Source organism: Crocodylus siamensis, chromosome 2 (genome assembly GCF_052110815.1).
Source record: "Crocodylus siamensis isolate JL-2025a chromosome 2, ASM5211081v1, whole genome shotgun sequence".
In the NCBI taxonomy this organism is placed as follows: Eukaryota; Metazoa; Chordata; order Crocodylia; family Crocodylidae; genus Crocodylus; species Crocodylus siamensis.
Window position 1 is genome coordinate 296577850 of NC_143396.1, and position 143554 is coordinate 296721403.

Below are 143554 nucleotides of genomic sequence, written 5' to 3' on the forward strand. Positions count from 1 at the left end.
TCTCAAACAGCTTGCCTAGGATCGAGGTGAGACTAACCGGCCTATAGTTTCCCGCGTCCTCCCTCCTGCCTTTTTTGAAGATGAGAACCACGTTGGCCCTCTTCCAGTCCTCCGGTACCTCACCAGAGCACCACGAGTGCTCGTAAAGCCGTGCCAGGGACTTGCAATGACCCCGGCCAGTTCCTTTAGAACTCTAGGGTGGACTTGCAATGACATCCGGCCAATGTTGTCCAAGTTGAGGCGGGCAATTAGCAGAAGACCTGCCCATCAGAGCAGTGTGGCTCTGCAAGAGTCTCCTGACACAAGCACGACTCCACGCCCCTCCCTGGGCTCAGTTTCCTGACATTCAGGGATTGAATCAACTGCAGGAGCGACTCTGCTACAGCCTGGCACTTTGTTGGCAAAGACACCGACTCTCAGGACGGGCCTGCTTTTTCCTGGGTTGTTTTGCCTACTCTGCAGGGCTGAGGCCAGGGCAGCCACAGAAACACTGAGGGGCTGGTGAAGGAGAGAAGGAAAAGTCCTGTCCTGAATGCTTGGGGTTATTTGTGGGGCTGAAAGGTGATGGGTAAGGAGTCAGCTTTAGGGAGTGATTATTAGGTTTCTTTCCTGTAGTTAGTTTTCTGTTCTTAGTAGCTTTACAAACACGGGAAGGAAGCAATCTGTAGCAAAGGCAGTGCATTGTCTCCGGCACTGCAACACATCTGGCAGTGACATGGGCACAAGTGGGGCTATCAGCTCTCACAGCTGGCCACTGCTCTCCCAGAAATGCCCCAAGCCTCCAAAGATATCGCTTAATCAAAGCCCACTGTGAAACATCATGCCTGGTCCCAGGGAAGGTCTGGAAAACCATTCGTGACCATCCTGCATGGGCAGGACCCTAAACCCCAGATGGGACTTCCAGAGCAAGCTCGTCTGTCCCTTGGGCAGGAGCAGCAGACGAGTGCATGGAGCCCCAGGACCAGCCGAGGAGGGCAGGACCACGTGATGCCGAGACCCCTGAACTCCGCGACGGTCATTTCACCACCCTCAGGGGCTGCAAGAGCAGGACGGTGCTGAGAGGCCATGAAATAACAGCATGGCCCATTGCCACTTGGCTCGCAATAACCCAGATGCTGCTGGGCAAGGAGTAGCCTTCGGCAAGGACAGCACAAATGGGAGTCACTGCAGCCCGAGGCAGCCAGGCTGTAGATATCGGGGTGATGGGTGTGAGAGAGACACTGACCAGGGAGATATCCTTCGTCCTGTTTTGTCGACGTGCGGGTGTAACAGCTGCCCTGTCTCAGCCCAGTGCTGGCTGCGTCCTGATGGCAGAGTGTGTTGCAGGTGCAGGGTAGCCATAAGCAGCTATGGGGGAGCACAGAGGCTGCTGCCCCCCCTGTCCTGGAGAAGCGCACCCCAGCGGGTCCCAGGGCGCTGTCCCTGGGGAAGCCTATTGGGAGAGGCTGGTGTCCACTCTCAGGCACTTCACCAGCTCATGCAGAAGGATCGCCTGTTGTGGAGGTCTCCAGGACCACCGGCAGCCCGGCCCCATCATGCAGCTGATTTGCATTATGGGTTTTATTAAATGGAGCACCTGGATCCACTGGGGCATCTAGCAGTTGAGACCTGGAAAGCGTTTGTGTGCACGGTGTGCAAGCAGTGGGAAAGCAAGGGATTGATATTGCAAAGTTTTCTGGACACTGTGCATGGTGCGAATGCTGAACCCGACAGCCCTAATACCTCACCGTGATCCTGAAGGTCAGCAGAGAGCAGCCACCATTGATGGGCCAAGTTCATTCATCAAAAACACGTGAGAGACTGTTCTCAGCCGTGGCTTCTCAGCTCTGGAGCTCTCTTCCCCGTGATGCTGCCAGACCCTCAAGGTCTTCCACAAGTGCCATAAGCCCTTCCTGCTTGGGTCTCGCATGGGGAATTGATTTATCCTTTATTATTTTATGCAGGTATTTGTTTCTGTTTTTATAATATACCTTGTTTCAATTGCAAGGCGCAGCAGCCTGCTCCCGCTGGAAGAGGGCTAGGGTTGACCCACACCCAGGACCGCGCAGGACTCTCCTGGCTCGCAGGGAGCGGGAGAAGCTCTCGCCGTATCCACGAGAGATGCGTCCAGCCCACGAGAGCTGGGGGCTGCTGCCGTCCTGCAAGGCCCTCGGATGCTGAGCCTGGGGCTGTGCAGCCCGTCGGTGCAGTATGGCTTCGGACCTGGGAGCAAAGGGACGGTGTTTCAGGAGATGGGTGAATGCAAACCTGGCCACAGGCTGCACCTGATCAGCGCCAGAGGCTTATAGGAAGGCAGGGCCGGGAGGCTCTGCAGGTTATCACTTCACTCCCCTGCTCCAGGGCAGGATGATTGTTCCTGGGTGCAGCCAGCATCCTCCATGGGGATGGAGAGCAGAAAGCAATATCTCAGGGCAATGTATTTTGTCTGTTGGCATTTGCAGCTGTCTGGGCAAGGTGGTCTCGTGTCTTGTGAAGTAAACACTTTCAAACAATTGAGGGAAAGGAAACCCCCTCCAGCATCATTGTGAAGAGCCTTTGGCCACTCCTACACAATAAAGATGTTAAACAATAGAGACCCAGTAGAGGTAGGGTGAAGCATCGCGAGGGACACGTCGTCCGAGCTCCATGCATCCACACGACAGGCGGTGCAGGGTGCAGCACGAGGGCTGGGTTTGCAGTCATTAACTGGCCCCATGCTACAAAAGCCAGCATTGTACATGGAGCTGACCTGAAAGAAAGAGATGTTTGGCAGCATATCCATAGAAAAGTCTCTCAGGCTGTGGAGAAACCTCTGAAAAAGAGTTCCTGCCCCATACAAGCTTTTTGGTTTCCAGACAAAGCCGAAACTGTTCATTGAGCCGCTGTTGGTTGCATCCCTATCATGTCTGGGATGTAGCCCCACAGCCACATGTGCCAAACCCGCAATGTGTTCAGCACTGTCCTTTTCATGTGCAAGCTGCTGCAGTTGGGCATGCAGAGTCGGTGAAACAAAGAGACTTGAGTCGACAACAAATGGAGAAATGCCACAGGAGGAGGAGCAATGCCAGCGGGCAGCAGGCCTGGCACCGGTGGTAAGGTCACCTCTCCCGGGAGAGGCTGAGACACCGGTCGAACGCTATCGCGACGCTATCCCCACTGTGCAGGCCCGGAGGCGGTGGCAGCAGCAGTCCCCGCTCCCCCCGGGTGCCCTACACCCGCGCTGGCTCTCTCACCGGGGAGTCTCCACGCAGGCAGGCAGCTCCGCTTCGTTGCCATGCAAAATATATTCATGAGTAGGTCATTAATAATTCACGGCCACTGAAGAAGACAAAAGCGATCACTTAAATCAATTTGTAGCCGTCGAACGAAGCACCCAGCGCTGCTGCAGGCTCCGGCAGGGCTGCGGTGCAGGGGCTACCCAAGGGTGAGAGCTGCTGGAAGGCTTTCCTGCTGGACCCGGGGCCACGGACAGCCCTGCCACCCCAAGCATGGCTTCCCCTGGCAGTGTGCTGCAGGGGAAGGAGTCATTAATGACCCCATGAATAGGGCAGAGACGGGCACTGATGGTCCAGCCCAGCCCATGGGGGTGAGACTTTACACACGCAGCCGTGCTCCCTGGCTGTCCGGGCACAGGTTACTGGAAGCACGTGTTGCTGGGGGGGGAAGCCCTCCGACGGGGGCAGATATCCTTGTGCATGGTTGCAGGAATGGAGCTTTCTCCCTAAATGCCTAGAAGGGATTTTCATGCCACTCTTACACAGACACTTGTGTCAGCACACACACTTGTGAGTGCATGCATGAACACCCCTTTGATTCTTGGCCCACCCAAAGTTTAAAACCAAGTGCCTGGCAGTGGCTGCAGCTTTTCTAGTCAGGCAGCGCTGGATGAGTCACTTGACTTCATGACGCATTGTCATCCACCTGATCCTTGCTAATCTCTTCACTCCACAGGTGTTAATGGCCCCCTCTTCTTTTTAATGGTCAGAGATGTCCCACCAAACAAGCATCCTTTGTTCTGCACGGAGCAGCTGTAAAGTAGGAGGTTTAACTAATTGTAATGAAGTCACATTTTAAATTGAGCAATCCAGCCCTGCCCCCCCCAATTAGTAACGCTTCAGCTAAAAATAAACTAGGAGACGAATGTGTGCGTTGCTCTATATGAGGGGGAGCTCACCCTCTGCACCCCCTTTCCCAGCCCTGAGGTCCACCCGTAGCCAGCGACACCTGAAAACAACCCTCGCCTCGCCCCTCCCCACCTCCCACCCCCAAGGCCAATTGCTGCTTAGGGCCGGGGGAGGTTGGACACATCCTGCTTGCCCTCAGCACCCCCGGCCCATTCTCCCCTTTCCCTGACCCCTCGCACCCAGGGACCAGGCCTCTTTGCCCAACGCATCCTCACTCCCCTGCTTTGCACTGGGGTCCACCTACGAGACCGGCATCCATCCTGGTGTACATGGCTCCCCGCCGGCGTGGGCACACTCGCCCTTGCTCTGGTCACCGCCTGCTTGCTCTGGGTTCATCCGGCGCCCGGCAGTGCACGTGGCCCACACGCTGCCGTGCCCAAGGCAGTGCTAGCTTTAGCACGGGAGTAACTACTTACCCGTGTGTCCCCTTCACACGGGAACGACAGAGGCAGAAGACCGGCAAGCGGCAGCCTTTGCAACCCAAGGTGCCTGCACTGACCTTCACCGGGCTGGAGGGCGCAGGCGGGCTGCCCTGGCCATGCAGGATCCACTGATTGTGCAGCTGGCCAGCGGGAGATCCTTCCCCTGCCCTCTGCAAGCTCCTGCGATGTCCGAACGACTTCCCCGCTCTGCTTGCTGATGAAACCAAAACCTTCCTGCAAAGCGGGAAGGACACTCCTGCCCGGAGGGCCGACAGACTGCTGCTTGCAGCACTTGCTCCCGGGACCCAGGGTCAAGTCTGCTGCCCCATTAAGATTGGATCCCAGGTCTCCTACACCCCAGTGGGGTGCCCCAGCCCCTGGGCTATTGCTTATGCTGGGGTGTCATCCTACCCAGGGCCAGAGACGGTTGTTTCTTCTGGGGGGAAAGGATCCGTTCCTCCAGAACTTCTGGTGGAAAACAACCATCCCAAAAACTGCAGGTTCACAGGAGACTAGGTTAATCCAGATACATACGACCAGCGCTGCTCAGACCCCCGTCACGCTCCACCCGGTCACAGAGCCGGCAGCACGTCGAGGGACCACTTTGGTCAGGGTCTGAAGCAAAAAATATCACCCAGGGATAAGACCTGCCCTGCTCGTCTTTCATTGCGCTCCTGCTTGGAGCAAATCTCCCCCTGGGTCCTGTGCAGGGGACAGCCGCGGGGAGGCGGGGCGTGGGGTCAGCGGCCCGTTCCCCAAGGGCTGCAACGGGGGCGTGGGTAGGGGTGAGGCTGGTGGAAGTCCCTCTGAACGCAGGGAGCTCCACTAAGCCCCTTCGGGCCTCTGCTGAGTCCTTCACTGCTGCAAACGAAGCAGTTTTGTGAAGTTTCCTCGTACCGGTGCTTATACACGACAGGGATGCACCTGCACGGTGCTGTCAGAGGCGATGAGACATGGGCACGCTCCTCAATCCCAGTCCTGTGACGGTGTCGTCCGAGGGCTGGTGAACCTGTTCTACATACAGCCACCCGCCATTGCCAGGCCACCAAGGACTGCTAATGACCATTAGTAGGTGGCGCAGTCTCCTCTGAAGAGCCTGTCAGTCCTCTCCTTGGAAAGCCCAATTCACCATGCCAGCAAGGGCTGCCACGGTGAACGCTGGCTTTCTAACAAATACCGAGCTGACAGGTGAAACCTACCTTCACAATTAATTAAAAGGATGTGAGAAGGAATCAGCAAGGGAGCAGCAGTTCTGCTCTGTGCACAAAGGCTTGAAATTGGAGCCACTGAACAAGGGGAGCAACATGGTATTAATGTGACATGAAATCCTGAGAGCTGAGGTGGCCTATGAATGGAGACTTGGGAGGCAGCGTTTGGGTCCAAGAGGGCATCCAGCAGCTTCGTAGTTTTGAAAGTTGACATTGACAGTCAAAGGGAAACCCTAAATCTCCTTCTTTCCTTACAAATTGCATCTTAAGAGTTTCCCATCCTATTTAGTAATGTGTGTCTTGCAGGATACATTCAAGATGCCACCAGTTTCTCTGGAGGAACAGCGTCTTTTTTCTCGCTCCGGCAGCGGCACCAGCAGGATTTGCAGTAAGCGATGGGCTGAGGCAGGGCATCAGTTTGTGCTTTGTCTGAACAAAATGCTTTTATTGGCAAGCAGTCTGTATTCAGCTCCTCCTTTACTGCCTCCCGGCATGCCTCCGCCGGGCAGTAGCAGGATGGATGATGAATGCCACGGTTAGACGCAAGGTAAAGTTCAGGCCCAGGGGGCTTGTTGAAGGCACAGGATTATACAGGACTGAAGGAGCTAGGGCTGGTGCTGAGTCAAGCTACAGCTGCAGTTTGCTTATCCGAATGCCTCTCGATGTCTAAGTTTCACAAGCTATTTGTCCTCGCTGTCCCAAACGCAGCTCATTAAGCTGGCATATCCAAACCATTACTTCCTGTGTATTTGTACAGCTCCATGCACGATGGGACTTGAGCCTGGTTTCCAGGTAATGCCATAATACAAATCCTACCCCATGGGATAAACATTAGCTCTGCACGGTTAAGCAGAAGCCCGACAGGGCGACCGGCATGAGCTGTCCTTGAGGGGCTGGTAAAACTGTTTGGGCTTCTGGAAGATGAAGGAGAGCACATCCTCTGGCCCTGCTCCTAGTGGGAAATAAAACATTATGGGGAAGGGTCCGTGTTTGCCCTCAGCAAGGGGTACAACAGCCACTGCAGTTAAAGGTGTGTGCTGCGGCGGCGGGAGCCCTTGTCCCAGCTCTCCTGCCCAGCATCGTATGTGAGCCCCCCGCGCTGTCTGCGCACTGACCACACTGGGAACGCCACACCATCATACACTTGCATTTCCAGTGGGTGAGACACCCTTGCACCATTGCACATGGTCTTGCTCCCTCTTGCCAGAGGTACCTCTGCCTGGACGAGAGGGGACCCGAGAGCCCACCCCAGCAGGGATCTCGCAAAACATTTGTGAAGTCAAAGGCATTAACATTGGCACCTGTGCTAGTGTTGTGCCAAGTGCTTTTCTCTGGTATCCTGGGGGTTATCACGAGGGTAAGACCAGCTTGTTGAAACAACTAAGCACTGTCCACAGGGTGAGGGAATAATTTGCCCATTCCTCTGTGGAAGTGATGCTACGGCAGCGAGACGGGTATAAACACTGTATATCAGGATTATTTTTCTTGGCTGCACAAGAAAACCTTCTTAGGTCCGAACCCTGGACGCTCTCCTCTCTGCCCTAACACCAGAAGACAAAGTAGACACGCACCCCTGGAGACTAACTAAATACTAGACACTTTACACATGCTGTCGTTAACCCAAGCCCGTCTAAGACGTGCCATGCAAGGTCAGAGCAAAGATGCAGAGGTGAGACTTGCCCCTTCCAGGATGCGGATGGGATGCTCTGATTAATGACAGGTTGGCAGCGTACCTGGAGATCGGTGCGCCTGGCATTCAGCGATGACCACCCCAACGCCCCTCCTTGGCCAATCAACATGCCAACACCATCATAGTAAAACATTTATTTGAGGGTGATATAAGTTACCGTGTTTACAGTCCGTGAACTCATCACTGGCAACATGTAACATGAATTAATACTGAAGCTGTTGCCACCACACTTTTTTTGTTTTTGTTTTCCCCGCCTCATTGTTATTTTATAAAAATCTCGAAGGCCAGAAAAGATATTTAGAACGGACGTGGAAGTCAGGGGAAGGGGAGTCCATAAGAGGGATAAATGTTTATGTGATGCAGCCAACCTGCGTGGCTTCTTGGTTTAGGCTGTAGATGTCAGGTGAAAGTTTCTGCTGGGCCGAGCACTGGTTCAACCAGTTAATCTTCGGTGAGTTGGAACCGTATGGATTTTGGTCGCGTTAAAACATCAGTGGCAACGCTTTCCGGAGGTGGTGGAGGGCACGCGGTCGTCTGATGAACTGCAGCTTCTGTTCAGAGACAAAACAAAGAAGGTAAGGACATCAGACGTACGCTTCAGCTCTTCATTGAATCACAGACATTGCACACACGGGCCTATGAGAGAACCCCTCTGCTTCCCAGCAGGTCCAGTCCCAACCGCGTAGCACACCGACCCGACAAACCCCGTGCCCTTGAAGTACAGTTTTGGGGACAGAGGAGGAGGTGGGAAATCCCTGACATTGTACAGTAAAGTGGAAAGGAAAGAGCTTGTTCGTCGGAAGCGAGGCCAGAGGTTAAAAGGCTGGTGCTGACAAACATAGATGTCAATGCTGCACAGCGAATAACGATGAGGAGATGATGCACGGAGTAGCACGCTCGCTGCACGGTCCCCTGCACGAACGACTGGACCACGCGGACCCCTCCGGGTCCAGCCCGGCCCTGGAGGCTGTGGGACGAGGCACCCACTGCTGCGACACGACGGGGCTACCGCGCATTGCTTCAGCACCGCGCTGCTGCTCGCAGGTCCTGCGCCGGAGCCGCCCCCGGTCCTGTGGGCTCTGCGGGGGGTGCAACCCACGCCCCTTGTACCAAAAGGGCAGTGGCAAAGGAGCCCCATTTTTGGGGTTCACTCAATTCCTGAGTGAGCCAGACCATGTTATTGTCTTGCTGAGGTTTCTCAGGGGCTTGCAGGGTGCCCAGGGAGAGACTGCTTCTTCCCCCAGGTTATTCCTGCCCCATGACAGACCCCTCTGTGCTCCCAGGAGGAGCCTGCAGTTGTGTTGCTCCTGGACCACGTAGCACAGCAGGAGGGGACCAGGGTTTCCTCACTAGCATCTTCTTCTAGCACCCTCCTGGATACAAGGACCAGCTGTCCCAGGTTTTCCAAGGAAGCCACAAATGTGCAGAGCCCCTGAAACAGGACGTTTCTGTGGCACTAAGCTGCCTTGAGGCCAACCAGCATGGTCTCTCCCATGACATGTGCCGGCTGCGCAGCACTGAGGAGGCTGCAGGGACGCTGCTGACTGTGTCCTGCTCCCCAACTGCATCCTGGATGTTGCTCCCTGCAAGCTGACTATCTTTGCTTGTGGAGTGGGGTTTCTTGGAGTAGGCCTGAACGCTGCCCTCTCTAGATACGGAGGGGCTGGAACAAGCCCAAGCTGGCTGCATGGGCATCATCCAGCCCTACCTACCCTGTCTCACCCATCGGCCTTGCAGTGCAGCACGTGTGAGACCACCTGCCTGGGACCTTACAGGAAGTGGTTCTTCAGGCACAGCCCAAAGGGAAGGGCTCCCCGCCAGGCAGGATGCAGCAACCTGGTGAGAGGGACAGACAAGTGCCTGTGGTCCTCACGCTGTCTGAGCTTGGGTTAAACTTCAAGGCTTGCAGGAACAGGGCCATGCAGCTGGATGAGTCTTTGCCACGTGGGGAGGGAGCTCTCACGAGAGCATCTGGGCAGGGTGTTTTATAAAATGCCCTTGCTGCTGCAACAGGCACTGAGCACGCACGTCCAGAAAACATGGGCCCTGCCCCGAAGAGCTAGAAAGGCCAGAAAGTGGGGGAGAGTGTCATATCTGTAGGGAACAACAAGCCAACCAAGCAAACAAATCTCCCCCGCTCCCGTCCTCCGTCATGGACGGTGGTGCCTGCAAAACCCTGCTGTCGCTCCTGTCTGCTCATGCATGCAATATGATTCTACATATCTGATGGCAAGGGAATGGAAATCAGGACAGAAATTAAGTGGCACTTCTACAGAAAGCTGATAGCGTGAAAGCAAGATGAGCTGAGTTCGTGGTTAGCCATGTTATCTTGATCTCCACTGCTGGCATTATCAAGAAACAATCTAGCCCACTTCTAAAGCACAAAAGGAAAGAGAGTGCTTAAAGATCACCTCGTGAAATGCAGCCTGTCTCAGTGAAACGCAAATAGCAGGTTTCATTTGCTTAGATCCATACAGATGGACAGTGCTTGTCCTCGCACAATTACTCTTTATTCAGTACTTGTGCTGTAATGAATTAGCCACGTATTGGCTCTTAGCCTCCTGGAAAGATAAGTTTTCCCTCTTCATAACATCATCCTGCTCATGTGACTCATGGAGCTGGCTGGTTGCATTGAAAAACCTCTTGACTAGGGACGGGAATTACACATAAGTTGGTATAAGTGATTGGAAACCGGTTTAAATCTGTAAAACGGCAGAAGTTCAGTACACATGAACTGCTTGCAAAATGGCTCAAACTGGTTTAAGATAAACCTGAATGTAGTATCAAACTTAACTAATTTCAAAGTTTAATAATTGATTTAACCTGTCCCAGATCCCTTCCAGATTCAAGTGAACTTGTAGTCCCCCAGCATCCCAGGATGCATTGCACATCTCCTGCAAAACCCCCCCACCCTCCCGGTGGACAGGATAGCCTTGGCCCAAACTGCCCGCTCCAGTCATGTGGGGAGGCATACTTTAGCGCCCCCCCCAGCTTCTGGCTTTGGCCACTGCGGGCATGTGGCTGCATTTCTGAATCAAAAGTGAATGTCTGTTCACTTGCTTAATTGGTTTAATCTGCACAGCTTAGACTAACCTACAAAGACGGCATTGATTCAGCCTTGGGCTTTTTTACTCTTTTTAATCCCTGTAACTAAATCGGGCAGGGTGATTCTAAGAGTGATTTATTTGAATAGGCAAATATAACCATATCTATCAATAGATAGATAGGTAGATCAGGCATATATATATAGACATACATACATACGTACATACATACATATATATAGATGTATGTATGTGTGTGTGTGTGTGTGTGCGCGCATATATATATAAGTATGCATATATCTATGTGTAAATATGCATGTATATAAGCCTATATATATATCTATACACACACACACACACACACACATATATATAGGCCTAGAAAGATAGATCGATTGGTCTGTCTGTCTATCTATCTAGGTCTGATCCTAAACACTGCACATATCCCAACTTCCTCCCATCTAGTGCTGTACAAAAAGCAAGAGAGATCGCAACTGCACTGTGACTGTAAAAGCGAGAATGCAGCACTGACTTGTGTCAGTACACAACACAAATAATTTGAGCTCACAGCCTCTGCACAGAGAGAGGAAGAACATCACCGCTGCTCTTAGGTGCCGTTCCCGTTTGATTGGCTTCAGAAAACGAAGCGAGGACAGGAGGCGGCGCACATTGCCAAGTGTGATTTGTTGCTTCCGCAGGATCTAGAGGGCTACTTCCATTGTGAAAGGCTAGAACAGGAATCAAGAGAAAAGGACTCTACAGGAAGGGTGAGAGAAATAATCGATATGTTGTCACTTCAAAGCAGGGGAATGTCAAGCCTGCGGTGGGGAAGATGACTTACCTAAGGCACGTACCATCACTGCAAGGGAACTGCAAACAAGGGCTGTGACCTGGGACATGAAAGGGGCCAAATCCAGCGATTGCTTAGGTGAAGAGTGGTGTGATGCATTGTTTCTTACTTTCACAAACCAGCGTGAGGTTATAGCCGCTGTTAGCTCAAACATCAAGGGAAGGTTTGCCCACGTACGTGGGCACGACTTTCACAGAAAATTCTGTGATATACAACAAAGTGCAACATAGCTATGAAAAGAAAGCACATGCATTTATTTGAATACAGGAAAACAGAAGACGACGTGACCTGCAGCTAATAAAAGAGACAGCACGTGGGGACACCTTAGTCATTGAAAGGTTTTGTAGCTAAGGTTTCAGCCTATACAATGCATTTCTCACAACCAGCAGTGACCTAGGAGGCATGTGGACATCTGTTTGCAAATGGAAAATGCTGGAGAGATGGTTTTAGTTAACAGGACTTTTCTAATGTATGTGTGTGTGTGTGTTGGTTTGTGTGTGTGTAGGCATGTGAGCATCTGCATGTGTGTAAATGCTTTTTTAATTAAGAACAAAGCAAAACAAAACCTGACCTACCTGCAGTCAGGCCACATGTAATAAATGCTGCTTACCAAGTCACCCAGGGTAAGTACATTTTTAACACAAGAGGAAAAGCCCCTGTATTTCCTGACCAGCACAGTAAGAGAAGAACAAATTGTATAGCTGGGCCAGTAAAACTTCCAGCAAGGACTGTTTTACTTCTGCTGAGCAGCACCTTCCAACACCCATGCTTTCTTTTAAAACAGAAGAGGCAAAGAGAAGTAGTGATGAATAATGACAAGCAATAACAATATGTTATGAAACAGCCCAGTGTGCAAACTCCCCTTCTGCTGCTTGTAGCATGAATAAGCTAGAAACAGCCCTCAGCTTCTCCCTTCTCTGCATGGGGAATGCAGTCGCTATTGTCGCCAGCCTTGTTGGTGAAACAGGCAGGGGAGTGAGCGGTAGGACTGCCAGGGCCTTTGCAGGGAGCAAATACAGCTGGAAAAGTCCTGAAACAGCAAAGGGAAGTGTGAACGGGAGGCGGCTAGTCAACCCCTCAGCTGTGCTGGCTCACCGTGACTTCTGCTAGCTGCGAGGGTGGCGTGCAATGGTGCACGTGGGCTTCCGGGTGGTCATTGCTGATGCAAAGTACGGGCATGAGAAACACTGGCCAGTGGCTGTTTCACTGTGAATGAAGACCGTGCATTTATTGGCAGCAGAGCTAAGACTTCTCCTAACTCTGCAAAGCATCATGTGCCTGTCTTCGGCACCAGGCCTCCTAGACGCAGCTCTGTCTCTGCCAAGCGGTCCCCACAGACTGCTCCTCCGGGCAGAGGTCACAGGTAAGAGTCCAATCACACCACGTGGTCCAAGGCCGAAGGCTTGGCAGCAGGGGCTCTGTCTGAGCAGAGAAGTTCAGAGCAGCTCCGCTCCCCTTGCAGGGAGATGCACGGCTCTTGCCCATCAAGTGGCAGTGACAGGGAGTGCAATACAGGATGTGCTCTGGATAAACACACTTGTAGTTTTGCCAGTATCCACGCTCGGGTCGTACAAGACATGCTGTTATATCCTGGATGAGTTGATAGGAACCATGGGTATATTCCAACATGGCTGGTGTTGATAAGCTCACACAGAGTAACCTCTTCCAGCAGCACGGCAGGCAAGTACAGGGTTGTTCTTGGACAAGGCAAATGGACTGTGATAGCAAAATTGTACATCTGCCTGACAGTGAGGACCATGCACGGGATGCACCTGGACGCAGCAGCAGGAGCTTCCAACCTGCAGCCGGGATCTCGCAGGCGTGCAGCTGGCAAAGCTGGCAACCCAGCCTCAGACAGCCGAATCCTTCACAGCAAGACGGCCGACACAGCAACAGCAGATCCACGGGAACCCAGGAAAGGCCAAATCTTCTGCTGGGCATCCGGACAGGGGCACACCCAGGAGCATCGACCCTCTGCTCTTCCAGCTAAATAACTATGCCCCTGCAAGTTCAGCCAGCTGTTTCCTTGGTGGGTGCAGGTTTAGCAGTATCCTACACAGCAGAACAGGAGATGGAGTTTGGAAAGGCTGGCCTCCACCTGCCCAAGAGAAGCCTTGAGATGGGATTTTGTTTTCCCATTATTATTCTATCCTTGCAGGTCGGCAGAGGTGCATAAGACAGAGAGAATTTTTGAGCAAATAAAAGCCCACTGGCACAAGTAAAGTCATGTTTGCACCTAGAACTGAGCTGCCTGATATACTCATCATAAAGAACATGCCCGGAAGGTAACAAGGAAAGCACACAGAACAACTCACACAGGAAACACACACTTCGAATACCACCACCCTGTTTCTCAATCCAAAACATGATTTATACCAAAACCTGTGTGTTTTCCTTTAGCTGAACAGTGAAGTTCAGTAGGAAAGATTAGGAAGAGCAGTGACAGGAAACAGGTGCCAGAAGATATAGTTATATCTATAGCTATACAGATATATCTAGATAGCCATACCTCTCTCTATATTTATCTGTTTATATAGATAACTATAGCTATATCCCTATATACAGATAGATATCTATAGATCTAGATCAATCTATACATTTATAGATTGATCTAGATCTATATCTGTCTATATATAGATAGACCTATAGATCTATATCTATATATATCTATCTACATACAGATAGATCTAGATCTATCTATCTTTCTACATCTATATCAGTGTAATCCGAAACGCCGGTTGAAGATGCCGGTGAGGATCAGAGGAGACCCTGTCTCACATCCACATTCGCGCTGCGCGGCTGGAACCAGGTTTGTCGTCTGAAGGTGTTTCATCTGATTTCACGTCGAAGCTCCTCTGCTGAGCAGCTGCTAAGATAAATCCCTTATGTGATTTCCCCGGGGACAGTGGACCCCTGTGCTGAGGGGACATCCAAGGGGACAGCCACCGCAACATTACATCCTCCTTGTTCTCTTAGGACTGAACACGGCCCAAGCATTGAGCTGACTTCTTTAGCGGCATGGGCCCTTGACCTTGCTAACCCTGTGCCTCCTCTCTGGAAGGGTGTGGAAGATCTCCAGGATTTCACAAAGCACAATGCATGGGCACATTTTGCTCTTCTGACCCTCTCCTACATAACTCAGGCCCAAACCATTGGCACCATTGGCTTTGGAGAACAAGAATAACAGCCTCCTCTTCCCAGGGTATTTCATGCTTTGGATGAATCAGATCAGTATACACTGAAATGTCCTACTTGCAGCAGTGCGATGACATCTGTTTCCTTCCCTGTGCAGGTATGTACAGGTCTGATGAAGGGAGAAAGCTCCATTCGAAGAACTTTCTCCTATATCCCAGCTCACTACTCCTATAATATTATCACCGAATTAAATCAGACACAGTGACATATGGTCCCCTTAAGCTGCTTATATAAATGCGTCGCTGATGGAATTTTTAGCTTTAGTGTTTAGAGAACTAATTCCTTAGAGTAAAAATAAATAAATAAATAAATAAAAAATGAAGAAGCTATTAATATTTTAGCACATTCACCAAAACGTTAGACACACATTACTTCCAGTTGCAGACAACATATAAAGCATTGCCATTTGTTATTTTTAAACCACACACGATTAAAACAAACATCTCCGCAGGAAAAAAAAAAATCCTTTAAAGCTCCCTTCTTACCTAGGAGCAGAGTCAATATACTGGCTCCTGAAGTTTTAGTTCATCATTCAACACATGGTACTTTTACTTACTCATGTCTGACAAGGCCCCTTTTTTAAGACTACTAGAAGCAGTGTACATGCATTGGTATGGTTTATCATGTATAAAAGCCAATGCATATGCATGTATCTCCTTCAGTAGGAGCGTAAACATACAGGGAAAATCAAAGTGTGTCAACTCTTCCATCAGGACCTGGATATTGTAATTTTCAGTATGAGTTTTTGTTTCTTTATTCACATGAAGCATATCTGATTCTTTAAAAGGCTTTTTTCCCCCTCCCAACTCAAATTGAGAATGCAGCCAAGGACAACAATAAATCTAGGACAGGTTGCAACTGAAGTCTTCTGATGCCATGTAAATGGTTTCTTAGCCCAAACCTGCAGCGCCTTCATAAATGTAACTCCCAGAGACAGCAAAGGGAGGCTTGTCTGCATGATCAGCCTGACAAGAGGCTTCAGTGATCAAGAACTGGGATCTCTTACAACAGAGCAGTGGGATTTATTTGGCTTCAAGTACTAAGAGATAAAATAACTTTTTTTTTTTTAACCAGGGATCAAAACCTCTTTTACTGAATTTCCCAAATCCTTTAAAATACAAATAAAGCTAAGTAAAAGGAAAAACTCCTGCAAACTTAATGACCTTACAGAACAAAAATGATGCTAAAACTACTTAGTGGCGATTCCATAGCTTTCTACAAATGTCACTCCATTACATTATCTCTGTTTTAGACCTGGAGTCCAAATGAGCTGAGATCAGGTGAAGTACAGATGGTTTGAAAAATCAGGGCAAGAGAAACCACATGTGTTTTGGTCAAATTAAAAATAAAAATGTTTCAGTTGTCAGACACCCGTTGCCACACATTTACACATTTATACCATCCCTGAAATTACTTGATCATCACGTATGAGTCCATTCGCATTTGCTGCCCTTCTCTATTCATTTCTACCTTCATCATTTACAAGAGGGTTTAAACAACAAGGCACGACAGTCTAATAACAGGTTAGTCCCCAGCAAGGACTGGCCCCTTTGGCTGTACCCAGGTACCGGACAAAATCTCCAAACACTATGAGAAGTTGCAGAAATAGCACCAGGCTGGGCAGGGAGAGGATTATGAGTATTTGCACAAAGATTACATGCCCTGCATTCCTGCCCTGCAATGTCAGAGATTTGGCTCATCAGGGGAGGGAAGAGGCTCTCTTTTCAGCTGCTGCTAATGCTCACTCTGCACTCGCATCTAACCTGAACACCAGGCAGGTACTAAGAGGGGAAATGGGACAAATCCAGCATTTCTCATTTGTAGGGCACCTGCCTGCGAGCCTGCAGTTAGCAAAGACCCCCAAGTGTGCCGCACCCTGGAAAAAGCCCTGTCCTTTTCTGTCTGACCCAGGAGCCGGGGAAATAGCACCACGGCCGCAAGCTGCGCTGCCGAGTGGAGGCGGCTGTAACGAGAGGGCCCAGCTCGCTTTGGCATATGCTTCCTTCTACCCAAAAGCTCGCCTGGTCTTTTTCTCTATAGTTCTCCCTGCCGACGTGGAGCTCCGGTCTGCAGCCCCGTTGCCATCGGTGTGGATTTACAAGGACGGGGGCTGCTGCTCTGGGACCTGGGCTCTTCCCCCTCATTTATCCCACAAGCTGGCACCTCTGGAGACCCACGTAAGGCGAGACCTCGCGTGGCCTGGTGCTCTGCTGCCCTGCGCACTGCATGCCTGCACCCTGCATAGGCAGAGGTGCGTGTTTGGGGGCCAACTACAGCCGACGTGGTCGCCGGGCGTTATGGGGCCAGCCCACCCGCTAGCACCGAGTCCAGCCTTGATGCTTCACCCAAAACATCCACCCGCACCGGCTGGGGTTTCCAAGCAGGGAGGATGCTGTCCCCTGCCCCTCTCCGTCTGGGCCAACTCCTCCACGGAGCCACTGCTGTCCCACCGTGAGGCACCTCCACCGGGAGCGTGACTGAGCAGGGTGATTTACGTTAACACTGGCTGGATAGACTCATCGAATATTTTATTTTACACAACATAACAACACAGAGTTGTTGTTCCTGTACAGCATTTGCCTAAAAACAAAGGCAACACCATGGTCACTGAAAAGAAATATACAGTCTGATTAGTTTAAAAAATATCATTTTACTGACTGATCCATAAGTGGTCTTTTGCTAGTGTGAGGAAACAGCATTTCCTTTATAAAAGGCTTTTTTTGTTTGCTTGTTTGTTTGTTTTTCTGTGAAAACTCTCGTTTGTTTTCTGCGACTGCAGAACCAGGAAGCCAGTCCTAGAGTAGGGGAAGGCACTGGTGCTGTCTCACGCTTTTCTCCCTTAATCATTTTTTTAAAAATTTTTTTTAAATCTTTGAATGTTGCCTTCGGTCGTTATGTTATTTTAAATTAAATTAAATTCAACTTAAAACCTGTGTGCACTGGGTGGCTTATACGAAACCCTGCATGAACAAGCCATACATCATCGAGACAAGAGTGGAATTCCAAATCCCAGTTTCCCAGGAGAGCGAGTTCTCACACAATGTTTGGTGTTTTGTTTCTCATTAAAATAAATAAATTAAAAAAAAAAAAAGAAAAAAGCAGCAGGTCACACAGTGCTTTCCAATATCCACTCAGAACTCGAGAAAGTTGCTTTTCCACTATCCACGTCAGACTTGTCTGACTGAATTAGCATCCCATTCATAGACAAGCTCCTTTTAGACCATAATCCACCTGTGTTCTGGGAGTTAACATAACAATGGTATTCCATTAATTCTCCATTCAGAGAGTACCTGCGCTTTGCTCGGGATGTTTCAGCTGGCAAAGTGAGAAACTTACTTGGCTTTGATTGTGCTCTTTTGTACATGGGGGCCCCTTTGACGGCGTCGGGGGGACGGCTAGCTAACTGCAGTGCAGTGGAGTTATTTCTGTTAGTGTTCTGGGACTCGATATTCGTGACAGCTTCGCTCTGTGGCTCATTGCTTGGCTTTGGCCCTGGCTTTCTCTTCTGCTTTTGGGAGGCAGAAGTGCTGGAAGTCCACGTGTGAGGCAAAGCAGAGGTAGTGGTAGTGGAGTCCTGGCTCGAGCACGTGTCTGACGACTGAGTCACGTTGTCGTTCGGGACTTTGCAGCACTGGACGCCCTCCTCGTGCCCGACGACCTGTTTGGACATGGAATGGGGCATAGCCCCGCTGCAGCCTTGAATCTGAGCCCCGTTGGTCTGGGAATATACATTGTTGACGTTGGTCACCTTGTGCTGCCCGTTGTTATTACACACTTTATAACGGATCATTAGGATGATGATGAAAACCAGCACCGAGGCCACGATAATCCCACCGATAATGATGATCATGGTGCCTCCCAGGAACTGGGACTGCATGAAGTGGCACCGCACATAATCCTGCTCCGTGGTGAACTGTATGCACCCGACGACCCTGGTGGCAGTGAGGGAGGTGATGCCGTCGTCGTAGATTGCCAAGACACACAGGTCGTAGACAGTCCCAGCGGCCAGGTTGTTGACCAGGAAGGTTTTGCTCGTGGGAGGTATCATTCTGAGAGACAAGGGAACGGGTGTTAGCCAACACGACAACCGCAATCATCTCCCATCCCCATGCTCTGAAGTCGCCAGCTGTGGGACTGCCATCCGAGTCTGACACCCTTCGCCACAATGTGTTGTGTCAGGGCATACTAAAGGCACTTTCACCCAACTGAAATGGCCACGGATAGTTTGTGCCTTGACTTACTAGACCCATTAGTAAAAGGCTGGCACAGCTAATTGCCCCACAGGGTGGAGGGGAGCTCTGACTTGCAGCCATCATGGGGGGGAGGGTGGGGCAGGGAAGAGAAAAAAAAAGGAGAAATCACTGGTGACAAATTGGTTTGGAAAGGTTGCATTAGCCATCTTAAAAACAAATCCACTTAGCACACATAACACCTCTGCACGCACTGTACCCACAGACTGGGAGAAACGCTGAGGATAGCACTGCAGGGCCTGAGCAGGAACGCATTTGTGGACATCTTTCTCCCCCACTTTTGAAAACAGAAGGTGTTAAAATCCATTTAACTCATCTAACTCTACAATCCTCCTGCTAATCAGATTACCTGAGAGGATTAAGGGTCGGTTTGGATTATCTAAAAATAACGCTATTCACAGTAATTTCCCCATTTGTTAGTGAAAATTGCATTAGTCTTTCACAAGGCTGGCACCATATGCTTTGGAGGGCAGTGCTCTGATCAGCCTAAATGGTGTTGTAACCACACCGCAAAACGGACTGAAATGAAACAGTACATTAATAAATCAATAAGCGACGGCTTGATGGAGCACTAAGTGCAGATATAGATGCAGATGGATCTGTCTTACCTGTAAACAAGTGAGTCATCGTAAGTGCCATTGTACTGGATCTGGAACATACGTATTCCAGGTATATTTCTTTGAAAATTAAATTTCAGCAGGGCAGTGGACGACGTAGCTTCCGCCACCACCACTTTCTTGTCCTGGCTGCTTTTAGTATCCCCGTTATTGCTGCTCGCGTTGGAGCCCGACTTGGTGGAAGTCGAGATATCCGAGGAGCCGGGGTCAGGCTCGTGAATGTGGTTTGTACTGTTTAGCAAATGAGGGAGTTTGATGATGTGCAGATCCACCGTTTGCGTGGCTTCTCCTGCTGGGTTGGAAGCTATGCAGGTGAAGGAACCTGTATCCTTGACCGTGGTTATCAATATGTCAAGCGTGCCGTTGTCATACACCAGCGACCTTGTTGCATTTGAAATCAGTTTGCCCTCCGGTGAAATCCAGTGAATTGCTGGCTCTGGATCTCCCCGGGCCTTGCATCGCAGGGTGGCCCTTTGACCCTCGAGCACTCTCAGCTCGTGCGTGTGCCTGGTGATGAGAGGGGGCTCGCACAGGAACTCCTCCTCTGGGATCGACCAGAAGTACCGACCGGAGAGCAGCGGGGGAGAGGCGCACGTCTCTAGGTCGTCTTCTCTGGAAAGACGCCGCAGCCACAGGAGCTCACAGTTGCAATGCAAAGGGTTCCCACCAAAGCTCAACGCAAAAGTCGAGGGGCTGATAATTCCTGAGGTTGCTAATACCTGAGCTCTCTGAAAGAGAGGATCAGGCGGCAGCTTCTGCAGTTTGTTCGACGTGACATCTAACCTGGTCATCTTGTGGAGATGGGAGAAAGTCCCCTTAGGAATGTGGTCGATCATATTATGGTCCAGGCTGAGCGTGTGCAAGCTAACCATCTTCTCCACAGCATCCCAAGGGATGGTTTCCAGGTTGTTATAGGACAAATCCAGTTCCTCCAGGGCCAAAACATCATCAAATGCTGTGGAAGAAATCAAAGTCAGCTGGTTGTTGTTCAGTATCAAGTGGTGCAGATTGGAAAGCCCACTAAACATGTCATTGGTGATCTTAGTCAATCGGTTGCTGTTCAAATGCAAAGCCCGCAAATTGCGCAAATCAGCAAACGCATGGGGTGTAATAAAACTTATTGTATTCCTGGACAGTGTCAGGTCCACAAGGCTGGTCATATTGGCAAAATCTTTCCTTTTGATATTTGTAACAAAATTGTCTGCCAGCCGCAGCTCCACAGTCCTTCTGTCGATGTTTGGTGGGACAAATAAAAGCCCTTTCTTGGCACAAAGGGTTGCGAGATTCGGAGACAAGATTTGACAGACACAGCGCTTTGGGCAGATCTGGGCTCTCACTGCTACGCCAATGAACAGCAGATACAAAAGCAGTTTTTCCATTGTAGATCAGGTTTAAGAGCCTGCAAGAGAACAAACAGCACATGGTTATGATCTCCATGCAGAGGCATGACCCGACGCAGAGCAGCACACATGCAGCGGGACAGCAAGGAAAGGCAGATTCGTGCTGGGGTTAAGGCACAGGCCTGGCACTAGGATGACGTGGGTTCCCTTCCCATCTCATTCAGTGGTAAACCCTGTGGATGGGCCTCATCTCGTAAACTGTGGATGTGCAGCGCCTAGCACAGTGAGGCCTCATCTGAGATTTCCCAGTATTATCCCAGTTCAAAAGATGAGGCCAACAGGAGATGGTCAGATTAGTCACTCTTAATTGTTATCTGAATGCATTAGAAGAGCTATGGAAATACATTAGCCATGGATTCTCTTAACGGTGGCATTTCATAGACATTAGGGCTGGACTGGACTGGACTGGAAGGGACCTCGGGAGATCATCAAGTCCAGCCCCCTGCCCAAAGGGCAGGAAGTCAGCTGGGGTCATAGGATCCCAGCAAGATAAGCTTCCAATTTACTCAGTTCACAACTTCCCCCAGAAGCCAATCAGTGTGGGGACTCTATAGTTCAGTATCAAAAAGCAGATGAAGGCCGGGTCCCCTAGCAAATATATATTTTGTCCTGTCTCAAATATGCCCTTTTGACACCGTTACACATGACATGGATTTGTGATACTGCTCTGTACTTATCCACTGAGGATGGAAACAAGTCCAGCAAATGGGCTTCCCTGAGCAGCTCCTGCCTTGCAATCGATGATAAGCTGATAGGTGAGTGTGCATTTCCCTTGGACACTTACACTCTCTCTGTCATCTCCAGAATCAGCTCACTTGAGTTCACCTCAAAATCAGATAGAATTAAATACTTCTTATTTAAATTTGTATCAACACAATGTTTTTGGCTATGCAAATGAATGGTGGAAAGTGATCACCCTTTTCCCTGACTCCACGGTTAGCAGCGCTGCACCCTGGATGGGCCTATTACAGCCTTGGCCTTGTCTTACAGGCTGGTGGAGAGGAGACCCCCCACAGTGTGTGTGCAGAAGAAGAACAACGCCTGCCCAAGCAGGTTAACTCAGCTAGCAGTGACCCCCCAGGAACTCCAACAGCATCATGGCGCCCACCCCTACACATGGAGCGCTGGAGGTGAAGGTTGCATCTCTGCAGCAGCAGCCTCATACTAGTGAGCAGACACTGGGTGCAACATCTACATGTGCTATTAATTTGAAGTAGGTTTACTGCACAGAAAATATACTGTGCAATAATTTTACCCAGGGCACGTCTACGTGTGCTCCCTCTTGGGAGCAGATTTGCTCCCAATGGGAGTGGCCTGGCTAGTGCTCACTGCTAGCTGCCCCACTGGTAGCTCCCCAGTTCCAGCACCGCTCAGCTGCCTGATCCTATGGGGATGGGAGTTGGGGGGCCGGGAGAGGGAGTGCAGGGACAGGGCGGAGGTGGGAGGGCAGAGAAGGGCCCAGTCCCCACACTGATTGGCTTCTGGGGGAAGCTGTGAACTGAGCAGCACTAGGACCAGGGGGAAGCTGGGAACTAAGTAGCACTAGGACCTGCTGGTGCAGCTGACTGGTAGCAAATTTGCTCCCAGTCAGTGTCTACACAAGCCCTGCCATGCAGTAGATACTGTGCAGTTAGTTCAGTACAGGTACTAGCTAACTGCAAAGTCAAGTAATTTACTGCGCAGTAGTTTAATAACATGGTTACTTGGTGATGCTTTACTGTGCAGTAAATTAGTCTACTGTGTAGTAAAGTGTCTCATGTGGACAAACCCAGTAAAGATGCTAGGTGGATGCATCTCTTGTTCTAGGAGTGAGTGAGATGGAAGGGCCGTTGCCCAATCCTTTAACACTTACGTTTCTCTCCAAGGCATGTCTGCCCGCTTGAGCGGTAATCCTACATGGGCCTAAGTGCATGAAGACTGCCAAACATGGACCAGAAATGGTCCATATGGATGGACCAGAAATACGCAGCCACGTTATCCACTCAGAGCAATACACTAGCACAAGGGTGTACATTTAATGTCCATGAAGACACATGGAGTTTCATAACTGGAAAATGCTATAACATGAGGAAAGCGCTGGCCTCAGAAAAATAACCGGTGTTGCTGTCTGCCAGTCCATTCCAAAACTGGGCAGCAAAATGTCACAGCACTCGATAAGTTGCAACAGAAATCAGTGCAAATATCAACCCTCTAAATACCATTCTTCAGACCCACTGCGCACCCACAACTGCAGTGGAAGCTCATGGGAGCTGGAGTTGTTCCTGGCCTCTGAGTCAGGCCAGCGAGTCTCTCCGAAAAGAAAGAGAAAAGTTTTTAATCAGTATTTGAATAGGACGCGGTCCACACTTGTCAGTACAGAGGATAATCTCAAATAGGGGCTGAAACCCGTGAGAAAATATGTTCCCGCAGGAGAGTTATTACATGGAGCACGCTGTTTATTTTGTTGAAGTTGAGGGTTTTGAGTCAACAGAACTGTTGTCTTTTCCCTCCTTAACGAGATAATATTTACACTTCCACGTAAGCGCAGAGGTTTTCCCTCTAGCACATTCTTTGCAGGCAGGATGCCTTTCTAAATACACACAAACACGTCACCCAGGGACAAGAAAATGGTCCCTCATCATTGCATCAATCTTCGGCCTCTGGTGCTCCCATAACATATGCTCAAGAGAATCAGTATTTATCTGACAAGTGAGAAAGGATATAAAACACAAATTTATTTTTCACAACCAGCTGAGAGCATAATCTGCTCCCTGTAGAATCCAATGTTGCACCAATTTGTACAGGGCTCCATCGAAGAGAACTGCCCATTCATGGACTATAAATGCACCGATTAAATTAGTTCCCTTTTCTGCTAGCCTTGAACTCAGGGGAGGCAGATTGTTCTTGTCAGCAACTGTAAAATTTTAGGATAAAACCTTTTGCGCTTCTGTTGAGAATAATTTTGGCATTAATTCCACCAGTAAGCAAAATTCAAGGGTGACGTTTAAAAGAGTTTTGAGAATTAGGTTGCATGCCTTTTATGGCCGCGATATATGTTGGGAAGATTTTACAACTGAAAATGGAATCAAAGCAGTGAAAACTACAGAGGCTGAACAGAGAGTGGTGAAGTACAAGAAAATAAGCTTTCTTTTACCCGTGACCTAGAAGCTTATTTTGTGATGCTGTTTGTCTGAGCCTGTTCATTTTGCCTCGTTGATGGGGCATCAGCGTTTATTGCCCATTGAGCCACATGTTGCGCAGAAACAGACATTAGAACACGTGTGCATGCTGCCCCTGGCTACGCCACTTGTCATGTAATCGTGTCCACACCTGCCTTAATCAGTGACTCCTGGGCCTAAGAGCTGTGGCCCAGAAAAGGGTAATTTTACCAGCTAATCCAAACCCAAGTGCTTCTCTGCAAGCTGACTAGCTGCATCGTGTCTGCCTTCATTAAGAAGCTACCTGCTTCCCGACAGTCCAGCCGGTGTGCCCACAGCACACCTGATCACCGACATGCGGGATGGTGAAACCAGTGAGGTGAGGCCACCACGAGAGGAGCTGCAAATAATGAGGGGACGGCAGGTCCCCGGAAACATGAAGCACTTGGGGACCTGGGGTGCACAGGTCACGTGCTGATGGGGAGGTGGAGGTAAGTGGCTGCAGCAGCGTATTGAGGCAATGCTGTTTTCAGTCTAGCTCCCCATTTTGGGCACTGCCGCAGTACAAATAAGGGAGAAACACTATTAGGACTGGAGTGGGCTAGGCGTGACTCCGGCCCATGGGGCCTGCCTGCTCCTGGCCGGAGCCAAAGGGATCGCGCTGGAGGACATAGGACCTCTCCAGCTCTGGGGCTGCCATCCTGGGGCTCGCACTCCAGACTGATGAAGGCTGCATCTTTTTCCTTCCACATCTGCAGATTGGTCTGGAAGAGCCACACCAAGGGTTTTAAGGAGGATCACACTGGTTGTAATATAGAAGCAACCGATGCTTTGACTGAGCCCCTGCCTTTAAGTCATTACTCATGTGTGTTTTAAACCCTGTGCATCTTGCAAGGAATTGCTGGCATTTACCACTGATGAATAATACACAATATTTTAATTAACAGTCATGGCAAAACCTGGATGGGACTCGAAGGCACAACCTCCTGCTCTATTCTGCTGGGAGCTGTGTCTGAGCCGAGGTCCTACCACAGTGCGGGACAGAAGGGCAGGGTGGGGAAAGGCCATGCTTCTTGACTGCAGGACAAGAAGCAGCATTTTTTTCCACCAGCTGAAATGAGACAGCCCATTTTCTACCAGAAATGCTATAACAAAAGGCAAAGAAAGGGAGGTGTCCCAAAATACAGTGGAAATGACTGGGGCAGGTGACCTGGCAGGATAGCCAAGGTTCAGCCCAGACCCTCAGCCCCCCAAAATGAGCCAGAAGCTACCTCTGATGTGTCCAGACAGCTTCTCCCCTCCTCACTTCTGATCCACCCCCTCGGTGCGGTGTCTGTCACAAAGGCATTGCACACACAGCACCATTGCCACGGCACAAGTCCGCTTAGAAAACAAGCCATGATCTGAGCCAAGCCTAGCCATTTGCTTTCAGCTCTAGAAAAGGGCACTTTCTTCTCAAAAGGGTGGAGACACATTGTTTGCATTGATTAAGAGTCAACAGCACCAAGAGTGAGACTCCCCAGTCTGACATGCTGCAACCGGTGTTTGCTATTCCAATCAAGAGGATGTGTTCATTATTATTATTTTTTTTTTATACTAGCCCCAAGCTGACAGTACTTTGAGCCCCTCCATCTGTACAATAGAAACTGAACCAGAGCTACATTTGCTGCACTTAGTAAAACAGCCCTCCGGGTGAGAAGCTGGCAAAGAGAAACAACTGTCACAAGGCTGCCTTTAATTAGGTGGGTGGAAGAGTTTCCAAGAGTTAGCAGATGAGAGTGGGCCAGTCCCTGTCATCACCCAAGTTCATGCAACATTTATATCTACTACACAGCAACCCTCTCAGAACAAAAAACCCAACCCACTCCATGTCAAAAGCACATTTAGGTGGAAAAGTAGTGAGCTCCAAAGCTGGGGAAGGCCAGAATTCAGATTCCCTGGTCAAAGGTTGAGCAAAAATGGAGAGGACAGCCCTGTAGGTATATCCTCCAACTCGGGGAAGGGGATTCCCACTGCATGGCAGAACATCAGTACGTCCAGGCCCTCGAGTGACGCCTCACTTTGAAGCAAGCACCTCCCTTGAACACTGGAAGGAAGATGTAAAGCAACCACAGTACCGCAAAATGCCACTTTCCACCCCTCCCTGCTTGGCCCTGCCTCTCACCGCCCAAACTCCTCAGCCTACATTCAGCCCTCGGATCCTCTGCCCAAGCAGCTCGCAAGCGCCCCGCTGTGCTGTATGGTGAGACAAGACTCATGTCACCTGCAGGCCACAACAAGGTCCCTCGAGGTCATGGCTGAGCCCCCGGGATGTAGGTGTAGAGTTGCTTGAATTCACCCCAAATGTGTTCCAGGAATTCGGCTTCTTTCAACTTCCCGACTTAGTTTGGCCCATAAAATAAATAAAACCGAAGGACATCTTTAAAAATAAATACAGTTACTGGAAAAGCCAGATTGGCATTTGCTAAAATAGAGTCTTCACCTGCTGACAAGGCGGCGCGGAGGCCTCGACACCCCTGAGGTTAGGCTGGGCCTCCATTTCTGCGCAGATCAAAGGCCCCCTGATAAACAGCCTGCTATAAAATAAATGACTATTCACCGGCCCTAAGAACAGATTGAGGTCATATGAAGAGATAATGAAACTGAAATTACTATCTGGAATTAATCCAGCGGGCAGGGGAATGAAACGTCGGATACTTCCCAGAGAAACAACTGCCTCCTTCCCTTGCCTTTTGTCAGAACAACTCCATTTTACAGTACTTGATGCAACAGCACCTGATCTGTCTTTGCGTTGAGACATTTCAAACATTTTCAGATTGTGAATCACAACATACGGTATCAATGGGATGCTGGAGACAGGCATTAATTACAAGACAATTCTCCTTGAACTGGAGTCCCCGTACGTGGAAGACGCTACACAGAACAAGGCACGCAGCGAGGAGGAGGCGCGGCAAACTGCTCGCTCTCGGGGACCAGCTGTTAGCATTGTGTCTGACTCGCACGTAATCTATCAGCACAGAGGTCATGTCAGAAAGCTACTGACTGCCTTTCCTGCCTCTCTAGTCCTTAGGAGAAGTTACGATTTCAAGGTCTTCGTGAATGCAGGTGCGTGGGACACGAGAATCAACACAAGCCCAGATTATGCCCTCCCTTGGTAGAGAGAGAAAGACAAACTCTCCGAGGTGCCCTGGGGACATTGCTCTCATCCTCACGGGCCAAGAACAGCAGTCAACGGGTGAAGCTAAATAAGGCTGTTGTGTAGTGTAAATGCTAAAAATATCCGGCAAGGAAGACTTTAGCAGCCGCACATTAGCGCCCGTGTAACAGCTTTGCTGGCTGGGACGTCGGTGTATACTCATAGGTCTCACTTCTCCAGGGAGAAAGCGTCCTGCCCTGGATTCCTACCAGGCACCGACCGGCCATGGTCCCGGCGAAGCGCGGGTGAAGCGTGCGAGATGCAACGCGCAAGCCCTTTTTCCCAGGACGATGCTGCACGCCTCTCTAAGCTACTCGCAGCTCATTCAAGTTCCCGGCCAGTCGATCCCAGGACAAACCTGCCAGGCCGCGTGCTCTCGCGGATGGCCTGGCGACAGAGGAGCGGCAATGCAGCTGGAAGGACGACGTGTGTGCAGGGCTGTGATGCTCCTGTTTTGTCCTGTTTCGACTCGGACTGTGGAGATAGAGAAGCAGGGTCGGATGGGACCTCCAAAGGTCACCGACTCCAACCCCCTGCCCAGACCATCCCAGACACGACAGAAGTGTCATGCACAGAGTTTCACATCAGGGTTCATTGCAAACACCCTAATTACCTACCAGAGGCAACCTGCCCGACGGACGCCAGGGCAGCTGATGTCCCGCTTCTACAAACTGCCTCAAAGCAGACATCTTTTGACAGCCCAAACAGTTAAAGCATGGCTTGGGCATCACCTTCTGCTGCAGACACATTGGTTCATTTTGGGCTTGGCTGTCCTCTTTCTGGATGGCTGGGGTCTGGGCAGCAGGCAGCTGTGAGATGGGGTGCAGCTGACCCCCAACCCTCTCCAGAGCCGCGGTGCCGGATGGACCCAGGCCATCAGGAAAGTGCCTCCGAGTACAGGGCCTCTCCTGTGACAAAGCACCCACATCCCCCTTTGAAAGAACTGAGACCGACTCACTTGTGCCCCCGGCTCCCTCCCTTGCTGTCTCTTCCTGCCCGCGGCACTGGGTAGATAGGCAGGGCAGAGGGAGGATGCTCGTGCAGCACCGTGTCCGCAGCCTGGCAGCTGGGAGATGCAGCTTGGAGCCCCTTCACCCCGAGCAAGACCTACGACCCAGGCCCCTCGAGCCTGTGCTGTAACCACTAGGCCATTATAAAAAAGATGGGTGGTGGCATCACTACCAGCACTGCAACCACCTCTCCTGCCTCTCTTCGCCGTGTTTTGGAAAGCGGCAACGGCCGCGCTCCGGGGCGTGCGAGGCAGGCTCTGAGAGCGCCGACCGGATCGGGGCCTCGGGATCCAGAGACGAGCAGAACAGCGCCGGACGGGGCTCGGTCGGTGTCAGGTGCTGAGAGCCGAGTTGCCCAGGTGCGGCCCGTCGCGCTGCGCGCCCTGCGTGTCTCCCTGCTCGCGTGCGCCGGCTCCTTGTGAGCTTATGGATCGCCAGGCTTGGGAGGCTTCGGGGCGGGGGGCGGTCTTCGGAGGGCAATCTTGCACTCAGGCACCTGGCTGAGACCTGGCTCCTGGGATTCATTACGTGGTCCTGACCACAATGCAGGCCACGCTGTGCTCTGCCCCTGAAGAGTGGCAGCGTGAGCACTTTGCACGACCCACACCGGCAGCGCTGTCCTCCCACGAGGCAGAAGCGCCCTGATTTCCAGCTCAGGCCCTGCGTGCCCAGCAAGCTAAGCGGGGGGTGACTTCCTTCCTGGAATGAGAAATAACTGTCTGCCAGGTGAGGCCGAGTGCTTGGCTGCAGGGGCTGGATGAGCTGACCCAGAGTTCCCCTCCCACGCTATGAGTCCGTGCTTCTCACACGGTACCTTGTTTTTATTCCACATGCTTTGGTTTATTATTTTTAAAGAAGAAACATCAGTGCCATATGCGCTGCGTGCCTCAGCAGATTAATCACCGATGCACCGGGTGTTATCAAGGCAAATCATTTAGCAAGGGTTTAATACGGGTCTTTGCGGAGCACAGTGGGCAGCCGTGCTCAGGGAAACCGTTGCAGGAGCAAGGAATAAGTCCACCTGTTTTGGACTTTCCTTTGTCACATCTCCCTGCCACCCAGATGCATGCGGGGGGCTTTATCTGCCTGGAAATAAGGAAGGACGAGCCGGTATGGGAGGCAGGATAACGAGGCAGACCATTTAATAGGCTGCTGCAGTGATGCAGCTCTCCTGTTTCTCTACCGGGAGAGCCAGGAACGATTCGCAGCTGAAAGGACCCAGGGAAGCACAGTCGGATGCAGCCCGCGATACCATCGTTCCTTCCCCTCAGCCACAGCCAAATGCACAATCAACATTGCTTTTTCACTTGCCAGAATAAAGCTCCAAGCAGCGGGGTGAGGACGGAGCATGTGCAGGCACACCACAGGGCAAAAGGGCAGCACTGGGGGCCTGCAAGGCGTTCACGACACAGCCCCTGCGCCCAGTCTCGAGATAGAGGAATGGCATTGCCCGGGTTTAAATGGTCCATTAGACAACACAGCAAAAGTCCTCGCAAGCATGCTTGGAAGCAGGCCTAAGTCCTACCAAAGGCAGTGAGATGGTGGCAGTGCCTTGCTCAGCTGGGCTGTTTGGGCAGATAAGAGGGTACTCTGATGTCCAGACACATTTGGGTCTCTGCAGATGTTTCCAGTACCGACTCCCATTCGTGCCTGCTAGGACAGGGGCGTAGGGAAGAGATGCCTGGCTACAGGGACCTGGGCTGAAGCCAGAGAGATTGTGCAGAGCATCAGTCTGGCATCAGCAGCTGTATCCTACCCAGCATCCACCCTTGGAGCAATCCACGCTTCCCCGGGCACCTGCTCCTTCAGGGCCGGACTGGGGCTGGACCCCAGCGTGCATGCACTGACCTTCAGAGCACACGCCTCCCAAAGGGGCCTAGGGCCAGACCCACCGCAGCCACAGCCCGGCTTGAGGCTGGGGACCCAGGCCGTGCCAGGCCTCAAGCAGAGGATGGCAGTCGTGACACGGACCAGGCAGGGAAGCAATGATTGAGTCTGCAGAAGAGAAGACCGAGGGGGATTGAACAGCAGCCTTCACCTCCCTGCCGGGGGGCTGCACAGAGATGGAGCTGGACTGGTCTCAGTGGGGGCAGATGGCGGACAAGGAGCAATGGGCTCAGGCTGCAGCAGGGTAAAACGCTGGAACAGGCTACCCAGAGAGGTGGTGGACTCTCCGTCCTTGAAGGTTTTTAAGACCCGGCTAGACAAAGCCCCAGCTGGGATGATGTAGCTGGGGCTGGTCCTGCTTGGAGCAGGGGACTGGACTAGATGTGACCTCCTGAGCTCCCTCCAGCCCTCGTTGTCTGCGAATCTATGATACCAGGGGGCAGAGGTGGCCTCTTCCTGCGAGGGGGCAGCTGAGCCGGGCTCCTCGCTGAGGTCCCGCAGCTCACGCCAGCTACACCCCACCTGTGTGCCCAGCGGGAGCCGGGGCAAAACCGAGGGGTGGGCAAAGCACAGGTAGAAGCTGCAGCAGCAACACTACAAGCAGTTTCAGCTGAATGGCGATATCCTTCCAGTGGAGGGGGGGGCTTTCCTCTGGGGCTGCAGGAGGCTTTTCCCTGCGCTGTTTCTCTTGCATGCAGAGAAAACTGCGTGGGAACAGGCCTCATAACCCTGAGGTGATGCCTGCGCGGGCCGGGCTGTTTGCAGTGGGAACGGTGCAGCTCTGATGCACGTCCCGGGGCCACAGACCTGAGACCCATTGCAGAGCCTGCCGCAGCTCTTATGAAGCACAATTTGCTGCTGCATGCAAAGCCGAGGTGCTAGGAAGCAGCTGGGAATATAAGTCAGGCGCTGTATCTCCTTCGTATCTCACCCCTCCTTTGACTCCATCCGCTCTGTCCGGGGGCCGCGGGTCGCACAGAAGCGCGCGCCCCGGGGTGGTGAGGCGGCGCACAAAGGCAGCAGAGATTGCGAGAGAAGCACACTCCTGGCAACCTGGGCAGAGACTTTTGCTGTGTCAGGAGACTCCACAAATTGGGTTTTATGATGAATGATCTAGCAACCGCACACAGAAAGTGGGTCGCTCACGTTCATTTTCTCCACCGCCAATTACAATGCACAAGGAAGGAGGGTAGCGCAGTGATTTCCATGCGCTGTGCGGATGCTGTAGAAAGGGCGGCGACCGGCTCGGTCCTGGTAATGCCCCGGGGAGCTGGATAGCGGGACTCTGCTTCTGAGGTGAAGCCAGGCCCAGGGAGATAACCCAGCCTCTTCTGAAGGGGAAAACCAAGCAGCTCATGAGCTGGAATGAGAAATACCAAACAAGCAGCTCATGATTTAGTATTTCGCTTTCCATTGTCCTAATTAGTATAGGCACCTACGGTTGAAGGGGAAGCTGAGATCAGTCACTGGTGAGCGTGTCCCAGCATCTCATACAGCGGGTTTTGTCTCTCGGGGCCTTCCCTTCCCCTACCCTTTGTCCAGATGATTCACTGTTTGGGGAAGTGCTGCGTGCGAGCGCCACGAGCCAGGAAGAGCCTCAGCAGCATTTTAGGGCAGAGCAGTAAACGACAGCTGGTGGCTTAATGCCTGCCTTGTCGTTACCTACTCGGAAATGACCTAGCCGCCATTGTGTAACAGGAGTGCGGATATTAATTAGGACAATAGAAAGCTAGATGTGAACTCAGGAGCTGCTCCACAGGCCTCCCTGGGCAGGCTGCAGTGACCTGGACTGCATGGGGTGACAGCAGCCATGGAAGGAGTCTCCCCCGCCTCCAAGACCAGTTTCTAGTCCCTTGACACGGCCAGTTCAGCCTTTGCACGTCCCCGCGTGCAAGGCATGGCCTTGGGAGCTGTCCCAGCCCAAACTTATTTTTTTCATCTCATGAAAAATCGCTTCACAAGATCAAATCCCAGCTCAGAGCTGGCAGGAAAATGGATATCGGGAACATTTTAGCAACTCTTGCCCTTCGTGCTCGTCTTTGTGTTGATGTTTTCCAACTTCCCCACTAGATTTAATACCAGGCTTGGTTTTTCCACAGAATTTCCTACGATGCATCCATGCTGAAAATGCTCTCTCAGCTGTCTCCCCTTCTCAGCCACAAGCAGTCACCCCTCATGCTAATCACGGCTCTGCGGATTCACAATCAATCTCATTGCTCTTGAAAGCAATGAGAACAGCCCCAAACAACAGGCCGGGGGAGAATCACAGACAACGAGGGTGGGAAGGGACCTCAAGGGGTCACATCTAGTGCAACCCCCTTCTCCAAGCAGGACCAGCCCCAACTACATCATCCCAGCCAAAATCTCCAGTCTCTTTGCAGCTTCTTCTCCGCCCTCGCCCTGCCCGTCGCTTCCTGCCTCAGTTCCTTCTGCCTCAGTTCCTTCCGCCTCAGGTGGCGGGGGGGGACAATCTCCACATCCTGGTGCAGGAAGGCTCTGGCACTCCCCTGCCTCTGCCTCGCTAGGTATGTCAGCAGTCTTGGACAGCTCGAACATGACACCTGCGATGCCGACACTCCCGCTGTGCGCTCACGGAGCTTTTGTGCACCTGAAGTACATGGGGAGCTTTGCAATTGCAGCATGTGAGTATGATACAGTGCAGTAGCTTTACATTCACACCCAAACCCCAATGCACACCCACTTCACTCTGCAATACGTTCCCCCTGCTGATGTGCCCCCAACTGCGAACTGCTCTGCAAGAAGATACACAGAGGGGCTAGCAAGCACTGTCCTGTGACCTTCACCCCTATGTCGCTTCTCCTCCATTTGCTCTTGTCCTTCCCATAGCATAAGCTCCGGGGAGCATGGGACCTCTTCTGTCAGCGCTATGCACATCCAAGGTACTGCTTCACTAGCAGGCATTAATGACGGCAACCATATGAAAAAGCACAAGAGTAACACACCTGGTGTATCTGAAGCTAAAAACCAGAGCCTTGCAAATGGGGCACAAGATTTGAATAGCATTCTTTACGCCGAGCAGCTGCTAAGAGCAAGAACCATGTGAAATGCTGCACTGACACATTTACGTTAAAATTAACAAATATATCTGGGACCAAAAGGTGCGTTCAGTGCTTTGATTCCCAAGTGCAGCACATTGTGTTCAAAACCTTTTCTTCTCATCAGCGCTCTAAGCCTCTTCCTGCAGGGCTGTCACCAGGGAGCTGCCTGGGATTCTCCATCTCAGGTGCTTACTGATTTCCTAAACTTCACTTTGAAGTGAAAATCAGCTTTTCTAAAGGTTTATCCAAGCTTCACTAAATAGGCAGGCTGGACTCCACCAGGGCATTGTGCTGGGTTATTAGGATGCAACTTGTTAAAGAGCTGGCAGCCCTGCCAGGGAACACTTTTGGATAATTTTCCTGGCAAATAAACCACCAGCTCTGCTGCAATTCAGAAGGGACTGGGCTCTATCCGGGCACAGGAACAGCCAGACTCAGAAAAGTAAATAAAAGTGAAGATCAATGCTGCAAGTCAACGACAACACAAAACAGAATGAAAAGTAATGCAATGATTTACTTTACAAAGATCAGGGGCAGTGATTCTTCCTCTCTATTCAGCACTGGGGAGGCCACATCTGGAGTCCTGTGTCCAGCTGTGGGCCCCCACGACAGAAAGGATGTGGACACATCAGAGAGAGTCCGGTGGAGGACAATGAAAATGGTTGTGGGGCTGGGGGACAGGATGGGTGAGGAGAGGCCGAGGGAACTGGGCTGACTGAGTCTGCAGAAGAGAAGACCTAGGGGGACTGAACAGCAGCCTTCACCTCCCTGCTGGGGGCTGCAAAGAGGATGGAGTTGGGCTGGTCTCAGTGGGGGCAAATGACAGAAGGAGCAATGGGCTCAAGCTGCAGCAAGGGAAGTTGATATTAGGAAAAACTCTCTCACTAGGAGGGTGGTGAAGCACTGGAACAGGCTACCCACAGAAGTCATGGACTCTCCATGCCTGGAGGCATTTAAGACGCGGCTAATGAATGCCTTTGCTGGGATGATGTAGTTGGGGCTGGTCCTGCTTTGAGCAGGGGGCTGGACTAGATGCGATTGGTTGATCCCTTCCAACCCAAATTTTCTGTGATTCTGTGGTTTTGGAAGGGGCTGAAACACCTCTGCTTCAGGGCTGCAGCCAACCTGTGCCTACAGGGGCCCACAGGGCACTTTCCCGGGGCACACCTCTTCCTATCACGGCCACTGCAAGGGTTTTGTGCACTGCTCCTGATGACACTGCTTGTAGCAGCCACCCCTGCAGGCAGGACACTGGTGCAAATGAGCTCCTGGTCTGATCCAGCTCCGGGACGCCACATACCTTGGGCACTACCGACACACAGGTACTGGAGAGTGATGCAGTACCCAGAAGCCTGGAAATTCAAGAAGAAAGGCAGTAACCTTCCTACTGCAGATGTTGAACAGCAGCCCACCACATGCAAACACTCAACAGCGCCCTGCTGCACCGGACAATCGCCCCGTGGCCTTGCCCTGATCTCCGCTGACATCGATAGCCCGCTTCGTTGGTCCAGAAGCCAAGGGAGCTGGCGTACTGCTTTCCTTGGACTTGCTGTAGCTTTACGATAAGACCGAGCTCGCCTCTGTGGTGCCACGGCTGGCTGCAGTCCTCAGGGACAGAAGCCACTGATGCATTAGCCCGTGTCCGTAAATTCAGGTTGCATTTCAGTGACCAGGAGAGGAAAGGTAGCAATTGGTGGCTTCTCACTTCCCAAGGGCAGATCCAGGGGGGTGCAGCGGCGCAGCTGCACCCCCATTTGCTCCTGGCTTATGCAAGCTTTAAAACCAAATCCCTGGCAGTGACAGCAGCAGTGAGGGAGCTGCTTGCCTTCATGGCTCCTTGTCATCTACCTGATCCCTCCTAAACTCTTCATGCCACAGTTGTTAATGGCCCTGCCTCCTCCTTTTCATGATCTTAATGTTTTACTAATCAAACTATTCTTTCTTCTGCAATGCTGCTGTCTGTTAGCTGCTCCTGGTAAGGTAGATCCTATTTTGCAAGCCTGCAGACTATTGTTAACTCTTGCTAAAAACACTAACTCAGGTGTGAAAACCTTTTACACAGATGAACATTAACTTTGGGTGGAAATAACTTCCTGTTAAGCATTGGATATACTGTCAAGAAGCTCAAGAGGGCCTGCATTTGTTTCAGGAATCTCAAAGAGCTGCACATTTCATTCTAATGCCTATAGGACTAAAGAAACAACACATTTTGATTATTTTTGCCTACTTTGTTGTGTTTTTTAATACAGAACGTTGGTATAGAAAGTTAATGTACATTACAATAAAGTTACATATATTTTGCTTCGATCTTAAACAAAATAATATAGTCCTAGGCCCTTAGCCTATTAGTACAGCTTCTAGTTTCTTTTTACCTGGATAAAAAATGGGTGTTGTGTCATATGTGATGATGCACCATACCGTCTGCACCCCCCCCTTTCAAAATATTAGATCTGCCCATTGAGGGACCTGGCCTGCAAGCCCACAAATATTTTATTTTCTTCTATTTTATTTGATTAAAGTCCTCTAATTAAATGATGCTCATGGCTGCAGACGGCTGCTAGCAAATTTCAAGCCACATAAACATATCGCACATTTTTCACATGGAGGTGCTCAAGTGTCGCATAGGTTTTCATTTACAAATGTGCAGCCAGCGTTATGATTATGTACTTGCTCTCGCAGAATGAGCCTTTCAATTTATTTTCTTATTACTTTTAATGGAACAGTAGGTTTTGCTCACTTTGTAGGCTTTATTGTTTCAACTCATGTAGCCTATCTAAAACTAATTTAGATGTTTCACTTAAACATTAGAGTTCTCCACGTTTAAGGGCAATCACGAGGAAATGACTTATGAGGGTACATGGCCATGGAAAAGCTATTTCACTGCACAGAGATACAGCTATGCGTTTCATTCCAAGGAAAATGCAGGCATGAATAGGATTAGGATGAAATGTGGAAAAGCACAGACTGGCACCTGTTGGGCCAGGGGCTCACACCTAGCTGAACAGGCTAGGTTGAGGCTGATGCACTGATTTTTCTGATCCCAGCATGGTTTTGGCTCTAGACAGGTGAGAGGTGTTGCTCTCTACAACAGCAATCTCACCTGACTGCTTTGGACTGAGAGGACACAGGCTCCATCGGACTTAATTCTTGCAGGGATGCATCTATGGTGCATGCAGCTGCCCAATCCCGGGACTCTCCCTTGCAGCGACCACAGGGGACAATATCGATTGCCTTGCTAGGATCCAGCTAGATCACCTCGACTGTTTCTCCTCTGTGCGTGAGGCCTATTAGTTGTCACAGAATTAAGTGATGTTGGTTTGACCTGACTAGTCTTGGCAGAATTCGATTTTTATTTTTTTAATAATTTCGACGGATAGCGATGTTTATTGTTGAGCATTTACTTAGATTGTTATATATTATAATTTTTAGGATTGCACAAAAGTAGCAGTGGTGGGGGCGGGGGGTATACTATTATTATAGTGCAGTTTAACCAGCTGCTACAATTCCCTGTTCTGCTTGGTTGCGTCCACTTCCCTTGCCCCAGTCCCTTGGGCCTCCTGGGGGTTGTGGTCCAGACCACGGTCAGCGCAGGTCTGTAGGACCGCTCCCCTTGTCACCACGCACTCCATCAGCCATCACTTTTTCTTATGTTCCACTTCTACATATTTTCATTATTAACGATGGAAATACGTTCACAGACTGATGAACAAGTGAGGTGAAATTGATGTTGACCAGTAAAAATCAAACCCTTCCAGGTCTAGACACAGCATGTCCTGGGCAAGTCCAGTTCTTGACTTCCACCATCCTGCTGCTTGACAGGGAAGGGCTCTGGCTCCCCGTGGTCGCTGCGGGAGGACGTGGCTGCCCTCCTAGGTGCCGGCCCCTTCACATCAGTGCACAAAGGTCGGCTATAAAATGCCGTGTTGCCGTACATATTTTCCAGGCACGTTAGTGTGTGAACTAGTCCTAAGTGTATCCCAGTCCAAGCCTGCATTCTCAGGCATGAATGTATGGAAGCGTTGCTTTAAAAACACCCGCTTCAAACCTTCAGACCCCACGGCTGCAAGGCACAGAACCGGCACCTGCAATAACACACCAATGCTGCAGGCTAAAAACAGGGAGAGGAGGGCACGGCCACTGCAAGGGCAGAGAAGCAGCTGGTCAATATAAGCTGCAAGGAAGAGGCAAAATGCCCCCGAGGTGGAGATGGCTTCCTGCCCCCAAACTCCCAGTTTGACTCCAAGCATAAAAGCGAAACCTTCTAGCCAGGACTTAGGCAGCTGAATAAAAGGAGTGTTCTGTATTGGATTGTACTAATAGCAGCCTATTAATTATTAAAATTGCTTCCCCATGTTTCTCAGCTGTCAGTCTCTCCTGGAGACGGCAGAGCGGCATGAAGCCATTACGTGCCAGCGCAGAAGGGTTTGCGGTGGTGGCAATTGACTTTGGCTTTCACAGTTCATCTGCTTCGGGAAAAACTCAATTTCCCTAATTTATTTGTAATCCTCAATGCAATTTGCAAGTTTAAGCTCCTGCTACTGGCACATATTTTGTCTGCTAATTTTTTCCTGCAACCCAAAACATCGGAGCATCCACTAGGCCTTTCATTTCCAGACTTTAACCAGATGAAGGACAAGCCACCTGGAGGCACCATCGGGACTGCAACTTACTGCTGCCCAGTAGCCCCTCTCAGAGCTGCAGTCCGGGGCTCCCAGCCTTGCTGCCCCTTCCTTTGCCATTCTCCCATATCCAGCTACCTCTCTTTTGCACTGCAGGGCAAATAAAGATGCAACGAATGCCAATGGCTTTAATTCAGAACCTGCTCCTGGACCGGTGTCTCTGGTGATCTGGGGGACTGATCACTGCAGTGCACAGACGCAGGTAGTTTCAAGCACACCGGAGGACTCAGTGTGGGACAGCTTTCCCCAAACTTCTGCTTGGATCGCATCACCATAGGACAGTCACAAGGTCATCTATTCCAGCCCCCTCCTCAAGGCAGGATCATACTTGACTAAACCATCCCAGCCAAGAGTCTGCCCAACCTGCTCTTGAAAGTTTCCAAGGATGGAGGTTCGACCACATCCAACACCACGGATACCTGGCGAGCAGTGCCCAGCCCCAGGCTTGGATCTGACCATGTGAGGAAGGGATAGGAGACCCCTGCTCCCACCTCCAGCTCTGCAGTGGGACTTTGCTGCAAGCTGCATTTGCAGCGAGCCGCTTCAGCGCTCTGCGGGCCCAAGGCACAATGGGAATGGAGCAGGGTTAGAGACACACGTGGCTGGGATGGTTTAGTCAAAGGTCATCCTAATTTGAGCAAGGGCTGGGCTAGAGTGACCTTGTGAGCTGTTTACCAGCCCAACTTTCCTGGGATCCTAAGGGAGCCCTAAATGCATGCCATCACAGAAACTCAGGGGCTCCTAGCACCACATACTACCTGCAGCAGCAAGAGCACATGCTGCAAACTTCATCTACCAACTTTCCCTCATGCAGGCTCTCTTCTTTCATCCAACCATCCTTGCTGGCTCTGGAGGACTAGCCTGGATCATGCCAAGGGACCATGAGCACAATGCCCTGGTCATCCGGCCTGGGGCCCTGTCCAAACCCTGCGGTGGCTTTGCTGGGGGGGAGCGATTGCAAGAGAAAGGAGGGGAAAACCACGGCACCTACATGCAAACTCCCCTCCTGGTCAGACCGATGCCATGTCTCGGGTCAGGAAGGAGTTTTACCCCATGGTGAGATTGATGTGGACTGCGGGGTCTTTGCTACCTTGTGTAGCGGGGGCACGGCCTGTACCCGGGTCTCTTAGGCCTATATTGACAACATCTCATAGAAGCAGGGCACGGGCAGCCGTGGTTCCCCTGCTTTACATAAGACCGCCACCAGCCCCGACGCATCAAAGACCTAAATCTGCCACAGTTTAGATACTGGTTTAGACCGAGCTGATCCTGCCTTAGCCAGGGGGTTGGACTGGATGTGACCTCGGCAGGTCCATGACTTCTGTGACCCCCGTGCCAGCCACTGGCAAGTCCTGGTGGGAAAGGCTGAATCCAACCCTGTTTGGAAGTGTTGAAACCAGCCCCTTTCTTCCCCAAATCTTATCCCAGCCCTATTGTTCCCCTTCCTCCAGCATCCTCCCCTGCAAGGACGGCCCATCAGCAATAGCGACGCGGCCCTGCATATAACTGTTTCTCACTGGGGGCGCAAACACACCCCGACCCTTGGGTCCGTCAACCCTCTCTCAAGCTCATGGCGTCAACAAGCTGATGTCCTTGCAATGTTTCAGTCCTTTTCATGCCCAGCTGCCTTTCGGCTTTCCTGACCTAAGAGCTTCACTGCTTATGCTTCCCTGCTGTTTGTGGAGCCTCACTCTACCAGGCAAGGCATACCCATTACCACGTATCATACCACATTGTACCTCATCCACCCCAAGGCAAGCCCACGCACCACAGGGCTTGCCATGGTCCATGCCAGCTCCATCCTCCACGCTCTGCCCTTGGCTTGATGCTATGAAAACACCTGGAGCTCCCTCCCTGACTTGAGAGGTGCAGGGCAGGGTCTTCTCACTGCCTGGCAGGAGAGGGGAGGAGAGATTTAAATCACGAAATTGCATAAAGCTGGTGGGACTCATGGTCAAACACAACAACAACATGAATGGTCTTTTTACCTCCGCTGCTCTTATGCAAATCGCACGCATCAGCCTTTGCGGAGCGCCGGGTTGTAGCTGTGCGGGATGAGAAGGGGCCCTCCCTGAAAACAGCAGGTTGTGTCTTTTGAGCTGCCGGGGTCACGATGTAGGGGGCAAGGGATAATCATAGCCCAAAGGAGTGTTGTCAGCTCCTGCAATTTCACTGCAGCTTCTGCATAATCTAAGATTTGTTTATAGCCCCAGCTTCTGGGGTCACGTGAATCTTTCATCTAAAGAGAGCAAGGCTTCAGACAAAATCATAGACATGACAGAAGTGCTCCTTAAACCAAGAGGCCTACTTGCCAATATAATTATTCCCCAAGTTTGTTGATTTTCTTACATCTAAAATTTCAAAATCAGTTTTGGAGGGAGGCATGATGTGTTGCAATGAGCTGATGTGGAGACTAAAATGAGCAATGCCCCTTGAAAGAAGAAGGTATGCAATGGGAACAGCCAGTGTAGGGACCAAGGGATGTATCCTACATGTCCACAAATACCGAGAAAAAATAAGACTAAATAAATGTAGTCCTATGTTACATTAAAATGCCTTTGTTTATTTGCCCAAAAGTGCACAACTGCTAACAATAAGAATAACATATAGATAAAGAAAAGCAAAAGCAAACAAACCCCAAATAACCAGATACTCTTTGAGCCATGGGGAGGCTAATTACAGGCAGAGAACGGTAGACATTAGGCAACTTTATCCTAAAGACTAAACTAAACTTTGCTGCAGTCTCTAAGCAAAGCTGTTCCTCCGCAAGAGAGGTGGTCCGTGATCCACAGAGTCTAGCATCCATGTCACAGCATCACAGACAATGAGGGTGGGACAAGACCTCAGGAGGTCCCATCTAGTCCGACCCCCTGCTCCAAGCAGGACCAGCCCCAACTACATCATCCCAGGCGAGACTTGGCGTAGCTGGGTCTTCAAAACCTCCAAGGATGGAGACTGCACCACTTCCCTGGGGAGTCTGCTCCAGTGCTTCACCACCCTCCAAGTGAGAAAGTTTTTTCTAATAACCAACCTCAGCTTCCCTTGCTGCAGCTTGAGCCCATTGCTCCTTGTCCTGTCATCTGCCCCCACTGAGACCAGACCAGCTCCATCCTCTCTGTACCCCGCTTCAGGGAAATTAGGCAAAGCACTCGGCATGCCGGCCAGCTTTGCTTGCTGCAGAATCGGAGAGCTTTCCCGCTGCCTCCGATGGACGTTGAATTAGGTCAGTGTTGAGCTCTTTAGGAGATCCCGCTTGACCTATCTGTAAGTCTTGGGCTATACTTACAGTCTGGTGATAAACACAAAGAGCTTTAGTTGAAGGAATAGAGACAGTGTTTTCCATGAGCTCAGTTTTGGGTTTTTTGTTCTCCTCCCCGCTCCCGTTATCCTCATAAGCAAACATCCCAAACCATCGGCACAGTCTCCTAGTCACAGGATGGTGCATGTGGCAATGCATCCCCACTGTGGAATTAAGTGTGCTAGCCCACTCAGGACACGCCTGATGTGCTTATTGTCCAAATGCATCACACAGGGACGAGGAGCTAACTCAGACATCAAAAGAACAATGCACAGCACCGTTCAACTACCATGGTAATAATGAGCTAAAATTAATACATTTGAAATTCAATAAACCAAATGTTGAGCAACTCACACAGGAAGAAACACTCAGGCGCACAAAGCTAAAATGAAGGCAACTCATTAAGCAGTAGTATCGCAGCAAATGAGCTCGAAGTGATACACTGAATGAGTCAATGCAACAGTGTAGGAACCAGACAAAAGCTATATTGGGATGTAATTTATTAATAGTTGCAGCATTAGGGGGAAAAAACAACCTAGCAAAGCCGTCATCCTCTCCCTGCTTCTTTTCAGAGCGTGTCACTGGTACAGCTCCACGCAAGCTCTGTCACTAGTTTGGGGAAATGCATTTTTCAAAGAGACACCAACTGAAACTGGCTCCAAAAATAACAACAACTTTAAATGGCTGGAAAGCAAAACCCACACAGCGGCGAAAGAAGTGGCCAAGCTTGTTCCAGACCCGAGCATGATGGAAAGGCCGTAAAGAGATGTCCTCAGAAGGGCAGGAACTAGCATCTCTCCTTGGAAGCGGAGGGCAGCATGAAAAGGAAGAGGCTGGCGAAGCAGCCGGGGTGAACAGTATGGAAAGCTGGGTCAGGGCAAGAGCACTTGGGAAACAGCTCACGGGCGCAAGAGGCTGGAGATAACCGAGGATGCGGGATGGGGTGCGGTTAACGGACCCGCTCGACGTCTCGTTTACCCCAGGATCCTGGGGCGGACGGATGGCGAGGCAGCAGCCCACGCTGACAGGGACAAGCCCCTTGTCTGCACCAGCCAGCCCGGGGCTCGCCAAGCCAGGAGACGCACGCGGCGGGTGCCGCTCCCTCCTGTGCCCCTTCAGACCCAGAGGTGCTCAGCGACACAAGACCAAGACAAATCCCCAAGCGAGGGCCTGCCCTTTCCTTCCAGCTGGGCCAGACCTGCACAGGGCGGGAGAACAGGGTCCCCGTCCCTGTTGCCAACAAAGCACCGTTCAGTTCGTTATATCAGCAGCGGTTTACAGCAGCAGGCTGTCACGGGTCTCGTTTTGCCCGTGGCAGGCTCGGGTGTGATGTCTGTGTTGTGCCGGGGTCGACAGTCGTTTTAGGAAGTGTTTAGATGATGGGTTTATTCGGGATGGGTTGGACAGGGCTGATCCTGCCTCAGGCAGAGGGTTGGGCTAGATGTGACCTCTGGGGGAGTCTTCCAGCTCCACTTCCCTCCGAGCCTGTGATTCAGCAGGGCAAATCTCTTTCTTTCCACTCCCTCGTTATCATCGTGTAGGTTTGTAATAAACTACCAGCTTTTCCATGTTTTTTTTTCCTTTTATTTTTTTCAACAACACAGTAGTTCATTAGATCCAAGGTTTTCCTACAGAGCCCATTTAGCAAGGCCTGTCAAAACCAACCCTTTTTGAGCGTGCTGGTTGCTAATACACTTCTTACCACTATCCGGGATTTTTCAGAGGCGACTGCTCTTAACAACTGCGCTGCTCTGTATTTTGCCACGTTACCACTTCACAGGGCTTAGCATCTACGTCCTTCCCTCAGATACGTGCAAGGATGCAGAGCAACATCTCTAACGTTAGAGTTTTCTGCCATCTTGAGATGAATTTTGGTTTGAAACAAGTACTATCCCCCCCCCCCGCCCACCCACCACCAGCTTGTCTGTCCCCTCCAGTGCTGCAGTCTTTGAGCCCCAGGGATCAGCACTTCTAGGCATGCTGACTTCAAAGAGAAGAGACCAAATTCTGCTTTCAGCCACTCCGTGAATGTCGCAGCATCCTTCAGGATGCGAGTGCCTCTGAGAGCAGATTTTGAGACTGGTGTTCACTCCGCTTTCTCCCAGCTCTTGAAATAGCACATCCTAGAGAATTACCCACCGTGCCGAAAGAGCGGGCTTCCCAGCACCCGAATGAATTTCTAAAACAAGCCTGAGCAATTTTATAACAAAAATCGTCTACAAAGGGACAAGCCTATCAACTGAGTTATCCATTCCCCACGCACATTGCAGTCCTGCCGCACGGAGACAGCAGACAAACCTTCTGAAATCTCAGTTTGCACTGGGAGAGAAACCAAATGTTCAGAGCTGGCTGCTACTCTACTGTGGACAGGAGCGCACCTCTATAAATACACCCAGGCGTGAAATGGCAGGCGGCTGGTCCTTCTGGATGTCGATAACCTGTGTGTGCTACAAAATGCTTTGTTTTCCCTCTCTATGCCATCAATTGTTCTTTATATGGCTTCATAAGTTTTAAAACTATTGTATTAATTTAATGTTGTTTTCCAGATAAAGAGTTCATGTTCCCACACAGGGAGGAGTTGTTTTCCTATTGATAAATTGGGATTTGTACAGCATCATTTTCCCTGTGTTGAAATGAAACTATAACCCACTGTCTTCTTGCAAGATTTGTGCAATCCTTTTGATTTTCACACAAAGCTTAGATGAAATTATGCTCCACTTGAAGATGAACTATTGCATTATAAATACAATGGCTTCTCTAGGTGAACTATGAGATAACTGTATATATGCTCTTTCCCTAGGTTGGAGGTGACTTCCAGATCAGAGAATGATAGCCTGAATTGATTCATTCTTTGACTGAAGCTGTCTAGTTAATACAGTTATGAAAAGGATTTGACAAAAGTATGGAAATGGGTGGCCTAACTATAGAGAGTTACACCTTGATCTATGTGAAAGTTTTAGAAGAGAAGATGTCTACAAGCCTTCCAAGAGACGTGGAAAAAGGGAAGCAAAACTGCTCAGATAAGCTGCAGCTAAGCCTTGGGCTGATACCATGCAAAACCAAGCCAAGCATAACCGATAACAACAGAAAAAAACTCAGTCCTACCCAGGCTTTCTAGTGTCATTTGCATTGAATGAGTAATGGTCTATTGTAGTTTCATCTATTGTAGGATTATTTTGTGAAACGATCTGCGCTGGCTTAACATATTAGAAAAAGGAGACTTCTTTTCAGTTCCTTTGCAAGGCTGAGCGTGCATATGCATGATGTTGTGCGCCAAAGGATCAAGCATTCCCTTTTCCCTCAATAAATGCTTATATTTTATTTGGACCAAGCAAGAAACCTTTAAGAAGCTGCAAGCCAAATGCCAGCTGAGACAGTTTCCAAACCGCTCACTCTCTATTCTCAGGACGGCACTGCCTGGAGTACGGGATTTGGAAATAAATCATCAGACTCACTCCCTGTGCAACAGGCAGAGACCGCAGCGTAACCCAGGTGCGTCTGCTGGGAGGAAATCGATAACGCTTGCCCTACTGAAGCATCAGCTAACTCCTCACGACCTCCAACCAGAGGGCTAGACAGGTAAATCCTGTAAACAAACACGAAGTTATTACACGGGGCTTTCCTCTCTCCCTGGCGACCCTCTAAATTGAGAAACACAGTCCATAACAACAACTTGATGGAAGCACAAATCTTACTGGGCCTTCTCATGGGGGACACAGATCTGCCAGGCAAGGAAACGCAGCATCATTTCTTCCAAAATTTTCCAGAAAATCTCTCCAAGGCCAAGGCCATGCTAACAATGACAGCACGTGCCTAAGTCACTTGCCAGGTCGTACATCATTGGTCCCATAACCTCCCCCAGGAGACCTTATTTCCACGGCTGCTTCTCCCTACCCAGGAATCACAGAGTAACCCCTTCTCGGGAGAAGCACAGAACTGATCTTCAGCCTTTTTCTTTTGTATTCAACCAGGTATTTCTCTTTCTTCCTCTCCCTCTTGTCTCCTTGTAATGACTTTCCTCTACAAGCCAAAGACAGTGCTCTAAACACTTCGACCGGCTACTGCAAAATGTGGGGAGCTTAGGAGGACTAATCAAAACTAATAACATCATCTCTCCATTTCAAACTGGAGCACAAAGTTGACATTTCGCAATTTCTCAAGGAATGCAAATTCTGAACACTATTTATTTGAAAACATCAAATCTAAGTTTCAGTTGTGCTGAATTATTGTAATATAATAAAAAGGTTTAATATTTTAATATAACAGTCCTTATTTCATACCATATATAACAGTAGGATGATACTAAAGTATGAAAGTCTAAATTAAATAAATATGAAAAGTGTTTACCTTATATCAAACCACACTTTTTTTTTATTTCAAGGATCTGTTTTGACATTATCAAAAATAATGCTTGACTTTGTTGGAACGAAACAAGATAAACACTTTGTGTTTTTCTTTAAAAAAAAATACCAACCCCCCAAAACAAAACAAATGCATTGCATATCCAGTGATACTGCAGCTTCCAGTAGGAAACTCCTCCAAAGCAATTTCTTGACCTACTTTACATGTGAAAAATGAGAGCTGCTTTTTGGTGATTATCAATGTACCTATCTGGATAAGTAACTAGAGAGGTATGTTTGTGGCATGCAAGGGGGTGGATATCTTACCCTTGAGTGGTGTCTGGATGGCAGAGCCTGCTCATCTAGGGAAAGAGAAAGAAGACCCTTTCTGATACCCCCTTAATGGCTTGCTCCTAATGACAATTACAAGAAAACACTAGATCAAATAACTTTAATGGGTCTAGCATGAGCTCTTTGGGGAGCACCTAACTGCGCCTAGGGAGGTCACACAGAGCTGCACAGAGAGGCAGGAGGACGGAGGCGAGCGGCTAGCTCGCAGAGGGTCGCGGGTTCTCCGCCATTCCTGTAACTAAGCAGAAAGCGGAAGTCACTTAGCTTGCAGAGAGCTGTCAGATGATATCAAGGGTGTATGGGAGCTGCTTTTTACCCTGACACTGTCTCGACTGCTGTATCAAATACCTGTTCCCTATGATTTGGTTTCCTGCAGAGAGGGAACAACTGCCCGACTCCCAGCTGGATCTGAGGGTCAGAGCACGAGGCACCCTCCTCCGCGTCCGGTCTCAGGGCTGGTCTATGCCGCAGTCAGCACCTTAGCCTTCCCAAGGGCACGGCTGCGCCCGGTGGGCTGGGGCCCGATGCAAGCCCTCTGGGATCAGCAGCTCCTTGTAGCCATGAAGCGCGGAGGCACACGCGCCTGCCACAGCCAGGCCGGAGGGGATGTGAACTCAGCCACCACAAAGAGCCACGCTTTGCTGTCCGAGGCAGCAGCTCCCACGCTGTGCTCTGCAGGGGAGGCTGGCTGGGCACCACGGCCTTGTCCCGGGCCCGAGGGGCACGGTCACCGCCCGCTGCGGTGCCAGGGTCGGACGTCTGCAAGCAGGGACACCGAGGCGCGTGCCTGACCGAGCACGCGGGGAGGTGGGAACGTGAGCACAGGAAGGCCCGCGAGCCCAGATGAACCACAAATGCTTACGGCCGCAGCACGGGAGCCAGAGCACTTTGCACTGGCTTCTGCCCAAGCAATGTATTGATTTCCAAGGCTTTCAAACAAAGCAGCTCTCGGGCAGGTGCCATGCAAGACGCGAGCTGCCAGGCTAAGTCAAGTCAGCGCCTTGTCCCCGTGTCCAGCCCTCGCAACGCCCCGCATCCCTTCTCTGGCCGCTGTCCCAGCCTACCTCGCCCAGCAAGACCCTTCCCTCCTGCTGCAACCGAGCTCCCTGCCCGCTCTCTCTTCCCCGCCCACCAGTTAAGTCCCCATCTGAGTCCCTGGCCCCGACAGCTCCCGCTTACGGCCGGGGAATACTGCAAGAGGACTGCACGTGTCTGGAGCTCAGATGACCTTTTATAAAGGAGAAGTGGCCGAGACGATGCAGCTGTGCTGGCAATCCTGCCACGGGCACAGACACTACCTGTGCCCCCCGCCCCCCTTCCAGGCTGATCTATCCCTCTGCACCCAGCCTCCCCTTGCCCCCCGGCTCTCTCCACTCCCCGCAACACAGCTTACACCTACCAGGCTCTTTGGCTCAATTTTACTGCCCCCGCTCTCCCCTGCATTGCTCCAGGCCTGTCCCCATCCCCTCTGCATCTAGCCTCCTCTTCCCCAGTCACGCTATGGTTGAGTACCAGCACTGGGGATATAACAGATGTCTCATTTGAGACAGTCCTGATTATCCTGGCTTGGACCTGGATCAAAACAGAAGCAGCACAGCCCTGCACACACGTCACCCCTCCAAGCTGCACTGTTTTGCCAGTAGGTTGCTGGCAAGAGCACAGGGCCAGACAGGCTTGTCTCTGGAATAACCCTCCATTAAGCACACATGGGTGCTGGGGGAGCAGGGGAGGGAGGGAAGAGCATTAGCCCATTTTCTCATGCCTGCTTCATTTGTACGTACAGTGAGACAATGAGCTTGCAGGTGTGCAGGATACCAGGACAAAAGATTTTCTCCTGGGAGAAACGCCCGGTTTGTTTACAGCCTGGGAAAGCACGGGAAGTGCAAGCTCCCTGCTGTCTGGCACCAAGACTGGAGCAGCTGGGAGTAGAAACGAGGAAGGGGAACCCGTCTTTGTCCCTGCAGCCTTATCCCAGAGGATGCAGTGCCACTTCTTGGGGACGGCAGGCGTGCAGCTGGGTCTGGACGGGAGTGGGCAGGAACGTACCCAGGCATGCAGTAGGGACGGTCCACCAGTGCCAGGCACGGGGAAGGGGCAGAACAGCAGAGAGGAATGGAAACCTTCAGCTGCGAAACGCGAGCAGGTCTGTGCTGGACACATGCAAACCACAGTCTGGCCAAGGCTTAAACTCAGCCAGTGCAGTTCTCCAGCACCCCCAGACCGCACTAAACCAGTGGCAAGTCAAACGGAGTTGACGTCGGAACGTGCTGTGAGCAGCCACATGTGAAGGGTTAATGCTGCACAGCTCTGGCTGGCCACTGTGGGGGGTGACCAGGAGACAGAGCACCTGGCTCCCGTTCTGGGTGGGGAGGCGGCTGGAAGCAGTGCACCCTGGGATGCTGGAGGACTGAAAAATTGCTTGTTTTATCTCCATAGAGCAGACTGAAGTTACCCTAAACTGAGGGAGGTAGCACAGCCCAGAGTTAACCCTAGCCTGAAGTGGCATGACTTTGATATGCTCAGAGAGCACTTAGCACAAGTCAACGAGCTATAATGTGTGGATGCTTGCACATGCACTTTAAGTGCCCTTATTATGGTCCAAGTGTAATGAGTAACTTTGCCCTAGGAGGCCATTCCTAGGCAGGTGCACAAGTCCTGACATGTGGGTCTGATCTTACCCAGCACCAAGGCCCCACTGCAAAGCAAGTCGGCACTTGAGCATTCACAAGATGCCAGGGACCCTTTTTATTTTAAGCATGACAACATGTTGTCCCTACTATTGTTTTTGGAAACCGCTGGATCATTTTAACTAAGATTAAATAAATAAATGAACTTGCCCAAGGCAGATACCCAACTTGGAACAAATTTTGCCTAAGAGTTTAAAATCTGGAGCAGCTATAAGAAGCCAAAGAGAGAGCCTTATCATGAGAAGTGCCAGGCAACACTGATCAGCAGCAGTCTGTGTCACACCTATAATGCGCAAGAAACTCCTGAAAAACAAAGCATTGCCATCATTTGCTCCTGAGAGTACAAAGAGTTTTCACAGGAGCTTTGCATCTGCTTTGCTGAGCTCTGGTCTCAGCCTGGCAACATTTCATGGGAAGTCAGGGGGAAAAAAAACCCTGTTAGTAAGGCCCAAAGATGCTTCTCCATCAATAAGCCTGAGGATAGTGTAACACCCAGACATTTAATGCTTGCAGATGGAGTCAGCAATACATTATTGAACAGGATGGCCAAGGTGGGAGCAGCACTCAGGAACTGCTTAGAGCTGATAAACAGCGGCTTCGGCTTGGTTCGGATTCAGCTTCAGAAGTCCTGCTGCTGGGTCTCCTCTAAACAAACGGTCACGGCAGAAACTGCACTGCACCACTCAGAGCCGTGTGTATGAGCACTGCCAGCACCGGCAGCGTAGAGAGCCAGGAGGGAGGATGCACCCTAACAACCCCCCACCCCCGTCCTCCACAAGGACACGGTAGGAAGGGGAGGAAATTTTCAGTCACACTAGGCACATCTACCCATGCAATTAATGTGAAGAAATAAACTCCAGGGTTTATTGCTCCAGAGTTTATTGCTCCCAGGCATACTGTTTGCATGTGCACCTGGGACTGCAGCACATTTAGCCAGCTCAGAGCAGCCCTGGCTGGAAGGGGGCCTGGGGAGTCCGCCTGCCAGCCCAGAGCTGATCCCCCCTGGCTTAACGTGCTGCAGAGGGGCTGGCTGGGGCAGGAGGATGCTCCAGTGAGGAGCTGGCTAGCAGGCATCCCCTGCCCTGAAGCCCCCTTGTGCCCCAGTCAGCCCCATCAGCATCTACATGTGCATTGCAGCATGCTAAAAAACTCTGTGTACTTGCATTTACAAGTACTATCCTGCTGCAGTTAACTTACTCCAGTGTAATTGGGGCACTGAACATTATAAAACAGTCACAAGCAGCATGATGTGATCCATTTAAGTGTGCCAGAGAGAATCACAGAAGTCATAGAGAAGGGAGGCTGGCAGGGAGCTCCAGATGTCTTCTCTAGTCCATCCCCGGCCTGAGGCAGGATCAGCCCTGTCCAACCCATCCCAGACAGACCCATCATCTTAACTCTTCCTAAAATAACATGGACAAACCTGATACAAGACATCACACCTGAACCAGGCACAGGTAAAGTATGGGGACCATGGCAGCCAATGCCCTGCTTCTGTAAGAGGTGAATATACCCCCAAGGGACCAGGTAACAGATCCCTCCAAATCCATACCAATCTGACTGGGGGGAGGGATCCCTTCCCGACCCCAATGCAGCGTTGGTGTGACTGACCCAGCTGTGCCAATGCTCCTGCTGGGACCAAAGCTGGAGGTCCCTGGCTAGAGGGTCTTGCCCCTGCGCTCAAAGACCCCATCCCCATGTTGAACAGAGCATTTTGCATGACCTTCAAGCAGAGCATTTTGCAAGACCAGGATGAGTTCCCTGCTGTTCATACCCAACCCATCCCAAGGGATGGTAAGCTTGTTGGCTCAAAGCACCCCTCTGCATTTGCCAGGCATAGAGGCTGGAGCCTCCTTGTCCAGGGTACAGGGCCACAGGAGTCCCGGCAGCAGGGCCTGCTCGGTGAACTGACCGGGAGCCCAGGCCACGCCCTCCCCATTCTTGTGGCTGTGCTTTCTGGTTCCCATCATGCTGAGGAACAAGGCTTGGAGGCATCTTTCTCCCCCACCACCTTGACACAGACCCCCTTCTCCCCGCCACCCCGTTTTGGGGCATGGGTCCTACTGACAGTTCTCACTGCGACTCCCCTGTACAGCATTCAAGCAATTTGCCAATAATTAGGCTTAGTCACCAATTTTCCAACAGAATGAACTTCTGACAGAAGCAGAGTTCCTGCAAAATCTCATTTTCATATCGGGGGGGAGGGGGTGTGTGTTTTGCTCTAAACAAGGGAGCTTTGGATTATTTTATTTGGAAGCTGCTCCGTACATCATTAAATTGCATGTCCTGCTTGGTGCATGACTTTGGAGCATTACTATTCAACTCCTTTTTCCTCTCTTGTGGGCAAACTCCTTGGAGGACTGACTGCACCTCATGGAGCAGCGTGCAGGTTTCCCTCTATCCGGCCTCTCCCCGCGAGGACCCAGCGCGCTACGTGGGCCTCGGGAGATGGAGGCAGGCGGGAGGCCTGGCTGATATGGGGGGACTGGATGCATCAGGCTCCTAGAGTACAACTGGCCTAAGGCAATGCCCCCGCTTTGGGGAATCTTAGCACCAGCTCAAAACGGGACATTTCAACAAGCCGAGAAAAATGGGTGGAATTGGGGAATTCCCAGCCATTTCAACATTCCTTAACTGAGGGTTTCTGGAACTTGTGTTCCACCAAAAATAGAAATTTCAACTTTTCATCAGTCTGGGGGTTGTAGGGGAAAAAAAAAAAAGAATCTCCTGAAATGTTATAACCTGTGGGGAAGAAATCTGAGTTCAACCAAAAACTGATCACACCGTGTTTGGGTATCAACAAAGACGGCGCAAAGACAGTCCGGTGGCTATGCAGAGCAATACAGTGTGGGATTTGGTAGATTCAGGACCAGATCCCTACTCTGATCTCAGCTGACCTCTGACCTCACTGTGCCTCAGGTCCCCATTTGTAGTATAGGGTATACACCCTCTGCATCTAGCCTCCTCTTCCCCATTCAGAGGACTGCAAGGCACTGCTCCAGGCCCTACGGTCAGTGCAGCTGCTCAGCTCCCTCTGAAAGACACGGCAACCCCGACACACGCTGCCAGAGATCGCCTTTGAGCACAGCAAGTGGGCTAGCTGCCTGGTTACTCAAAACGTACCTGCTGCCCCTTAACAGGGCTCTTTCCTCAAACTCCTCTGCCTTTTAGTCACCCAAAAGGAGGTCTAGAAATGCGGCTGTTTAGAGAGGGCTTTGCAGCCACCTGGAAAGATGCACAGATTTCCCTGTGACCATAGGTTCAGAGGAAAGTAGGGTTGGGAAGGACTTCACAGGGTCATGTAGACTGGCTCCCCACTCAAGGCAGGATCATCCCTCACTGAATTACTTCAGCCAAACATCGCAAAAACTTCCAGGGATGGAGATTGCATGCCTTCACCAGGCAGCCTGCTCCAGGGCTCGACCATCCTCAGACAGAAAGTTCCTCCCAGTCTCCAAAATACATTTCCCCTGCTGCAGCTTGAGGCTTTTGCTCCTAACCCTGTCCCCTACAGCTGTGGAGGAAAGCCCATTGTCATCCTTTCTGCAGGTATTTGAACTGCTATCAAATCCCCCCTTGGTTTTCTCTTCTCCAGACTAAATAGCCCTAGTTTTCTTTCAGCCTTTTCCTGGTAAGACTTGCTTCCCAGGCCCCAAATTGTTTTTGTCACTCTGCACTAGACTCTTTCCAAACTGTCCACCTTCTTCTTGAAGTGAGAGGCCCAAAACAGGATGCAGTGCTCCAGGTGAGGTCTCACCTGTTCTGAACAGAGCAGAAGACTCACTGCCTTTGATTAGCAAGCGGCACTCGCATTAATACAACCCACGATGCTGCTGTTGGCTTGTTCTGCAACAAGGGCAAACTGTTAGCTCATGTGCAGCTTATGGCCCACTATAACTCCCGGATCCTTCTCTGCAGCCTCGCTGGTCTGTGTTTCTGCATGTCATTATTCTGCCCCAAATACAGGATGTGGCTTTTGTCCAAGTTGTGTTACACCTGGTTGATTGTGGTCCATTTCCCAATCTGTCTGGGCTATTCTGAATCCTAGCCCTTCTCTCTGGAGTATTTGAAAGCCCACCCACCTTTGTGCCATCTGAAAACGGGTTGTATGAACTCAGTCTCATGACCCAATTCATTAATGAAGATGCTAAACAGTACTCTAGCCAGGACAGACCCCTGGGAAAGCCCGCTTGAATCACAGAAATAGGGTCGGGGGGACCTTGTAGATCTTCAAGTCCGACCCCCTGCCTGGGCAGGAGAAAAACGGCTCAAATGATCCCAGCCAGGTAGGCATCAAGCCTCCTCCCCCAGGGTAGGAGCCAGCACCACTTCCCTTGGACATTGGTTCCAGCTCCTAGCCGCCCTGACCGTGAAGTCGTTCTTATGGATGTCTAATCTAAACCTCCTCTCCAACAACTTGTGGCCGTTACTCCTTGTTATGCCGGGGCAGCGAGGGGAAACGAGGTCTCTCCCAAACCCTTCTGGTCCCCGCTAGTGAGTTTATAGACTGTCACTGGGTCCCCCCTCAGCCTTCTCTTGTGAAGGCTGAACGGGTTCAGGTCCCGCGGTCTCTCATTGTAGGGCCTGCCCTGCTGCCCCTGGATCATGCGAGTGGCCTCCTCTGGACCCTCTCCATGTTGTCCACATCCCTCCTGAAATGGGGTGCCCAGAGCTGGACGCAGTACTCCCGCTGCGGCCTGACCAGTGCCGCACAGAGGGGGAGGATCACCTCCCTGGACCTGCTCGAGATGCATCTGTGGATGCACGACAAGGTGCGGTTAGCCCTGCCAACCGTGACCTTGCGTTGTCGGCCCATGTTCATCTTGGAGCCAATAATGACTCCAAGTTCCCTTTCTGCCTCCGTGCTCTCAAGAAGGGAGTTTCCCATCTTCTAAGTGTGCCGCTGGTTTCTACTGCCCACGTGCAGCACCCTGCACTTGTCAGTATTGAAACGCATCCTATTTGTGTCAGCCCACTCCTGTAACCCATCCAGGTCTTGCTGCAGTCCTTCCCTCCCTGCTAGTGTGCTCACCTCACCCCAAATTTTGGTATCATCAGCGAATTTAAACAGGTTGCTTTTCACCCCGTCGTCCAAATCGCTGATGAAGACATTGAACAGTGTGGGCCCAAGGACCGAGCCCTGGGGGACTCCGCTGCTCACCTCCCCCGGGATACTTCCTCCCAACTCTGCATTGAGTCACTGAGCATGATGATCAGCCAGTTATATGTCCAGCTTACGGTGCATTCGCCTTGTTGAGATTTCCTTAGCTTATTAATGAGAACGCTGTGGGAGACGGTGGCAAAAGCTTGAAGAGGATAGCCAACGGCTCCGAAATTACCTTGGCCAATTGCCTCAGTACCCAAGGGCGCATCTCATCTGACCCTGCCAACTGACGCATCTAGCTCCTCTAAGCAATCCCTAAACTCTCCTGCCATTACTTCAGGCTGTTTGACTCCTCCCTTATCTTTGCTGCCAGCTGCACTTGGCATCAGGTGGCTGCCTCTATTTATAAGGATTAAAGTAAAGAAGACATTAACTACTTCAGGCTCCTCCGCATCACCACCGGCAGTTCCTCCATCTGAGGGTGATTTCTGCCACAGGTCATTGATGGTTCTTGAGGGGGAGAGTCCAGTCCTTGAGCCACAGACCTGCCCAGAGAAGCTACAGGTCTTTCTACATGGGGGTAGGCTATAGACGGGGGCTCCTCTCCTTTTCTTTCCTCCACTCTCACTTCTCTGCTTCACAGGCAAGGTGCTTTACCTCAAAATGGGCTACCACTTGGTTGAGGCTGGGGCATCCATAACTAGGTTGCCTTCTGCTTTCTGTAAGGGACCCAGGGGATCTCCGGTCTTGTACTTGCTCTTGACATCCCTGTAGAATCCCTTTTTATTGCCCATTATGTCCCTTACCAGTTGCACGTCAAGCTGTGGCCTGCTTAATTTTCTCCCTCTATGCCTCTTATACTCTCTCTACTATTGATGAGGAAAAGTACTGGAGCAAGCAAAAATAAAGTTAGGCATAAAAATAAGAAGCATACATAAAGGCCAAAAAACAAAGGGACCTTGAGATAAACTTAATCGGGAGACAGCTAGAGAAAACACATTTAGTCTAGCGAGACTTCAGGGTGATTTATTGTCAGACTGCCAAGAATGGATTCAGGGGGAGGCTTCTGTGCATCTTTTTCTCACAAGTATATAACAGAGTCTGTATTCTGCAGCTGCAGAGAATTAGCCGCCCTTGCTGCTTCTCCCGTGGCCATGAAAAATAAAGCGCTCTGTTAGCCAAGCAGTGATCCTGTCGTGATTTCTACATCACTATGACCAAGTTTCCCTTTTTTGTGGGATTTCTTTTCGAGTTGCATCTCATTGCAGACGTTGTCGTCAAGTTGGGCTGGTCTCCTCTTGTACTACCCATTCCTCCATCATACCAGGACAGCTTGCTCCTGCACCGTTCAAAGGGTTCCTCAGAGTACAGCCAGCTCCCCTGGACTCCTCTCCTCACACTTGGTTCAGGGGCCGCCAGGTCCCAGAGTTTGTTAAAGTTTGATTTTCTGAAGTCTAGTGCTCTTATCCTGCTGCTCTGCTTCCTCCTGCCCCCTACTATCTTCAACTCTTGTCATTTTTTTTGTCATCATCACTCAAGTTACCTTCTCCAGTCACATTTGCAGCCAATTCCTCCGTGTTTGTGGGCAGTAAGTCAAGAAGAGCTTTTGTTCTTGTTGGCCTCTCCACCATTTGTATAAAATATTTACCCTCAACACAGGCGAGGGATTTGCTGGACCGCTGGTGCACTGCTGTGTTTCCTCCCAGCCAATGCACCACTAACTGAAGTCCCCCCATGAGAAGCAAGTCCTGCAATCTGGAAGTTCCCAACAGTTGTTTAAAGCTGTCCTTGTCCACCTCCTCCTCCTGGTTTCGAGGCCTGTAGCAGAGGCCCAGCATGCCACCCCCCTGCCGATCTCCCCTCTCACCTTTACCCACAGGCTTTCCACAGGCCTCCCTTCCACTTCATGCTGCACCTTCCAACACATGTGCACCACCTCGTACATAGGGCCGGACCTCCTCCTCTTTGCCCTGCCTCCTTTTCTGAACAAGGTATACCCCTTTATGACTTTGGCCATATGAACTATACCACCATGTCTCTGTGATCCCAAGTACATCATCAGTTTGTGATTGTACTAGGACCTCCAATTCTTCCGGTTTGCTCCCCATGCTTCTCACATTAGTATATAATACAGACACCCCAGATATCTACCTGACTGCCCTGCCCCCTCTCTAGGGTCAATGTTACCGATATCTAGCCTTGACTGGAAGGATCAACAAGAAAATCCCCTTCACCTTTCCACTCTGCAGGCTCCCCACTGCCCAGCCTTCAGCTTTATCCCTGCGGTAAGGCAAGAAAGGGGATACCAGCCTGTTTCCATCGCCAGGTCTGCGTGGCAGGGCAGTCTCTGGTGGTGAAAGAACGACAGGGCCAAACAGGCACTGCAACAGCACAGCATTTTCCGTGCAGAGCTGGTCCATCACACAGCCTAAATACCCCAACCATTTGCGCCTGCCCCCTTCCCCCCAGTATGTGACTGCCTAATTATCCAGGAGCAGGATGACAAGGGGCAGATTCAGATCTAAAAAAGGCTAATCATAGTCACAGAACCACTGAGTCGGGAAGGCCCTAGACAGATCATCGAGTCCGACCCCCCGCCATGGGCAGGAAGGAGCACTGGGAGTGGCAGGGGTCATAAGACCCCAGCCAGGTGCCTATCCAGTCTCCTCTTGAAGATGTCCAGGGAAGGTGAGAGCACCACCTCCCTGGGAAGCCTATTCCAGGCTCTGGCCACCCTTACCATGAAGTAGTTCTTCCTAATATCTAACCTAAACCTATCCTCCCTCAGCTTGTGGCCATTGATCCCGGTGACTCCAAGGGGGGCCCTGGTGAACAGACTTTTCCTGAGTTCCTGCTGGTGGCCCCTGATAAGGTTGTAGGCAGCCACGAGATCCCCCCTCAGTCTTCTCTTGTGGAGACTGAAGAGAGTCAGGTCCCTCAGCCTCTCCTCATAGCACTGGCCATGGAGGCCCTCAACCATACGAGTGACCTCCTCTGGACCCTCTCTAGGTTCCCCACGTCCCTCTTGAAGTGCGGCGCCCAGAACTAGACACAGGACTCCAGCTGTGGCCTGACCAGCGCCGCATGGAGGAGGAGCAAGACTTCTCGGGACCTGTTAGTGATGCCCCTGTTGATGCAGGACACGGTGCGGTTGGCTCTGCCTATTGCTTCATCACATTGGCGACCCATATTCATCCTGGAGTCAATCCTGACTCCAAGATCCCTCTCTGCCTCTGTGCTGCCGAGAGGGGCAGCCCCTAACCTATCACCATAATGCTGGTTCCCTCTCCCCAGGTGCAGCACCCTGCACTTGTCCTTGTTGAACCACATCCTGTTCAGATCTGCCCACTTCTCCAACCTATCCAGGTCTACCTGGATGCGGTCCCTGCTTGCCAGTGTATTCACTTTACCCCACAGCTTGCTGTCATCAGCAAACTTGAGCAGGGTGCTCTTCACACCCTCATCCAGGTCGCTAATGAAGATGTTGAACAGCACCGGCCCCAGGACCGAGCCCTGGGGGACTCCACTGCCCACACCCCCCCATGCTGACGTCGACCTGTCCACCGCCCCCCTCTGGGTGCGCCCCCGGAGCCAGTTTGCCACCCACGTGACCGTGCATTCGTCCATGCCGCAGCCCCTCAGCTTGCCCACCAGAATTGGGGGGACACTGTGTCGAAGGCCTTCTGGAAGTCCAAGAAGACAACATCGACTTCCTCCTTCCCATCTAAGCTCTTTGTTACCTGGTCATAGAAAGAGACCAGGTTAGTCGGGCAGGATCGGCCTGGCACAAACCTGTGTTGGTTACCCCACAACATCACCTCCCCTGCAGGGCTCTCACAAATGTGGCCCTTGATCATTTTTTCAAAGACCTTCCCCAGGATAGAAGCGAGGCTGACTGGCCTGCAGTTGCCAGGCTCTTTCTTCCTCCCCTTCTTGAAAATAGGGACCACACTGGCCCTTTTCCAGTCCTCAGGGGCATGGCCCAAGCACCAGGAGTCCTCAAACAGCTGCACCGATGGCTAATGTCCAGCGCTGCAGTTTGGCAGGTCAGCTGCACCGCCTGTCACACATGCACATGTGCATGCACACCGCCAGTGACACACTCCCTGCCCCAGATTCACTCGTTTGTATTTCCTAAGAGTGAGCAGCCATACCTGCATTGTGCTCAGCACTCCCTGACTGCAGTGGGAGCCACTTCAGACCCCAAGTCACTTGCCAGTGTCCAGGTCACACTTGCAAGTGGGTTATTCCAGGATAGGGATGGGCAGCTCCTTCAGCCTGGACTTAATCAATCAGAGTCCTTCCAGTGGCAGGAAGTGCATGCATGCACGTGTGTAGGGGGGAAACCAAGTGCAGGGAAGGCCCTGAGTTGCCAGACCTCCAGATCCCAGTGCATCCTAACTCGTTCAGTCTCCCTGACCCAAGGGCTCTTCCCGCACCCACAATGCACTCACAACACGCCCGAGAAAGGCAGATCCATCTGGGGAAGCCAGTTTAGGAGGGGGGTGATCCTGCTGCCAACTTCAGCCCGATACCCTGCAGCCCCCTCCCTCCACACTCCCCAGGCCGCCTGCTTGCTGAAGCAAAGGGGCTCTGGGCCTGCCTCGCTTGTTGAGGCCGAGGAAGGCTCAAACGATGGCCCAACTGGCTGTGGCTGGGTCTAATTGTTAGATTGCATTAACCCGATTGCAGATGTTGCCAATTCTTTGCTTTCATTCCGAGCCATTTGCATGCAGATTAGTCATTAATATAATGAAGCAACACCAGATACCAGAACACTGCTGGCTTATAATGAACTGACCGGCATCTTTTTCTTTTTGTTGTTTCCAATGGCTGCGAGCAGCGTGTGGTAGGCACAGGACACGCGCACGGCGCTGGTGACTGGATGAGGGCTTTGCGTTCGAGCGACATGCACAGGGCACGAGGGGATTCAGGATCTGGGCAGACCAGGCCACGGTTACTGTAACCCGCTCGCCGGTCTCAGGCGGCCGCCAGCTCCAGGCACTTCAGCGCAAGGTGCAAAGTCTCCAGAGCTGCGGCAGATGTGCGAGACATTCATGCCCTCCTCCCTTCTCCTGAACTGCTTTAATTAGAGGTGGGTTAAAGCCCGGAGCGCAGAGGTTTTATTTCTCTTCTGAAATGTAGGTTAGCGTTAGGGATAACCATGCCAGACAGGCCTGTCGTCGAAGTAGGTGCCAAGCTCCTTCTGCTCAGCTTTCAAAGACCCTGTGGCAGGGAGTCCAGTGCTTTCATGACACACTGCATCCAAAACCTTGCTTTTAATGCTTTGGGGGGACTGTTGCCTTTTCAAAGGATTTTTAGCAGACGAGGAGAGCAAAAGCACCTGACTGATGTTCCTTTGATCATTCAATGTTTTTATAGATGTGTGCGGTGTTCCTTCCCCTTCATCCCCCGAGGTAACACTCCCAGTCTCTTCCTTGGAGAGATTTTCCATGGCCACAATCATTTCTGTTCTCCTTTTCTAAAACTCCTCCCTTCTGCAGACAGGAGACCCAGAACGATGTGCATCATCCAGAGGGGGCTGGGGGTGGGTTATGTGCAGGCACTACCATCCCATCTGGTTATTCTGTGGTGCATTGCCGAGGCCAGTGGTGCTCAGCCTTTCCAGACTCAAGCCCTCCTTGGGAAATGCCAGCTCTGAGCTTTCATTGTTTCTTTACTAGGGAAATCATACAGTGAGTTTCTTGGGGCAAAAGGAATCAGGGCTTGAGGTAGATGTGATATTGGTCATTAGACCAGCTAGATTTTTGCAAAAAAACCCCCCACAGGATTGCTTGAAATGATGTCTTGGGGCAAAGACCATAATGGGTCCAGATGTTTTCCTACAACGGATTCCTGTTAGAGGTCTCTTGGGCTTATTTGTGAATCACGTGTAGATGTTTGCGCACATGATGGTGCTAATATTATGCAGCACCCTGTGGCACCTTTAAAAGGATCTCCTGAGCCCCTAGGGTGCACCCAGATTGAGAATCACTGCCTTAAAAGCACTCAGATACCTCATTAGGTAACCCAAGCAGAGCCTTCACAGCAATGATTAGACCTTTTAGTTATTATTCACTGATTTCTACCACCATACCACCTAGGCCCCATGCACAGGCCACGATGGTCTGTGCTAAGTGCTGGTCAAACACAGACCAAGCAGAAGGACCCCGTCCCAGACAGGGCCCAGTCCAAGTACAAGTGGCAGCAGATGGATTCTGACTTGAGAAAGTGGAGGGAGATGGTTTGGCTGATGGGCTGGGGTCTCAGGTCACCGGCTGCCTAACGGTGAAGGAAATGAAGAGTTTTTAGAAGAATTTTTGGGAAGGACAATTCTCTAGCGTTGCCGGTGTTCAGGGGAGCTGTTCTTAGGCACGAGGAGCAAATGGTGAGAAAGCACAAAGATGCTTAGTTGGAGACGTAACAAACAGGCTTCTCCTGAGCTGACACAGCTAATCCTGAACCCTGAGAGGTGCATGTGTTCCCCTCTAATCTGAATTACTTTGCATGCATTAGCAATATTCGCTTTTTTCTCCCTGAAGGTCCTCACAGATGTCTCTGACCCCGACTACCCAAAACAACTTGGTGCCATCAGCAGATACTGCTTTCACTGCTCACCACTTTTCCTGATCACTAACGAATACACTGTGAATAAATGGTGGCATCTCAATGCACCCTCAGGCAGTGTTCTGCTATAAATAAGTGACCCCCTCACTCTTGCTTTGTCTCCTCGTTGGCCTTTGATCCAAAACAATATGACAAGTCTCAACCCGCGACTCACCCTCTTGTGCCGGACCTTGTCAAAAGCCCTTTGAAAACAAATCCATTCTGCTAACTGGAGCCCCTGTATCTGTTTCTTTGGGAACAAGATGCAACTAGTTATTGTTTTGACTAGTAGCTTGTAACCCTGGGTACCACTGCATGCATTCACACATCAGCTTGCCACCTCTCTTGCGGGTGATGAAGAGCAGATGCAGCTGACAGAGATCTCTCTTCTATTAAAATGATCAGCCCCAAGTTGGTTCTGCTTCCAAAATGTTCTGAATCAGGACTTCAAGTGTCCACTTGTAGCTTCCCAGACCCTACCTGACCTCTCCTTGGCACAGTCATGGGCATTTGTACACGACACGGGAGTACATAATTCTCCCTAAATTGAAGTGGTGGTTTTTCAAAAAAACACCGCTTCAATTTAGGGCAAAGAAAACCCCCGTATCGCATACACTCGTGTCAGAGCCCGATCTTTACCTGCCTCTCCAGTGGCGGGGAGGGGAGAGCAAGCTGCCAGTAGGCAGAGAAGCCCCTGAGCTGTGGGGGGGGGGGGGGGGGGGCTGGTGCTTCCCTCCACGACAGCCCCCCCAGGCGGGACCTACCCAAGCAATACCACAGCCACGGAGGGAAGCACGGGCTGCGGGGGGAGGGAGAGGGTTGGAATAAGGCTCGCCACTTTTTTTTCCTCTCTTTCCGTGGAGCCTGCCTTCCCGGGCTGCTGCCAGGCTGCCTGCATGGTCTGACTGCAGACCCTCTGAGCCACATGGAGCCCGGTGCTTCCCTCCATGGGTGTAGGGTAGGAAACTAAAACTCCTCAGAGGTGTTGTACTTTGCAGCACACCAAAGTCATTTGCTGAGTCCCAAAGTCATTTAAGGTGCATTATGCCATTAAATATGCTACAGGAGCTGGAATTAATATGGAATATGCCACCAAATGTGCAAACAGCAATGCCATTAAAGCGGAGCAAAAGGCATTTAACCTGCTTTAAACCCGTTTTGAAGTGCCGTTTGGAAATGCCATGGATAGTATGGCCTGCTCTTCAGTAGGTTGCTGTTAAACTCTTTGGGATTCAGGATATGTCTATACCACAAATCATAGAGTCATAAACAAGGAAGGCTGGAAGGGACCTCAGGAGGTCACACCTAGTACAACCCCCTGCTCAAAGCAGGACCAGCCCCAACTACATCATCCCAGCCACGACTTTGTCTTAGAAAACAGGTCTTAATAACCTCCAAGGATTGAAAGTCCACAACATCTCTAGGTAGCCTGTTCCAGTGATTTACTACCCTCCTGATAACAGAGTTTTTCCCCAACCTCAACTTTCCTTGCTGCAACTAGAGCCCATTGCTCCTTGTCCTGTCATCTGCCCCCACTGAGACCAGTCCAGCTCCACCCTCTTTGCAGCCCCCCTGAAGGGAGGTGGAGGCTGCTATTCAATCCCACTCGGTCTTCTCTTCTCCAGACTCAATCAGCCCATTTCCCTCAGCCTCTCCTCACCAGTCCTGTCCCGCAGCCCCACAAACATTTTTGTTGCCCTCCACTGGACTCCCTCCAATGTATCCACATCCTTTCTGTAGTGAGGGGCCCACAGCTGGACACAGGACTCCAGATGTGGCCTCCCCAGTGTCGAAAAGAAGGGAAGAATCACTGCCCTTGATCTGCCAGCAACGGTCCTACTGATGCAGCCCAGGATGCCATTACCCTTCTTGGCACTATGGGCACACTGCTGGATCCTGTTCAGCTCCTTGTCCCCTGTCCCCCCAGGTCCTTTTCTGCAGAGCTGCTGCCCAGCCCATCACCCCCCAGCCTGCACCGGTGCAGGGGATCGCTCCCTCCGAAGTGCAGGACTTTGCACTTGTCCTTGTTGAACCTCCTGAGATTTCTTTTGGTCCAATCCACCAACGTGTCGAATTCCCTCTGAATCCTAGCCCGACTCTCCAGCATATCTATTACTCCCCCCAGCTGAGTGTCATCTGAAAACTTGCTGAGGGTGCACTCTATCCCATCTTCCAGGTTGTGGATGAAGACATAGATCAAAACCGGCCCCAGCACTGACCCTGGGGCACTGCACTTAATACTGGCTGCCAGCTAGACATTGAGCCATTGATTATGACTCTGATCCTGAAGCTCCAGTCAGTTTTCTATCCATTCATCTGACCTGTACTTCCTCAGCTTGCCTGCGAGGGTGCTGTGGGAGACTGTATCAAAAGCCTTGCTAAAATCAAGGTGCATCACATCCACTGGTCTCCCAGCATCCATAGCCAGCCACCTTGTCACAGAAGGCAATCAGGTTGGCCAGGCATGGCTTGCCCTTGGTAAATTCATACTGACTGTTTCTAATCACCTTCTTCTCCTCCAAGTGTTTAGAAATGGATTCCTTGAGGATCTTCTCCATGGTTTTTCCAGGGACCAAGGTGAGGCTGACTGGTCTGTAGTTCCCTGGACCCTCCTTCTTCCCTTTCTTAAATATGGGCACTAATATACTGTGCTAGTCAGCATTGCCCTTAAACATACCCCAGTTCTCTATCTGAGCTACACCCTGAGGTGGAAACAGTGGAAGCCAGGTTCAGGTAGTGGCACCCAGCCTAATTAGCACCATTCAAACTAGAGCTAATTAGATTTCATTGACACTAGGGCTGGAAGGGACCTCGGAAGATCATCAAGTCCAGCCCCCCTGCCTGAACGGCGGGAAGTCAGCTGGGGTCATAGGATCCCAGCAAGATAAGCATCCAATTTACTCTTGAAGGCGTTCAATGTAGGTGCTTGAACCACCTCCGCTGGCAGACTGCTCCAGGCCTTGGGGGCTCGGACAGGAAAGAAATTCTTCCTTATGTCCAGCCTGAAACAGTCTTGCAGGAGTTTGTGACTGTTCGACCTCGTCATCCCTTGGGGCGCTCTGGTGAACAAATGCTCCCCCAGATCCTGGTGGTCACCCCTGATAAACATACAGGTGGCCATCAGATCCCCCCTGAGCCTGCGCTTTTCCAGGCTGAAGAGCCCCATGGCTCTCAGCCTGTCATTGTAAAATCTGTTTTCCTGACCTCTGATCATGCGTGTGGCTCTCCTCTGGACTCTCTCAAGTCTCTCCATATCCTTCCTGAATTGTGGAGCCCAAAACTGGATGCAGTACTCCAGCTGCGGCCTCACCAAGGCCTAGTATAGCAAGAGGACGACATCCTGGGTCTTGCTTGAGATGTATCGGTAGATGCAAGCCCATTTGGTTGTGTAGCTTCTTAAATGCAACACATCTAGAATAACAGAAAATAGGGCTGGCAGGGCCTTCAGGTGGTCACTAGTCCAGCCCCTTGCTCAAGGCAGGACTGTCCCTGACTAAACCTTGCCAATCAAGTGTCTGCCCGACTGCTCTTGAAAACTGAAAATAACCTTCACACACAATTAACAAGTCCAATGCCTGAAACACCCAGGATACCCTAACTAGCTGTGTATAAAGTAGGGTGAAGAGGGCACTGCCAATGTCCTGGCACTACAAGGACAGGACAAAGTTTGGCAAAGCATACTTCAGAGAGCCAAAAAGGAGAGATATACCTCCTAGCAAGGAAGGAAAACATCACAGTCCAGAGCAAGCATACCTGGGCCAGCAAGTGCTGCTGGTGACCAGATGAACTTGCAGCGCAGAACTGCCCTCGGCCTCCCAACCTGAGAGGTTTCCCTACCTGATGCCACAGGACAGGGCAATCTGGAGCTTGTCAAAAAACAGGGAGTTCTGATCCTGGAGGAAACTGCAATGCTTCAATACCTGATTCCCTCTTGATTCAGAAGAAAATGAAATATTTTAAAGTCTTTCTTTTTTTTCCCCATGGTATACGAGTTCCACAACATCGAGATTTGGAAACTTCAAACCATTTCCCTATCCCTACCCCTCTCCACCAACCTCGCTCTGAATTAATCTCCCAGGCTTATAGCTGGTCCCTTCAGGGATATATAGTCCCTATTTCAGTGCTAAGCCTTGGCTTTGCTCTTGCAGGTTTAAGGAGGGTCTCTCCTCCTACCAGGGTGTGAACCCCACATGCGACACAAACACGCACAGGACCTGCAATGGCTGATCTTGTCTTCCAAACCACACTCAAGATTTAAGGAAGCAGTCGTTATCCAGACACCTGCACTCCCCTGGGCTATGTGGGGTATGCAACATGCTCGGGAAATGGGGATGTCGGGATGCCCTTTCTTCATTCTGTGCAAAGTAGAAAGCAACGCCTCGCACAGAAACGCTTCACCAATTTATTCTGCGCGTGACAGGCAGCTCACTGCCTTCTGGCCAAGGGACAGCATGTCTGCACGGCAGACTCTGAAATGCATCATGTCAAATCTTGATGCATCTGAGCTGGTGAAAGCTGTAAAGCAAGCACAGCCTATAGCCAAGTCACTCAATGCCCTCGTGTGCAGGAAGGAGGACGCGCAGCGCATGGCATAACCAACTTCTGTCGTTTGTACCTGTGTTGGAAAAGCAACAGACAACAAATGCACACTTTGGGGCATCTGGGTCTTCCAGAGAAGTGGGCTTCGCCAGAAAGTGCCGTTTCATCAACACCAAAATATTCTGCAGAAATGGACCAGCTGTGATGAAAACGTTCCCAGAAGGGCTTCTCGCATCTAGGGAGAATGAGAGACAATGTCCAGGAAAAGCACAGCCTAGGAGTTTGGGTTGTCACCAGGGACACGAGACCACGTTGAGGTGACCTCCTTGAAACAGGCAGGGCCAAGGCTTCAACCTCAGCTATCTACATACATCCTGGCAGTGTCTTAAATACTAAGCTATCAGCTCTGGGGGCTTTGGTGTCTCTGCCCCCCCCCACACATTTTTGGGGGGGGTAAAAAAAAAGCTGTTTTCTTGATTAAATTTTTTTTTTTTAAATCTAAAGGCTTCTATTTAGAATAGGAAAATTTAAAAAAATTTAGCAATTATGCATGCAGGAACATCCAGGCCTCCCCTGCATGGAAAGGGGGCTCAGAGCCAGACTTCCCCCCCTCTCCCTGCAAACCAGCCCCGGACCAGGGCTGGGGACTAACCTAAGTCTAACCCTTTTCTCCACATGCCAGCATTTTTTGGAGCCCCTCTCCTGCGATATTGTGCACAGGAGCTTCACCAACCGCTGTGCCACACACCTGTATTGCGACGCCCGCAGCATCTTTTGCAGCACGGACACTTGCGTTTGCTGTTTTGTTGCAGTGCAGCTGTCCTGCAGACCTGCACAGGGAGGATTTTACGGAGGAAGACTCAGGCCATGCCACGTGACTGTTTCCTGGCATACGCTCAGCCAGACAGGCTCCTTACACCCTTGTGCACCTTGCACCTGCCAGCAGGCTGGATTTTGCCCATCTCTCCCTACATGGTCTTGGAATTAACTTTTCAAATAAGGCTGAGTAAGAACAGCATTGCGTGAAAATAAGTTTTGATACAAAGCCTGGAGAGGAGGAATATGAAGTGACCTGACTGGGGAAGCACATTAAATGTGAATTTGCAATGCTCAACCACAGCAGAAGAGGCTAACACAATATGGAGCTGCACCAGGGAGCAGCTCTGGCTCCCTGAGCAGAGGCACGACAGCCCTTCCCAGGCAGCGCCAGCCAGGCTGTGCCGGGAAATGTACATTTCCAGACATTAATCCTCTAGTCTGACCTCGTTCGCGCACGGGCCAGGGGACTCCTGTGGGCGATTGCTGTCAGGTCTGGCTGGAAGGGAGCACGGCTTTTCAAAGGCCTGCATTTCAGTCTGGATCTAAACACCTCAAGTGATGACAAATTCACCGCGCTGCTTGGTGAGGTGTAACATCCCCCTGCACACACACACAGGCATAGAAACGCACAAAAATAGGGCTGGAGGGGACCTCTGGGGAGAACCCCTTGCCTGAGGCAGGATCAGCCCACACCAGTCTGTGCGATCCATAATCTAGTGTCTTAGTAAAATGACTGTCAACCCGGACATGACACAAGACGTCGCACCCTAAGTTGCCACAGATAAAGCAAAGGAACCACATCACCGATGTCCTGCTCCTGTGAAAAGATGGCAAGAGGTCCCGGGTGAGGCCACACTCCAGCAACAGAGGAAGGCAAGCCCCCCATGCCCCCAGTCCGTGCCAATATGACCGTGGGGTAAAATTCCTTCTTGACCCCAAATAGGTGATCGCTCTGACCCTGAGCGCAGGGGCAGGGTGCTCGAGCCGGGAACCTCCGGCTTTGGTCCCAGCAGGAGCACTGGCACAGCCCAGGCCCCGTCCCCAGCCCGGGCTGCAGCCAGCACCAAGTGGCTCTGGTCCCAGCAGACCAGACGCATGCAGCAGAAAGGGAGTTGGGGTGGGGGAAGGAGGGGAGCAACCAGCAAAGCCCGGAAACCTGGGAAATCCCCACAGCAGCACACAGGCATCGAAACCCCGACCCACGACTGTCCAGCCTCTTCCCGAACACCTCTCATGATAGAGAGTCCGCACCTTCTCCATATCCCACTGCCTCCCTGCTCCAACAAGTGAAGAGGTTTTTCCAGATATCCAACCAAAATCTACTTTGCTGCGACTTCAAGCCACCGGTCTGCATCCTCCTTTCTGCAGCAAGAGAGAAAAGTTGCTTTCTCTTTACTTTCTGGCAGCCCTTCATGTATTTGCAGACTCCTATCACGTCCTCTCCTAAGCGCCTTTTCCGCAAGCTGGACATGCCCAGCTCCTTCAGCCTCTCCTCCTAAGACCTGCTTTCCACCCCCCTGACCAGCCCTGTTGCCCACCTCTGGACCCCCTCTGACTTCTCCACATCCTTTATAAAAGGTGGAGCCCAAACCTTCACACAATACTCACAAGACCTTCTTTACCGATTCCTAAAACTACAGCACCAAACATGTTGCACAACTACAAGAGATATTGCCCCAAAGACACCAAAAGCACCTTAGCCAGCCAGAGCTAAGAAGAGGGATGAGGGTCACCGGCGTCCCAGTGCTGCGAAGGTTGCTAATAAGCACTCGAGAGAATCAGTAAAGAGGGCCAAGGAGCATTTACACCTGTCAGGGCTGGGCTGTATTAAACAGCGGTTAGATCAGCAGTGTTTAGTTCTGTTCCCCATTTAAGCGGTGGGTACCTCGGTGCTAGAAACATATTGACATAGGGAGGGGATCCAGCGAGGATTAGCCTGAGGAACCCATGGATTGGAGAAATGGGCGTGCAAGGGGAAATGTGCACATCCGTGTGCACACAGCTTGGCTGGCTGACAGCTCCACCGTGCCTGCCAGTCAGGGGACGAAAGGAGACAAATGTCAAGTCACACCGCAGGCCTGTCTGCATGGAGTCATTGCACTACTAACAGTGGCCAAGTAAGTCCTGAGGCACAATACTACACACCGACTTTAAGCACACTCCCGTGTCTTCCGTGTGCACCCGGCTGCTATCTGACACTAACGCTGGCAGTTGCTGTCGTCTCAGGTACACGCCGCAAGGAGACACAGTAACAAGGCACGAGAACAGCCTCCCGTTATACAGCGTGTCTGCAATACGTCTGCAAAGCTTTGGCTAAAGAAGGCAAGAGGCTCCGGGTGAGCTGGACCGGGGCAGACCTCTGCACCAGGCGACAGCGCGTGATAGCTGCTACTGTGCAGTGCCAGCTCCAGAGGCGGTTGCACCCTGGATGCAAGGAGGAAGCCGGGAGCCAGGGGATGCGCACGTGGCTCCCCCGGCCTTGCACACTCGCCCGTCGGGAAGGGCCGTCTCCAGAACAGCCGGTTCTCCACAGGAAGACACCCGTGGCATGGCAGGAGAGACCCGCAGAAGGGCACAGCGAGGGTCCCCGGAGGATGGTGACAAGGGCAGAGGGCACCGCGAAGGAGTCATCTCAGCAAGCTGGGTCACGGGGAGCCAGAATCCTGCTCTGGATCATGCACGTGGCTCCGTGTCCTTCACCACGGGACGTGCTTGGGATAGGCCCACTTCTTCTCGGGATCACAGGTGGAAGGAAATAAAAAGGAAAGGAAAAAGGGGAACAAGGCAGATGCAGGTACTACAAAGGCATTTGAACTGGGGGAGAGCTGGGGCAGTAACAGGGCCGTGCCCCACGTGTGACACAGGCAAGACGCGGCTGCCTCTTGGGTGGCAGAGAAAGCACGCACTGCTCCCCTCCGCAGACCAGGCGTTGCACCTCGCTGGGTCTTGGCACGTGTTAAGTGAGGAAGGGCAGGCAGCAGGGAGAGGCCCAGATCCTAACGGGGGCGGGGGTGAGCCATCCCATTTACATGCGCAAGGCTGGGGCCACAGTGCAGACACCAGCAGGTAAGTCGTGTAGTACAGGCCATACTCCTCCAGAGCTGCGTGGACCACGGTGAGAAAGAGGCGGGTGAACGAGAGCACAGAAACATCAGCAATGCCCCACACGTAGGGGTCAAACTGGTGCCGACCCACCGCACAAACGAAATGGTGCATTTCAGCCTGAACTCCATTCACTGCTTTTCAAACAGAAGCGACTTGGATGCTACCTTGTGAAAACAGAAGCAACAGCTCCAAAGGACAAGCTTTCACATTGTAATTATAATTGTGCAAGTTTTAATTGCATTGTAATTCATTATAATTCAATTAATATAATAAGTAATAGAAAATACCATGCATTCATTATACTACAATTCATACTAGAATTGGATTTCCCAAGCCCAATATTTTGTGGGCTTTGTCTGAGAGCTGTAGGAATCATTCACTTTTCTATTGCCTTATTTATGCAGAGTCTGCAAAATGAAATCAGAAAACTAGCACTGATTTACTCCAGTCAGACATTTAGTATCTGAGTAAAATATCTTGCAATCAATATAGGCTTTACAGAGGCCTAATCTTTTCCTAGTTGCTCTATTCATTTGTAAACATGTAATAAATTAAATGACACAAGAGCAGATGAGCCTTTATTAGGGCTGCCTGTGAGTTTGCCTGTGGCCTCATTTATGCAGGCGTGTCATAAAACATAAGTAGGTTTTCCAGTTTTCATTTGCTAAAGTTTCATTTAATGTCAACAGGTACTAGTGGCTATGTGCATCTCTCTTCTACAGGAATAGTGTTTGCTACTTCTGTCTAACTGCTTCGTTTACAAAGCAAAATAAAACTAGTCATCTGAAATAGTGCAGCTTCCCAGCAAGGTAGGAAACGTTACAGACTGCTCTGAAAATGCTGGGATTGAGACATTCCAAAGAGAAAAATCAAGGAATAGCAAGGTGATAAATTATTTTTATCACAACACAGAGAGACTGGGCTAGGTAAAATACTTGTAATAAAACAAGTACAACAGAAGTTGAAATGGAAATTTATTTTGCAGGAGCCAAGAATCGTAAATGATTTATTTGCACTTATTTTAATTTATTTTGGGGCTGAGCACGATTCATCTCGAGTCATCAAAAATTAATAGGCCATGTAGAAAGGAGTTTTAATGAATTCAAACTCCCCTCCATGGAGCCTGGGACTTAACTATCTGGTCGCTCCATGCCACTGTCTTGACCGCATCTCCCAACACCCGCCTTGTTCTCCAACCACCATCAGCTGCAGCGAACGCCCCTGAGTCAAACACTGATCTTGTGGGGTTTTCTGCTGGCCCATGGTGGGCACAAGGGGTTTAGGAAAGGAGGGCGGGAGATTATAGGACCATCCAACGGCAGCAAAGGGGAGCATGGATTTACAAGCAGTGCTCAAGTCCCCAAGCTGTTTGCAAGGGATGCGACCCACCCCCCTGGCAGCAAGGCCCCAGGAAAACCTGTGCAGCTGCCAGCGGACTTCCCCGCCGCGCGCAGGCTCTCCCTGGAGGGAATGGCTGCAATTGCTCATGGCTTAAAGGCTGCACAGAGCAGGAGGTCACAGGCAGCAGTGGACCAGGGAACATCACAACGGCTGAACATCTCCCTGCAGGCGCACCTCTTGACCGGCCAACACGGAGAAGCTTGGACCACCTGCAAACAGGGACTGGCGAGACTGAAGTGAGCGTGCAGGTGCGGTGCGACTCCGACCATGCAAACATCTTGTGCGAACACGGAAGGCGTCGGCCCTATCAGCCTGCCTACGTACCACACACCGATGAGGACCTTGCTAAGGCTACAAGTAGATAAAGCTATAGGTTGAGCTAAGATGCCCATTTTAGGATGCAAATTTGAACATGACGAGAGGACATGAGAAGAAGACGACATGTTGAATCTATGAAAAAACACCAGCACCATGGGACTTATCCAGGCTCCCACCCAGGACCAGGTACTACTGCCCACCCCACCCCGCAGGAACACTCCTTCCTCTGGGGGCATCCTTACAGAGCTGGGTGCAGCTCTTGTCCCTGTCTTTAGATAGTTATTCACATGAAGGGTCACAACACAAGCATGAAAGAGATGGAGGAGGAATCCTGCTTTGTTTGTGCTGGAATAAATGACAGAACGAAAATTAGGCCTGTGTGAAAATGGCTCTGAGGTCTGAATTCCCTTGATTTGGATGCATCTGGTATGGTTCTCCTTGCTGGCAGCATCCTAAAGGTATGTCACCCCGAGGCCCAGGACCTGCCCCACAACTGCCCTTCTCCCAGAGCCCTAGCATGAGCTTTCCTCGGTGCCAGCTGCACATCCCCAGCTCAGCTCTCTCCAGCTCTGAACTACCTCAACAGTGACAACAGCCATGGGTGAAGATCAGTTCAAACGCAGCTGTGAGTTTAGACTGCCTTGAGGTGAGATCCATCCAACAAGACAGTGCTCACATCGCGACCACCATGCCTCCAGCTACCGGTGCAGGCGGCTTTTCAAACCTAACACCAGTTGTCACTGCATCTAGTTGAGACCCGGCTCTGACTGCCCACAACTTTGAAATGACCAGACCGATTTCCTTCAAACACTTCTTCCACCTTCTTGCGAAATGAGACATACAAGATGAGCCGATATTAAACTAAACCTAGTTCAGCTGCTTTGGAGTTAGAAACGAACAGCATTTCTGACCAGGGAATACAGGGAGAGGGTGCACTTCTCCCTTCCCAGGCGGGAAGGGACCACCTGTGTGACTTTATTCACTGCACAGACCACAAAACCAAACCCTGTAACATTGCCCTGAAGCCCATAACTTCCAGGTGACATACAGACCATCCAAACATCATTTAGGAAGGGTTTGAGCACTGAGGAATCCAGCCTGCCCCTTGGTCATTTATTCAGTGACCTATTACCATCAAGGTCAATATTGGCACCTTACTTCTAGTCTGAATTGCCTAGTTTCAGCTTCCAACCGCTGGATCTTAATTTTGCCTTTTTCTGCTAAATTAAGTGACGGTCAAATATCAGAGACCTTCTCTGTGTGGGCAATAGCAGGTCATGGCCAAGTAAACCATCTTCTCTTGGATAAGCTAGATTGAGATCCCCACGTCTCTCATTAGAAGGCAAGTCTTTTAGGCCCCACATTATTCTCCTTGCCAGCCTCCTTTCTGAAGCGTGGACACAAGTCAGTGTGGCCGGACTTTGCAAGGTCTGTGCTTTGCTTGCAGTTTGCTGCAGGCTGTGAGCAGCACAGAAGCCTTCCAGATGGGGTTGTGAGGGAGCCTTCCTGCGCTTAGCCACGGGGGCCAAGTACAGACAGTCAAAGCCCAAGGCTGAATTGATTCAATCTTTGCAGGTTAGTCTAAACTGCAGAGATTAAACTAATAAGCAACTGACCAAACATGCACTTTTGATTCCAGAAATGCAGCCACATGACATGCCTGCAGTGGCCAAGACCAGAAGCCAGGGGGCGCTACAGCACACCTCCCTGCCAGGCTTGAGCAGACAGCTTGGGCCAAGGCCAGCTTGCCTTCTCTACTGGAAGGGGGGGCTTATGGGCCATTTGCAAAGCATCCTGGGATGCTGGGGGACTGTAAGTTCACTTGAATCTGGAGAGGATCTGGGACACAAGTTCAACAAACCAATTTAACCTAAATCAGTTAAGTGGGATACTACATCCAACCAGTTTATCGTAAACCAGTTTTGGCCACTTTGCAAGCAGTTCTTTGCATTGAACTTCTGTTGTGTTACAGATTTGAACCAGTTTCCAATTGCTTATACTGGTTTATATGTAATTTCTGTTCCTAGCTTTGTAGACAGGCAGTTTTTGCCCACGTCAGCCCTGCCCCTTGTTTCTCAATGGCAAAGTTTCAAAAGCAAAGCAAAGCAGCCAGCAACAAGGGGAGCCAAGCAAGCACTGGAGCCACTGATACGAGGTGAGGTGAGAAAACAGGCATTTACTTGAGAGTGCCTGGGGAGATGGATCTTGTTGCTGCTGCTGTTGCCCCCTCCCCTCCTTCTCTCCAAAGACAGGAAAAGACTAAGAGGTGAGGATGGTGGCTAGGGCAGCTGCAGGGACCTGAAGAACTGCAGAGATGATGAGGCTGACTGGATGCAGAGGCTGCAAGATGTTCACTTTCTTGGAGTGGTGCTATTTATGCCTCAAGTGCTGCCTGATATAACTTGCCGAAGAGAAGCTGGGAGGGAGGGATGGAGATGCAGCTAGCAAGGCTGGGGGAGCCCAGAGTGAGGTCTGAAGACATGCCGGAGGAAAAGAGGCTGTTGCATTTGCAGGCACTGGCTGAACAAATGGGCCATTTATGACCATGAGAAGGCAGAAGAAAACAGTGGCTAGTGTGGGGGGAACAGAGGAGAAAAATGTTTGCTGCATTAGGGAAGGAAGAGAAGAAACAGAAAGAAGATACGGTGGGTAAGGACGAGAACAGCCAGAGGAAGGAGGGCAGTGGAGACACAAACAGCCCGGTGCCCAAGTAGTAAGATTCACGCATGTAAGATGCTGAGAGAGAGGAAGGCAAGGGGATCTGCAGAGAAGGCAGCACAGAGAGGACAGGACCCATGACTGTCCCCAGTGCAAGGAGGAGGGATGTCTATGAAACAAGGGACTCCTTGTTCAGCTCAAACCCCAGTCCTGTCGCTAGATCAGAGCTAGAGCGGAGAAGGCAGTGCTGCCGGCTCACAGCCAGGCCACGAGGCGTGCATCCGAGGCCCGGAAGGACATTGCTGGAAGCAGGGATGACTCCCCTGATAGATGGGATAAGTAACACTGGAAGTGCTCTGGTGCCTTGAGGATAAAGGTGGAGATGTGACACGACAAGCGACTGGGGCCTCCAGCAGCGATGCTCGGAAGAAGGTTTGGGACCTCAGAAAGAGGGCTTTCCTCCGAGGTGGGCTGCACATGAGAGCCTGGGGTACTCGCCTCTTGAAGCTGAGATAGCACACCCCATAACAACTTCAAGGGAAGAAGTTTGGGAGGCAGTGACTTTAAATCCTAGTAAGTAAATGAGCACAGAGCAATGCATAACTTACTAGCAGAAGGTAGGCGGGGTGTACTGCAAGGAGGAAGGAAGAGCTAACACTGAGGGGAACAGCAGGCAGGTTGGTCGTAGAGAGAGTGAAAGGCTCACGCCTAGTCTGCCTACGGAGCCGAGCGCGATCAACAACTGGAAGGCTTTGGCAACACTGGAGAAAGCCCAGCTTTGGGTGTCGGGTGCACGACTGGATGTGACAGGGCTAACCAAAATATGCTAGAAGAGCAGGCCGGGCTGGGACATGGTGCTGGAGGACGTGTGCTTCTGGGAATTAGGAAGTAAAGATAAAGGTGGTCAGCCAACAGCACAGGTCAATGGTGCAATGGACAGCAAAGAAATAAGAGAAGAGCCCACAGAGAAAGCAGAACCACTCTGGGTCAAAGTCAAAGTCACTTTGGAGAGAGATGGTATAATGGGGGTCTAACTGGGCTGGTGATGGGATTTTCTTTAGACTTGGTTTGGTTTTGGATACAGACAGAGATCTCTGGTATCTCCTTAGGAGAGAGAAATGTCATCTAGCACGCATCACTGTGGGAAACTCTCTTCCCAGATATAAACGGAGAACAGAAGTTTTTCACAATGGTAAGGGCCAGACGAACCTTGGATGCGACTGACAGTAGATGTCTTTATCAGTCACTGAATCCACAAAAGGCAATGCTATTTTAATACCTAGGACACGGAGAAGAACTACTCATAGAAAATAGTCTTGATTAGAATGCTCATGAGTTGATTCAGTTTAAATTAATGGAGATAAAAACAGATTTATAACAACATTTTTTGGTTTCAAAAGGGCAAGCATTTTAGACTATGAGAGGTTATTATGGAAATCAATTAAAGAGACCCATGCCTCCTCCACATTCAAATCCTTCAGGCTCAGTCTAAAATAAAGGTACTAAAACCGCCTAGACCTTGTATCTCAGCATAGGGGAAACACATGTAAAGGCTCCAGACTTTAATGGATGATTAACTACCTCAAGAAAGAGAACAGAAATAACAAAGGAAGCTATGAGGAACGTCTACATGGACTGATGCGAGAGGGAGGGAAAAAAAAGGGTGGGGGGGGGCAGGAGAAGACATGCTCTAGATGTGCACTGGGATAGGGCAGGGATTACAAATAATCTAGATTTAGCCTCAATCCTCAGCAAATACTTTGCCTCAGGTTTGAGTATGGCCATGGGGAAATTTGAGTATTGCCTAATGGAAATACAGATACAAAAAAGGAAGGAGAGCAGCCAAGCTGGTAACAAGAGTCAGAATACTCAAGTGAGGGATGCTGGGATAGCCTCCGTGCCTCACTTCTGGCAAAGACGTCTGGCAGCAGGTGTTTTCCACAAACCCTATCAAGTGGAGTGGCACGGTATCATGGGGAAAGCCAACACAATACTTCTGTTTAAGAAGTGGGGGAAAGTTACCGAAGCAACTCTTCACCTATTAGGTAATCTCAACAGCGTATCAACCTGTGGAGCAAATTGTGAAGGAAGGACTAATTGAAGATGAGGAGGGGAATAAAACCTGGGACAAAATGAAACACGGGCTTTCAAGGGCAGACGGTGCAGATAAATTCCTTCGATAAAACTGACTTAACTGGGGTAGAGTTCATCTCTATAGTCCTCTATGTACTCTTTGACATGGAGCATAACAGGAGCAGCTGCCAAGGGCACCCAAGACACCACTTCATGGCCAAACTACCTGCCCCGATCAGCTCCTGAGAGCAACCGCCTTGCTATCTCACCTGCCACGCCAGGATGTACACTGTATTTCAGCTTGGGAGGCAGTTCCCCGCAGTCCCCGAGTGTGCCCATTGCATCCCCACTTGGCCTAGCTTTGCCTGCTTGGCAGGCCCCAGTCCTGTTTGTGGCAACGGACCCAAAATCCACTACCAGTCTCTGTCACACCAGTGACTCGCTAACAGATTGGGCCATACTTACCCTATCTGTGCCCTCAAGCACTAACTCACCTTAGAGCATTAATCATGGCCTCCAGGCTTCCCCATAGCCATGCCTATACCTGTCAGATCTTACTTTCAATTCTTTCATCAGCCTGCCAGACCCCTGCTCCTGTTTTAGCTGCAGCCCCTCTAAGGCTTCAGCCCCTATGCTGAGGCCCTGGATCCTCTTGGCCTCAGATGGACCCTAACACATCCCAGGCTCTGGCAGGTCTCAAGCCTGGTGTGCTCCCTCCAGCATCCCTAAAACCACAACCCAGTCCTCTGGTTAAACTAAAACAGAAATGTCAGCAAACCACTGCAAACTCAGACAAAACTCCCTCCAGGTCACCATATGTCTGCAGTAGCCACCTCCCCACTCACTGGCTCTCTCAGCCCCTTGGGTACCAGTTCAGGCCTATGACAGCCTGGGCTCTCACTGCACAGTTCAGAGTCTCACAAGTCCCCTGCCTCAGGCACCCAGGTGTATATTCCCCGGGCTCCTTTCTCCTCCGGTCAAGGGTTCCCTTGATCAGCTGCAGGTGCCCCCTCCCTGTCTAGGGACAGACATTACACATAAACCGGTTTAAGTGACCAGAAACCTGTAACAGAACAGATGTTCAGTGAATATAAAATGGCTGAAACTAGTTTGAGAGAAACCTGGTTGAATGTAGACTTAACTGATTTGGCTGAGACTGGTTTATGCAATGTCTGTCCCAGACCCCTTGCTGGTTTAAGTTAAACCAAACTCCTCCAGCATCCCTGTATGGTCACTGGGATAGGTGGAGCTCTCTGTTCCATAGCAGGGCTGGTCCCTCCCCTCTGCTCCCTGGCTGGAGATCAGCACAGACTTGCAGGCACAGCAGCATCTGCTGGCTTCCCCGTGCCTCCCTCCCTCACCCCTCACTGCTTAAGCAGAGAACCCTTCCTGCTCTCTGCCACAGCAAGGACCGTAGCCAGCCTGTGTTATGCTAGCTAATGCTGAGACATGTCTGTGTGCGTGTGTCTCTCTCCAATTTCACTGGGATAGGCAAACAGAACAATGACTGCTTAGGACTTTTGGAGCTAATCAACAGGTCAGCTGGTAATCTGTTTAAGAAGTAATGTGGAGAGAGGCTATCATTTTGCTAATTGGGTGATAAAGACTGTTATTAGCCCTCCTGGCTGGCTTGCTCACTTGTCAGTTTCCTGCAGACAGTATAATGAAGCAGGGAGGGAGACTGAGGCAAGGGCGGGGTGTCCAGTACATGCATCTCTTGATGATACGGAGCTTTTCAGAGTGCTAGCCCAGGACTGGGGGCTGGCAATACTCCCACCTCCTGAGAAGCCAGCAGGAAAAAGCCTGGGACTGTGCAGGCAAACACCCCTAATGAGAAAGTCCAGCCGCGGCTTGACCACGCTCCCCTCAGCTCAGCACTATTCAAGGGAAGGGAGGGCTACTCTAGCACTCCCTGGCTTCTATCCTGAGTCACTGCAGACATATGCCTGAATCTCCTCAGTTCAGAGTAAATGTCCGTCCAGTTTCAAATCAGTTCAGCTTAATCAGGTTAGACCAACCTGCTAAGATTGAATCAATTCAGGCTCAGGCTTTTTGAATGTCTGTCCCTAGCTCCTATGTTGAATAAGCAGCTTAGTGCTGTGCTCCTGACTGAGCTCCAGTTGTTTCCCCCCTACCTACCTGCAGCTCTGCCCCACTCGTCCATTGCTCTGGTCGAACGGTTATAATCAAGGTTGAAAGGTTATAAACTCCAGCAAGACAGTGTCATGCTGGACATAAGGAAGAATTTCTTTACTGTCTGAGCCCCCAAGGTCTGGAATAGCCTGCCACTAAGTGGTTCAAGCACCCACATTGAAAACCTTCAAGAGAAATTTGGATGCTTATCTTACTGGGATCCTGACCCCAGCTGACTCCCTGCCCTTGGGGCGGGGGAGTGGACTCGATGATCTTCTGAGGTCCCTTCCAGCCCTAGAGTCTATGAAATCTGCACCCAGCTTCCAGGTACTTACTCACAGCCCTTTAAGCTACCTGTCTGTTCTCCTGCAGCTGGCCCAGGTTCAGTTGCCCGCCTCTGGACCTGATCTCTTATACTCCCCACCTTAAGGCAATGAGATCCTCTGGCTCCCTGTTACTGATGCAACACAGGCATTTTTTGGAGAAGATAAAAAAAGTTCCAAGAATTGTAAAGGAGGTAAAGACCTGGCTGCAGAAGAGATGACAATGGGTTACACAACGGAAGGACTACCACCAGGCTCGAAGGAGATGACTAGTTAAGCCTCTAAAGGATTGGCCCTGGGATCAATCTTGCTTAATATTTTCATTCCTGCCCTTGACACAAACACATCAGACCACTCTACTGATGTTTATCGAAGGCACCAAGCTGGGAAGCATCATCAATACAGAGGGGGACTGAAACATCATACATGAGGAACTGGGCAAGCCTGAGGACTGGAGTAATAGAAATGGGACAACCTGTAAAAAGCTATTTACTTAGGGATGAATAGGAAGAACTTGCACTATAGGCTGGGACTTCACTGGGTAGAAGAAACAACTGAGGCAGAACGAGAAATGGTGTCACAGGGTGGCTGAGAACTGCCAGTGTGATGTGGCTGCGGAAACACTTTTTGATGATTGTGCTTCACTGGATGCAAGGCTGGAAGGGGCCCCAGATGGTCACTTAATCCAACCCCTTGCTCAAAGCAGGGTCATCCCCATTTGAATGATCCCAGCTAAGTCCTTCTCTAACCTATGCTTAAAATTACACAATCAACCCTTTTGCACAACTACAAGGTGCACTGCCCAGAAAACATCGAGAACACCCTTATCTGGCCCAACTAAAGCAGGGGGCAAGAGATTTGGTGTCCTGCCACTGCAGCAGTGGTTGAAATGCACTTGAGAAATTCAAGGGAAAGTGCCATGCCTCCTGGGACAGGGAAAGGCAAAAAAACAAAACAAAACAAAACAAACAAAACAAAACAAACCCTAAAATAAAATAAAAACCAAAACCAAACCAAAAAACAAGCGTAAAGCAATATGTAATTGTATGCTACATCATATTGTTGTTGTTGTTATTACTATCACTATAATAGAAGAAGAGGAGGAGGAAGAAGAGGAAGAGGAGTTACAAGGAGAACAAAGAGGAAGAGGAGGAGAAGGCAGAATCCCTGATACCTGTAGCAACAGATACAGTCCTTGGGAAGATACAGATACAGTCCTCGGTCCTTGGGCAGACCTTTGAGAAAATTATCCAGGAGCACATCTGTGAGGGCTGAGCAGGGGAGGTAATGCTCAGGGACAACCAACACAGGCTCACTGTGAACACGTCCAGACAGACTAACTTGACTTCCTTTTACGGTCAGGTCACAAAGTCCCTGGACAAGGACATCGAGGTAGATGTCGTCTTCCTGAACTTTAAGAAAGCCTTTGACATGGTTCCCCACCACATTCTCTCAAAAAAAACTAGGAGACCGCAGCACCGATGCCCACACAGTCAGATGGGTGGCAAATTGGTCTGATGGTTGCACCCAGAGAGTGGTGGTGGACAGGTCGTTTTTGACCTGGAGGGATGTGGGCAGAGGAGTCCCCCAGGGCTTGGTCCTGGGGCCTGTGCCATTCAACATCTTCACCAGCGATCTGGATGCGGGTGTGGAAAGCACGCTGTCCAGAGTCACTGATGACACCAAGTTGCGGGGCGAGGTGGGCACGCTGGAGAGGAGGGACAGAATCCAGCTAGATCTAGACAGGTTGCAGAGGTGGACAGATGAGAATAGGATGGAGTTCAACGCAGACACGTGCAAGGTGCTGTACCTAGGGAGAAGGAACCAGCAACACATCTATAGGCTGGGGAACCTCCTTCTTGTCAACATGGCAGCAGAAAGGGATCTTGGAGTCATTGCTGACTCCAGGATGAACACAAGCCACCAATGTGGGGAGGCGGTCAAGGCGGCCAACCGCACCCTGTCCTGCATCCACAGATGCATCTCGAGCAGGAGGTGATCCTCCCCCTCTGTGCGGCACTGGTCAGGCCGCAGCTGGAGTCCTGCGTCCAGGTCTGGGCGCTGCACTTCAGGAGGGATGTGGACAGCATGGAGAGGGGCCAGAGGAGGCCACTCGCATGATTGGGGGCAGCAGGGCAGGCCCTACGAGGAGAAGCGACAGGACCTGAACCTGTTCAGCCTCCACAAGAGAAGGCTGAGGGGGATCTAGTGGCCTGTTACACATTAGTCAGGGGGGACCAGTGGGAAGTGGGGGAGACTCTGCTCCTTGGGCACCACCCAGGGTTACTAGGATTAATGGCCACAAATCGTCAGAGAGCAAGCAGGGTCAGGCTGGACATCAGGAGACATTACTTTATGGTTAGGGCTGCCGGGCTCTGGACTAGGCTCTCAAGGGAGGTGGTGCTCTCTCCTACCTTGGGGGTCTTCAAGAGGAGGCTGGACAGATATTTGGCTGGGGTGATATGACCCCAGCACCCGTTCCTGCCCAGGGACAGGGGATAGCACCTGATGATCTGTTTAGGTCACGTCCGACCCTAAGCACTATGAAACTAAAATAAGGGGGAAAAAAAAGTATTACAAGCAGAGAGAGGGAAGTGTCACTGCAATTGTAAAAAGCACTGGCGACCCCTCAGCTGGAACATGCGGTACAGTCCTGGAGAATTAGGGGATTTGAGAAACTATTTTACAGAAAAGGACCAAAGATCTTGGCTTGTTTAGCCTAGCAGCGGGTGAAGTGCCCAGCTAGTCGTGCGAGGGAGCTGGGTCGGTGCACGGGGGCATGTGGCACAGCTGCCTGAAAGAACCGGGGACTGGGCTGGATGAGAGGACACTTCCAGCCCCTCGTTCCCACACTCCTGCAACTGGACACAACATCCCCATAATGGCAGAGCCACATCCGGGTACATGAGTACTACTCCTATCCCTTAATTCATTACCAGGCCCCAAAGCGCCTTTCTAGGAGCGTGACCGGCATCCGCCTAATGGGTCCACAGGTGCCAGAGTCATCCTGGTAACTCTTTCAGTTATTAGCGCAACACTGGCTTTTTCCAAACTCCTGGATCTTCCCCAGTGTGCCAAGATGTGGTAAAAGTAAAACCAAACCAAACGAGCATTTGTGGCTCAGGGGGTTCCTTGGCCAATTCTTTTAATAGTCTCATGTGCAAGTTACCCACTCCCACTGGCTGAGGAATGTTTTTCTTCAATCTTTGCTATTTATCTGCTTTGCTGCCTTGTGATGGACCAGAAGGAGTTTCACGGTCACTGTAAAATCCCACCTCTCTGTTTCCAAACTCAGAAGAGAAACAGTCATGGGACACTTGTATTTCACTGCACCGTGATGGGCAATGCTGTGATTCTTGTCCCGTGCTGCACCTAGTCCAGTATTAGGAATTTCTCCGTTCCTGAAACAGTTCTTTTTAGGCCCTCTAAACTTGTACTTAAAAGACTTCCAATGACTTCAAAGGGCTAAGAATCAGGCCCTAAAGCATCGAAAAGTGGCTGTTAAACTTAGCAAAGTTCATCTTGGGGCTTTCCAAGCATGCACAATCTCAGCCCAACCAGAGTTTATTGCAGAGAACTCTACGCAAGAGCAAAAAGGGGAGGCTGTAGCCCAGCGATGCCGTGCACAACCCACCCTTGCCCCGACCCATCAGAGTACACAAGCAGCAGACCGGCATCGCAGAAGAGCCGGGCACTCCGTCTTTGTCTCATTGTGGCAGCGAAGCAGGGAAAGAAGCTGCTTTAATTCTGACAAATCTAAACAAGTATTTGAATAAGCAACTGCATCGTTATTTCATGTGTTAATTGGCTGTTTCTCCATCCTGTATTGCCTCACATTAATAAACCTTGTTGTTTAGGCTACACAGGATAAGAGTCTAGATAAGTGTTTACTGGTCATTAAGCACTGAACTTTAAGCTAATAAATAAAGTATCCAACTGAATATAAGGCCATTTCTTTTAGGAGAACCACATCTTAGCCCTCCAGAAAGGATTACTGGTTAATAGCCTAACCAGAGTATGCACAGAGGGCCTAGAGTAAGGACGGCTAGAGACCTTAACCTGATCTATGAATTACAGTGTTAAGCAGTTTCTGCACCTAATTATCGCTGATCGTTTTAATTAATCCAGGAAGGGCTTAAGGAAACATAGTGCATCTTTTTGACTTTTCAGGAAGACAGATCAAACATCTCACCAAGAGAACTGTGGGGAAAAAAGTAAAAATAAATAAAGCAGACTTCCTTTTAACTGAAAAGCATAAAATTATTTAACAGGCTTTTTCTGAATGAAAGAAAGAAAAACTTTAGTTTTTTCAGAGCTCTTTTTTTTCCTAGCACAGCATCATTAATTTAGGAAGTCATTTTTTCCCCTCTTAACTCTCAGTGTATAAAAAAAAGATCCTATCAAATCTGCATTGTGAGATCAAGAAAGTTTACTGGTTTTATAGCTATCTTTTCTACACCAGAGAATTTTATGGGTCTCTCGGTCCCGATGTTCTTAACTCAGCAACGTGAGCATTTTAGATAGGAGACATACTTAAAGCTTTGGCAAAGAAGAGAAGTTTAGATTTAATTGCTCCATCAAAAATTGATCAAGGATGTTTCAGTTGCAAGGTCTCAGTACGTGAATTCACTACACAACAACCTTATACCGGGATACCAGAAAGCCCCCTGACTCTCTTCGTACGCTCTCTTTGCTAGTATAAAGATGAGCTTTACCCAGGCGTGATATGCTAAAATAACACAGCTTGGATCTGAGATCATTATGGTTATTTCATAACTCAATTACAGCCAAGGCCACAGCCTAGTTTTGTGCGATGTCATGTAAGTACCGACAACAGCACTTTCTGCCTGGAAGTGTTTTTGCTCCAAGGCCCTTGCTCTGCAAACATCTCTCAGGTGTTCAACGTGCACAAGTTATCATGCAATCAGGCCCATGCAACCAAGGCTTGGCCCGTAGATGTGCTCCTGGATAATTTTCTCAAAGGTCTGCCCAAGGACCAAGGACTGTATCTGTTGCTACAGGTATCAGGGATTCTTCCTCCTCCTCTTCCTCTTTGTTCTCCTTCTAACTCCTCTTCTTCCTCCTCCTCTTCTTCTATTATAGTGATAGTAGTAACAACAACAACAACAACAACATGATGCAGCATACAATTACATATTGCATAATGATATTCCTTATGCTTAGATGTCATCGATTCTGGGAGGGGGAACGTGGCTACTTGATGCTGACCTTAGCCCTCAATGGGATACCTCACTGGCTAGGGACAGAAGTTACATATAAACCGGTTTAAGTGATCAAAAACTGGTTTAAACCTGTAACGGAACAGAAGTTCAGTGAACATAAACTGGTTTCAAAATGGCTGAAACTTATTTAAGATAGATCTGGTTGAATGTCAGACTTAACAGGTTTAGGTCAAACCAGTTTATGGAACTTCTGCCCCAGACCCCTTCCTTGCTCAAGATAAATCAGAGTCCCCCAGCATCCCAGCATGCTTTGCAGCCCTGGCCTAGGCTGTGCTGTCTGCTCAAGCACAGCAGGGCTGGCCTCACTCCTCTGCTCCCTCGCCAGAGCAGGGAGGGCTGGCTAACAAGGGGGTGGGGGTGGGAAACCCAGCTGGCACAGCCTGGTCTCCTGGAGGGGAAGGGACACCCTGCTGGAGTGGCTCTGGCCATGCCCCCCCACCACACAAGTGACCAGTGGTGTGGAAAGCTGGGCAGACCCCGTCTGCGGTCTGGGAGAGAGGGGTGACAGGGGAGTTTATTCTCCATCCCTCCTCCACTTCACGCAAGGTGCTGCCGGGCTGACTATGGCCATGCCCCAACCCCTCCCCCAGGGAGGAACATGGCAAGGGCTGCTTCCCCCTTGCCTCTCCAGGCACACCATGCCTGGGGTCCCTGCAGGCCAGGGTGGGGGTTTAAACCCCTCCCCAATCATACTCAGCAGCCTGCTGGGACCTAGCCATGCACCCCCACCCCGCCACAAGCTCAGCTGCCCTCCAGCCTTGTGGCTGCTGCAGAAGGGAAGGGGAGGGCTGCTCTCATGCCCCCTGTCTTTTGGCTTTGGCCACTGCAGGCATGTGCCTACATTTCTGAAACTAAAAGTAAATGTGTGTTCACTTGCAAATCAGGTCAATCTATGCAGGTTAAACTAACCTGCAAAGCTGGAATCCATTCAGGCTTGGGCATTTTGAATGTCTGTACTTAGCCACTGAGGACCAGCATCCCTGGGGTCTGTGCTGGCAGGCTGCAAGACCACCCATCTCTCACCTTATCTAAGCAGGATGCACAACTCTGTTCCCTTGCCTTTATATCACCACCGCTGAACTCGGGCTCTGTGTGAATATCAGTACCCAATGCATCAGCATTCGCATGTGCCCAGGCCCAGGTCAGCCACAACCTCCAACAAACTAGGGTAGGACTCATTCAGACAAGAGGAGCCCAAAGCAGCCAGGGGACCATAAGTCCTTATCCAGGACCGGGCGGGAGCTCCCTTCAAGAAGGCATTTCCCAAGCCACAGGACGAGGACACCTGTCAAGCGAGGGGTATCCGAGCCACAGGGTAAGTTAAAAGACGACATAAAAATCTTGCTCTGCAGCTTTGCTTTCACCAAGACTTTTGCTACTGCACAGCCCAGAATATTCCAGTTTCTCACAGATCTGCTGATGCAGGAAGTCTGACAAAATTAATACCCAGAGAACTTCAGGCAAAATGGTGGCAAAGCTGTTGTAGACTTCTGTGGTGCAAAGGACTCGGTCCAACTCCTTGTTTGGAAAAACCACTCCGATTTAGGAAGGGTCTCGAAGCTGGGTAACCTGCGCAGTAGAAAATAAATGACTTCCACTGCTCATCAGACCAGAGGCTCTTTTTAAAAACTTTTTCTAAAGGCTGCTTTCTTATTCAAGCACCTCAGAGTTATTTCAGCTCACCAAGTTGTTCCTTCCCAGTGTTTCTGAAGTAATTTTGCTTGGGAAAGAAACAGCAACAGCCTACCCCGCTCCTCGCATACAGACCTCCGCACAGGTTCAGTCCTGGGCCAGGGGACTCGAAGGATGTTGCTGTGGCTAAACAGAGGAAGGCATGGACCTATTCCACATACCTGGATCGCAATGTGGAAAGTGCTCAGAGACTATCAAATCAGAAAAACAGGGCCAGAAAAGACCTGACAAAGAGGTCATCTAGTCCAACCACCTGTTCTCAGTGCAGGACATCCCTGCCCAAGCCATCCCACCCAGCACGTCTACAGCTCCCCAGGTCTCCTGGTCTACCACTGAACCCCTCATGGTTAGAAAATTATTTGTACACGTAGCCTAAATCTCACTTATGGGCAGCAGCAAAACAACCCTGAGAGAAGACAAACGCTCAGTTGAGCTTTCACCCGAGACCAGTCAGGTTCTCCGTTTCCATTCACTCCCCCCTGCCTGTAGCACATTGCAGGACAGTGCAGAGGAAGAGGCACATGGGACAAGAAAGACACTTTTTCACCAACTTTTAATCAAATTCCAGAAATAACCACATCTGAAACAACACCAAACACAGCAAACCCAAACAAAGCAAAAACACAAGTGACGCCACGCTGCGTCCAACTACTTGTCCATGAAGCCCTGCATCTAACATCACACCGAGGCACAGAGCAGACAATAAGGGGACGAGCGGTGAAGCAGGGCTTGTCCAGACTGATCTGCCCCCGCCCCTCTCCCCCTGCCCCTCCCAGCACTCAGGGGCCTGGGAAGTCCGAGTTTGGATGCTGCCGCCTTAACCATCATGTTTAACACCCACCGACGGACCAATTCTGCAGGATCATTTTTGAACACAGTTAAATTATCAGCCTTCATTCAGGTGCGCAGTCTGAGCTTTTTTTTTTATGCCACGCTGCGGCACGGTCCCGGGCTTGGGAGGAGTATTCAGGCCAAACGAACAGTACAAAATCCAGAGCTGCACATCTCAGAAGCCCCTGTGCAATCCCGACCACGTTTCCTTCCCAAGTCTAGGAGGCCAGGTCCCAGCCGGCACCGCACACGGGCTGGATTCCCGCTGCCCTTCAACAATGCTTTGCCTGATTAAGACCAGCAGGCTGGAGCCCTGCTCAGGCGTGTCACGCTCTCCTACGCACGGGCAGCGCATCTAGTGCCACTTAAATGTTAATTGATATCTGCATGGCACGCTCTTCCAGTTGCGGTGCTACGCTCACGAGCATTTGAAATGGCATCTGAGCTCTCCTACACAACACGCTTAGACGAAAGGAGGTGACCAAGGTGCTACCATGATACACATCATATAATCATGACAACAGCGCAATACATGCAACATGCATTAGCGGCACAATATTCAGCCATTAAGCGTCTCCATCTGCCACAGACAAGGGCACACCAGGTAGAGGGGAGACAATGCTGGAATTCAAGCTGAGCAGAAACCTGTTTATTTGCCTGTTGTTTTCCGCAATCAACACCTCCTGCTTATGGTCTGTGACTCCATATGTCACGACAGTCCATGCATACCTACGTACCAAGACAGCTGACAAAACAAATGCCCCTCACTTCCTATGAAACTGCACACAAGGGTGGTTTTAACAGTGTCACCACCCTTGTTTTAACACACAACCATTTTCTGGGAGCAAAAATGAAAAGGAGAACTCTTGTTAAGCAGGTTATGAAATCTGTTCATCGTAATAGACATCATTCCTGTTTTCTGTTAACCAACATACATTTCTCACCACTCCAAAAAACTCTTGGAAGCAATACAAATAAAGCCAGGAGCTGTTAAATATTTGTGAAGTCTACAACACTTTACACCTAGTGACTTCAGCTAGCCGTAGCAGTGCCGGTTATTTACGATCCTTGTTTTTAAATGAATGACATGCCTGGTGATTTTAATTTGTTGCACTGGGGATTTTTCAAAGTACTTTGCCCACTCAATACATGTTGGTCTCATTTGGCTTTATTTCAGCATATATCATTGAAATAAATAGTTGCGTTTTTTTTCGTAAGAGGAATAAACATTTGACGCATGTCAGTGCCTGTAGAAAGTGGAAGCCAGACGCAGCTCTCCTAGACCACCGCGGGCTCTGCAAGTGCTAACATTGCACTGACCCTTCAGAAACCCAATAACCTCCAAAATACCATGGTTGAACATGCATGGCCTTTCCTGTAACTGGACTTGACCTGGGCACCGATCCCCACACCTAGGACACGCCCTTGCTGACCATGACAGGCTGGGAGGGGGAAAAAAAGAGGACTGTGGGGGGAAACGAGCAAAAAGGACGGGAAGGGAGAGATGTGCTAGAGCTGCTGTCATGCCCCCTTGTTTGAACAGTCAGGAAATGTGCTCTCGCTGCCAGCACCGCACATAGCGGCATATGGCCAGGACTCAGATTTACTCAGAGATTTCTCATTCTTTACTTACGCTGCTCAGCTATTACTCATATTTGCATGAGAGGAGGGGGGAACAAACACCCAAACCGGGCTGTTTCTCCATGTGAAATATGCACAGCATCCTGTTCATGAATTAAACAGAAATTATTAACTGAACTTCAAAGGTCTGCATTGGGGGTGGGGAGGAATGCCACAGAGAGGATCACTGCCACTCCGCCGGCTCACAGTTTCGCAGAGTTTAGCTTGGAATAAGAGTGATAATCGGCGTCGCTTTGATTCTTCTTTTTAACGAGGGGAAGAGTGGGAGGAGAACAAACTCTCGCTTGGGCTTTCAAGTAAGGTTTACAGTTGCATGTGCTGGTTGCAAGAGCAAAACTGCACAGAGTAGCAGCCCACAAGCCCACAAACCTGCACGGAGAAGTTTGGCCCAGATGGCCAAAAAACATTTTCCAGTTCCCTGGACTTTTTTTTTTTTTAATTTAATTTTGTTTTTATTTGGTTTTGAATCAAATTGAAATCAAAAAGGGTTGACATTTCCAGTGCATTGGGTGCTCCCAAATCTTGCTGCTGTTTGGCGGAGACAATGCTCACATCCATGTCGCAGACAACGGCTGCAGCGAGATGGACGAGAAAGTCACCGCAGGCGTCGTGGAGCCGGGGCAGATTCTCCCAAGGAGTGGGGACCCGCAGCCTCCAGAGACCCCGTCCCAGGACAGACCCCCCAAGCACCCAGGCAGGTCACGGCAGAGCCTCTCCTGGACTTTGAGGAAGTTTCACAGATTTCATAGATGTCAGGGCTGGAAGGCACCTCGGGGGGGTACAGCCCCCCGCCCAAAGTTCAACTGAACCAGAGGCATTTTGAACAAACTGTGTGAGGCTCCATGAATAAAACATGTTGGATTCCCCCCACCTCCCACCAGCAAAACATGTTTTCTGATTAACCAGCGTCCAGGCAGCTCTAGCCCTCCGACTGCAGCCTCACACCTAAACCAGCCTCACAGTCCCACAGAGCCCATCCTCAAATGATCTCCACCTCGCTCCACTCGAGACGGGGCAGGTAACCCGGCCTACCCGCAATAACCAAGGGGCCCTGCTTCAGACACAGCCCTGAAGGCCTTTTTCTGGCGCTCAGCAGGGGAGGAGGAGGTTGCCCAGCAATCACAGGCCCCTGGAAGCCACGGCTCAGCCCCCTCGTCTGCCACAGACTCCCTGCATGACCCTGGGAAAGTCACTCGACTCTGCACTTAGTTCTGACCATCCTGCCCTGCCTCCTAGGAGGCGGTGAGGCTAAACGCGTTCAGCAGGAGGAGATGCTCAGATACAGCAGCAGAGGTAAGCATGGAGGGGACATGCCAGGCTCTCCTACTTACCCAGCACATCTTCCCCTTTGCTAATGCTTGGTTAGGTTGTAAGCAAATCAGCACAGACACCACAGGCTTCCTAAAACAAACCTAGCCCTGAACCAGCCAGCCCTGCCCGAAGGAGCCAGCCTAGCCTCCGAGCCCAGCTCACTGCAAGCGGCGTGCGCCGTGACAGGCCCCTGCTGATATCCAGATTTCATGCCCATTCATTTTGTCTGCATATTGGCTTCATTCATCCAGCCTGAGTGACGTCATCGCGATGCCTCATTGCCCAGGGCTGGCTGGCACTCGAAAAATCAGCTTCAAAGGGTAGCGTACAAGGATGCAGGGGCACCTGCCTGGTCCTCGCAGGTCACCGGCGCTGGCAGCGCTAGCAGGACAACTCGGAGCGAACAGCTGCACTCGAGGCCACCCCCTGCTGCAAGCCCTACGCACTGCTGGCACCTGCACCCGCACCAGGTAACAGGCCGGCGAGGGGCACAACTGGGGAACGAAGCATCCTCAGTCAAGGATGCAGCACACACATTGCTCTGGAAAGATACAGCTTGCATTTCTAATCCGGCAAACAGAAAGCGCTGAGCAGCTTGCGGGGCTGTAGCAATTTATAGATCCCCAGACCTGCGAAGAGCCGCTCTGCAAGCAGCACCAGAGATTAGCAAATACTTGTCAAAAACCAGAGAGCCACAGGGACGGTCTTGCCGCCAGGGATCTGACACGCAGACGCTGCCAGCCCCCACAGGAGCGCCCAAAGGGCACTAACTTCAATCAAGAGCCCCTAGCTGGAAATATCTTTGCTTTCTGTTGGGACCATTACAGAGCCAGGGCAGGGCTTGCAAGGCTGCAGTTTGGCAAGAACAGCGTTTGGCCAAAGTGGCAAGAATAAACCGAATTGAGATTGTGCCTCAGCCCTTCTCTTCCCAACATACTGAAAGCTCAAGTCTGCAACTGCTCTCTCATAGCCTCATATCACAGCACTGGAGATGGCCGATTTTTTTTCAAAAACAGCCTCGTCCAACACATTACTATGTTAATAAGGGGAAAAATAGGTGTCTAATATGCTCCAAAGCTTATAGCTTCCTGAATTTTCAATTTTAATATTTTATTGTTTTGTTTTGTTTTTTCCCCTTTTATTTCCCATTTGCCATTGGAGCAAGCAGGAAAGTTTTTAAATTTTTTTTAACATGGGAGTCGGTGAGGCCCGGTGATTCCACGTATGTCGGTTGTTTGTCATGGGAAAATAACGAGAGGAAGGACATGCTTGGGGTCCAAGCGGACTGCCGATGGCATCTTGTCCTTCTGGCTGGGGGTCAATGGCACTGGGCACATCATTCTGCTGGCAACAGACATCCGGGCACCGTGACCACCCCATCCTGATGAGCTGCAAGGAGACGGGGGGGACTGGGTATGTCAACACATGCGCTTTAATGTGCATTAGCCTGTATTAATGCATATTAAGCATTATGAAAAAAAAACATGCTCTTTAGTTAATATGCATTAACACAGGGTATTGTGCATTGTCCTCACAATGGAGGTACTATATTTAATGCAGATTAATGTTAATGCATGTGTAGACGCACCCTTTAAGACTAACAGTCTGTGACGGCACCGATGTCCGCCAGTGGAAGAAGGAGTCTCCGCATGGAAAGACCAGCCCAGGAGCCCTCTCCCCACAGTGGCAGAGCTTACAGAAGAGGATGCCTGTGTAGGTCTCCTACCAGAGACCCAAATCCCTCTCCGACTATTTATCTTATGCCTCCTATTATTAAAGTCACCTCTCAAAGAGCTGGCAAGTGCTGACACGAGAGGGAAGGCGAAGCCACACTGGACACATCTCCTCCCGCGTTTGAAGAGCGAGCTTGCCACACTTCTGTGCTGCAGTAGCTGGAGATGCGCCCTGCCTATTAAAGCCCCATCCCATTAACACAATAAAACGCTAATGAGCTTATGCGTGCAACCTGCAAATTAATATCGGGGCTGATTGGAACAACCATTGACTCTGGCCTTCGTGCTGTACAAATGAGACCGCTTCTCACATGAGAGCTCATTAGAGACGAGCTGAAAACGAACCTCTTGGAGGCGAGAGACCGGGAGGTCAATAGCTGCTGAAGGATTAGACCCAGGCTGGTGCTCTGCAGCTCCGGCGAAGATCCCCACGTGCCTCCGCGCTACCCCAGGACAACAACCACCCCGCTCTGCCGCGACCCCGTGCACTGCTGTCCTCGGTGTTACAGCTTGTGTCACCAATGACATCTGGGATCAGGAGCAGACCTGCCATCGGAGCCCCTTCCAGCCACTCGTCCAGCCCCAGCCCTTCGCCAGCGCTGCCTGGCACGAGGAAGGGGTGGGCATGCAAGGGGGGCCGCGGGGCAGGGCCCTCCCCGCCGGGGACGAGCGGTCCGGCACCCCGCAGCACGTCATCCCGCCTTGCCTCCCCGGGTGAGAGCACGAGCAGCCTGCCCCTGCCTCCAGGAGCGATCGAGCTGGACCCCCGCGCCAGAGGGGAGATAAAAAGACACTAGACGCTGTGCTCGTAGGCAAGGGGCCCGAGGTTTAAGGTTAAAGTAAAGAACACGTCTGACTTTACTGCAGGGCTGTGAAATAGGAGCTCTGTTACCAGGAGCGAGTCACCGGCAGCCGAATTGCAGCAGAAAGGCTAGCCTGGTGAGCGGCCTGTTAACACCTGCGCAACGTGCTTCTCCCAACGCATCGGCCTGGAAGAAACCCGCAGCCCACAGGGGAACGGGCAGGGTCCGACAGACTCGTTCAGAGACCCCGGACGGGGCCACGCGCTACCCCCGGAGCCGCTCCGCATTTCCCATGGCTGCACACCTGGCTAAACCATCCTCACGTCCCCTGTCCGGTAACCAAGCCCTTCTCAGCCCCCACCAGCACTGCACAGCTCCCCGTCACCCTCCAGCAGCCGGAGCACCAGCCCCGGCCCCGGGGCACGAGACTCCCAGATAAGAGGAGGCGGCCGTGCCCCGGCGAGAGGAGGACGACGCCCGTGGGGGGGCAGCGACCCCACAGACCCCCGCGGGGGGGCAGCAGGGGCAGTGGCACAACCTGGAACCCACAGAGCCTGGAAAATGCAGAACATGAGGGGTGGGCGTCTGACCGCTGCCAGGCACCCACACCAGGACAGGATCGCCGACTCCGTTTTCTTACAGTCCTGGCCTCGATCGTGCTGATTTTCTGAGCTGAGAACAATGTAGAAACTGCCCAAAACTCGAGTGCTGGGACCAGCAAGATGGGAACAGCCCTCACCCACGACGTACCCGGCAAGCCTCGGTGCCGCAGCAGCACTGAAAAGCACCGGGGAACACCCACAATGTCTCAGGGGTGTTCCTGTGAGGGACGACGTTTGTTTTTTCAAACCAAAAAATTCAGACAAGCATTTCCTAACCTGAACTTCAAATCCAAAACGCAGATTAAAACCCAACCAGGCACGTGGCTGGATACGTGAAGTGCGCGCAGTGAGCCTCAACGTGCTCTCTCTTCCGGACATGCTTTAACTTTCAAGGCCAATACATAGAAAACTCACTTCCTACGAGACAACCGAACTCCCAGCAGAAGCCGTGTCCTTGCACTGGGCCTGGCTAGCCCAGTGCTTGGCAAGACTTTGCAGGTGTTTAGACAGGGGGAGAAGCGGCTGTGCTGTTCCCGAGCTGTTTGCAAGCTCCCGCGCGCGGTCTGAACGCCACCTCTTCCGCCTCTTGCAAAACCTGCTGCCAGGAAGCCCGGGCTCCCCCGCGCAGCCCGTCCATGGCGAGAGCCCTCTCCTCTGCGCAGTTTCTTGCCAACGCGCCGCCAGTCTCAGCCCGTGCCGCCAGCGGTGCACGAGGAACGCCACGGGGGTTTCAGCTCTAGAGCCGGGGTCTCGGTGTAATCAAACCTCAGGAAATAACAAAGAGGAAACGGTGGGAAGCACCAGCTGTCAGCTCGGCCCGGCGTGACGGCACACGGCGAGAGGCTGATGCAGTGTGCAGAGCTGGCACGGCGAGCGGATCGGCATCATCTCCCCAGCTCTAAAGCAATGAAAAGCCACTTACGGACAAAGTACCGTGCACCCGGGGAGGCGCTGCCGGAGCCAGGCCACGGGTCTTAGGGCTGCCCCAACGCAGGGACACTGCCGGGGGTTTCAGTGCCCCATCACTGCTCTGGGCATTGATCGATCCGTGCAGCTCCGAGCACGCGTGCAACATTTGCTCCGACCGACCGCTGTCCCCTCTGCCTGGGCTGCAGGAGCAGCCCCCAGGCCCAGCAAGGGTGTGGGTCAAGGTTAAGTACCTGAGGCCCTGTCAGATCATGCACAGGGGGAATCCTCTTACGGGCGTCTGACTACTGTCCACTGCCCACGATTAATGCCGTCCAGGGAGCGGCTAGAGGCAGCACGGGCCCCTGGAGGCGGCTGGAGCCCAGGCTCGGACACCGGGGCTCAGCTCCTGCCTCTACGCTGGATCTGCTGGGGACCGGGGCGAGGCCCAGCCCCATCCTCCACGCCCCCCGCCCGGCGTCTGTCTGGCCTAGCGAGCTCCTTGGGCACCCCGTGAAGCTCAGGGTCTGGGAGCACGGGGCCGGCCTGAGCTGGGGTCCTGGGACCCCCCAGCGATACCAGAGCTGCTCGGTCGCTCGGGATCCCTCTCCCAGCAGAGAGCTCTCCCCGACCCCAGAGATGCACGCGGCGTGGGGGTGCCTTAGCACCAACTGGGGGAACGCGCAGCAGTGCAAGCTGCCAGGCTTCGGGGTCAGGCCTGGAAGCTATTTATCTCCAGCAACTCTCCTCGTCACTGCCCTGCATTTCAGGAGGGTCCGTCTCCCCCCACGCCAAGCGCCCCCCAGCCGTGCCCGGTGAACGGGAGCCCTGCGCAGCTTGCCCAGCAGCCCGCGGAGAGGGGGCGGGGAGGCTGCCGCGGGCTCTGGCTGCACGAGCCCATCTGGCAGGAGCAAAGTCAAGGCAAAGACCTCTGCCTACACCGCCGGCATCCCTTCCTCCCTGCAACTGCAAACCTGCCCACCTCCTCCTCCTCTCCCGCCCTGCTCCCGGGCCCAGGAAACGCGCCGGCTCATGCAGACAGCGCGCTGGATGCGCGCGGGAGCAGGAGGAACACGCCTGCTCAGCCTCGCATAGGAGAGGACGCGATCTGGAGGCTTCCTCCCGTGGCTCCCTTCTGGGAACTGGGAGAGGGGCACCCCACACCAGCCACGGGGCCTGTCTTACACCCCCGTCGTGCCACTACGATCCCTTTATAGAGGGCATCCGATATCACGTTGCTCTCTGGCAGCAAGGAGCTGGTGGAGGTGAGCATCCCTGGTACAACCCAGCACACGGGAACGATGGATGTCCGTAATGAAAGTGAGCTCCCGGGGCAAGGCAGACACACGGCGCACGTGTGGGGAGGGAGGCAGCTTGCCTCTGCGCTCAACAATACCAGGATTAGGCCCACACACAAACGAAACGCGACTGCGATGGACGGAGGAGAACGACGACCTCGTGACGAGCGCCGACAGCAACGCCTGCTGCCCGGCAGACCCTGCACAGGGAAGCCCCTGGCCTGGCAATGCCCGATGCTGCTCCCTGGAAGTACTCAACCCACGGGTCGCTGGTCACTTACACGAGCTGGTGACACTGCGACTGCAAGAGCCAGCCTTGTGCAAACCCGGCCGCCCAGGTTTATAACGCGCTCCGCTCGACGCAGAAACGCTGCGTGCCCGGGATCGGGGCGCCCACTGCTCTGATCGTCCCTGCGTCCCAGCGCTTAAGCAACACATCAAAACCAGCATGCAAAGTAGGCACTTTGGCGACGTCCCGTCACTCTGCCCAGATACACAACCTGTGCAGCACGCAGCCAGACCCAAATCATCAGCCATCCCCTCCGCAAGAACAGCTCCCACCGCCTGACGTGTAACCCCCATCTCTGAACACATTACACCGAACAGGAGCCGGAGCAAACGAGGACAGCAGCGAGAACGCATTGCAATCAAGCCAGATGCAAACACACACGTGTCTCTGTTCGGGGACACAGACCAGCTCCTGGCCGGGGCTGGGGTTTGGCGGACAGCATGTGGCTGCCCTGGAAAGGCTCCTCCGTGCCGAGGATGGAGGCTGCACCCCAGGCAGCGCAGCAGAGCGCGATGGCCCATCGCACCCGGAAACCGCACGGCTTGCCTTGGACAGACGCAGGCTCCCGCCCAGGTTGCTCCCCGTGCTCCCAGCCGCGCTGTCAGCGTGCGCTTCCCAGCTGTTTCGCTCCAGGAGCGTGAGGGGGGTCCACCTCCTGCCCTGCCCCGAACCTCTGATCATTCAGGCGACTACACAAAGCCGGGCCCAGCGCCGATCTCTGGCACCAGCCCCAGAGGCATTGCTGCCCCGCGGGTGGAGAGGCACCGAGCAGCGACGGGGATCGCTTGGGGTGGCTGCAACGAGGCCTGTGACGGGCTGCACGTGCAACCAACATGCCCACAAAGGGCCTGGGGGCAACTGGCCCTGTGTCCCAATGGTAAGGGGAGGCCCCCCAGCCTGGGCCCAGACCCCCGCTCTGCTCCATGCCCCAGGCTGGTTATTCAGGACAGCACCACCTGCCCAAGCCCTCACCACCTGGCTGCTGCAGTAAGACATGGGCTGGAAGCACCTGAAAGAGGACAGGGCTTCCCCGGGACGATGAGCCAGCCGGGGCCTGGAAACATCCTGCCTGACCAAGCACGGACCGTGCCCAGAGGCACAACAGGGACCAGCCGTCCCTTCAGGCGAGGAGGGTGGGGAGGTGATGGGGAAGAGGCCACGTGCCCCAGGGGAGGGCAGGAAGGGGCCAGGGTCCCAGTGGGGTAGGGAGCGGCCCAAGAGGAGGCGGCGGCAGCTGCGGGGAGGGAACCGGACTGGGGTTGGGTGGTACATGCACGGAGGGGACGACACGTCCTGGAGACACCCACACAAAGAAGAGGTCCAGCAAGAGCCTGGGTTGGGAAAGAGGTCTAACGAGGAGCTCCGACGCCGGGGGACAGCACACCCGCTCCCCCAGCCGCCCTGCCTCGGAAACGCGCTCAGTCCCGTCTCCCTCCTGCTCGGGGCCGCGTCGACTTCCTCGGCCGAGCAGCAAGCGGAGCCGGGGGCTCTTCTCTGCGCTAGCGACTTTGGGCGTCCGACAGGTGCTAGAGGTGCCAGCGCCTGGGGTGTGCAGCTGAGGTTTCTTTTGCTTTTTCCCGGTGGTGTGTGGCGTCTCCATCCTTGGAGGTTTTGAAGCCCCGGGCAGACAAAGCCCTGGCTGGGATGCTGGAGTTGGGGCTGGTCCTGCTTGGAGCAGGGGCTGGACTGGCTGTGACCTCCTGAGCTCCCTTCAACTCTCGTTGTCTGTGACTCTCTGATTTACAATGTTAAAGCAGTTTGGAAGCTTACCACTGCCTCCATTGCTATAATAAATTCAAAATCCCTATATATTTTGGTGTTTGATTTAGGGTTTTGTTTTTTTTTATTATGGAAAAATCAAAGCTCCCCCGGCTCTCTTTGCTCACCAGGACATGGATGCAGCTGTGGCGGCCCCCCGTCTCCCACCCAGCTTTATGATGCTGAGCATCCCCGATATGCTGGTGTCCTCCCCGTTGCCCTTCACTCCCCACCCACAACCCCCCAGGTCTACCAGTGCATGTCACTCTGCACCCCCAGGCCCCCCAGCTGCCAGGGCTATGGGGCCAGGGACCCAGGTCCGCAGCCCTCTGACCCCGCAGCAGTGCCCGAGCCCCGACTGTCACCCACGGGGGACAGCGGATGGAGGGGAGCGCGGAGCCCCCCCCCCCCCCCCCAAGGGCAGCACAGCTGGAGCAGAGCCCATGGGGAGGGGCAGGGAGCGGAGGGGGCTGCTGGCTACAGGCTTGGGGCTGTCCTCCTCTTGGGGGCCTCCACGGGCCTGTAATGGGCAGCCTGCATCTGCCCCCACCACATGCAGAAATCTGGGTGGCAGTGATGGGGAGCCAACCCACCCACCGCTCCGTCCCGCTCCCCGCAGCTCTGCATTACAGCCCCCAGACCCGAGTCCCACGCGCTGCCCCAGCCCAACTCCCTCCTCCCCCCTCATAGTTTCATAGCTTCATGGTTTCTAGGGTCGGAAGGGACCTGAGCAGATCATCAAGTCCGACCCCCTGCCCTGGTGTCCCCACACCGCCGGCCCATGTTCATCTTGGCATCAGTAATGACTCCAAGATCCTTTTCTGCCTCTGCCCTGACGAGAAGGGAGGCCCCAGCCTGTAGGTATGGTGCTGGCTCTTCCTCCCCAGGTGCAGCACCTTGTACTTGTCCGTGTTGAATCCCATCCTGTTCTCATCCACCCGCCCCTGTAACCTGTCTAGGTCCGATTGCAGCCTATTCCTCCCTTCTAGCGTGCCCACGTCCCCCCACATCTTAGTGTCATCAGCAAATTTGAACAGGTGCTTTTTACCTCCTCGTCCAAGTCGCTGATGAAGATGTTGAACAGTGCGGGCCTGAGGACCGAGCCCTGCGGGACCCCACTGCCCGCGTCCCTCCGGGTCGAACATGACCCGTCCACCCCTGCTCTCCGGGTGCGGCCCTCCGGCCAGCTGGCGACACATCTGACTGTGCGGGTGCCGACACCACAGCCCCCCACTTTCTTGATGAGAACGGGGTGAGACAGTGTCGAAGGCCTCCCGAAAGTCCAGGAAGACGATGTCCACTGCTACCCTGCATCTAAGGATTTGGGGACCTGGTTGTAGAAGGCCACCAGGTTGGTCTCACAGGACCTGCTGCTAATGAACCCGTGTCGGTTGCCCCTGAGCATCATCTCCCCCCGGCCCCTCGGGGACATGCGACAGAATAATTCTCTCAAAAAGCTTGCCCAGGATGGAAGTAAGACTAACTGGCCTATAGCTCCCCGGGTCCTCCTTCCTCCCTTTTTGAAGATGGGGACCACGTTGGCCTCTTCCAGTCCTCTGGCCCCGCACCAGAGCCCCACGAGTGCTCGTACGGCCGTGCCAGGGGTCCCGCAACGACCTCAGCTAATTCCCTCAGCACCCGGGGGTGGAGATCGTCCGGACTGGCTGACTTAAATACGTCCAGTCGCTCCAAATGTTCCCTGACTAGATCCTCCCCGACCCCTGCATGTGCAAGCGTGTGCAGGTGGCGCCCCGGGTGATCACCCTCGTCCCACAACCCCTCAGCGCCTTGCAGGAGACTGGAGCTCTGCCAGCCTGCAAGGGGAAACCCACCGCTTCCTGCATTTTTCTCCCTTAAAAAGGAAAGTCCACGTTTTACTGCAGTGAATGAAAAACCAGGATCCCTACTCGTATCTAACCTTGTCCTGCCACCTGCCCCCACTGAGACCAGCCCAGCCCCCCCCCCCCCCGCAGCCCCCCTGCAGGGAGGTGGAGGCTGCTATCAAATCCCCCTTGGTCTTCTCTTCTCCGGACTCAATCAGCCCCATTCCCTCAGCCTCACCTCAGAGGTCAGCCATCAAGGGTTACCCAGTTTCAGGAGGACAGGGCTGGGAGAAAAGGTGGTAGCGATGCCCTGCATGTCAAAAAACCGTGCGCTCGCTCCCTGGCTCAGGAGGAAGGCGACAGCAAAGCAGAATGCATTTGTGTGAAGATGAAAGGTGAAAGATATGGCACTAATACACTGTTGGGGATTTATTATAGGCCACCTAATCAAGAAGAGGAGGTGGATAAGGCACTCTTCAAGCAGATGACAGATCTATTTGAAAGCTGTGGGTAGGTACGAATGGGAGATTCCCACTTCCCAGACATCTGCTGGAAGAACAATGCAGCCAAAATGTCAAGCCAGCTCCTAACTCGAGGAGGACAATCTTCTGTTCCAGAAAGTGGAGGAGACAACCAGGGGATCCTCGATCTTGGCTCTTGTCCTGACCAACAGGGAAGAACTGGTGGAGGATGTGAAAGCGATGGGTAACTTGGGAGGAAGCAATCACGATATGCTAGAGTTGCAGATCCTGAGACAGGGAAAGCAGGTGGTCAGCAACATTAGGGTGCTAGATTTCAAAAAGGTGGACTTCACCTGACTCAAGGAGCTAATAGGCACGGGGACACGGGAGGACAGATTGAAGGATAAAGGCTCCCAGGGGAGTTGGGAGCTTCTAACGGGTGCAGGATCGGAAGTCCAACAAAACACTCGCCTGACACGGTGGAAGCACAAGACAAATGGCAAGAGGCCGATGAGGCATCCTGGAAACTCCTTGTGCAGCCACAACTGCAAAAGCAAAGCACACAGGCAATGGGAGCATGGGCAGGTCACCAAGGACATGCACCAGGAAATACCACGGACCTGCAGGGACAAAACCAAGAAGGATGAGCTGCACCTGGCAAAGGAGGTTAAGGGCAAGAGGGTCTGTAAGTCTGTTGGCCGGAAGAGGAGGAGCAAGGAAACTGCGGGTCCTGTTAACAAGCCAGGCAAACTCCTAACTGAAGGCACAAAGACGACGGGGCTACTCAATGGCTACTTTGCCTCAGTCTTCACAACAAAAGTTTAGCTGCCAGACACCTAATAAGCGTGATCTGGATAGGGGAGGAGATTACACAAGAGATGGTGAGAGAGCTTTTGAATAAATTCAGGTCACCGGGGGCAGGTGAGCCTCATCTCAAGGTACTGAAGGAGCCGGCAGAGGAGGGTCTTGGAGACCCTGGCAATGATCTTCATGAAGCTGTGGGGGACAGGCCAGGTATCAGAGGACTGGAAAAGAGCCAATGCAGTGCCCCTCTTTAAAAAACCTAAAGAGGAGGACCCGGGGAACTACAGACCAGTTAACTTCACCTCAATACCTGGGAAGTTACTGGAGCAGATCCTAAGGAAGGCCATTTGCAAGCACCGGGAGGAGGAAGGGCCAATTCTAAGCAGCCAGCATGGATTTATGAATAACAAACAGTGTCAAACAAACCAAATCTTCTTCTTGGACAAAACAGCCACCTGGGTGGATAAAGGGAATACCGTGGATATCGCACACCTGGACTCCAACGAGGTCTCACCCAACTTCTCATCCACAAATGGGAGAAATGTGGGCTGGATAAAACTGCTACAGGGTGGGCAGATAACTGGCTCAATAGCCACAAGCAAAGGGTAATTATTAATGGGTCCAGTGCACAATGGCAGGAAGTTTTTCATGGAGTCTCACAGAGGTCTGTCCTGGGCCCAGTGCTATTCAATGCGTTTATTCATGATTTGGACGTTTGCATGCAAACTTCTCGAGGAAGTCTGCAGAAGACAAAAAGCGGGAAGGATTGTGAATGCACTGGAGGATGCAATTGCAATTCAGAAGGGTCTCAATGGACTGGGAAGCTGGGCTGAAGCAACAGGATGAAGTTCAATGCAAACAAATGCGAGGTGCTGCAACCCAGGGAGGATAATTAAAAACACAAATGCAAAATCAGGGACCAGTGGCTGGATGCAGCTCTATGGAGAAGGATTTGGGAGTCTCAGTAGATCACAGACTCAACACGAGTTTGCAGTGTGATGCAGATGCACAAAAGGTGAATATGGTTTGTGCTGCATCAACAGAAGTATCACGTGCAAGACACGGGAGGGGATCCTGCCTCTATTCAGCACGGGTCAGGCCTCACCTGGATCCTATGTGCAGTTCTGGGCTCCATATTTTAAAAAAGGGACAAGGAAAAGTTACAGGGGGTCCAGCGGTGGGCAACAAACATGATCAAGGGCTTGGAAAGCAAGTCATACAAGGGGAGGCTAAAGGAGCTGGGCATTTTCAGCTTGTGGAAAAAAGACTTAAGGGGGGACATAAGAGCTGCCTTAAATACCTGAAGGGCTTCCATAGAGGAGGAGGTAAGCACTGTTTCTCTCCTGCAGCACAGGGGATTGGAGCTGCAGATATGTAGGTTTAGGTTAGATATCCAGAAAAGCTTCCTCACTACCGGAGCAGGGAGGCAGTGGAGAGCCCCCAGGGACGTAGCGGGCTCTCCATCACCGGAGGTCGGACAGCTACGGGCCGGGAACGTCTCCCCGTCCAGCCCCACGTCTCTACGGAGGTCGGACAGCCACAGGACCGGGGAGTTTGCCTTCCTCTGCAGGTGAGGGCATGGCCCTCTACCCCGGGCTGTTTGAGCATCATTTCACAGAAGCAGCACTTCGGCTGCTGTGGCCGCCCTGCTTTACCTGGGGCAGGTTAGGGCGTGATGCCTTGCGCTACGTCAGAGTTGATGGTAGTCTTATGCAGAGTGACATTATGGCTGGTCTAGGACGGTCTGGGCAGGGCCGATCCGGCCTCTGGCAAAGGGTTAGGCTATATGCGACCCCTGCCCCGCGTCTCCCCCTCCAGCCCCACATCTCTGAGTCCATGTCTCCTTCTCTTCTTCCTCAACATCCTTGCAAAGGTCTGCCTATCCCCGTGGCCCCTTTGGCTAGCAGAAACTCATTTTTGCTGTCCTTATCCTTCTCGCACCAGTGTTAACTGATAATTGCAAGCATTACAGACGCCATTGTTCCCAGATGCCCATAGGTGCTGTTCTTGCAATTAATTTCATGCTGGAACAGCTTTCGCACACCAACATGAATTGATGTTTTATAAGTACTTAGATAACATCGTGCTGGAACAGGATTTTATCACATCACTGTACGACCCTTTCGCTATGGCTGCTGTCATCCCAAAGTTACATTCAGCTCTAAATGAATGTGTGCATTAAGGGGAGCAGCAAGGCATGTGCAGGCAGGGAAATCAGATGGCATCAGGCGATCAGAAGCATGTGTGTAAGGCCAGGTCCACGGGAAGTGGCTCACAGCTGGAGCAAGCATTTGATGCTCTCCATCCAGCCTCCAAGCTGTGCACATCAGGCACGTTCTACCGTTTCTGTTCCCGAGCTAGCAGATGTAATTGCTACTATGGTGAAAGGGGCCTGAAGAAACCGAGTTTTGAAAGAAACAGCAGAGAAGCAGCACTAAGAGCTCTGGAATATTTTTAACATTTCTGGACCACAGACTCAGTCCACAGCACGATTCCCTGGGAAAATCTGGCTGCTGTTAAAGCGCACCAGCAAGCGGAGAGTTATGGCCATGCTCCAGGCTGGGGTTTACTGGCTTCGCTCCACTGTCATCAGTGCTGATATAGATCAGCTGATGATCTGTCTCTCTCCATTTAGGTCCCAAATTTGCTACCAGCAAAGCCAACAGGAGCAGCAGGGAGGGCAGCTTTCCCCCCACCACCTTCGTACCAGGCAGCAACTAAGAGTGCCCTCTATTCACCCTGCCCAATTCACTGTCCTGGGGCCATGGTGGTGGCGAGGGGTGCAAGGAAGCGAGTCCCTGGACTGTGCCCATAGCCTCTCGGCCGTGCAAGGGATTTGCCACTCCTCGTACGAGCTGTCCTGAGGCCCGGGGGCCACGTGCTAGCAGCGAGGAGGCAGGCACGAGGATCTGCATCCCTCTCCCTGACGTCTCTGCCCCCGCTGCTGCGGCCCAGTGCAGCTCCCCAGAGTCCCCGAGGTTTCTGTGCTCCTTCATACAACCCTGGCAGACCTGCCATATACGCAAGGGTGCTTTGTGCCCCGCGAGACCAGGGCTGGGCACGAGGCAGCTTCTGCCGGAAAGGGCTGGGGGCGGCTGCGGACTCAGGAGCGCACGGTGCAGGACATCGCAGGCGAGTGTTAATAGAAGTTTCAGGCCGCACCCGTCATGTTTCATTTACACCAGGAATTTCAGAGGGGAAACACTAACATACAGACCAAAAAAGCTCCAAGTGAAACTGCATTTTGTAACCTTTGCCTTTGAAGTTTGGTTGCCTTAGTTACCACATAAAGGCCTGAGAATTACTGAAAAATTAGTATTAATAGATTTTCAAGAAACATAAACACTTTCTATGATAGGCTCTTCTCTCAAACAGCTCATGATTTTGAGATTCAATCTCTCCCAGCCTGTCAGCGGCGCAAAGAAATGCTTTATGCCATTAGGACTCCCTCTTCTCAGAGGGATTCATCTTTCACCTCCAGGTACAACTGGTCATGACACTAGCCCAGGAGCGGACACGGCTCCTGGGTCTTTAAGTCTCTATTGTACTTGACCCACACTCGGGGCACAGAGAAAGATGGCTTTGTTTTTTTGTGGGGTGGGGTTGTATGTATACGTGTAAAGTCAGGGAAGGCAAAAGCAAGAAGGAACTAATGGGAAATGCCATAAATGTAACGTATGCCGTGGCTAACAAGTCACTCCTGGGCCCAGAGAGTTTATTCTCTTGTCTTGTCAAGGCGCTTCTGTGGCCTGAACATTACACACATCCACTTTCTTCTCGTTACTTTCACAGTCACAAATGACACTCAACCCAAACCTATTGACTGGTGAGGAGAGGCCGAGGGAAATGGGCTGATTGAGTCTGCAGAAGAGAAGACCGAGGGGGATTGAATAGCAACCTTCACCTCCCTGCCGGGGGCTGCAAAGAGGATGGAGCTGGGCTGGTCTCGGTGGGGGCAGACGACAGGACAAGGAGCAATGGGCTCAAGCTGCAGCAAAGGGAGTTGAGGTTGGATATTAGGAAAAAACTCTCTCCCAAGGAGGATGGTGAAGCACTGGGACAGGCTACCCAGAGCAGTGGTGCAGTCTCCATCCTTGGAGGTGTTTAAGACCCAGGTAGACAAAGCCTCATCTGGGATGATGCAACTGGGGCTGGTCCTGCTTGGAGCAGGGGGCTGGACTAGGCGAGACCTCCTGAGGTCTCTCCAACCCTCATTTTTCTGATTTCTGAACCTGACAACAGCCTCCCAGGACAAGCCTCTCCCCTTTTGTGTGGCATTTTGCATTAGCTCAGCATACTCCAGGATTCAAGAGCACTTTACATTAATCTCCAAATCCACTCAATTGGCCCAGTTCAGCTCTCACTTACTTGTGTGCAGCCTCATAAATTCAAACAGACCCGCACCTCCCTCCCTCACCTCTCTTCCCCCATGTCTACTGGCAAATGCATTTCTGACATGCCCTTCACAATAATGTTTGGGCATCACATGTAGCTGCACAGAGTATCCATGTCTGCAAAAGCTAGAGGCTGTGCTGAAAACATGCACCATGCCTTACAGTGTGGTCCTCAATCCCTGGGTGTTGATCACAGCGTTTAGAAACAGAAAGATCCCCTGTGGTGCCAGAATTGCAGCAACTGAGATTCAAATGTGGGGGATAGCAATTTACCCCAAGCTGGCATCTCAGCCATGCCAAACATCCCAGGCCACAGGCTGCCTTAGCTAAGTTTGCCACGTGCCCCACAAAAGGGCAAACCCTGATCATTTTTGCATGCAGATGCCAGCCTAGGCTGGGTCCTCTCAGACACAGCTGTCTGCAGCCATTCAATAAAAAGAACTGCACATGAATCACCTGAATCCACTCCCTTAAACACCAGGAGTCAGGAAAACAGTGGTTCTCAGGAAGATGCTGCCATTTTGGCTTGGGTACCAGAAATGAATGCGTCCATCAAGCTGGCAAGGGCTGGGCAGAGGGCAGCACTCGTGATTCGAACCGAGCAGGCTGAATTATACCTGGATTACTTAGGAAATGGGGCAAATACCAACTCCCCCTGGGAATGCCATCAATCCTTCAGGGTGCCGCTGAGCACTGGATTGCTGAGCTGGGAAGACGGGGAAAGTCACAGGCAGGCAGTCACTTCCCCACTGACCACGTATCTGCGTACACAGATTTGCACGTGTTATCCAGCTCATCAACCACAACAGGACACCTTTTGCTTCGAGCACGAGGCTCAGATACACTGAAGGCCAGCACAAATATACAGGCAACTAGCACCTGAGGACAAAACAGCTTGACCAAAAGTGGAAAGTATGTTAAATATAGGGGACTCTTCCAAGACAAGCACAAGACAGAAGCATCTGATTTAAGCCCCACTTACTTTCTGAAAGAAACGGGTGCTTTGGCAGAGACGTAGTTTTGGAAAGCGGCTGCCATTAGCACAGACACATCGGTTACGGTGCTCGCTGACGCTCTGCTTGCAGAGGTTTGCTGCGAGACTCAAACCTTCAGTATTCAGCATCCCTCCCTAGCTGGGTACTCAGCTGTTACTTCCACAATCTTTGCATTAGTGGTAGAAATCAAGAGTGAGAGAGCGAGCATGGAGCATGACAGCAGGGAAATGGGGCCGCTGCAGAACAGACCAGTTCACTTGCCCAGCGTATGAAACGTGCAGCCCTTGTGGGAAGGCGTGGGGACGTCACCTGCCCACTGGACAGCGCACGCGTTCCTCTTCCGAGGCGTCTCTGTTTAGATTTACTGATGTCCGGCAGCAAAGGAGAAACGCGTTGCACTTTTAAAGTATGAGCAATTCATCTCATTTATGAGGTGGCTGCAACACTTTGGCCCTTCCCATCCATTCTTTATCCTTCACCTTTCTGAACGTTTTAAACATAAATCAAGGGAGCATTACTGAGCACCAGGGAACCACTTGAGTATCTGGTACCATGTATGCCCGGCTTGGCTATGAGTTGGGTTTTTATACTACATTTTGGAAGCTTTGCCTTTTGCCTGGCCTGGATTACACTCCTGGTCTTTTTCTGGTGGTTATCTGAGCACACCAGATATGCTCTGAATGAAGTGGCACCATTTCTACATGCATATTTGTCCTTGTGCCCTAAAAGGAACTAGGTTTACTTAGTTCATATCTTTCAATGAGAACACGGACCATGGTAACACATGCAAAGTACTACATTTAAATATACGAATGTGATCCGCATAAATGTGATACAAACAACATGATGCATTCGAGCGGACCAAACGCTGGCAATGTTATACTGACTGGCACTGCTATAAACAAAAGGTGAGGCGCCAGCAAGGTGAACCTTTTATTTTCTGCCCTGTCCATAGAACTTCAGTAGAAGAGCTAATTAAAGCTAATTAAAATAATTACCTCTCTCTCTTGGAAAGTATTAGCATTTTATACCCATTTACAACTCTCTTGGAAGTTATTAGCTTTTCATATCTATTTACATTTTTTAAAACAACCTGACCATCCATTTGGTAACTAGATCTCTTAATTACCAGCCACTTATGACCATAAATTGTTATTTAAAGACATTAAAAAGAAGGTTGACCCTCAACAGTTGCATCCCTGCTACCAGCATGAGACCTTTCTATTTTCTATTACCCTTTAAAAACTCACTGCAGGAGATTCCCAAAGTCACTCCCACATCTGGGTTCCTCCCTAGGAAAAGCCCTTCTGGACACGCTGGGATCTGGACACCCCAGACAGCTATTTCATGATGACAGAGAGCCCCATCCTATAAATACTTCTGCCCGGGTGCACGACACAGACGTCTGCAGCCCTGCCCGCCTGAGCACTGCAGAGCACACGCGTGTGTTCAGAAGGAAGCACGCACCACCAGGGCAGACACCGGCCCCGAGGCAGGAAGACACAGAAACACGCGATTCCTGCAGGCGTGTGAGCAGCCCCACTAAACACATGAGTAATCCTCTTGCAGTCGAAGTTAAGCACGTACTTAAGTGCTTTGCCAGGGCAGGGCCTCAGCTAATCAGCTCCTTGCATCAGGAAGGTCATATGGCAAAGGGATGCATCCAGCTACCGTTTGTGGCAGTGCAATTTTGGAATGGGTCCAACTGCAGATTTACGCAGCTGGAGCTGAAAGCCAAACAATAACCTGAGGCTGAACCTACCCGAGGAGACAAAAAGATGAAGATTTAAAAACTGCCTCTGTTTTCTCCTGTAGGTGTAATACTAAGACACTTGCTTAGAGGTTTTAAAAGACAGAAACGATCTCAGATTCAACTGGCTCCGACTGCAGCGAACATCGCAGAGCTCCTCACCAAAACCACATTAACCTATCACTAAATGTTTCTACTGCGCGCACATGAGTGCCATCCTCCGTCTCCTGTCCCAGATCCAAGCAACTCCCCTGGCCTTGCAAAACAGCAATCATGGCACGTATAGACAAGCCAGTTATGATCACATATCACTAATCCCACGTTTGCAATAGCCAGGGACTGTCTGGAAGCATGTACCCTGCCGGACTGTGTAGTCCTTGATGCCTGGGGGGCGATCAAAGCTGGACCGCCAGTCAAGGCTCCCCTGCTGCCCCGAGGAGGCCGTGAGCGTGAGCAGGACAGCTGGGAGCGCCGACAGCCCGGGGGCTGGACTCGTGCACAGGAGAAATCCCCATCTCCCACCAGCAATGCAGGTGTTTGGGCTCCATGCATCGAAGCCGGAGAGATGAGCCAAGTCCCACAGCCCAGAGCCCGAGCATCAGCGCAGCCCTTCGCCCAGCCCGCAGGGTACCGAGGAAGCGGCCCGATCCCCCAGACCTAGCGCGCCGACCTGGATGGAGATGCCAGAGCGAGCGCACGGCACGCTGGAAGAGGGGCTTTTCGCTGCCCCTGCACACCGCAGGCAAACCCCCCGCCAGCCAAGGCCCTTCTCTTGCACCGGATCTTACCAGCGCGGACCCCAGGCCGGAGCACGGTCCCTGCCAGTGCCGCTGCACGCAGGACAGGGCCTGGATCCGGCCCCATGCTTCCCACAGCCACTCTCCTCGCACCCCGGAGCAGACGGATAGAAACAGTCTCCGCCTGCGCGGGCCAGGCCGGCGCCGGACGGCCGCGCTGGGCGCAGCGGCTGGAGCTCTCACAGCCTCCCTGACCTTCAAATGCTGCTGCTTTGGGAGCCCCTTCCCGCCTGCCCGCAGAGAGGCAGGGCCGGGTCTCACGCAGCCACCGCGGCACCCATCTGAAGCTCTGCACTGAAACCACGGCCGTGATCCCCGTGAAGCCTGAGCTAGCACAGGCCCTAGCAGCCTCCAGCAAAACCCTCCGATGCACAGGGCAGCTTCAACACGAGCTCTGCAGAGGGGCCCTCGGCTTCTGCCGAAACGAAGATGAAATTAATACGCTGCTTTGAAGATTAACAGTTGCTGCAGTGGCAGGCCCCAAGCACAGAAAATCCTGCAGTCTTCACCGACTCAAACAGACCAGGAGCCAAATCTTGCTTGCTGCATCTAGGACAAGCATCTTGCTGCGGTCCAAGTCCTGACTCGCACCGGGGGGCAGGAAGGTTGCACCTGGGAAGACCTGGGCTTCACATAATACAGTTTGAAGGTGCATCAACAAAGCAGACAAACAAGATTTCATTTAACAAAGCCTTTTTTTTTTTTTTTTAATCAGAACAAAGCCGGTGTTATCACCTGCCACAAGAGATCTGCCCAGGGTGTTTTTATTAAGCCTCCCGCAGAGGCGCCGGGTGCTGGCTGCAGCCCAGGCTGGGGATGGGCACTGGGCTGTGCCAGTGCTCCTGCTGGGACTTAAAGCCAAAGGGTGCTGGCTACAGGGTCTCGGCCTGGCCACGGGGTAAAATTCCTTCCTGACCCCAAATCGGGCACCAGCCCAGATCTCAGCAAAGGGCCAATATGGACGGGGGGGCGTGGGGGGGTTGCCCTCCTCTGTAGCAGGACCTGGCCTCGACCTGGGATCTCCTGAGCATATGCTGACAATTGCTTACAGCAGCAGGACGCTGGCTGCCGCCGTCCCCCTGCTTTCCCTGTGGCGGGTTGGGGTGCAACGTCTGGTGCATCAGGTAGGCGGTAGTTGTGCTAAGAGGATAAATTATGGATTTGTCTGGGATGGTCTGCACAGGGCTGACCCTGCCTCAGGCAGGGGGTCGGACTAGATGTGACCTCAGGAGCTCCCTTCCAGCCCAGCAACTTTATGGTTTCTTCCATGATTTTTTTCCCTAGAAGCTCCGACCGATTACCGGACAGCATCCCTGCCCCTATACCCGAAACCTGCGACAGAGGATGGCATTATCCGCGGTAAAGGAGGGCGCACACCCCTAAGGGCGATGCTACCACCACGACGCGCCAGGGAGGAATTCTGCTTCAAACACCTGTCTGCTCTTTCCGCAGGGTCGACGCGGGGCTGGGAGCGCCTCTCACGGCTATGAAGGGCCACCACTTCTCCGTACGAGTGCCTGTTTCCAACCGCTTACAAATTTGCAAAACCGTACCCTCCTGGGTGAAGTGCTCTGTGCTGAGCGACTGCCAAAGCTGGCGACGGCGGGCCCCAGACCCAGCGACAGCAGCGTGGCCGAGGGGATGCTCATTTCCGCTCCTCTTAAACAGTTCTTCCAACTACAACAGCTTTTTCCTCTGCAGCCTCTCCTACCTGCAGGATTTGGAGCCAAGGCTTGAAAGGAGGCAGGGATATGACTTTGGAGATACAGACGCACCTTTTGCTATCCCTGTGAAAATCCACCCCCGTTTGCCCTAAACCCCTAAAAATCCACCCCCGTTTGCCCTTAACCCCTAAAAGCTCTCCATTAGTCCATGCTCTCTGGGGTCTTGTGGAGATCTGCAAGTGCAGTTACCCGGAGGCTCTTTCCCCAGGAAACACGTCTCAGCTTTTCATCCATCCAACCAGTAACCAGAGCAACTGGCCAGCGGCCTGCCAGGGAAGACGACAACCAGCGTGTCCAACTCTGACCACCCAGGGTCACTTTGGTGCTGGGCACTGTTCATTACGACCCAGATGTCAACCAACCCCACACTTTCCTTTTACCTCTCTCACACATGCACATCTCACTGCGGGGAGAAGCCAAGCAAAAGCCTACACAAGAGCCCTGCTCGTGTAGGCAGGGGTCTGCCAACCTTAAGCTCGGGCATGGACGAACTTTGAATCAGCAGCACCTTGGAGGTCATCCACATACACCCCCCAGGCACGTCAAGGACCTGCCTGGACTGAAAAACCGGGCACGGAGTCTGAAAGTGCTGTCGCACACCACTTGCTGCACCCAGCATTGCTCAGGGCACGTAGGGAAGGGGATTGCAGCACGTGGGCCCCGTGCCTTGCGCTGGGGAGCTGGAGCTGGGCGCTCCTATATGATGCCGGACAAGTCGTCAGTGCTAAAAACTTTTCCTGGGGGGTCACTCCCCCATGTGTCCCTCACGGTCCAAGCACCCCACGGAGCATGGCGGCGTGACCAGCCAAAGCCCCTAGCCCAGGATGAGTTGTCTACTGGAGGTGCAAAGTGCGACGGACGGGATGCACGAGCGCCCTGAACAATCAACCCAGCCCCGCACCTCTGCAAGGGGGCACCCGAATCAAGGTGCGTGCTTGAACTCAATGTCTATGCACCTCAGGTCCCCACTGGTAAAACGTGGGTAATCACCCTCTCCCTTCACAAAGACGCACTGAAAAATAATTGATTATGACTTGAGAAACCCTTGGACATTTCAATGATGTGTGACACTGGGGATGGGAGCACCTCTTCCCTCCACATCTCACACGGCAGGATTTGGCAGTACAAACGGCTGGTGACCATGCATCAAACAAAGAGATAACCAAATTATTTATCATTAGTTGGGCCTCTCTCTCCTGCTCCATGAGGCACTGGGGAGATGCTCTGGAGTGCCTCTCAAAAAGATGCCACTCATACAAGATGACCCGTGTTAGTGTGAAATGAGGCCGAAGGGGGGACAGGGTGGCACCTTTGAGACCAGCTAGCTCGGAGAAAGAGAGAGGCATAAGCTCCAAAGAGGGCAACCCACATCACATCATGAGACGCGATGCCTCGCTGGGGTCACGTCACTCAAACCTGCACCATCACACCTAGATACAAGGGTCAAGTCACACAGATAACCCGACGGGCCCACCCGCTCACCACGGCTAAGGCAGGCCAGTTTCTATTGCCAGCAGCACGCAAGGGTGGGATGAAGCCACCATTACCCCAGGATGCTTTTGGCTCCACAATGCGAATGACCAGGGACCCACGGGCACATCGAGCAGCCTTTGGCGCAGGTCCGGAAGGGGTTTCGGTCATGCCCATGGAGCCGTGTCAAGGCAGCACGCACTGGAGAGAGGAGACAGAGAAATGGCAAAAGTCACCTTCCAAGTCTTTGCTTGTGAGCTGCTCGATGCATCTCACACATGAAAGATGATTTGGGGGTGATTTCAGCAGGCAAATAGGTGCCCAAGATTGAAAACTTATGAGAGAGGAGCACCCACCTTCCTGGAGTGACTTAGAAATAAACCTCTTCCATGCTCAGCTAATGCATACGAGCCAGGCTTTGCTATTTACTTCAGAGGACTCGCCTGCCCTGCATCAACTTATTGCCTCAACTGGTTTGCCATTAGTGTCCTGCTGATTTTCGTGCTAAGCCCGGCATAAGGCTATCAAGCCGCGCCAGTGCTTTGTCGGCGGGGTCAGGTTGAGGTCTGCTGCATACCCACTTCTCTTGACATTCACACTGCGGCCATAACAACCTCCTCTGAGAGCACCTCGACAGCACACAATCTCGTGCCACAGGTCAGATGGCTCGAACAAATCACGAAACACCAAAAAGGGTAAGATAACTGGCCTTGAAACAAAGCCAGGTCGAAGGAAAAATGAAAAGACAATTTTATCCATCTGTAGTCTCAAAAGACTGTGACACCATTTCCACTCAACAGATCTTTCAAAATGCTAAAGAAAAAACACAATTTTAAGTACAAGCGAGCTAATAATCTGCTTTCAGGAGCAATGATCTGTGGATAAGCAGTGCCACCTGAGGAACTGCCTCTGCTCCAAGGGGCCTCACGAAGCAAGGGTTTAGGCACTGGTTTCATAATGGGAAGATCCAGTTACTAACGCATGGAGTTACAGTGGGCCCTGCACTGCCACACAAAATGACAGCCACAGATGTCTGCTTCTAGCTGATGCATGCACTCTCACACAAATCACCTCCTGCATTATTCAGCCACCCCCATCGCTGGTCAGACATCATTTGCCGAGGTATTTCTTCTGCAAATAATATCATTTTGTGGCACTTAAGCAAATATCCAGCCAGTTCTTAGAAGAGCATAGGGTGAGGATCCAGGACTCCTGGTTGTTTTACTGCAGTGGTTCTCAATCAAGGTGCCACACACCTTGGGGTGCCTTGAGATCTTTTCAAGGGTGCCAGACACCATCCCTGCCCTGCTAGGCATGCAAACACGATGCACAAGAAAAACCCAGAGATTTCAAATAGGAATCCACAGCTGCGCTCTCTCCGAGTCCTTCACAACAGAAAGAGAGACAAAACAAAAAAAACAACCTTGCTTTATTATTTTCCTGTAGTCAAAAATAGCGTGAAAACTAAGCACCGGCATTTGCTTAGGGGGTCTTGAGTGTATCCAGGGCGCCTCGAGTCTAACAAGGTCCACGGGCCGCAGGACTCACTGCGCGAGTCCCAGCCACGTGCCCCGGGAGCACAGCACCTCTGGGCCATGGCCTGGTGCTGCAGGACCGAGCGCTACGAACATCTGGCTCAGGGACCTCGACTCAGCCCGAAAAACCAGTTGGAGATGGCTGCTTTGGGAAAGGACAGCCTTAACCTCTGTGCTTGCGACTCCCTCTGTCTGTGAACATCCACCCCTACCACCGGCTCAGGGGGCTGCCAGGCTGATCCAGTTCCTCTGATGAAAGTTGCCATAGAAATAAAAATCTTTGTTGTTATTATTTTATTATGGGCTACAGGCCAAGGAGGCAGCCATTATCATTATGCATGAGACTCAGCCATGCCCACCAGAGCTTCTGGGGCGTCTGTGAATAAACCCCCCGCTCTTTCACAAAGTCCCACAGGATCTTTAACTGCTACCAAAGAGGGACATTGCCACAAGAGTAATAATGACAGCCCCCATGCTCTGGATTGGGATTATGCAGGTCTCTCTCACACCCATGTCTGGCAAGTCAGGCCTTCCAAGAAAAGCAACCATTGCAACTCTTCATCTTGATAAGCGGACAACTTCTTGGAAGGACATGATTCTCCTCGCAGCCAGTTGCTGGAGCAACCCTTTGCAGGATCCACAAAAATGCATCGAACCAGAGCCTGGAACGACGAGGGCGGTTCAGCCTGCACCTCCCTGGCTGAGACGCGAGCACGGGGCTAACCTGCACCTTACCCTGGGAGGAAAATCCCCCTGGTTGTCTACTGCATATCGCCAAGCACACGGGTCTGTTCTCATTTCGGCGTTGCTATAGCTTGGCAGCCTTCACATGGCTTACAGGCCAAAGCAGAGCAGGCTACCACCTTAGAGGACTTACAGGTCAGCTTTGCCCACCCCCCACCCCAAAAAAAGCAGACTTTAGGGCTACTGGAAGAAAAGACCGAATCCCACAGTAACTGCAAAAAGGTAGCAGAGATGAATGGTTACCCCAAGATCTGTCATTTTGTTGTGAACCAGCTTTTCAAAGGTAATGATCAGGGAACAAGATGTCCGATCAGAAACAGGAGTCAATTTTTTTTTTTTTTGGGGGGGGGGGAGCGGGGGGGAGGGGAGGGGGTCATTTCTTTTCCAGAGATGGAAAGGAACCAAATCCCTAGATCTCGCGGCAAAGTTCAGATCTGGCTTCTAAGGCTTGAGCCCATCTTCAAATCTGTGCCTAATCAGCCGAACGCATCTCTGCCGTGCCTCGGAAGAGCAGGGGGGCAGCAAGCTTTCATCTCCGAGGCTCTTCCTACCATTAAACCAAGCCTGATTAATTTACAGCCACACCCACATTCCTTAGGACAAAACCCATCAGGTGGTGTCATCCCCGGCACATTTTGCATATGAAATGGCATCCCTATTGATAGTAAAAGTATATTGCTATCTTATATTAATAGCAAATTAATAGGAATTTTAACTCTAGCTAGGAAAGTCCCAGAACCCCACAGCATATTTTTAGATGCATATAAATAGACGATATTTAATGGTGTCTGGTCAAAACAGCACAAGTCTTACCTAATGCATAGGCTATGCCTGTCCCAAGATGCTACAATAGCACTTAGCAACCCTTTTCTCTTTGGCTCAGGCTCTGCCTGGCCTGTTAATAGCAAAGCTATTATAATGATTTTCAGGACTGATGTTTGTTCAGATTGTATTCAAAGGATTGCTCTATAAAATTGAACCTGTTATCAAGCCTGAAAGCGGAGGAGATATTGATCATCTGCGGAAGGCCATTAGCTCCCCAGCGCTCAGAGAGCTCTTTCTACGCCCTGCTTGATGGACAAGCGTGCCATGTATTTTTGGAGGCCTTGCTGGGTTTTGTATGTTTTTTAATGTGCTCTCGCAGCGCGCGGACGTTGCTGCTGGCCAGGACACGTAACTCTGCGTGGGGCCTGGCTTCCTTCCTGCTCACGGGCATTTCCTTCCCACGCCCGGCGGCTCCTTCATCCACCTCAAGCTACCGTTCAAGCCTTACGAAGCCCTTGGAAAGATGGTGCCAGCATGGTAGCCGGGCGCTAGCCTCTGAACCAACGCTCACGAAGGCCCTCGCAGAGGCCGGCGGCCCTGGGCGAGCGCTCTGCTGTTGCAGGCAAACGCCGAAAACTGCTCTCAGCAGAAGGCCTCGGCGCAGGGCCGGCTCCCGCGGGGGCAGACACATTGCTGGGTGCCTGCCGGCCAACATGGGAGGCAGCGGTTTTGGATCGGCTCCGAACACGCTTCACTTTTTCAGTAAACGATGCAAGATGCAGAATGCGCTAAATGAATCCCCAAAACACAAGTCCCCAACCCAGAACTCAGATGGACTTTACGCACTGCCTGACTTCGAGCCCAAGCTCCACTTGGCAGCTGTCCCTCTGCAGGGACGCCGACGCAGGCACAGGTGTGAAGCGCGGGGCTACATCACACGCACACCCCGGACGTGCCGCGATGCTATTTGCTGAGTAAAGGTCTGCCGAGGGATCTTGCAAGAGGAGCCGGCCTTTCAACAAAGGGGCCCTTCGTGGAGCGTGACGCGGGAAACCGCGCGAAAGCCAGCGGGGAGACGCAGGGAAAGGAGAACTGCGGCCCCCACCCGCGAGGGTCCCGCCCGGGGCAGTGCGGGGGCAGCGAGCCCGCCCCCCCCCCCGCGACGACGCGCCCCCCCGCCCCGGCAACGCGCCCAGGTCACCGGGGGCCGCCGCCGCGCTCCCCGACCCGTCGGTGCAGCGCTCCGCTCCGCTCGGCTCTCCCCGGCGCCGCCGAGCCCGCGGGCCCGGCCGCCCGCCCGCACTCCCGCGCGGCAGCCCAGCGCCAGGCCCGGGCCGGAGCCCCCTCCCCTCCCCTCCCCGCCCCGCCCCGAGCGAGCGGGGCCCGGCGCGCCCCGGCCGGCGGCAGCAGGGGCCGCTCCCGCTCCTGCGCGGCGCGCCCCTGCCCTCGCCTGGAGAGCGGCGGAAGCGCATCCGGCGCGGCGCGGCGCGGGGTCCCCGGCGGGGCGGGGCGGGGCGGGGCGCGGGGTGGGGTGGGGGTCCCGCATTGCGGCTCCCTCCCGCCCGCCCGCCCTGCCCGGCTCCTACCTGGCGCCTGCCGGGGAAAGCGGGGCCGCGGGGCGGGCGCGGGGCGGGGGCGGCTGCGGGGCGGCTCCAGTCCGCGTCCGAGCCCGGGGCCGGCGCTCCGCAGCCGCATCCTAGAGCCGCGGGGCGGGTCCGGCTCCGCTCGGCCCCGCACCTGCGCCAGGTGGGCCCGCCCGCGCCGAGCCGCGCTGCGCCGAGGCCGGCCGGGCTGCGCTGCGCCGCGCCGGGTGCGCGGGGGCGGAGCGGGCGCGGGGGCGGAGGCGGCGGCAGCGGCTGCGCAGCCAGACGGCGCCGCCCGCGCGGGGCGGGGAGCGGCGCGGAGCGGGACGGGCCGGGCCGGGCCGGGCTCGGGGCCCCGCCGCCGCCGCCGAGCCAATCAGCCCCGGCGCCGCCCCCCGCCCCGCGCGCTCGCACCGCCCGCCCCCGCCACGCCGGCCGGGCCCGCGGAGGAGGAGGAGAAGGAGAAGGAGAAGGAGGAGGGGGGGGCGCCCCGCCCGCGGAGGTAAGGAGCCCCCCCGGCCGAGGGGTCCGCCGCCCCCGCAGCGCCGCGCCTCCGTCTGGGCCGCCCCCGCCCGAGCCGCCGCGGTGCCGAGGACGCGGAGGCGCGAGCGAAACGCAGGACCCTTCCTCCAGCTCCTTCCTTCCCGTCCGCGGCCCCCCGCCGGGGCCGACCGAGGCGCGGTGGGCCTGGGCCCCGCAGGGAGAAGTGGCCGCGATGCCCGGCTACCGCGGGGCCCCCGGGACGACAGCCCGGTGTGGAGGCGCCGCGGCCCCCGCACGTCCGCGGTGAGCGTGACCGGGCTCGCGGGCGGAGAGAGCCCCTTCAGCCGCCGGCGCGCGGGGCCGGGCGGGAGAAGCGGCTCCGCGGAGAGGAGAAGAGGGACGTGGCTTTCTGTTAAGATCTGCAGTCGAAGCCGTTGGGGGAAGGGGGTGAGGTGCTGCTTCGCGTCCTCGCCGTCTGTGCCGGCGACGGGCGCCCTGGCCCCGCGCGCCAGCGCGCAGCCTGGGCAGGGCAGCGCCGAGCGCCCCGCGCTGTGCTCGGCGGCAGAGCCCGGGCGCAGGAGTCGGCCTCCTCCCTTCTTCCGTCTCCCGCCGCCGTGTGCCGGCAGAAGGAAGGGCCCTTTCCGCCCGGGAAGAGAGGAGTCGGAGCCGTGCCTGCCCCTGCCCCTGCCCTCTCCAGCCTGCGGTTCAGGCAAGAGGCGAGGCCAGGGCTCGGGGCCAGAAAGCAGGGGTGCCAGTGGGGCGCGGAGGGAACGGGGAAGCACCAGGGTCCTGCTGTGCTCCTGGATCCCGGTGCCGGTCGCAGGCTCCAGCCCCTCTGCCTTCCTCCGCTGGGTCCTGGCTCCGCGCTCTGCCCAGGCCTGTTGTGACAACGACCCCCTTGGGTTTGCCCCGTTCTCACGTCTGGCTCTGCGGGCGCGCGCCACCCGAGACCCGCGGCAGCGCGGCAGGGGTGCAGTGCGCCCCAGCACTGTGCGATCCCTCCCTGGGCACGGCAGGGACCCGGGGGAAGGGGTGCTGCGAGGAGGTGCAGCCCGGGCGCGCAGAGGCCGCCCTTGGCCAGCTGCTGTGCCAGGCTCAGGTCTAGAGCGATGGCCTTGCCCGCCGTCTGCCTCTTGCTGACTCCCGATGTCCAAGGACCTCCTCGGGAGCCACAGTGCTGACCCCGCGCGTGCACGCTGGTGCTGCCCTTGCGCTGCGCCTTTCTCTACCCTCCTTGCCGTGCTGAGCTGCACGGCGCGGCGGTCTCCAGCACCGGCCCTGCAGAGCCAGGCTGAGCGAAGCTGCTGCAGCCTCCAGCGCGCGCACGCACCTCGCGCTGCGTGCAGGAGGCCTGGGGGAGCCTCGGCCCTGCCCACCCCATCTCCGTGGCACGGCTGATTGTTGGCTCGAGATCTTTTTCCCTCCCCATCCTGATTTGGCCTGGGAAGAACGAGGTGTCCGACGGTGGCTACGTGGAAAACCGTTTCCCAGCCAGGTCTCCGGGGGAGGAGCTGCCCCCCCGGACCGCTGGGGCTTTGTCCGCACCAGATGAAGGATGCCAGGAAGCCGTGCACCTGCGGGAAGCCATGCGTGCCCTTGCAGACCAGTATGCACCCTTGCTCCCAGGGGTGCTGCCTGAGCCTCATCCTCTCCCCTGTCCCATCCCACAGCTGCTGCGCTGCCTCGGCTGGGTTCGCCCCACGCCACTTTCCCATTTCCCTGCAGCATGCGGCTAGACGGCGCCAGCGCGTGGGGCTGCACACCACAGGGCCCAGGCGTGGGAAGGGGGTGGCCGTGGCAGCTTGGGCCTGGACAGTGCTGAGGCCAGGGCGTGCATTGCTCTGGGAGTGCAGGAGGGCCAAGGCGGTAAAGCAAGCTCGTCTGATTCAAAGGCTGCGCGGCCACGTGCCTGCTCCTCTGCCAGTCGCTGGGCTCCCCGCCCCGGCTGCGTGCTGCGGCTCGGAGGGTCGTGCAGGCTGGGGCACGCGCTCGTCCACCCGCGGGCACCGCTGCACGCTGCGTCGTGTCGACGGACCCTGAACATGCTTGCAGCAGCAGCAGCAGCAGCGTTTTCTATCCCTGGGGAACGGATCCGGGTGCAGACGCACCGCCTCCTCCGCACGAGCCCTCGTGCCAGCGCACCAGGCAGGCCGAGGCCTGCATTCAGTCCGCCTTCCCGTCCTCGCGCCCGCTTTCCCTGCGCCCTCCTGCTGCCCCGTGGCTGACGCGTTGCTCCCGCATCCATCGTGCTGCAAGGAGGCAGGGCCTGACCTCCAGCCTCTTCCTCCGGCTTTGTATCCTTGGGGGGGGCCTGCTCCTGGACAGAAGGGCCCAGGGAAGGCAGCCTCGCAGGGACTGCACTGCCAGGGAAAGCCCCCCCAGGCCACTTCAATCGGCTCCTCTGTCCCCCGTGCAGGTGCGAGCCAGAAGGCGCTACCGTGTGTCCACCCTTCGTGCACAGAAAGACACCTGGCCTCCACTTAACGGCTGAAAGGGGTGGGGAGCTCATCACCCCTAGGTCAGTTGTCCCGACGTCCACTTTCAACAGCCCGTGGCTTATTTCAGGTCTAGATTTGCCGCCTCCAGCTTTCCAGCATTGGCTCTCCTTGCGTCTCTGTTTCTGCAGAAGGAGAGAGCTGCCATCTCTCGGGGATCTGTGCCTCGTGTCGGTGTTTGCAGACCGTAATAGAGTCACCTCGTTACATTCACTTCACGTTACGTGCCGTACGCCTGGAAGGATGACAGGTCGAGCTCCTTCACTCTGGGTACAAAGCAGGTTTTCTGGGAGACGGTGTAATGCTGACCCCTCTCCCCGGAGCCCGTGTCAGTCTTCCAGCATCCCCGCCGAAGCGCGGGCGTGGGACTTGACACGTTGCTCAGGGATGGATCCACTAACGCAGTACCACCCCCTCAGCCCCCTGGGCCTCCCCATGCCAGCTCAGGAGGCGCATCCTTGCTGGCAGCTGCACTGTTGCACTACGAGTTCACGATCGGGATGACGGTTCGCCAGGTCCTTTGTCAGTGCCGCTGTAATCCAGGACCATCTCCTCCCTTCTGGAAGTCGCCCCTTTTCTTTGCGAGGCAAGGCCGCGCCCCGGGGACGCTGTGGGAAGGGTGACACAGCCTATAGTGCTCATGTGCAAGCAAAGCAGAGTTTGGCCCATCAGGTGTTTTATGCCCATGGATGCTTAGCAGTTAATAGTCAGTATTTATTAAGGCAGCTCAGATCTGGAAAGGATCAAGGCAGGGCAGGCTCTTGTAATTAAGTCTTATTAGCATTTATGCCAAGCCATCACGGTGCAGGAGACAGCTGGGGAAGGAAGTTTCCTTGCTTTGCCTCACCTTGTCTGCTTAGCTGGTTGCTTGGGGCAGAGACTCTCTCTTGCCCTCTGTTCGATCGGCGCCTGGCACAGCTGCTGCCTCTAGGTCCTGGGGCATCGTCAGTAATTGGTAAGAAGGATGGTGCCTGCCAGCAGGGACACTTGCCGGTGCAGATCACTGAGAGAAAAAACCCCATTCCCAAACTCCACGACAAAGAGTGAGTAAACGTTACTTTCTTCTCAATAGACTGTTGTACCTCATCAAAAACGTATTGGGAAACCACAGCATTTACTCATCTTCACAAGAGGAAAATTCAATACTCTAATCACTGAAATGTCAACTGCAACATTGTGCAGAGTAGTTTTCTCCCTCCCTCCTGAAGAGGTAATTGGGAAATGTAAAACACTTTTGGCACACACAACCTAGCAAGAGCATCCCTTTCTCTAAAATAAAAGCAGCTGAGCAAGGTAAGTTATTTTTGTATTCCTTTCTCAGGGAAGATTTTTTTTTTTTCCCCCCGCTTTAAATTCTTTAGTCTGTAAGATGGGGGAGCTGTTGCATTGTAGAAAGGAAACCGCCTGTGCAGACCCTGCTAGCTACTAAGGACAGTGTTTTCATTAAACCAGTCTGCAGTATATGTTAAGTGAGAGGCCTCCCCAATCGTACTGCACGACTGTCGCTGGTGCAAGCTGTTTTATGAAGCATTGCTTATCCGGTGATTGCAGTCACCCACCGATGAGGGACCACTGGAAGTTATATCTGCATCCTGACGTGGACATGTCCTGGTCACATCCTTTGCAATTATTCTTGATTTTATATTAGGCAAACTGGTATGTCAAATTTTGCATCTGGGGTACGTTTGTCTAGATGCTAATGCAGCACTCTGAATACCCGCAGCTTGATTTAGCTCTCCTAAAGCCACTTCTTATGATTGACTAATTCAGTTAATGTACCAGGATATTGTACCCAGGACCAGGAGATGCAGATGGGATTATGCTAGGGGTGGCTTTGGCCTCAGATATGTTTGTGCTGAAGTACAGCTGAAACTAAAAGCGAGTAATATATTTAAAAGGAATGTTTTATAGCTGAAGCGCACACCTGCTCTTTTCATAGAGAATGCCCTTATTTTAAAATAATTATTTTTTAAACCAATCTTCTTTTGAACTTCAAGTATTAAAAATTCATGATTAGAAGTAATCACATGGCCTCATTTGCTTGAAATGACCTTCCAGCTGTACGTGTTTATGAGAAAAGGTCTTTGGAATGAAATAAAATGTCTGTGTATCTGTGTTTCTGATTTTCTTTTTAAGGGTTTCAGATTTAAACTGACAGATGCATACAGTGTTCACATTGCCATTAATCATTTCTTGGCTTTCTTCAAAATAGGCACTGTTAATCTTTAGATGTAAAGTTGAGGACTAAATCAGATTATACTGGATTTACATTAAAATCAAATACTTCAGCTATTATGTTTTTTTTCCTAATAGCCAAATAGCAGTTATTCTGTCACCTAATAAAAATTTCCCCCTGCTTAAAAAAAATGACGACCTTCCTTTTCATGTGGACTTACACGCCATTATTTTGAAGATTTTGTTTACTAGATTGCGGGATTTTTTTTTTCCACCTGACTGAATCATTAAATTGGGAAACTGAATGGTTTGTCATTGACAAATGATGGGAACTTTTATTTAAAATAGATTTCATGCCAATGACTCTCCAAATTCAAAGTATTTTGAAAAATGAACAGCGGGCTAATGGTGCTATTACTTAATCACCACACTGTCAAACTGCATGAAAGCAGCCTCAGCTGTGGCCTGCCACACACACGCTTGTTTGTCTTGGGGAAAATGGTCACTCCCATCTGTGCCGACCGACCGGCCGGCCGGCACCGCTCTCGGCCCAGGTGCACTCACGTGACACGCTGGCTTCCTTTCTAGACTGTGGTTTCAAAACCCCTCTCCGCTATCCCACTCTGCGTCCATACCTTTGCTTGTAACACATGCTTGGCTTGTAAAATGGATGTGGGGCTTGGTTTGGCTTGGTCTTGAGTTCACCCATGACCCTTTCCCCACCTCAGTGCAATAACATACGTGCAAAGGTTGGGCCTGAAGAAATCCCTCCCCGGAAGAGAGCAGCAGGTGGACGTCGTAAAGTGATCTTGGACCGCAGGACTGCCTTGCTCCCCCTTGCACAGGCTTTCTTGGGCTCTGGGCTGGCATGCACAAAGGCACCGATGGTTGTCTGATTCCCTAGCCCAGGCCGTGTGGCTGATAGCAGCTATGCCCATGTGGCATGGACCCATCTTCACAGAGGAAGATCAGTCGCGTATGGGAGTGCAGGAAAACATGGCGGATGGAAACCCTGTGGCCAAGGCAGGAAGAGCTAACTCATTTCAGGGAGAACATGATTACAGTGGGTGTGTCTACACATTCATTAATGCACCTTAGTTACTGCGCATTTAGTTTAGTACTTCCTTAAAGGAGTACTAACTAAATGTGCAATAGCTATATTAGTGTGCAATAGTGCCAGTACTGTTTTTTTTAGTGATGTTCACTGTGCATTAGCCTAATAACACTACACAGGAGGCTGTTAGCATGGTCTTTCACCGCCATGCTAATGTGCAGTGTCACGTGTAGACATATCCCCTGAGTCATAATGGCAAGGAACGATAACCGCCAAGCCACCCACTGCTCCCAACTATAACTCCCCAAGCCGCTGTTTCTTGCAGCTATGTCCTCCTGTTGCCTCCAGTACCCAAAAAGCCAAGGGAGAGAAGCACCCAGGGCAACAGGAGGCTGCACATCTCGGGGTATAAGCTGGGGCAGCATTAGACCCTATGGGAAGAAAAGAGGAAACCCTTTTTTTCAAATTGCAGGGAAGACGCAAACCCCCGAGTTACCACAGAACAGATGCTGCCCGCCGTCAGAAGCCGTCTCGTATCTGCTCCAAGCAGGACCAGCCCCAACTACATCATCCCAACCAGGGCTTTGTCTAGCCAGGTCTTAAACACCTCCACCACCTCTCTGGGTAACTTGTTCTAGTGCTTCACCGCCCTCTTAGTGAGAGAGTTTTTTCTTAATATCCAACTTAAACCTCCCTTGCTGCAGCTTGAGCCTGTTGCTCCTTGTCCTGCCATCTGCCCCTGCTGAGACCAGCCCTGCTCCGTCCTCTTTGCAGCCCCCCTGCAGGGAGGTGAAGGCTGCTGTTCAATCCCCCCCGTCTTCCCTTCTGCAGACTCAATCAGCCCAGTTCCCTCAGCCTCTCCCCACCAGTCCTGTGTCCCAGCCCCACAACCATCTTCATTGCCCTCCACTGGACTCTCTCCAATTTTTTTTTTCTGTAGCGGGGGCCCACAGCTGGACGCAGGACTCCAGATGTGGCCTCCCCAGTGCTGAACAGAGGGGAAGAATCACCTCCCTCAATCTGCTGGCACTGCTCCTACCAATGCAGCCCAGGATGCCGTTAGCCTTGGTGACAAGGGCGCACTGCTGACTCCTGTCCAGCTTCTTGTCTCCTGTCCCCCCAGGTCCTTTTCTGCAGAGCTGCTGCCCAGCCCGTCACCCCCGGCCTGCATCAGTGCAGGGGATTACTCCGTCCTAAGTGCAGGACTTTGCACATGTCCTTGTTGAACTGCATGAGACTCCTTTTGGCCCGATCCTCCAATTTGTTGAGGTCTCTCTGAAATTGGTTTAAGTCATTCCTGGCCCTCACTGCCCATGGCACAAGAGCATGAGGTCTAGCAGTGGTAACAGCATGAACGCTGATGGGCCTTCCCCTCGCCATCTCATTCCAGGTATCTCCTGGTTATGGGTCTCGGTGTTCCCCCAGAACTACCCATCCCTCTGCGTGCTGGCTTCCAGGGACAGGACAGTGTTTTCCAGGTGTCATGGTATGATACCGCATTGCAGCATCAGATGTGTGTGTGTTCTTTGGAAGACCCCCCTGCCCTGGCTGCTTTGGGCGGGTGGTTCAGTTTGTGGCTGCCACAAGCTCCTATGACACTGGGAAGCTGTCACAGTACGTGGCCTGTTTTTGACGCTCCTTCCATTTGGGCACTAGCTCTGTAGCTGTTGCATGGGCCCTTCCTCTGCCTTCACCCACGGGATCTGTGGGATGCAGGCTCCTATTACAGGTGTCAGGACGTGTTCAGTACATTTGCCAGCTCATTCAGCCACCTGCTGAGCTGCAACTTTACTCTTGGTGCATTTCAATGCCCTGAGCCTCCTGGTACTCTGTGCAATGCTGCCACCAGGCTTATGTCAGCAGGAGGAATCACTTGCTGCCACAGAGGGGGAGCTTTAAGGATGCAGGAGAAATGGTGCAGGGTCAGTTCAGTCCCTGGAGTTCACCAGGTTGTTGCAGCCTCTGGAGGCCTGCACTTCACCTGTCTTTCCTGTCTTTCACCTGGCACGGCTGTGAGCCACCCTGCTGATCAGATGGGTTTTCACAGATAATGTAAAGCGCCACGCCGCTCCCTGCAGAAATGGTCCAAGCTTCTTATATAAATAAATTCTTTAATAAATAAAATGCAGTTGTGAAGGCACAACAGAGCCTGAACTCCACATTTTGTAGTATTCTCCCTCCATTCCTCCTGTTATTTTAAGATGCCTTAGGTACAATGTTGACATTTTGCTGACTTGTCCCTTTACTGCCTGCATGCCTTTCCTTTCTATTGTTATTTCTTTTGCTCTTATCCCTCCTCTATATGCCTCATGCCTCCTTTATCTGTTAAGCTGTTTTCTCAATAAAAAGACAAACTGACGTCAGCAGCTTGCTCGGATCACCTTAGCTGTTCACCCCTTTTTGAAAATGCTGCCTTGTGGAGTGTGTTCCCTTTGCTTTCTAGTCGGTGATTTACTGTTCTAGGAGCTGTCGAAGTCAGTGTTGTCCTTGCTCCACTCCCCGTCCCTCTGGATTCCCCGTCTCCACGCAGCGATGTTTCCTCATTACTCAGGTTTGTCTTGTTCTGTGTCTCAATAAACTGGTCCCACAGGCAAATGTTATGAGTATTGCTCAAACAAGCCAGGAGGGACAAGTATGACTCTCTGTGCCAGCATCTCCTGCAATCCAGGCCAGAGGGTCTCACTAGTGATTGCTGCATCAACCCCAAAACTTTTGTCTGAGCAGGAGTGTCTCTCGTAACGAGAGACTCTCAACATCGATTTAGGAGCTGCAAGTAAATCATCACATCTCTAGATCAGTCATTCCAGTGGTTAACTGCAGTTACTGTTTTAAACCTGAACCTTATGTCCACTCTGAAATCCAGCAGTTAAAAGGGTAAGCTAGAGAAACTCAATGTGCTTTTATCATCTATATAAAATGTTCATCCATCAGAAATTGCTTCCCCAGTAGGTATTTGCAGATTGCAATCAAATGTACCTCTTAACCTCCTTGGATAAAGTAAGCAGAGAGAATTTCTTCAGTCTCTTGCTATGAGACAGGTTTCCCATAACTCAAAATATTCTCGTAGCTCTTTTCCTGGATTCCCCCCATCTGTATGCAGGTTTCTCTTCTTGGAGAACACAGCTCCAGTAACAATCTTCACGTAAAAGAAACACGTCGTGTGACATGACAGTGTGTCCTGGTTTTGAACCTTTGCACTTCAGTCTGCTCAAGTCTTCCACCAGATCTGGCAAAATCAGGGAGAGGTACCCAACCATAAAAAAGGAGGAGCTATGAAAGAAACTCAACAAGGATTTATTTCTAGGCATCACTAAACTGTGCTGTCAAATTCTTCTTAGCCTCCTAGGACGTACTCTTGTCTGTTCCCATTGGGACTTGGCAACCTAGGAATCTGAACACATGTGTGAACATGGGTCCAGGGATGTTTAACATTTTTATTAAAGAATTGGGTGTGAGAGTAGAGTCTACATTGATTGAGCTAACAGATGACACGAAGTCAAGATGGGGTGCAAACACAAAGAAGAGGTTCAAAATTCAAAGGCCTCCTGTTGCAAGAGAGAAGTGGACTATGGGATTCAGTAAAGACAGATGTAAGGTGCTACACGAAACGGGGGGGAAAGCCCCAGCACAGATTGCTGATTTAGGTGAGCCTGTGATCCACCATAACCCCCAGATCATCTTTGTCAGTGCAGCTGCCCAGCCAGTCATCTCCCCTTCTCAATGTGGTAGCCTGGCAAACAACATAAAAATTGGGCTATGGGAAAAAGGGTATGGTATATGAGATGTGGAAGGTGATAGCAACACCCTATTTAAGCCCCAGTTAGGGTCAAGCCTCAACTGGAATAGAGTCCAGTTTGGGGCACTGGGATTTGAGACAGATGTAGAGAAACTGGAAAAGCTTGAAGGTGATAAAGGGCTGAAAACACAAGCTGTATGGGGAAAGGTTGAAAGAACTAGATGTGTTTGGTCTACAGACAAAAGAAGATAAAAAAACCATTCCCATGTTCCTCCTTAATGGCTTGAAAGGTTGCCGTAGAGCAGTGCCTGGAGAGAGCCGCGGTTGCCACCTTCTTTGTCGTGGCGGGGAGGTTGTATATAGGGGTCCGAGAAGGATCATGCAGATCCCAGGTAGACCTAGTTTTAAACAGCGGACCCCAGCTGTACTTCTGCTTCTAGCAGAGGCTCAGCCTTATCGCTTCCTCACCCTGTGGAGCAGGGAATAGCAACATGAATCCCTTCTCCCCATTTTGTTCCCTTTTTAGTTTCAATCCCTGTTTGAAAAGCACATTCACAGCTTTAGTCCTGCACTTCTCAGGCATGGAAAGCTGAAGACAAGAGGCATGAACCACCCATACCAGTGCTCACTTCCCCAAAGCCTTTCCACTTAGATATACTCATGTCACACTGGTCTTTGCTGTGCTACGGATGATGTCTCTCCACCCCTTCGGTATCTGCCAGGGAAGTCTTTGCTCCGGCTTAGTGATTATTGTGCAGATATGTCCATCTTTTCTTCTGTACTCTTTGCAAGCTGCTCTGCGCCATCCTGGGCCTTCCTCTTTGTTCTGTTTGGCCATTTCCCCCTTGCGTGAGGCAGACAGCATCACAGGAAGTTATTTAATTTGCACAGAACAGATTTGTTTTTCCAGGACGTTGCTCCACCCAGGACACGGGAGAAGTTGCTGTTAAAGAACTTGTTTTTGGTGTGCTGGCTAATCACACTGCAATCCCATGCTGCGTTTCAAAAACTCAGACGGCCATGACTTGATGGCAATTAGCAGCAATTGCTTTGCATGCAAGAGGCACATTTGACTCTAATCAGCCCCCCGGCAGAGAGTCGGGGAGATGAGAGCCGGCTGGTCATGCACCACCACAGCAAATTACTTTCTCGTTTCTGCTGGGGTCCATGTGAATGACCAGCTCCGTGCAGGGAAGCTCGCTGAGCTGGCTCCTGTGGCATTGCCCTTCAAGAGCAACACAGCTCAGACCTGCCAGCCCAGACCTGGCTTCCCGACAACCCACAGCTCAGGGCAGTCAACAAGCCCAGCTCAGGTCAAGGGCTTGGTTCGTTCACACAACTTGCCCGCCCCTTTCAAGGTGCATGGACACACGTGCCCGGCTCTGAAGGACACCTACCATCGCTGTCGTCCCTTAGCCAGCATTGCTTTGCGGCATGTGCCTGGAAACTCGGGTAGTGACCCCTGCATCAAGCCAGGCCCAGCTCGATGCACAGCGAGACGTCCCGGTCCCAGCTTGAACGGCTCAAGGGGTGGAGAGGCCACCACGCTCTTGGGCGAGCTGCTCTCACGCCTTATTTTTACTTTGAAGTTTCTTAATTGTATCTTCCAGCCATCAGCTGTTCCTGTCGGATCAGCCTCTCTCAGCTGGTGGGTGAAGGCTGCGTTTCTTGATATTGTGTCTGTTTTCCACTTTAATTAAACGATACGTTTCCTGCAGGGAAGGGGACAACGCATGGGTTTTGGAGACCGCCACAACCCACCCTCTTGTGAGTGGTGGGGATTAGCTTGGAAGGCATAATAAATGTGTGGGAGGACACTGCTGCGTGTGGTTAGAGGTCTTGGGGAAATGGGGATTTTTAATTTTTATGCAAAGTAGGTTGAGACATGAGTTTGGGATGGCCGGGAAGGATGCTCGACTTGGTCAGAGACCGGGGGAATGGGTGATGTGGGATCGCTTGCTTCTGAACTGAGCTTTTCTCTATCCACAGGGAAAGCGTGGTTGTTCTTATTTTAATATTTTTCCTCCACAATTCTCTTTGACTCTCTCTTATTTCTATAATACTCTTTTATTATAGGCTGCCTTGAACCTTCCTGGGAAGGGAGCATATAGCTCTAAGAAATATACCCCAGAGGGCCAGGAAAGGCAATCATGGCAATCGCGGGGCATTACAAATTTTATTGCAATTTACAGCAAAGAAAATCTCCCTCTCTGCCCTTTACCCACCTTTGCCCTCCAAGGTCAAGTATCTCTCAGCCTCCCAACACTCGGATGCTGCAGAGCATTACCACTGATATTCTTACTCTTGCTTTTACAATAAACGAAAGAAAGGCCCGGGGATTTGATTTCAGCTGATGGGGTTGCTAACCTGAAAAGGTTAGAAAAACTGCACTAAATTCAAGCACCCTTAATGACGAGGACTTTCCCCTTGAGTCAGTACTTGCAGACCATGATCACGTCAACCCCCTGAGCCTCTCTTGGGCACATTCAGCTGATCTCAAGTTCCCCTCTTATGAACAGCAGCTTTTTGAAGAGGATGAGGCTTCTGCAGAACAGATCTGATCCCAGACCCCTCTGACGGGGAACACCTCGTCTCCAGCTCCCGCGTGCTCTATCCTGAGCTTTGCAATCTGCATTGTGACACCTGTCATGGGGGTCATTGGTAATGTGGTTGCCGTGATGGTGCGTCACCTTTGCAGTCAGCTTCAGACACAGCTGGGAGGAGCGAGAGCCTGGATCGCTGCAGCTACGGCCTCCTGCAGGAGCCAAGGGCTGAGCTCCCTAGCAAGCAGGTGACAGGCGGCCTCGTGGGACGGTGAGACCAGGTGGCCAAGGGGGGGAAGCACTGGGATCTGGAAGCTTTGCCCAATGCGGCATCTTTGGCACCGCAAAAAGTCTCTCCTTTCTGACCAGCATCGCTTTAATCTTGCACCGATTCAGCTGCGCTTCCTCCACAGCCTGGCTCCTGCAGGTGGTCGGACTGCTCAGTTGGGAGCTAGATAAGTCACTGAGTGCCATTGCCATGCTCTTGGCAGCTGAGCTTACACCACCCCAGCATCTCATCCAGGGTGTCATGGCAGAAGATCCAGGATACCATGCATCCCTATCAGACCTGGCAGGTGAGGGCTTGTGGAGAAGCGAAACTGATGCTCATCACCACCTTGTCTCAGTCAACTCTACCCTTCCACAGCAGTGCAGGAACTGTGATACCCAAAAGCTTCCCCATGTCTTTCCCGTGCTTGCAGTTTGTCCAATATTAGATATCACCCACAAGTATTCTTGCCTCCCGTGCATCTTCGGGACCATTGTGGCAACCGCGTTACCTCCACACTGCCATGCATCACTGTGATGTAAGGCTATTTGAGAGCTCCCATGTAGTCAGCTTGTCTGGAAAACAGGTAAATAGGCCTGTATTCGCCTGTTTTCCAGACAAACTGACTACATGGGAGCTCTCAAATAGCCTTAGTGCCTGGCTGGGGAAAAGCGCTGCTGCCCTGAGGATCAGCCAGCTCTTTAACTAGAAGTGATTGCTTCTAAAAATAGACTAAAATAACAGGACACATCCTAGGATCTGAAAGCAGTGGATGACAGAAACACAATGCTTTAATCAAATCAGCATGTAGCATAAGGATATGCCATCCATGTGTACAGAAATGTGGTATTATGCAGGCAGAAGGAAATTATACCTCCAGAAGAGGTAACTTGCCCAGCATGTAAGACAAAAGCACGTGCCCAGTAGCGCAGCACAGTTGCTCGGGCACTGCAGGGGAAGGGAAATTCGAGCAATGCCCTCTCAGTTCAAGGCTTCATAGGAGGATAATGTGAATCAAAATTCCTTTCAGCGCTAAAAATAGTGGGGTACGGCCTCGGCTCCTGACCGGTGAATCCTCTGCCTTGTGGCCTGCAGACACCAGCGCCTGCTTCTGGGGACCAGGGCGACTTCTGCACTGCCCGTGGCAGATCGTCCGTGGAAATCATCTCCAAGGCAGTGTCTGGTTTCCCCTTCAGGTTTAGTCACAGCCGTGTTTTCTGATTAGCCCCTGCAGGAGCTGTCACTGAAAATCCGCTTTCCTGATTTCTGGCGAGGAATAAGCATCGTGCTAGCGGAGGGTGCAGTCGGTGCACTCCACGTAAAAGCCCCTCTCCAGTTTAACCACTCAGTAGCGTCGGAGTGACCGCAGATTGTGCAGCCCACTCTGCAGATGCCTGTGACCCATTAGGCTGTTGCCATTATGCGTTTTTGCCCAGTAATGATATCTAAACTGCCAGGGCTTGTAGAGCAAAGGGAATGACAGCAGCCGCCGCAGCAATAGCAGCTCCCCTCGGGGATCCATTCTGAGCTTTGTACTTAATCACATACTTCCTTTGATTTCCCAGGGAGCTTTTAATGCAGCCCAACAGGTGCTCGTTCAGCTCAGCCGTTTGCATTCCCCTTGTAGAAAGCGCACTGCAGGCAGGTTTCGCTTTGCTTGGGCTGTAGCAGCTTTTCATGCAGTGTCAGGGAGCAACTCAGATCCCATTGACAGCAAAGGAGCGACAGCCCTATCCAGCCTCCCTGATGATGCTTTTCTTACTATAAGTCTTTGTTTTTGTGTGTGCTGCAGTGGTACTGGAGACCCCATGTGCAATCAGGACCCCACTCTTCTAGGTGCTGGACAAAGACATACGGCCAGATGGTCCTGCCCCAGATCAAACACAGTCCAAGCAGATATCACTAGTGTTGGGAAGATTATTGCTGTGATTTCGCTGCAGGGCGGGGAGGAAGTTCTGTGTTGAAATGTGCATGCATTGCTGTCTGACTTCATGGTTTAGAAGGCATCAGGCAGAAATGCCTCCCCTCTATTCACTGCCTTCCCCACCTTCCCCTTCTTGTCCCGTTCCCAACTTCTGAAGTTTGGCTGCAGCCCCTCACATGGCATTGCACTCAACAGGATCTACGTTCAGAGCCTTACTGACATCAGCTGCATTTCCTTTGCCTAAAAAAAGAGCTGTCCAACTGATATCAGCTTAGTTTGTCTTACTCTATGTTCGTTTAACCTCAGTTAAGTTTTAATCCCCGTTTTCCACCTACCTATAATTTTCCTTTCCTTCCAAGTTTGGTCTAAAGCCTTGCATACTGTTGAGGGCGGAGTAAAGGGCCTGAATTTGCCCAGCTTCACCCTCTTTCCCATTTCCTAAGTACTGGTATTATTACTTGTGTTATTTCCAATTACAGGATACCACACATCCACCTCGGCTGTGTCACTTCCCGTTCCCTTTCCCTCGCTTCCATAATCCACCCTGCCCTGGCTCCCACACTGGACATTATCTTTCTCTTTGAAGATTTCATTTAGTTTTTTGGGCCAGGTCTCAGATTACATTTAATCTTGTCCCTTTCTCTGTGGAAGCCAGCTTTCCTTCCTTCCTTGCTCTCTTTGTATGTGTACCACTAAACCATCTTTCTGATGTTTGCTTGAATATCCTGTGCAACATCTAACTCAGCTTGACTTTTGCTAGTTATAAATTTACTTATAAATTTGCTTTCCAAGTCCCAAGATGCACCATACACGGTCCATCATTCCCTTTTCTGCTTCCTCGTTTCCGTGTTCATCCCAGCCTATTTTTGGGAGCTGTGTTTCATCCACATGGGACTACATGTTTGTCCCTTTGCAGACTGGTCCACAGAGAAACCTGAGCTAGAAGAATACTAAGCTTTGGAAAGACACTTTTAGAAATACGAATGTTTTTAGCCATTTTTCATCTTAACATAAAGTTGATGGGAAAAGGGTTGATCTCCACTGGGCTTCCTCTCTGCCATACTTCATTAGATTTAATCTTACAAGGGAGAAGAGTTTAAGAGCAGCTGCTGCTAAAGAGGATTTTATCTGTGGGGAAAGTACAGCTATATGATGGCTAAAATTTTCTCACTCGGTTGGTACATTTTGGGAATGGGATTTGGAGAATGACCCCAAATGATTCTACCATTGAGTTCCTCATACAAACGAGCATCATGGGATGTTTAGGGAAGCTTAAGTCACACATTAGGAAGAGCTTTCTCAATAGGAGGGTGGTAAAACACTCAGGTTACCCAGACAGATAGTCGACTCTCTGTCCTTGGAGGTGTGTAAGACCCGGCTCGACAAAGCCTTGTCTGGGATGATGCACTTGGGGCTGGTCCTGCTTGGAGCAGGGGGTTGGACTAGATGTGACCTCCTGAGGTCCCTTCAACCCTCATTTTCTATGACTCTATGACAGTAGCTGAAGCAATACCGTGGCCACAGTTTTTAGGATGAAGAGATTATTACGTGTCATTCTGAGACACAGTTAATACATGTGTTACATTTTGGTAACCAAACTCTGGGTCTTTTTTGGCTTTGTGGCAAATATCTCCAGATATTTGCATTCATTAATCAAAATGTTGGGGCATTTTCAGCACACTCCAAATCAGTGGCTTGCTACTATCATTGTTTGATAAGGATCAGCTGCATCTTTGTGCATTCAAGAATTTTAGCCATCTGATAAAGGTGTATAAGATGATCATTTTCTACAGTAAGTTAATTAAACTGTTTTATAGCATGGCTGCTCTGAATGCTAACAACGCAGTTGCAGACAGGAGATGCTATAATCTGTTGCTTGTCAATGCACCGGCTTAGAACATTTGGCCAAATCCCTGGTGACTAGAGATACATTTTACTCATGGTGAATTTTATTTGAGCATTGTGCATTTCTGGGTTCGGAGGCAAGGGCGGGATTGCTCAGGGCTTGACCTCTACAAAGCTCACTCTGAAGAAGAGACTAAGCACACTTTCCAAGTGGAGAGGCAGAAATGAACCGTGACAATCCCAATTCCATCTGAAAATAAATGACATTTGCAAAATGGCTTTTATGCAAATGTAATGGAGAATTTCCGCATGGTATATAGTTTTAAATGGGAGAGTGTAGTCAACAGAAACATCTTGTGTGGCCAAATATGAGCTTGCTCATTAGCTTTGCGTGAGACTGTTTAAGCTTTTGAAACAATGGGATAAGAGTGCTTAGAAAGGGCCTGGTCCTGAGATTGTAGAGAAGTGACAGCCCTGATCTCTGGCCAGGCGTTTCATTGAGAACCAGCTCTCTTCTGAGCCGAGTGACGTCCTGCCAGTTTGAATGAAAGGACAAAGGAAGCAAATATTTCGTTTTCTGACACTTCCCTGTCTGCTGCTCTACTGAAGCCGCCTGAAGTTCCCACCTGCCTGGGATGAAGCCAGGACACAAACAGAGTGGGCACAGACCTGCCATCTGGCTTGTGTGCGGAGGACCAGGCTCCTCCTCTGCACGCTGCTCCCTGAGCCGACACACCTGACAGAGCGCGCGACCCCCGGCTTTGCACCGCTACAGGCTGAACTCAGGCAAGAGCTCGTGAGGGTTTAGTTAGTAAGACTATTGGGTTAGTATAACAAGTGGGCATCCTGGGGCCAGACAAATCATTGGCCTGCCCACTTGTCTCAGGGCTAACTGCCCACCTACCTTGACTCTGACAATACAATTGAAAGTTGATAACGAGGTGGGAGGCTGCCCATTTACTTGCCCTGATGCCAAAAGCTTATATACACAGCTCCGAACCTCCCCTTATACGTGTCCTATGCCTTGCAGATGGCAACCATGGCCTAACACCCAGCCTATAAGCCCATGCCCTCACACTGGGACTTGCATGCCAGTGCCTCACATTGGGACTCTTACTCCCATGCCCTCACAACACAGCTCGTGATTTCTGTGCCCTCACACTGGGCTTCTCATTCAATTGCTCGGGGCTCCCAGCCCCCCCCCCCCCCTTTTCATAGATTCCATTGGTTGCATAGACATTAGGGGCTGGAAGGGATCTCATGAGATCATTGAGTCCAGCCCTCCCACCATAGGCAGGAAATCAGCTGGGATCAAGTGATTCCTCAGGCTCCCAGTCTGACTCAGGACACCCTCACTCTGGGGCCTCATCTCCTGTTCAACGCTGGGCTCACAATCCCCTCAATATCCTTGTCTGTGGAGACTTATGTCTAGCTCCCTCATAGACTTAGTGTCTAATCTCCCTCCACACCTCTGAGCCTCACACCTGGGTCCCTTTGTGCAACTCAGGACTCACAGTGAGCCTGGAAGATGCCGCAGGTCCCTTCCTGACCTGATTGGGAGTGCAGTCACCTGCAGACTGCTTTGCTGTCTGCTCACACCCCTCTGAGTAGCAGAGCATACCCCGTGCTCTGTCACAGCTATAAATAGCCACAGATCTGTGCCCAGTCCTGCACACGTCCACCAGCAGTACCAGCACCAAGTACCTGAACACAAGCACCAGTCACAGAGATATTCAGTGTGAATTCCTGGGTTTTGTTTTTACTGAAAAGACTCACAATTTGCCAGCCCTGGGTGTGAAAGCAGCCTCTTCCTGCTATTGCTTCTGGACATAGGTATGGAGAGATCCAAGAGTTCACCCCACAGACAGCAAGCCAAACAAGCTGGCACTGTGCCCCTACATACTCAATGGCTGCTGCTTGAGCCTCCATGCTCCCTCCATCTGTCCCATCTTAGTGTAAAACTGCTGGGTTTCTTTGGTGGATCTCCTTAGGAAAACCTTGCATATTGCTAGGCTCTCTGCTTCCTGCAGGCCCCTGTCCTGGCTGGGGGTCTACCTGCAGTGAGCCTTGATGCTGGTGCACATGCCAAATCTAGGGTGCAGATGGCACATGCTCCTCTGCCACGCTCACTTCAGTCCAGAACAATTCTCTGTGCTGATGAAGCCAGTCTGGTCTCATGCCGATGCAGCTAGGAGCAGAATTCGACCTGCCATGGCTGGACGAGAGAAGACAAACCAGTACCCCAGTGTCCACCAGTATCCCACACCCCTAGTCTCTGCAGCCCAGGGGCTAAGTAAAGGCAAATAAGGGAAAGGCCTAGAGCATGGTCACAGGACAACCTGACACCGTTTCTCTGTGTCTCTTTCTTCAGAGCCTCCTCCCCTTGCTCAGCTGTCCATCCACATGTCCCACTTGTGGTACTCCCAAGAGGGGGTCAGTCATCAGTGAGTCACGGGGCTCCCTCTTCACAGCAGGGCCAGGGCTCAAGATAGGGGGATGCCATGTCTGTAGCCTGAGGCAACCTGGCAGGGAATGGCTGAGGGGTGTCACCCTCCAGCCCCTCAGTAGGGCCCAGCTGTATCACCGAGAAATCACAGTCACCCCAGATAATACCCCATGTCATTGTTGCTCTCCTCATTGGGCGTTAGTAATGTGTTGTCAGTGTCTAAAGTCAACACCAATAATAGCCTGTATTTCCTGATTTCAGAAGAAAGGTAGCGAGACAAAAAGAAAGTTCACGGCAGATGGAAGACCTCAAGCATCCGCTCTGTGTTCATACAGAAGTAACCAAACAGCTTAAAGTGTTAAAGTTTGGTGACCAGTGTTGTATCCTTGGATACAACGGCTGACAGGGCACAACTGATGTTATGGAAGGAAAGACTATGTGCAATCAGATGCCCTGAAATGGCGATTCTAGATGTGCCCCTCTGCAAAGGTTTTCCTGGGGTCCCAGGCCTAACCTGGCAATCCCTCAGATGCCTGTGCACATAAACTAGAAGATCAAAAACAAATGTGATCAAATGGGGCTACTCTAATGACATGGATACATGCAATTGTGGTAAGTGCAGACCACGGGGCACCTGCTCGTTTGCCAAATTCTTGGTGAGGCCCGTACAAAGGAGGATCTCACTGCAGTGATGGAAAGAGCCGTTGCTTGTGCATGACTCTGAAAAAAACATCTACTTTATGACAAGGACACAACAAGAAAAAGACAAATGACAAAAAAAGAAGGAGACGACAAAAGGAGACTATGAAGAAGATGAAGAAATTTCAGGGACTGTGATGCTGGCAGAAAGCCTCAGTAAGGAGATCCCAACACCAGGCTTGTCTTAAAGGATGACCACAGGCTCAGTTCAGTGGTGAAGGCTCAGCCAGGTTTATTGGCTACAAGGCACGGCTCTAACACACTTGTGATCTGACAGACCAGATGTTATCTCATGTATGCCCATGACAAGGTATTGACACCACACCATGTAGGCTCCCATAAGCCAATAAAAAGTTCCCATACTTTTCAATTTTCCTTTTGTACAGTGGTCAAAACAAATAACAGGTTACGTTCCACCTGTATTTTGAATATCCTGAGCCGTCCTGTACCTTGGGCTTGTTTACATCCTGACCTGGGTATTCCCGTTCTAGCCTTACCGTCCTGGGACTAAACTATTCTGCATGTTGGGCAGCCGTCTCCCCTGCCACCCATCTCCTGGCAGAAATGCACATCTGGCGCATGTCTTAACCACATGCCAAGTTTTGCTTGTGCAAGCCATGTGTGCGTCAGTCAAGCCTACCCTGGCCAATACTTTAAAAGAGCCCTTGTGTGAGAGTATATACTGATCATTGGTGCAGCGAGGCTGACACTGCACAGCAGGCCAGCCAGACACTAGGGAGGCTCTGGCTAGTCCTTGGACTCAGCCAGGGCTTCATTTAGGGACCTGCCCTGCATGAGAGCCCTGATGACCTGCTGCCAGGATCTTGGGGGTGGGCGGGGGGTTGAGATAGCAACAGCTGTTGAACGAGGCAGAGATGCCCTCTGATCAACACTCATGCCCAGCTGCCATGAAAAGGTACCTCCAGTGTCTCCTGTCCCCAGGGCTCACCTTCCAGTTCCTACCTGCACAGTGCAATGCAGGCTAAGGGACCGTCTCTGCATCCTCACCTTTCACTTCCATATCATGACATCTCCCCCCAGTCAGCAGAACAGCAATGGTTCACATCTCTTACGCTCCACAACCCATGCTTTCCACGTGGCAATAGCCTAGCAAGGAAAGGCTAGCAGCCCAGCCCTCCAGTGTGAAATCTGACCACTCACTTTTCCATACACATCTGTGTCCAGGTAGGTCTCTTTCCATTGTGGCATACCCTGTGCCTCATGTTTCCTCACCATGACCCTGCACAGTGCACCCGGGCTTTCCTCATCCTTAAAAGGTTGTAGATAGCCAATGCCCTGCCATCACTATGTAAAGAGACTGAAGGATTCACACAATTTTCTATATCTCCCAGCCACAATATAGTTCACATCTCTGCTCAAAGTGGTTCCATCCTTTGCAATACTACCTGGCAAAGCCAACCCAGATGGAGGAGACTGTGGCGGGTGCAGGGATCCCACCTCAGTAAAACAGCCGGGTATTCGTATCCCACCACTACCACCACGAAGCGGGCCAGTAGGGGGCGCTCCTGCGTTGAGCCGCCCACCTCCCTGCGCCCGACCACCTGCCAGGCTCTGAATGCCTCCCTAGGGGAGCCTTATGTCTGGCCCGACCCCTTCCTGAAGCATATACTCTAGCCTGGGGGTAACATCGCCGCCACCACCCCGAGAAGGGACTGTCTCGGCCCTGTGTCCTCAGGGAAACACAGGCCTAATGTCTGACAGGTACTTGACCCAGTACAGGCACTTGGGGCACTTCCCCAAGTCCGGGGGCAAAAAGTACAGTCTCCCTTAGTCCGCAGACCTAAGGGGTCTTTTAGGCATAATTTAGACCCACCCCTCAATAAGTCTCCCACACCAGTCACAAAGGAAAACTTTATTGATTACAAGGGGTAGGGTAAACTAGGGTACAGGATTGAGCAATATCTTAAAAATCCTAAAGAGCAAACAGTGTGGCTGAGGTAGCCTTTTGATCACGCATCTGAGTTACTGCCAGCTAGATATCTAATCAGATTGAGTAGCTTACTCACAAGCATCTTTGGAGGCAGGCCGTTCCTTGCTCATGAGTTTTGGGATGAGAGACAGCTAGTTTCAGATGGTCATGCTCCTCTGTGCCCCCCCACATGGCTGCTGCTTCACCTCATGGCGGAAGAGAGAGCCCGCCTCACTTCCCCTCCTAACTTATATAGCCCCTGTGACCTCATTCACCTGGGCCAGTGGAGGCCAGCCCCGGTTGGCTGTCAGCCAACCCATTTGAAATACATCACCTGTTACCGGGCAGATCCCAGCCCACCAGGTAGATGCCCCTCACCCAGGTACCAGTCCCGTAGGCAGAGGGAGCAGGTTTCCCCCCTCCCTCAGGACTGCAGCCAGCTCAAGTTCCCTAAAGAGACAGGGCAAGGGTGCGGTCCCCTCTGCTGAGCCCACCCGACTCAAATGGTCACAGCACAGAGATTTTATCACATTGTCACAGGGCAGAGATTTTGGGGAGAAACCAAAGGTGGCTTTCTGCCACAGAGACAACACATCAGTTTTGGTTGCCTGTTCTCTTACAGCTGCACGGCTACAGCTGCATCCCAGTGACACCCACTCTGCACCATCCTGCCTGCCTTACTGGCAGGAACAGCAGCACCCTGCAGCCCCTCCTGGCTCAGCGCTCCCAGCACCGTGGGATGCCCCGAGGCCTCACGAAGCATCATAAGCCCTTGAAGGGGAAAGAAACTGAACCTTTCTCTGCTGCTATAGCTATTTCTGACTCTCAAACTCCCAGCAAGGATCTATTACGAGGGGCTTGTCTCTCTGTTCTGACCTTTCACTTGCAAATCACCGCTCCTCCCAGTCCACCCCCACCTGAGCTGGGGTCTCCCTTGCAAAATCCACTCCTCTACACCTGGCAACTATGACAGGGGCCATGGGGCAGAGCTGATGGAGTCCACAGCAGTTCGTTGACCCTTTGCTGAGCAATGTGAGGGGGATATCACACGAGGTTCCCTGCAACACAGAGACGCATCGGTGCCCTAACCTATCTTGTGTCCCTGGGTAGCCCCAAGCTTGGGGACAGGGGTCTTCAGGGGACCATGGTGGGACACTATAGGGCCAGATATGGGGGGGGGGGGACTTGGCTATGCCCCTTTCTCTGGGATTCCCCATTGACAAGGCAGTGTCTTGTCCCAGCCTTTGGGAGTCAGGCTGTTCCCAGGGGAGGGATGTTGGAGATCTTATTCGGATTTGCACTTGACTGTCTTGACTGCCCCGCAGACTGGCCGCAGCCAAATGACTTACTGCCAGATTTCTGCACGCACAGAAGCTCTTTGCCTGGTCTCAACTCATCAGTGTCATTTTCTGTTGAGTACAGTATAGGCAAGAGAAATGCCAGCATGTTCTTCTCTTTTACGCTCTATTGTTTTTAATGTATGCCACCAACTGATAGTGAAACACAGGGACGGTTCTGGGTTGATCTTAAACACAATTAAGGGAATTCTTGACCTTTCTCCACTTTCCTAAAAATGCAGCCTCTCTGATGGTAAGGAAAATGATTCATCAGTTACTCCCCTTCTCCTCATATGCACAGACTTTCACTCCCCCCCTCAATTGAAGTGAATGCCATGCAGTGGAAGAGGGACCCAGTCCTCCCGCTTCAGTCCTGAGCTATGGTTTAAAGGGCGGGGGGTACTTCAATTAATAGTCACTGTTCTTCAGGACTGGGCTTTTTCCTGTCCCATTCTGCACCTTGTTCTTGTTGTACAAAGATCAAAAGACCCAACCGCTCACGATAAGGCCTTTCTCTGCCTATACACCTCATTGCATTAACAGCGGGGTCACAGGAGGTGGATTCGGCTATTGGAGATTGGTTTGATAGGGGCTGATTCTGCCTCCCTGACATTTTAAGCACTGAAATCCTCCGTTAACATCACGCATTGCCTTCCCACGTGGTCACATTTAACTTGGAGTTGCAGCTCTTCCCAGGAGGCGACTACTCATGCATTGAGGCTAAGCTCTCATTAGCACTGAGATGCATGATAGGTCCGTGATCTGATGGCTAAGATAGCCTGCAGATGTGAACTGCCAGTAACAGATGTGCAGTTCAGCACACAGTCTGAGAGCACAGCTATGTCCACTGGCTGCATCCATTGGAAATACCATCATATTTCCATTGGATTTAATGCCCTGGGCCTGAGCAGGGGTGTTGAGCACCTTCACCTCTTTGGAGCCAACTTCAAACCTGCTGTCAGTGTTAACTACTCCAGTGCTGATTAAAGGACAAGTGAAAGCCGAGAGAGGATTGCCATTGGGGGTACACCGGCTACCCCGAATGGCATCTCAAGTGGGCGGACCTTGGGCATCACTGGTTCCCTGTCAGTCACTTTCCATCATGCCAAAGTCCTCAAGTCAGCAAAGCAAGAGCAGGTGGAGGTGGATGCTAGCTCTGTGGCTGGATTTATTGTGGATAATAAACTGTAGACCACACTCAGAGCAAAGCTTTCTGTGGCCGCTCAGTAACATTTCACAATTCAGCCCCAGGAAATAAGGACCAGCAGAAATGCTGAGAAGCAAATAGCGCCCTTGCTCCAGTCCATCAGACAGGCTGTGGTGGATGTTTCCTTTCAAGCGTCGAAGGGTAGCGAGCCGACCCACTCAGCTCTCTGCAGGCACCTGACACTCTCTGAATAAAATGATGCACAGCCCTTGAAAGCAAGTGGCACATCCCAAAAACACCAGCATTTTTCAAATGCAAACATTATTTTGTGCCAACACTGGCTGCTGGAATTAGCGTAATGCCATCCATCAAAGGGATGCTTTGTGTCATGCCATACATCAACTAGGACCTGCACGTTACTTATAGTCACCTTCTCTTCCATGCCATTTATTACCTCACTATTCAGGGAAAACTTCATTAGCAGCAGCATCGTATGGTACAGCTCAATCTATTCAAGTGTCTCTTTTATGTTGTAAAATGTTTTGCATCTTATTTTTTATTGCAATTATTTATTCTTTTGGGTTCGGCTCTGCTGCCTTTACCCATCACTCTGCGCTGACTACCTGGTGACAGCATGCACTGCTGCAGGGGACAGCCCCTCTAAAACACCTCGTCGTGGGTGTGAATGCCGTGCAGTGGAAGAGGGACCCAGTCCTCCCCCTTCGCTGCTGAGCTATGGTTTAAAGTGTGTGTGGGGGGTACTTCCGAAGAGTTACCCCATCCTCTATTTCTAACGAAAGCACATATTGGTCTTGCCAGGGGCAGCAAGGTGCCCAAGCCCCAGGGAAAAGTGGGCCCTAAGGCGTACCCCTAACTGCTCAGGCAGCTGCCCACCGTGAGGCTCCCAGCTCCCTCATACACTGCACAGGGGCCACAGCTTTGCACTCAGGCTAGATGCCACACCATGCTCTTGCACGTTTATGGTGGCTATGCTGATAGTCACAGCTCCACGGACCCTGGGCTCTCACCCCTCGGTGCCTGATACCCTGTCTGTGTCTGGGCTGGCCAGCTTCACAGAGCAGCTGTGAGAAGAGGTGCGTGATGTGCCTTGCACAAGGTGCCATCAACAGCAACCCCCGGCAGACGCTGCATCTCATCAGCTCGTCAATAGTGTCCACCTTCCCTCCGTAGGCAGAGCTGGTTTTGGGGTGATTCTTGACAGTCAGACACTTTTCAAAAGCATTTATTTTAATAGCTCCTGCTGTTCAATTAAGCATTTGAGCTGAAAAGGCCACTCTGGTTGCTCTCACTCTGGTTGCAGATCAAGGAGGAGGCTCAGAGTCTGGCTACCATCAGGCTCAGAAGTTGCCCACCCACAAGAATCATGTGGGGAGCTTGTTGGGGTTGAAGGTTGAACCAGTCACCTACCTCATTAGTAAGAAGCAAGTGTTGTTGTGGGTGATACCTTTCACTGGACCAGCTGCACAGCTGCGAAAATCCCAAATAGGCTTTTGCATGCAGAGACCTGAAGATGAATGTCCTTCATTCCTAAGCTTGCCTAAGTCAATCCCAACCACGTCCAGTAAAAGATGCCTCCCACAGAAATCCTTGCCTCTCACATCTTTCCTGGACCATCACAGCTTTAACATCTCACCCTTATTGGTCATTATTTGAAAACGAGCTGAATTTTAATAGTGCAGTGCCCCCTTCCTATGTGTCTGGTGGCTTTAAACCAATGTTTCTCAACCTGTCTGGAAGCCTTGCATAGACACAAGGACCCTCTCGGAAAATGCCTGCCCTTAGCTTTCGCTCCTTTTTTGACTACAGAAAAATAACAGAGCAGTTTTTCTGTTGCAAAGAACTCAGACCATAACTGTGGATTCCTATGTGAACACTCTGGCTTAATCTTGTGAATCATGTTGACATTTAACAGTATTAACATGTGTGGCAGCCCGAGGGACCCCGAGAGGATCTCAAGGGATCCTGGAGCTCCCTGGCTGAGCTCCAAACAACCCCTTTTGCCATGTAGGACAAGACCCTTTCACAATCACAGACAATGTGGGTGTAAAGGGAGCTCAGGAGGTCACTTCTAGTCCAACCCCCTGCTCCCAGCAGGACCAGCCCCAGCTACATCGTCCCAGCCAAGGCTTCACCCACCCAGGTCTTCAACACCTCCAAAGACGGAGACTCCACCTCCTCTCTGGGTAACCTGTCCTAGTGCTTCAGCAGCCTCCTCATGAGAGAGTTTTTCCTAATATCCAACCTAAACCTCCCTTGCTGCAACTGGAGCCCATTGCTCCTGGTCCTGTCCTCTGCCCCCATTGAGAACAGTGCCTCAGCAAAGTGTGAAGCATTCATCTTTACCGGGGCTTTCCAGCCTTCGCTATCTAGGCAGAAACCTTGCCCTGCCCTGCTTCATTATCTGAGGCGGGGCAGAGCCTTGCCCTGCTCATACGGTTTTGCAGCAAAGGGTATGATGGTTAGCAGAGCTGTCCTTGGCTAAGAGAGGGCAACTCTGCTAACAATCCTGATGGGACAGGATTGAACATGGCATGATGTAGTGATCACACAGCCATTCAAGAAACAATTCAGAGGAGATTTAATATGGAAAATAACAGCAATTGTGACACTGGGAGGCTCCTCAGCTCAACCAGTTAGTGCAAGTTTATTTATGTATGTATTTCTGCAGTGAGTTTTGAAACTCTTGTTTTTGGCACATGGAAAAGGGCCTCGTTGCCTTCTTGGAAGATGGGACCAGCTAAACAATTACGCAGAGCGTGCCGTGGATATTTAAGGAATAATGTTGCACTGATTTGATTCTGAAAATTGTCTGCCTCGTTTCTGTGTGGTGCTTCACTCCGCTGGGCTGGCAGATCAGCAATTTACTAGGAAATCAGGCAGACATGCTACAATTTACAACCCAGGTCACTGGCTCATACTTCCAATTACCTAGTCAAGGATTACTAAAGCTGGCTCATTGTTCTAGAAGCAAAGAGCACCAAAACTTAAGAGGAAACTTTAATCACTTATCTTAAATATATATATTGGTATGGAGAAATCTCAGGTTCAAAGTCTGGTTTTACTTTCAAAAAGTGCTGTATCAGACGCATGCAGAGGGAGAGAGTAGACTCCTTTGCGGGAGGAGGCAGGAGGGTATCAGCTGTTCTGCATCAGGAGGGAAAACAGAAGCAGCACATCATCCAGGCTTGCAGCCTGTGATAGTGCCATCCTGCTTCCTCCCTGCTCCTGTGAAGAAAAGGCGGGCATTTGCTGGGACAAAGAGTAAAAAATTAGAGGAAAGATCTAAAGGGATTTACACCTTGATCATTGAAAGCTTCCTAATTAGCACAAAGGTGTCACCACCTGAGCCCTTCCTTAAGCTACCAGGGCAGTCAAGGAAAAGTGACACCTCTAGGGTTGCAGGACGACCATGCCCTAGCGTTGCTCTCCTTACATGCCCATCATACTGCCCAGCTCTGCTTTGTTTCCTCTCAAGACTTTGCCAAAATTCCAAATCAAAACCTTCCTACCATGTGGCGATCCGAGTTTTGGGAGACAATATCTCCTCATCTGACTCCTAAATGTTGATCAAGTCTCCATGAAACCTGAAGGAGTCCAAAATGTTCCCCCAACTCCATTCTCTTGCGGACAATGTATCCTAGAGTGCTGCTTCCTGGAGGGAGGCTGACATGGGCTGGATACCATCGGGATGTTACCTTTGGAGGTTGGACCAATGTACCACCGTTACAGCTCTGCGAGCGTAACTGGGCTTTCAGGGGAAAACCTTCCTTTGTTGGAAGATCCCAAGCTGGCTGCTCCTGCAGCCTCCCCTCTCGCATGGCTCAGGGCTCTCTGCATCCCAGCAGTTGCCCCTGCAATCCACTGACTTGCATGCTTGCCTCCTGTCTCAGCAGCCAAATCTTACCAACTCTTCAGCCAAATCCATAGAGGCTGGAGGAGTGAGTTCCAGCGGGTGCTCAGCATTCGTGCACCTCACACGATGCACAGGCCTGGCAACACGATGCACCCTCCAGCCCCTGCCCTGCTGCTCCTGGCACTGCTTATCTTCCCTGGTTTACAAGGTCCTGGTCTACAAGGCTGTTGTGTTGACCACCCTCCTCTACTGCAGTGAAACCTGGACCATCTACCAAAAAATGCCACATTAAGATCTTGAGAGCTTTCACCACCGGTGCTTGTGTTGAATCCTGGAGATCAAATGGGAGGACCGATGGATCAGTGCTAGCATCCTCCATGAAGCTGCGTCCACCATCATCAAAACCTTGCTCTTGAGAAATCAACTCCGATGGACAGGCCATTGTGTACAGATGTCTGAGAACCACCTCCATCACCGCATTCTTTTCTCCCAGCTGTCCGTTGGCCAACGCTCAAAGGGTGGCCAAAGGAAACAGTACAAAGACACACTCAGGGTCATCCTCAAGTGTGGAGGCATCAACACCAATGGCTGGGAGGAGCAAGCTGCTGACCATTTGGCATGGCACCATCCAGTCCACCAAGGCTAGCGCCACTTTGGGACCCAATAATTCAATACTGAGGTGGAACGATGGTGGTGGAGGAAAGAGAACCTGGGGCTGCAAATCCCACTCCCCCATGAAACAACATACCCCCATTGCCAAAGAATGTGTGCCTCCAGAATTAGGCTCTTCAGTCACCTGAGGACCCATCAAGACCTACGGATGTCATCTTCAACTTTGATGGACTGCTGATGTCCTGGCACTGCTTATCTCCCCCCCTGGCCCTGGAGGCAAAAGCCCTGATTGTTTCAGCAGCAAAATAAAGCCACTGGGTAGTTCCCTCAGAAGAGAGTGTGTACTTCCCGGAGTGACATGTGCTGCCCTGGTGTGGTTGGCCCCATCTCAGCCAAAAGGAAAGGGTGCTGGTCAGGTTATCTTTCCTTTGTCCTGGTCCAGGAAGAGCTAATAAATAGGTTTGACACCCAT

General features: G+C 51.8%; 1 protein-coding gene across 6 annotated transcripts; it reads right to left on the reverse strand.

Annotated features, from left to right (window-relative positions):
- Positions 1–7602: 7602 nt before the first annotated feature.
- Positions 7603–117420, reverse strand: LRFN5 (leucine rich repeat and fibronectin type III domain containing 5). 6 transcript variants are annotated; one of them, XM_090034451.1, is made up of 4 exons: positions 114518–114656; positions 19431–20838; positions 17909–18621; positions 7603–8034 (listed from the first exon to the last, which is right to left on the reverse strand). In XM_090034451.1, exons 2-4 carry the CDS (start codon positions 20816–20818, stop codon positions 7925–7927), a joined length of 2211 nt encoding a protein of 736 aa, XP_089890577.1. In that variant the 5' UTR covers positions 20819–20838; positions 114518–114656; the 3' UTR covers positions 7603–7924. The 6 variants fall into 6 exon arrangements, 5 of the variants coding, with proteins under 5 accessions (XP_089890577.1, XP_089890573.1, XP_089890574.1 ...); XM_090034447.1 differs by lacking the exon at positions 7603–8034 and having other exon boundaries at positions 8049–18621; XM_090034448.1 differs by lacking the exons at positions 7603–8034; positions 114518–114656 and adding an exon at positions 114159–114263 and having other exon boundaries at positions 8049–18621.
- Between the last annotated feature and the right edge of the window lie 26134 nt (positions 117421–143554).

Bases quoted from the DNA above. Each gene is read 5' to 3' on its own strand.
- LRFN5 (XM_090034447.1), bottom strand. From the start codon at position 20,818: ATGGAAAAACTGCTTTTGTATCTGCTGTTCATTGGCGTAGCAGTGAGA. The intron at 18,622-19,430 runs GTAAGACAGATC...CTTGTCTCTCAG, and splicing joins GATGACTCACTTGTTTACAG to AATGATACCTCCCACGAGCA.